Below are 144,179 nucleotides of genomic sequence, written 5' to 3'. Positions count from 1 at the left end.
GAAAAATGAGAAATTTAATTAAAAGTTTTTAAAAGTTTAAAATATGAAAATATTTGCTGACCACAAAAATACGTGTGTAGGAATGCTTGTGAACTAATTAAATTATATGGCACATAGATGGCAGAGTTGTCCTCAGACTGTTCCTGACATGAAGGGCTTATTACTCCTTTCTGGTCCTATGTAGGTTGCATGATGACTGGCAAACATTTGTCATTTGCCTTCAGGATAATTCATGAATACTCCACTGGTTAGTTTAAAAAAATTGCATGTAGACTTGGGCTAGTCCGGTATATCAATAGCAAACTGGAATACTTGCAATTAATATAGTTTTGCTTCAGTTCAGCTTAGACATCAATCAAAAGCCCACTGAAGGCAATGGGAGCTTTTGAACTCTGAATCAGGCCCTTTGTATCTTTTGATTTTTTTTAGGAAGAAAAACTTTATCTCTATAGCAACTAGGAAGCATCAACTATTGTATGTAGTTTAGTTTTCAAGGGAGAAACTAACATATTAGGTTATGACAGGTAGTCATTTCTAGCACTGTTCTTCTAGCTTTCTAGAATAAAAATATATGTGCAGCTGCTAAGCAGTATGCAAAGAATCTAAATACAGTTGGGGCGGATAGTGCTGTAAGTAGATTGGTTGCAAAACTGTGATTGTTACAACCTGCATGGCAGCTGAATGAAATATTTGAGCTCTGTATGCTGTTGCAGTACTTTCTGAAAGACAAGTATGGGCATGTTTGTTTACTAGACAGTGTTGGATTTTCTGCCCTTTGACAGATTAAGAAATACTGCTTTTCCCAGGATAGGGAAAATTATATCAAAAGAAAGAATTACAGGAAAAGCCCTGAATTTGAAAAAGCATTTGAATACAGTAATTGTCATTAGTGCTGGAATGGTAATTACCGGTAAGTTGATGAAAAAGTGGATTCTGTACAAACTTGTGAGACATAATACCTGATTGATAGCCAATAGTAAAATAGCACTGTTAATAATAAAGAACCAGGTTCTCCTAGATTCTTACTCATGTAAGTAGTCCCACTGAAGTCAATGGAACTTGTGTAAGAAGTAGTCTAAAGATGGAAGAATTTAGCTCAGTATTAATAAAGTGCTATGAATATCTCTGTTCTGTTACGAGTAGTTGGATTCGGGTCAGCCCCGGGCTGTAGGGTCAAGTCAAGCACAGCGTTCTTAACAACTATGTTCAAGGCATGAAAACCTTCAGAAAGTTGAGTCATTTTGCAGTCTTCAACAATATGTGTCATAATCCTCTTCACGAGACATGTAGAAAACCAAATTTATAACTAATCATATAGGAAGTCTGCTCAGTAGTGAACTTACTCTGGTGACTAGGACCAGGACTTTTTCTGAAACAAACAAACAAACAAACAAACAAGCAAACAAACCAACTCTGTCACCATTTCCATGGAGATTGTGGCTATGACAGACATACACAGCCTTACCGAGAAGCTACAGGAGAACAGAGCTAATTCAGTATTTTATTTGAGCAAATACTTGCAGAAAAATGTCAGAGTTATTTGACAGTTCTAATAATCAGAAAATTAAAATGCAACATGTAAATATTAATTTGCAAAGTGGCATGTAGTTTGGTTTGTCTCTGTTATCACAGCAATTTGCCTCACCTATATTTAAAGGTGTTAAAGAAACTTCAGAATTACAGAAAATTGAAATACTAGCCAAATTGCTGCTATGCTCCAAAAATGCTGATCATTTTTGCAAATCTAATTCACTTTCTGCTGCTGTTAGCCAATGCCATGGTTGCAATACCTGGATAACAACTGTGGTTATATAGATAGTATCTCTAACACAGGAAGTGGAGTAAAATCATTTTGTCATTCTGCTTACTGATGTCATCACATCCTTCTGCAGTGCCAGTTTATAAAGAACTCCTTTATCATTTCATGATTCCTGCATAAAAATAATACACATGGTTAGGCGTTGTCATTTATTATAAAGATGTTGATAAATAAAAAAGCCATTTCTATCATTTTTTCATTGATATAGTGTTTTGCCCGAGCTGCATTAAACTCCTTGTATAAGGAGTTACCTATCAGCTACTATTGGTAAGGCACTTATAATGTTATAACTAATAATGTTATACTGCATCCAAAAAACCTATGTTAAAAGAACATTAAGATTGCAAAGTTAAGCATTCAGATGTTAGGAAATGCTAGAATGAAGGGTTCAAAGTCCTGTGAAAAATGTAATATATGTGACCATGTAATAAAACTAATACATACACACATACTACTTTGATTTGAGTGCTTGACTTTGCAACCTGAGTGTTTTCTTAATATATTTTAAAGTAATTTCCTAGACTTTTAAAACTTAAACTTTGAAAACATAAAAATGTCATCTTCTGGAACCATACTGTCCCTCTCACCCAGATGGTGAATCAGCAGGATTGGGATCTTTATACCCACAGTACAGTGTTCTGCCACTTGAACTAATAGTGGAGTAACCTGCCACTAGAGGGGAATAGAGTGTTATTTAGTAGTTAAAATCTTTCAATCCCAGTTTCTTCCTGTCCCCTTTTTCTTCTATTCTCACCTCCTCAGTCCTGTTATCCCCTTCTGCCCTGTGTCCAACTCATGCCCTAGCCTCACCCACTGCTCCTATCTTTCCTCCCAGCCCCTGCCCCTGCCCCTGCCCCTGCCCCCCTCTGTTCCTGTCTTCCCTCATCTGCTCCTGCTTCCCTTCACTGTGTTCATAGCCTCACCATCTTCTGCCCCCTCTGCTCATTTGCCCGTTCCCCAGCTTGGTGGGATGGTCCATATGTAGTCTCATCACCACGTAGGAACAATGAGGAGATGGAGCATGCTCAGTGTCTACAGAATCTTTGGAGAATTTAGCTACCAAACTCTAAGATATCTCTACTGAGCATGTGCAAACTGAGATTTTTCAGAATCTTATAACTTGGCTGAATTTGGGCTGATATTAAAGGGACAGCAAATGGCACATTCCTGACATTACAATGATCAGCCTGCCAAATTTCAAGTCTCTGTTCTAATGCGAGGGGATGCTAGAGTTTCTTAAAGAAACAGTTGCAAGAATTTTTATAACGTGCAAACTAACGTATTTTACCCTAACCTCTTACACTGAAACAACTGAACCGTTTTAGTTGAAACTTTTGTATATATGTTAGCCTGAAGCAGACATTTGGCATGAAAAATTTCAACCCAAATGGTGTAAATTTAGCAAAGTTCAAGATGGCAATTACACTGATCTGTCTGAAATGAGTAAACCTCTGGAATTTTGTTTGCCAATTAGGACATTCAGCTAATGGGTATCTGTGTGGTAATCATGTAATCATAGACTATTAGGGTTGGAAGGGACCTCAGGAGGTCATCTAGTCCAACCCCCTGCTCAAAGCAGGACCAATCCCCAGACAGATTTTTGCCCCAGATCCCTAAATGGCCCCCTCAAGGATTGAACTCACAACCCTGGGTTTAGCAGGCCAATCCTCAAACCACTCATTTTCTTATTGTTCGAATAGAATAAAAGTATGATAGGTAATATCAAAAGAAAAAATGGCTGTTAAAAAGGGAGATTCCAAATAAATGTGGTCTGATTCTCCTCTGACTTATGTTGGATTTACACCAGATAACTCCATAGACTTCAGTGGAGTTATTCCTGATGTGCACCAATGTAACTGAGATCAAAATCAGGCCCGTACTATATGCTTACTAGAATTATTTATTAAAAAGATACCTGTGGGTCTGCTTTGCTCTCACAACAATGTAGACCAGGAGCCATTTTAATGAAGTAGATGGAGTTACAGCAGTATGAGATCAGGCCAGGCTTTTAAGTGTTCAACTTGAGCTTTTAAGATGAGATCAGGCTTTTAAGTGTTCAATATGACAGCATTAGGACACTTTGCATAAAAATGCCTTCTGGGATGTCATGGAACACAGTAACACAGAAAAAGAACAGACATGCACTAGACATAATGAAAATGAAAGACCAAATACTGTTCTCAGCAGAATGTCAGATGGTGTTCTACATATTTAGCATTAGCTCCAAAGAAAGACTTAAATTAGTATTCTCATTAGTTTACTGTAATATTTGTAAATTCAAACAAATACACAACATGCTTAGTTGTTGGATAGTACGTGATCTTTATGGCACGGAAACAGAGAAATTAGATAAAAATGAAAGTACTGTGTTACCCTACTTTATTTCTTAGAGTTCAGAACATACAAGAACCCAAAATAGAGAGAGAAAACAAGCTGCTCCACTAAGGCAGTGTGGCACAACTCACCCCACCTTGCTTTAAGCTCGCTGTTTCCAGAATGACTGTACTTGCATGCTTTGTTACAGAGATCTCTAGCCCGCAGTCAGGACCTGGACACCTCTTCAGTGCCCATAAAGTGATAGCTTGCAATTCCAATGCAGCTCTCAAAACAACATACCACTCCCTTGTAAATTCCTTGATTAGTAAACACAATAATAAAAGAAAAACCACAAGTTTAACCTTAAGATAGGTCTGCAATTTTGTTGTAGCTGGTGGTACCTGCCAGGAAGGGAAAGTGACACCTGACTTTTGTCTGTTCCTTATTGATTGGATCACCCTGAAAAGGAGCATTTTCTGTTACCACGTTCTCAGCCTCCTCTGGCCAGGCCAGCAAAACTCATAAACATTGTGCCCCTGAAATGTGTGATGGTGCTACTGTGCTGATTACAAATCCCTACTGAAACCGTAACTAGACATCTAGTGCTCACTATCATTGCCATTACAATTTTTAGTAGTAATCAACCTATTCTTGCACCTGACCCCTACCCAGTGTATTTCCCCTTTGCATTGCTCCAGCAGAACAAAGTTGTTTTAAAGGGCAGCTTGGGATTTTCCTTTTGAGAATTCCCCAGTGGCATGTAGCCAGGGTACTCAACTCTGTGTCACCCACTCTCCCCTTCCATGGAGGAGGTGAGTCAGGGACAGATTAGGGGCAGGAGGGAGCATGAATAGTGCATGCAGCACTCTAGTTACTATGAAAATACCATTCAACATAACAAACAAGCTTTTAATAAATAGTTTGATACTTCTTGTTGAAGTGTTTGGAGACTTGTTTATTTCACCAGACTACAGACAGTGCCATTACCATATCCTTGGGGGATGCAACCCCTGTAAGGGGTCATGAGTAGGTCTAGGGGGTTGTGATCACTCTCCTTTTTTTTATGGCTAGTTGGAAGGAGGGGTCCCAACATTTATTTTCTCTTGTGACAGTTGCTCTTGTTGAAGTGTAGCCTATTAATTTCTCATTGACCTTAGTTCTTTGCAATGTGTAGACCTTAGTGTCTTTTTGGCAGGAGGAGATGGATTTCATTGTCTTGCCCATTGTTTTCAATTTTGTTTAAAATATTCAGGTTACCCCTGTTGTTTATGTTTCAGTCTGCAGTTATCTTTTCTCAACCATGTACCAATATTTTCTTCCAGAGTCATTTTTTCTTATGTGTATCAGTCCCTTAGCTTAAGAACCCTCCGTATTCTCTAAATACTTTGTCTAAATCCGGGTCCCATTAATGTCAATGGCAAAACTCCCATTGACTTTAGTGGAGCCAGGATTTCACTCACTGTCTCTATGCTTCACCAGTACAGTTCCTGATCCTACACTTCTTACTCAGGCAAAACTTGCATTGAGAGTGTGGGAAAGCTTTGCTGATTAAAGAACTAGTAAAAAGTGTTGGATTTGGTAAGTACTGCGTTCAATATAGTGCAGAGTACACCATCACATCCTTCCTAGGGAGATTCAAGATGTTCTTGTTTTCTTTTTCTTTTTAGAGTCTATGATGGATGTTGTTTTATTTATTGTATGTTTGGGTGATGGCTATGGGATTTTGTTTTACTTTCATTGGTTTTGAACCTGCTCTGTATACAATCATTATAATCTCTGGTTTTGCTTAAAACATATTTGATTACATTTTGTTAGGCACCCAGATGTCTTAGGCCCTATAAGTAATTATGCATTGCTATTGTTGTTTTCAGTTATACTTCTTCAGCAGAGAAACATGTCCCTAAACAAGGACACTGTATTATATAAATTAGTACTTTCACAGTGAAACAAACGTGAACCCTGCCTGCCTGTGGCTGTGGACATACTAAAACTAAACCTTATGTAGTTTCACATTTTTGCCACTTACAAAAAAACACTGTCTCCAGTTACAAATAGCAAAATGTAAACTGAGAGAGGTTAAGAGATTTGACTAAGATTACTCAGCTAGGGCCCAATCCAATTTTTGTTGAAGTCAATAGAAATACTCCCATTCATTTCAATGGGAGTTGATTGGTTCCTATATTAATGTCAGAGCCTGGATTAGTCCCAAGTCTCCTGACTTGCATTCCTGTACCAAAATTACCAGACCTCAGTACCTCTCTGGAAGTTACTTAACTTCTCTGCATCTGACTCTCCAGTGCCCCCAGCCACAATGGGATTACCTCCAGCATTCTTTACCCCACTCTTCTTCCCATGTTGGAGGCCTGGAGGAAGCAGAAGGCATTCAGGCCAACTCACCTAGAATTCTGCCTCGTAGCTCAAAGGGCTCTTTTCTAAATTCTTGCTCCAAGCATCATGAAAGCATGACTGTTTCATTCACAATTCACTTCTCAGTAAGGAAATGCCCAAGGGATAGAGATCACAAAACGCACTCTAAATTAAATGTGTTTAGGGCTGGATTGTACCTTTAGATGTAATCCTGCATAAGGGCCTGTGTGTAGTTGTACTGCCTGAGAAGGAGCCCTGAGAAAAGACTGTGAAAATCATAATTCCTTCCCTGCTTTGCCCTCCCCCCCCAAATCCTTTGCTGCCGTAGAGAAAAAATGATGAGTAGCAAGGAGGTAAAGGGCTAATAAGCCTTTTTATTATATCAGTCAGTTACCCACAATGACCTTGTTGTTTTCTTAAGAATAGTTGCCTTGTATCATTAAAGATTAACATATCATGTTGTTGGCTTTTAAGGGAGGAGGAGAAGAATTATTTGCTTCCAGGCCCCTATTCTCCCTCCTCCACTATTTACTCAGACCCAGAACCCTCAAGCTTCTTCATTGTGGTGACCTTCCTGCTGAGGAGAACTGGCTGGAACTCCCTGTGGAATTCATCAGTGCTACTTCTAAGGCAGCCAGGGAGTTGATGCAAAGAGATGTGAGGCTGCTTCCTTTCCCCCTAGGGGCAGAATGTACTGCCTCTGCAGCAAACCTAGGCCCAGGAGCTAATCCTATTAACTTCTTGGAGATTTTTTGCTTCCAGACTATAAATACTGCTACACATTTCATATGTTATTACTAATTTAGTGTGCGATTTTTTGGTTATCTGCACTGGGACACTTGTGGACTAGTACTACAGAAAGGGGTGTTTGGGGTATGAGCTATACTAAATAATATATGTTCATTTGATTGCTAACTATTCAGAGGGCTAGCAGCTATTTGATCTCAATGTGATCTACTTTTAAACTACGTTTGTTAGAACATGTTTATAGGCAGAGTTTACAAGCAAGTCGAAAGTTAGGAATACAAATATATATGCCAGCCTTAATTCTGGTATTTCCAAACTTTTGAGTGCTTGACTTTGTCACCTTAATAATGTTCTTTTAACAGTTTTGTGAGTAGTTTCCTAGGCTTTTTAAAAAACAAACTCAAAAAACAAAAATTTCATCCTGTGGAATCATATTGACACCTAGAAGGGTCTTCAGCAGGGCTGGAACCTTTAGATCCACCACACAGACCTCTGCCACTTGAGCCAATGGAGTAACTGATAGCAGTAGTAGTTGAGATCTCTGTGTGGACCAGCACTAGAGGGAAATGAGACACATTTTGTCAGCAGGTTTCACAAGTATTTTCTGATAGTAGAGGAATGATGAGACTCAGGAATCTTGGGTTCCGTTTCAGGGTCTGGAGTGGAGTCTGCTCTAGTGAGGCAGACTCTTCTGCCTGTTTCCCCCAAGCTTGACCTATTCTGACCTGTCCCTTCCAAGCTTTCCCTGTCCCAGTCTTGTCTTTTCTCCCCCCCATCCTCTTGTCCGAGTCCCATTATCTTTGCTGACTCAGTTCCCGTTTCTACTCTTTACGGTTCTCATTGTAATCCTAGTCTCCTTGCCCAGCCAGTCTTAGTCCCTGCCTCTGGGCTTGCTGTCCAAATCGTAGAAGTGTAGGACTGCAAGGGACCTCATTAGGTCATCTAGTCCAGTCCTTTGCACTCAAGGCAGGACTAAGTAATATCTCGACCATTCCTGACAGGGCGTTTGTCTAAATCCCAAAGTCCTCCCTGATTCTCGGTCTTTCCCCACCCAACACCTAGTCCAGGTCTCCTTGCCCAGCCAGCCCTAGTTTTCTCCCCTCCTGCTGCAACACTGCTTGCCCATCTGGTCCATTTCTCCCTTCTGGCTCTGTATCTGATCCCCTCTCCCATCCTCCACCCTGGCTCCCAATCCCAGTCTCCTCTGTGCTCTTCTTCTTATCTTGGTCTCCACCCCACCTCTCCCCTGACTTCATATCCTAGTCTCTGAACCCAGCCAGTCCTAGTTCTCTTCCCAGAACCCAATTCCTTATCAAATCTGTCTCTGCTCCCTCCTACCCTCCACTGGTTCCTAGTCCCAGATTTCTTGACCAGCCAGTTCCAATTTCTCCTGTCACCTCAGTTCTTCAGCTGATTTCATTGCCCCCCCAGCATTTGGTTCCCAGTCTCCACTCCCCATGCACCCCTCAGTTTCTTTCACCAGCTTCCAGTCCCAGTTCTCCCCCTCCTCAAAGCCCCCAGCCTCCAGTCTCCTTGCCTAACCCAGCCCATCTTCCCAACTCACCCAGTCCTGGTTTGCCCTCTCCCTTGGCTCCCAGTATCCTGGCCCAACCAGTCCCAGTCTCCCCCTCCAATTTCCAGTCAAGTTTCTCTCCCACCCCTTCCAGTCCCAGTCTCACCACACTCTTTTCCTCAATCTACTCCTTTCCCTCTCCCCAGTTCAGCTTTTGTCCCGTCCACATTTGAATCAGAAGGCTATCTTCTCCATGCTGCCTTGGTGCCAGAGTGGTATGTGTGTGTGTGTGTGTGTTATTGAGAACAGAGGCAACAGGCTCCCTGCTCTCAGTTCCAGTGCCCGGCTCCAGTCTGTCACAGATCAGCTTTTAGAGGGAAATCCTTCTGTGCCCCCCTAGCTGTGGGCTTGGAGCATGCTTAGTCACTCTGTGGTGATGACATATGCACTGTATGATCAGCACTAGTAGCTATGAGAAGATGGAATATGCTCCGTGAGGTTGGAGTCTTCAGCCTCTACTGAGCATGTGTAAACTGCAAATTTTCAAAGGCTTATTACTTAGCCACATTTTTATGGGGAAGGCAGAAGGCACATCCCTGACAGAAAGGTCAACCACTGCCATATTTTAGATTTCTACTCCAAAGTATAGGGGGCGATAGAACATTTAAAAGAAAAGGTCTCGAGAATTTTTTAACATGGGCAAAATTATATCTATTTTTTCAAGCCTCATTCTCTGATATGGCTGAACCATTTTGGCTGAAAATTTTATATATATGAGGCAGACACCTGGCATGGAAAAGTTAAGCCTAAATTGTTAAAGTTTAGCAAAGTTGTAAAGCAACTGAAAACAGCATCTTTTAATGGGAAGTGTCAGGGAATTTTAATAACATGTAGGTCCAACAGCCCTGCCTATAGTAACAGGTATGGTACAAGGCAATGAGATACAAATATATGAATAAAAAGTGTAAAAAACAAAACAAAAAAGGCATGAGGGTGAGGACAATGACAATCTAAAATTAAAAGAGAGTTTTGACATACCTATATCACATATGCATGTATACATCTACATCTATATATCGTTACCTACATGAGTAGGCAAAAAGTACTGTACTTTTCTAGAAGTCTTGGTAAAACATTGCATCTAATAAATCACCACTGCTTTTATATCTCAACCACAACTCCTTCTCTCAGGAAGAACTGGTTATAACAGAAAACAGAACAATATTGTGCAACTGTGTAGCCTTCCAACTCTTTACCGTACTGTAACAAAATCTTCCATAAATATCCAGTTTTCATTAAGACTAATCAAAACATGAGCATATATTGTATCTCAATACCTCATCATGGAAAAGAAACAGAAATTCAGTTTCTCACATTTAGATTGTAAGCGTCAGGCAGTCCTTCTGTTGAATTGCCACCATTGCTCAGGCAGGGCACTGGCTCCCTCCTATTTAATTCATCCAGGGAAATGTACTGTGCCTGACACATATTCAGACTATTTAAGAAATGAGATGCTTTCAACCAAGTATCTGTATGTTAATTTCAAAGATGTTCCCAGTGAGGTGAGAACCCCCCCAGCCCTATCAGAACTTAAGAGTTCCTAGACAGTATTTCCAGCGCAGCTTTCACTTAAAAAGCTGATTGACAAGAGTGGTACCTAATCAGTGAACAGAATTTTCCAAAAATTACACAAGATGAGTCACTTTTCCAGGGCTCTAAAGATAGATGTTGTGATAGCCACCAAGATAACTATGATCCTACTAGAATTTGGGTTGGAGATCAGACTGTGTGCCTAATTTAACTTTGTTTTGGCATTGACATCTTGGCACATTGTACATGCTGCAGTTTATGTTCCTACCTGATGTTCGTTTGGCAACTCGTTTTTCTCTCCACAAGCTATGCTGATGAGTTTCATTGTAGAACTCTGTGGGATCTGTGATTGGATGCCAGAAAGCTAGTGCTGCTTTAACCTTTTTACCATTCTTCACTTACTTTTCCTTTAATTTGAAGGTGTTTTTGTGATTTTGCTGAGCTGTTTTTAATTGCCCATTGTGTTTCTGTAACTGCTCAGAATTTATAAGCAGCATAAAGAAAAGTTCCACAAAAATGAATGGAGTTGATTGTATTGTTAAAAGTTCCAAAGAATGATGTTTTCAATTTATTTGTTATGGATCCAAATTGAAACCCTTTCTCATGTGAGTAATCCTGGAGATTTCAATGGGATCCTGCCATGTGCCAGCAATGCCCCTCTGCCATGTACATTGGCCAAACCGGACAGTCTCTACGCAAAAGAATTAATGGACACAAATCTGACATCAGGAATCATAATACTCAAAAACCAGTGGGAGAACACTTTAACCTGTCTGGCCATTCTTTGACAGACCTGCGGGTGGCTATCTTAAAACAGAAAAACTTCAAAAACAGACTCCAACGAGAGACTGCTGAGCTGGAATTGATATGCAAACTAGACACAATCAACTCAGGGCTAAATAGGGATTGGGAATGGCTGAGCCATTACAAACATTGAATCTATCTCCCCTTGTAAGTATTTTCACACTTGCTTCTTATCAAACTGTCTGTACTGAACCATCTTGATTATCACTTCAAAAGTTTTTTTTCTCTTACTTAATTGGCCTCTCAGAGTTGGTAAGACAACTCCCACCTGTTCATGCTCTCTGTATGTGTGTGTATATATATCTCCTCAATATATGGTTCACTCTATATGCATCCGAAGAAGTGGGTTGTAGCCCACGAAAGCTTATGCTCTAATAAATTTGTTAGTCTCTAAGGTGCCACAAGTACTCCTGTTATTTTTACAATTAGTTGCGTAAGGGTTTCTGTATTGTGCTATGTGGGTGTTTCTCTCTACAGTTATGGTGAGGGGAAAAAGAGTTATAAACTATATCGATTTGAATATGGGCTTGCTGGGAGCTGTTGTCCTCAGGGAGCAAGAATTATGTTGGTAATACAGCATTTGAACAGTTTTAAAGACACATACGAGGTGGAAGATTAAATCTAGTAGCTCAAGGTAAATAGGAAAGATGTGGGTGAGGGTTCCACCCCTGAGGTCTGTGGACAATGCTTTGGTGAAAAGGGAATTCTCTTGCCCTTTTTGTCAATTTCATGGATGCCCTCAGGGCTCTGAAAAGCAGCCATGACATTGACTATAGTTTTCTTGTATTTTTAAATAAATTGTATATTCTACAGCAGGGGTCGGCAACGTTTGGCACGCGGCTCGCCAGGGTAAGCACCCTGGTGGGCCGGGCCAGTTTATTTACCTGTTGACGCGGCAGGTTCGGCCGATCGCGGCCCCCACTGGCCGCGGTTTGCCATCCCGGGCCAATGGGGGTGGCAGGAAGCCGCGGCCAGCACATCCCTCGCCCATGCCGCTTCTCGCCTCCCCCATTGGCCCGGGACGGCGAACCGCGGCGAGTGGGGGCTGCGATCGGCCGAACCTGCCACGTCAGCAGGTAAATAAACTGGCCCGGCACGCCAGGGTGCTTATCCTGGCGAGCCGCGTGCCAAACGTTGCCAACCCCTGTTCTACAGAAATTGATACCTTAGGCTTCCACACTTATTAGGAAAACTTCCCCCTACTACTGGTGATTGGGTGAGTGAATTTTTCAAGCTTTGGAGTAGTAGTTTCATTATTTTTCCTTGTTTATTCAAATCAGGTAAAATACAGACCAGGAAATACATAAGCTACATTGACTAAAGTACTACAATGAAAAGTGTACATAAACATACTAGTTCTTCTTCGAGTGTTTGCTCAGGTCCATTCCATATTAGGTGTGTGTGCTCGCCACATGCACCGGTGCCAGAAGTTTTCCCCTCAGCAGTATCCATAGGGGAACGGCTCTGGTGCCCTCTGGAGTGGCACCCACATGGCGCAGTATAGGGGGCACCGCTGGCTCCCCCCCACCCTCATTTCCTCCTTGCTACCAGTGATGGTGCTGGAACATCTGCTGCTTCGGCTAGCGTTGTTTCGTTTTCTGTTCTTGTGAATTTTGAAAACCTGTAATATAGTTGTATATAGTTAGTAGTTTCTTAGTTACCCTTAGTATTAGTAGTTCTCAACTTTTCATTAGTCCCAAATGGGACTCAGCCACGGGACGGGGCATGCCCCGGTCCCCAGGCTTTAAGCCCTGCAATCGCTGCAAATGGCCTATGCCCGTCAGCGATCCACATACCAGCTGCCTAAGGTACTTAGGCGAAGGGCACATAAGTGACAAGTGCCATATCTGCAAGTCCTTTAAACCTAGGGGTTTCTGGCATTTGTGTACAGATACAAATGTACAGACTTAATTCCACATACTGCCTTTTATCCCTTCCTTAGTTCTACCAACTTCTGCTCCCCTGGATTGAGAATCCAGACCATATTTTTTACCCCCTGGGTAGTATTTTTTATAATAATGCTATTTTATGGTTTCCCCTTGCTTTTTGCATCTGTAATGTGATGTGAGATGTTCAGGATGGGCACAGAGAAATAAACAATTCTTGAAAAACTAGCCATTGTAGGATATTTAATCATAGTGATCCTTCTCTGCTTGCCTTGTTCAACGGAGTAGTATGTTATTTAGTGAGTCCCCCTTGGGACTACTCACCGAGTAAGATACTTCTCAGCCTAAGTAAGAATAGCAGAATTGGGACAATTATAATTTAGTAAATGAATTTTAAAAATGTTTAACATAGTAGCATGTTATTTAGAACATTAATTCCGTTTGGAAGCCTGTTCTGAATGGCTGTAAATAGCTGCTACAGTTGAAGGTATCATATTTTTTAATCAACTGACATTCTTTTGTGTTACTGAGTTGTTGTAATAATTTCTCAAAGGAGTGAATTATTTCACATGCATGTAGCTTCAGTATACTACAGTCCATTCTCTAAAAGAGCTTGCAATCTAAGGCCCTCATCTAGCATACACTTAAGCATGTGCGTAACTTTACACATGACTAATCCATTGAAGTCAGTGGGATAGCCCACATGCATAAAGTTACACATGTTCTTAAGTGTTGGTAGGATCAAGGTTCAAGAAACTCTTCTGATTACTTTGGGCAAGATTGTGAATCCCTTGCTCACATTGGTAAGCAGTTATTCATAGCAGTAGTCCCACTGACTTCAAAAGGATTTCATGTGCAAATAAATGATTCATAATTTAGCCCTGTCAAGGTTCCTTCCCCACTCTGAACTTTAGGGTATAGATGTGGGGACCTGCATGAGAAGCTCTAAGCTCAATTAACAGCTTTGATCTGGTCTGGCTGCCACCACTCCCAAGCACTAATTCCCTTCCCTGGGTAGCCTTGAGAGACTCTTCACCAATTCCCTGGTGAACACAGATCCAACCCCTTGGATCTTAAAACAAGGAGAAATTAACCATCCCCCTTCCTTTCTCCCACCAACTCCTGGTGGACCCAGATCCAACCCCCTTGGATCTTAAAACAAGGAAAAATCAATCAGGTATTATGAAAAAGCCTTTTAATTAAAGAAAAGAAAGGTAAAAGAAAACCCTCTGGGAGAGATTAGCATACCAGCTACTCTCACAGACAACAGATTCCAAACACAGAGGATGCTCCCCTGAGCAAACCCTTAGTTACACACACACACAAAAAAAACCCAAATACCCAATTTGACTATTCCTCTAATTGCACAAGACAGGTTACAAAGAAATAGACATAAACCTATTTATTTCCTTCACTAATACTCACTACTTAATAAGAGGCTGAATTCTGGAGCTTTCCCACTCTGGTCCAAAGTGAAACTCACACAGACAAAGGGAACTTCCTTCCTCCCTTTTTAACCATCTTGTCCTCCCATTGGTTCCTCTGGTCAGGTGTCAGCTTAGGCTAGGTGAACTTCTTAACCCTTTACAGGTAAAAGAGGCATTAACCCTTAACTATCTGTTTATGACAAGCCCTCAGTTTTTTGAATGTGCTCTAACTTCTCATACTCTTCCTGTGTCCAGAAGAACTGTATTCCTTCCTCTATCATGTTGTAACTATTGCAATGTGTTCTCAAGAGAAGAACTTTGGAAGTCATACAGACTATCCACGGAGTAAATAAAAAGCATTGTACATTGTATAAATCATAAGTTAAAACTACTCATACAGTAGTTTTGGTTGGAAAGCATAATCTGCTTGAAGTGATGCCATGACATTATGATTGTAGTGAGTTCTCTTTTACTTGTTGATAAGAATAAGCCCTTTTAAATAATACTTTTCATTTCATTTAATTTTGGCCACTTTATTATAAAAATCACTGAGCTTTGACTGCAGAAAATGTCTCTTTAGAACAGACATGTTTTTCTATTAGTGCAAGAATAGGTAATATACACTGTTGTTTTCAACAAAATATTTAAAAGTGAATGTAATTATTATAACATTATCTAGAGTATTTTGGTAGTTATTAAAATGAAAAATCAGAAGCAAAATAGAAGCTCTTTATAACTCTGACATGGAACTTGTTTCTAAAGTGGTTCTTTCTTGATTATTGTTAAAATGTTAGAAAAATTGTTTTACATATATGACACAAGCAAAATATTTAATTAGACTATATAAACTGTTTGCAAATATTTTATTATTTTATTAGATCTAAATGTTGCTTTGTTTGCTGTTTTGAGATTACTCTTAATGTTCCTTTTTTCCCCTCTATGAAGCCTTCTTAATATATCATACTTTTTTATATAACTTTTTGGAGATGTTTATTCCGAAGTAGAGATTCTTTCTGGTGATTGCATTGCCACCAGAAATGTAGAAATACTATGCAATATGCTAACAGAACAATTTTTTTTTCTCTTGTCCTCATTACTGATAGCCTATGCCTGGGATGCTTTTTTTACTGACAAACTTTGGTACTGTACGTTTCAAAGATTCTTCTTCTATTCTTATTTGTCTAAAATAATATTTGTAGTGATGTAATACTGTTTAAATAGGAAATTTATAAAAATCACATTTTTCCTCCCTTCGTCCCAAAGTTGTATGAAAATCTCTTGGCATTTGTGCAATAGTTGGAATCTGAGGAGCAGTGAAGCTGGTGGGGAGGCAGAAGAGAATAAAAAAGGATAATGATGGAAATGTCTGTACAGTGGGGTTGCTATAGCAACGCCTGGAGGATAATTCTACTGGGCTGCTTAGAGGTTTCCTTGGTAAAGGCCTGTGTTTCATTTAGCTTCTGATTCTGATTGAATTAGGGCATCTCCAAACTACAGAAGTCAATATAACTGGTGAAATATGACTGAAAATAAAATAAAACCTATGTATTATCTTATTTATTTAGGTATTCTCCTCCCCCCAGTGTCCCATACTGAATGATGATATTTGTTTAATGGTGTTTAAAAGAAAAAAGTATTCTGTGTAATGATCTAAGAATGTACACTTGCAGTATTTTCATATGGTAGTTATCAGTACTGGTCACTAAAAATGATTACGGGTCAGTGAATATTCCTATGACTTCAGTGGGAATACTGACATGAGGAAAGATGGAAATGTCTGCAGGATCCTATAGACCTTATTCAAGCAAAACTCCCATTTGAGTCCATATGAGTATTGCTTGAATAAGGACGGTAAGAGTGGGCACTGAATATGAGTGTAGTGTTATCACTGTGAGCTAGCTTCATAATATCAGTGGAGCTGGTGCCTTTTTGACATAGATTTGGTATCTCATAAGGTTAAGATGTAACCACTAGACTGACAAAGTTTTCATTTTTGAGATAGATGTATTTTGTAAGGAATTTGCAGAGATGTGAGGTTTAGGATGAAATCCTGACTTCATTGAAATCAATGATAAAACTCACATTGACTTCAGTGAAGCCAGGATTTTGCCTTTAATGCTCAGGTATTCATGGCATCCCAAAGAGCAGTCTCAAAATCTGTTAGTCACACTCCTTAAGGGTTCATGTCTCCTGTGGTCTATTAACACACGGTGCAAGGGTTTCATATCTTGTGTTGAACCTTGTAATTTGGAAATCATGTTCTGGAGTGGGGGATATTTTGGACCCCGAAGTGCCAGTTTGACTGATGTAAAAATCCCTTGTTCCTGAGTGATTAGGAGTTTGTTGTGATGAAAACAACTCTACGTCAGGCTGGATAGCACTACTTCGGTTATGATTATTCAAGGTTTTCAGTACAAACCCCTATTTTCAGTTCAGAAAAAAGAAGTGTCTCCTGTAGAAACCTGCATGGACCTCGGAGGGAGTGTGGCACATGAAACACCTTCTTCTTTGCTGCTCCTTACTTCTGGAACACTCACCATAAACTCGAGTGGCAAGCAATCTCCTGCTCCTCTTCAAAACATGCTTCCTCAGTGAAGCCTCCCAGTGTTAATCCACTACCGAAAGAAATGCTATTATCAAGGCTTAAAGTGGGCTAGGTCACCTACGGTTAATGTCCCAGCCAAAACAACTGAAAAGCTCTGAGGTGTGTCTGGGTTTGGGGTGTGAGTTGTGCTGGCAAAGGGGACTGCATGGCTGAATCTAACATAGTGCTTTCTGACTGGGAAACAGAAAGTGCAGTACTGTATCAGCTATCCTCAGGAGAGTATTTTCCTGATCATTTCAGGACATGCTGCTGCTCTCAATGCTGCCATAATGGGTATTTAGGACACAGGGACAAATGTACCAGGAATGGATTGCACATTCATTTGAGGTTGGAAATAAATCACCTGGTCTAATTTGGATTGTGCTCTGATTTTAGAACTCTTGGAGTTAGCAATACTGCATTTTCCCACTTGTTGGCAACACCCCAGACTCTGCTGCAGTAGGGACTGACCTCAGTAGCTGATGCAGACATGCTACACACCCCGGTCAGCAAAATCAGGTCATTTTCACATTTGCATCCACTCTGCTGTTGCTGACTAGTATTACAACTATTCTGCATGCTGCAAAGGAAGCTAAGGAGAAGGGCGCTCATAGATCAGAAGACTTCTTTGAGACAGTTTTATGACCGTGGCTGGCCCGTGTCTGCTGACTTGGGCTTGTGGGGCTCAGGATACAGGGCAGTTTAATTGAAGTGTAAACATTCGGGCTCAATCTCGAGCCTGGGTTCTTGGGCCCTCCTCCCTTGCTAAATAATTTGTTACACCTTGTATTTATCTATGACACTCCGAGTATGTTTCCTAGCCCTGAAGAAGAGCTCAGTGTAAGCTGGAAAGTTTGTCTCTCTCAATAGAAGATTGCTGGTTCAATAGAAGATATTACCTCAGTCACCTTGTCTCTCTGATCGCCACCCATTGGCATTTAGTGGCCTCCTTTCTGGCAGTCTCAACAGAGAGGCTGGGAGTTGGATGGGTATTGAAAATGAAGTACCTTGTCACCCCGAGAGGTGATCCATCTAGGTCAGGGTTGAGGCATGCGGAGGCAGAAGCTTGTGCTGCTTCTGCTGTACCTGGACTGTGAATAAACAGAGCAATTAGGCTACTAGGGCTGCCAATCTGGCACCTTTCACAAGCACTAAATTCACTTCAAATAATCACCTCAATAGTTGATTATACTGATTTTAGCTAATAACCAGCTTTAGATTAGTGCCCTGAAAGGCGGATTAAATGCATGTAAATCTCTTGAAAACTATAGCAATGATTTTCCAATAGGAGGTTGTTTTCATTTGCAGCTTTACTCACTTCATTGTGAATAGTATGAAGGAAGGTGGTATAATCCACACAGGTCCAACAATTCTCTGTGCAATATCAGGATTTCAGAGTGGAGAAAGCCTCAGGTCACCACATTGAAATGAGGATTGTTGTCTACTGATGGTCTTTATGAGTTGACTGGCCTGGATACCAGAAAGGGAAGGCTTATTGGAGCTGGTTCGAAGCTTTATTATTTTATTTTATTTTATTTTAACAGGAAAATAATCAAATACTTTTTAATGGCAGAATGTAAGAAGAGAGGGTTAAAAAGAAAAAAATACATATACATCCCAATGAATACAGGCTAGGACAATAATCATTTAGCAGAGAAAGAGGGGAGAATGAACACATGTATTTAAATCCCCAAGGAGATTAAGACAAAGGTTAATAAAGGTAATAAGAACAATAAAAGAGCTGCAGTTCACAGGGGAAATGCTGTAGGGATGAAATGCAATTATAATCAGTGTGTGGGGCTAAATGCGCTCCCGTGCTACCATTAGTGAAGGGGAACAAAATGTAGCAGACCCAGGCAGGCATGCTGCAGAAGTGGGGGAGTGCTGGTTACATAGTGTGTGCCTCTCCACCCCCAACCTTTCAGAAACCCATGTGTGAGTACGCTGCAGGGACTGGCATCCACAGATGGGAACAAGAGGGACAGGTTGTAGAGAGGTCACTGTCTATAGCATCATCCCAAACCCTCAACTTGGTGCAGATTTTCACCATAAATTAATGTTGATTCTAGTTGCATTAATTTATGTGGGTTCTCTCACAGATCAGGGGATTGTGGCAGCAGCAGTTGGTGACACAATGAGAGCACAGCTCCTGAAGGTGCTGTCATGAATCTGGGTCAGGAGATAGTGTGGAAGCACAGGGCTTCTGTACAAATGGTCTGGCTTCTTCCACAGATCCCCTGAAATCTGTGTGTTCCAAGTAGCAACCCCCATTCCAGATCCATGGAGTTTGTGTGGGGGGAGGCAAGGCAAACCAGGCTCCCAGAAAGTTTTATCAGTGCGTCCAAACTAATTTGCTCCTCCTCTCTAAATGAGAATAAACTGAACCAGGGAGGATAGGCTGTTAGTTTGTAAATGTAAATACGTGCATTTCCAACTCATTTTTCTGTTACATATCCTCAGTGTACGTGAACAATTATTGTGAAGCTAGCAATAAGTTTATTTCTTGAAAAAAACTGGCAGGCACATAGTCCAGAATCTGTTTCAACATCATTTTATCCAGTTTTCTTCTTTTGTGCTGACATCTGCAACAGTTTCCACCAGGAAGTGATTTTGACATTGCTGTAGTTTTCTTGGGAAAGTTTGTGGTATATTAATTCTTTGGTATCCTTATAGAACTGTAAATGTGGCAAGTTGGCAGGCACAATAAGCTCTCTTGTTATGTGTGCAAGGGAGCTGCGGGCAGGTAGCTCTTCATCAGCACTCCTAAATTTTAGAATTCATTCCTCACCTTGGGCAGTTGTAGCCCAAATATGCCAACCGTCCAGGCACGCTGCAAGCCTGTCTGTTTTTGTTGGAGTTTGAGGAGGGTAGGAATATAGGATGATTGGAACAGAATTTGAGACAGAATGTCCTACTCATTCATTTATTTTTAATACTTGACTATACCTGGATTTTGTTAAGGGGTAAAGCTGATTTGGAGAAGTGACTAATTTTGTACGTGATTTTAAGAGATGGCAGGGCTCCTAGAGCTTTGGATGGGCATCTTTTCTGTTATAGAAATGGGAAAAAATTTAAATATTTATAGCAAACTCAAGACAGGCAATAATCACAACTGCCCTTGTCCTAATCAAGCCAGCAACCATCGACTACTGCATATATAAACAGCTGATATACTGTACTTTTACTTTTCTGTTTCCTCAACAATGTCCACCACTTGGAGAAGGTTTCGCACTCTCCAAATAACAGACAAACCAGCTCTCAGAGCCAGGACACTAACTGATCAGGTGATGAGGCTGTCTTACCATCTCCATTGGCACACTACGGCCTGAGAAAATGTCTTCAGTGGAGACAGATATAGCCCAAGCCCATACTGATTCAAATCCTGTTTTTTTCCCTTTACCACAAAAAAAAAAAAAAAAAGGGAGGGCGGGCAAAATCCACGTGAATACATAGAGTATCTCAAAAATATTGTCTCTCCCAACATCAGTGCATGCACATTCTTGAATTTCAGTGGCTTCTGTATTGCTGTTGGTGTTGAATCTCTTTTCATCTACCTTCATTTTCTTCCTCCTATTCCCCATCATTTATTTCTGGCCTGATTGAAGCAGACAGGGTAGGCTTAGCAAGTTACAAAGCATACACTGGTTTTAGCGTCACTATCATTCTCCTTTTTGTTGTGAAAGAGGCATAGTTCTGGCAAAGGCCTGTAAAAAAATAATTAAAAATACAAAAAATATAGTTAAGTATATCCTGGTTCCCCTTTGTCTAGTTCGTCTGAATGGGGTAATTCATGTATTCAGAGGAGTAGATGTGCAATAACTACTATGTAAGCTTAGAACATTGCTACCTTTTATAAGTAAAGAGTCCACATTGTTGCTTTGACTTGGCAAGCCTTTGTACAGCTGCTTTAAATTAAAAATTGAATTAATAGAAATGGAAATTGCCATATAATATTGCTCACTTAAAACTTTACAGTGCCAGTGCCAAACTACTGACCAAAGGAACTTTCCTTGAGCAGTGCCATTCACATCTCTGTATGCCGATTGTTACATGTTCCCAGATGATAGCTTGACATGCTGTAGCTGATTTGGCACTCTTCTGTGCAGTTCTGGCTCTCTTGACACTATTCCCAGCAGCTCTGAAATCCCCCTGGAAAATGAAAATGAAAGCAGGTTAATGAGAAACTCTTTATAGTTTTTAAGACTAAATTACAACAAAATTGAGGTTTTATGGGGAAAAGTAAGCAGCTGGAATACTCTTTTTTGTTTCATCAGAGCAAACAATCTGTATGGTAGCCTAAGAAACTATCAAAAGATATATTTTAGTGGCCCAGCTCTATAATTGAATAGTACACATAGTTCAATGGAGCTGTGCTGCTTTGCACCAGCTAAGGATCTGGCCCATAAACATTGTGTGGAAAATGTGGTATGATCAGTGCTGCCAACCTTACAAGTATAGATCTAGGTTTTGCTTTGCTGGCTGCTTAGCTGGACATTATCCTGTGACAACATTCCACATGGGGGAAAAAATGTTAAGGAACAACTGACAGTTAGGGACCTAGCTGTCATTAATTTTCAATGGGAATTAGGCACCTACGTGACATTTGGGCCTTTGAAAATCTCTCCATTATCTGCTAAATGTCTCATAGTGCTATTCAGTTAGCCAAAGTCTACACTCCATGTTCAAGACTAAAGGGAGTTTTGCCTGCATGAGAAGTGTAAAGTAGGGGCCATGCTGCTTAAAATAAAATAATAATAATTGATAACTGAATGGCTTTGTTCATTGATCATTAAAATATACATTTTGCTCCTGAAGATTTCTGCAACATATTTGCAAATGTCTAAAAATAGAAAATTATTTTTGTTCATCTTTCATAGCGTCTTATCCATAGTTATTATAAACAAAAATAGCCAGTTACTATTGCTTTTGAGCTACCTGAAAAAGTCATTTGTTAGTGATGCATTAGGGAAAAAAAGACTTGTAAAAATATGTAAACACTTCAAGTCAAATAAAGGAAAGGTATTCTATAAAAAATTCCAGGCCTAAATTCTTTCTTTAGTCACATCTGCATAAATTCATGGGGCTTATCAGGCATAACTGCAGACAGAATTTGAAACTCCAAATGTAATTTATTACAGTGAATTTTAAAAGCCTGTACATGTAAGATACATTACATAAAACAGCACACACAAAGTGGACAAATTTTATCCTCTTCAAAATTATATGCTATTCTATTGCTAGAATAAACAGAATGTGCATCGCATTTACATGTGCTCCAGATCTTATTGGTCATAACTACACCTCTACCCCGATATAACGCGACCCGATATAACACGAATTCGGATATAACGCGGTAAAACAGTGCTCCCCGGGGGGCTGGGGGGGCTGCACACTCCAGCGGATCAAAGCAAGTTCGATATTATGTGGTTTCACCTATAATGCGGTAAGATTTTTTGGCTCCCGAGGACAACGTTATATCGGGGTAGAGGTGTATATTTATTTTAGTACAGCAAAATAAAGTCTATTTCAAACCTACACACCTCAGATTTTTTGCTTTATGAACTAGGAAATACTGCATATTTTCACATTTTTCAGCATGTAGAATGCTTCCTCAAATACACTACAAAATTCTGTGCTTCACTAGATATATTTCATATTCACTATAAAATAGTTCTAATACATTATTAAAAGCTAACTGGCCTATATGTCTCTTCAGATTCATTACTGATTATCTCTTCCAGTTCAGTACTTCAGATACAAGCTGAAGGACATCCATGTCTGAACATACAGTGTGATAAGATGAATCCAAGTGGTTGTTTTTAAAAGCTACATACATATTTGCATGTCAAGCAATAACAGAATATTTTATTCAGTGTTTTTATGCTTACTGTACATTATATTACTATCAACGTTCTGGTCAGAAGATTGAATTGCTTTTTACAGCCACACAGCCTGCTGCTTTAGGTTCTCAGCATTACACTTGGGTTGTCCCAATCCCTGGATAAATTATTCAGGCTCTTGACATCACAGATTTCCACTAGCCGATTGGCTGGGGCTTACAAAATAAAATCTTTCCTCGGGAAAACAGTTAGGAGGAATGATGGCAGTGAGACCAGCAGGGTTGTTACTCAGAACACAGCTGGCTTTGTCGGGTAGTATGAAAAAATATGTGAAAGATGCTATAAAAAACCTGCATTAATGTGATCCCACTTTAAATGGGAAATGGTAGAGGGATTTATGCAAGAGGCATGCATTTTTGGTAAAGGAAATAATATGATCTTTCCTGAAAAATTACCTCTTAGCTCAAGTCTAAATAAACGAGGCTTACTATATAAGACGCAAAAGTAGCAGCAGCAGCAACAGCAGCAATGGCTCGTTACAAAGATGCTAGTGGCAAAAAGGTTACGTCGTTAAATTTGGTGACCGGATTCTTTCAATACCAGCTGGGTAAGTGGTGCAATTTGAAGCACTGACACCCCTTGCAAGTGGGGTAAGCAATGGCATACAGGGTGTAAAAATTGTAAAGTGTTTGTGTCTTGTGATCTTGGAGAAACGTGAAATCTAAGGAGAATTCAAATTATCTTAACAATGGAAAGAACTGCCCTCCTCTCCATGGAAATTGTAAAAAGTACATGCTAAATTCCCATGGTATTTGTAAAAATCAAACTACTTTTCTATTTTACTTGTATCTTGGATCTCTAAATGGTGTAATTCAGTCTATTTATTTTACACTTTTAAAGAATAAGTACTAAAAAGTAGGAGACTATTGAAAATAGTTATTTTACAGATTGTAAGGTATATGAATCAACAGATTTTGCTTTGGGATTGGTCACATTAAAGAATATTTCTCTTATCTGCTGATCTGAACGGACTATGCCTGCCATAGGTCAGCTACTAGTAGCTAGGAGTTTAGCCTGATTTTCACCTGATTTTCAGTATGTTGTCAGAAGGGCAGTCAATAAACCCTGTGGGTGTTCTGCCTAGGGAGTTTTCCAAGATTTCATGAGCAGGCCAGAATTGATTATTTTTCCCTTTTGTTTTATTTCTTTGATCTGAAAGTTGAATTCGAATTGCCCAATTCTCATCTCTGGTCTGACATACTATTGATTTAAATGGAGTTACTCCTAATAAACAGGGGTGTAAATGAAATAGCAATCAGGGATTAATTTTGCTCTTAAAGACCCTTGGGCGGGCCACAGCTGGCTTGGGCTTGCTGGGCTTGGGCTGTGCAGCTAAAAATCTCTGTGCTGATGGTTGGGCTGGAGTCCGAGCTCTGGGATCCTCCACCCTCCAGCCCAGAGCTCAGGCTCCAGCCTGAGCCTGCACATCTACACAGCCCAAGACCCACGATCCCGAGTAAGCTGACCTGGGTCAGTCATGGGGTTTTTATCCTTGTGTAGACATAGCCTCTGTGTCTCAGTCCCAATTCCTAATCAGGTTGAAGTGTACTTTTCTCTGCAAGTAGTTCCACTAAAATTAATGAGGCTAACATGAGCAAATGCTCATCGATTCCAAATTTGGCCTTTATGACTTACTGCACATCACACGTGAAATACCCTATTTACATTGGTTACCAAAAGAAACACTCCTGAATATAGTCTTGTTGCACACGTAACTAAAAACTATTTATTTTGTTTTCATCTAGGATCATTTTTATATGTGTTATGGTCAGTTAGATTTGAAATATTTTATGGTAACAATTTTACTATTGAACGACAATATTCCTTTTTCTAAGATGTACAGATTTACAAATTATATATAACTTTATAACTGCAACTCTGTGTCAGGGCAGCTGCAGTTGTTGCACTTTAAAAATTCATTCAATTTTGAGAGATCCCCTACCAGTTTGGATGATATTCCTTATACCTATATAAAAGGAAATACCAGTGGAACCAATAGAGTCTCTAAAAGCTGAATGAACTTAACAAGGGAAAACTGGATCAGACTCACCATCCATAGCGAAGATTAACAAAATTAAGACTGCAAAAGTAATTTGCAAGTTTCAGATTATTTCCGCCGGTCCAGTTCATAGCTCCTGAAATGTACAGTAGAGGATAAATACTATAATTATAAAAAAGTTCACCACTTTTATTCATGGTGAATTCATCTCACTAGTATATGTAATGCCATTTCATCAATGTATTTTCCCCTCTTTTACTGTCCTTCCTTGTGTATATGCTAACCATTTAAAATATCTGCCCTGCTATTTGTAAAAAAAAACCCTTCATACTGTGACAGTCTATACTATTACTCACCACTTTGACAAGATTATGCTAAATTTTGTACAAAGTATGCCTTGTGGTGTATCATTTGAAAACTCATAATCTGTTCATCATTATTGTCCTGATAAAATATGTGTATCAACATTGTATGTAAAGTTATAAGTTTCTACTTTATAACATTGCTGTAACACATTCCAGAGTTAGAAAGGCAGTGGTAGTGGGAAGGTAGGGGTAGTGATAGTATTGTCAGAGTACTTGGTAGTATGACCACAATGAAAATGGAAATGAGGGGGCATTTTATTAATAATGTTATTTAACACTTTTCATCTCTCAATCTCAAAGCACATTAGAAAGATGATTAAACATGATTTCCTACCATTTTTACAGATCAAGAGAGCTCACATGACTTTATCAAGGTGACACCACAAGTCAGTAGCAGAGGCAGGAATAGAATCCAGGTTTCATGGCTGTGTGTGTCATCTAGTGAACCACAGTGCATCCTTATTGAAAGAAAGAAAGAACTTCAGCTAGCATTGGATTTTCTGTAGTGTAGGAGAAGAGCAATGTTCAAAACTATTCAGTGGTGATAAAAAAATCACATTATTGGTGAAACAGGTAGTTCTTTAAAAAAAATAACTTTATGCATTTGACCCCAGTGGTGTAAAATTATTTCCTGTGTCAAAATTCACTCACCACAAGAGAAGGGGTAGACCTTCAGGGAGCCAGTTATGACTCTCTGAGTCTCTGCTTTTTACAGCTGTAACCACAGCATAGGTTAGAACAGTTAGTTCAGAAACTGTTTTCACCTGTATCAGCTATCAGCAACCTGCAAGGGACCAGCTGAGAGTTGGCAGAGCTCATTGTAATGCCAGACATGCCCCTTAAGCCAGTGCAAGGAGCAAGAGTGCTGTAGAAACTGGATATGCCAGCAGCTCCTGCTTGCTAGGGTGCATTGTAAACTGGTCAGATATTGGCAGTGTCCCAAAAAGTTAGGCTTCTAAATCCATAGTTGGTCACCTAAATAAAAGTGGCCTGATTTTTAGAGATGCAGAATGCAGTGGAGGTTGTGAGTGTTCAGCACCTTGAAAAACCAGGCCACTTTTTTCAGTGCCTAAACACAGATTTAGGAGTCTAACTTAGGCACTTCCATTTGTACTATCTCTCAAAACACAAAGAAAGTATAATACTTAAACATTGTTGTGAAGCACTGCTAATAAACAACTGTCAGGACATTACTGGGAGAATATACAATTTTTTGTTACAGGGGAATTACAGGCAAAATTAACAGATTTACAAGAAAAGGTGACATTTGTGGAGCTGTTGCATGATATGTAATGAATATTGTTCCCCACATCATGTAACTCCCTTGTGAGCTTTAGCAATGTCTAATCACATGGGTTCCATTTTTTTTCCAGATGAGCAAGAGGCAGTGCAAAAGAGGACTTTCACAAAATGGATCAACACTCATTTGGCCAAGGTAATAAACATCTTGGAAAGATCTTTTTTTTAACTCAAATCCTGCTCTGCAGATAACTAGGCACTGGAGGGTGTAAGGCAATGGAACCTCTGCAGTTCTGCTGATCGGGATAGAAGTAGGTTGCAGAGACCCCTCAAAACGGGATCCACATTACTTGTATGTTATAGAGGTTTAATCTGTTTCAAGATGACAATGGTTTTGGGGGCTGTGGGATGGCCAGTAGAATCACAACTGCTCAGCTTCACTGGCCAAAACCAAGGGCTGGCGCAACCCATTAGGAGACCTAGGCGGTCGCCTAGGGCACTAACATTTGGGGGGCGGCGACCGCGGCGGCCAGATCTTCGGCCGTCCCGGTCGTCGTCGGTATTTCGGGGGCGGGACCTTCCGCCGCCTCTGTCGGGTGCGGCATTTCGGGGGCGGGACCTTCCGCCGCCTAGGGTGGCAAAAAAGCTGGCGGCGCTCCTGCCAAAACCCCTTGCCTGGGAAAAAAGGGTAGCACAGCAGCTGCTACTACAGTCAGTAGGAAGTAATGTGTGACTGCCTTGTACAAAACAGGACATTATGCAAGCTGAGCAGTGTTGATACTATCACTCAAAGTATAGTAGGATAAAGCTTGACCCAGCTGCTCCTTAGGTGCTCAGTCTCATAGGGTATGTCTACACAGCAAAGAAAAATCTGCGGCTGGCCTGTGCCAGCAGACTCAGACTCAGGCTGCAGGGCTGTTTCATTGCTGAATAGACTTCCTGGCTCGGGCTGGAGCCTGGGCTCTAGGACCCTGCTCCAGGACACAGCTCTACCTGTGATTATCAATTAAATCGGTAAATTACAATATTTAAATACAGGCAGTGCATTTTGAAGGTCATATTTTCTAAGTCATGTATCTAAAAGCCTGGAGAGATGTTTTACTCTATAGAATGCACTGGTTAATACATTCTCAAAAATGTCCAGGCTGAAGGGTATATTCAATTCTATATATTCTAGATAATCAAATACATCCATCTGATATGGCCTACTGCGTTACTTTAATGGATCAACAAAGCTTACTTGCATTATAGAGGAAAAAATAAGAAATACCCCCATATGAAATGAATTGACTTGGCTTTGCAGAATTCAGCTGCAAGAGCAAGGGCATTTTTAAACCATCCTGGTTCTGAGTGCTCAGGATTTGGAGTAGGAATGAGCTTCATCTCCCCAACCCTCCTGTAATAGCAGAGCATAGGCCCTGATTAAGCAGAGCACTTAAGCACATGCTGAAGTCACATTTATTTCAATTGGATTTCAGGGGGACTTCAGCATGAGCTTAAGTGCTTAGATGAATCAGGCCATAAAGATTTGCTGGAGGGGGAAAAACTCACCTCTTTCTTTGGGATTCTTCTATTTTTGAGACAAACTTATTAATTATTATTCATTGCTAACAGTTGATCATTTTCATTAGGGATGTAAATACCATTTTTAAAAGTACCCATTTAAATTAAAATTATATTGGTTAACCGTTTAATCGTTAACAAGTTCAGCCATCTGCAACCGGAGAAGGCTGTTTGCACATGAGTGGTGTTTGCGTGTGAGGTCCCGGGAGCCAGGGCAGAGGTGGGGAGTGGGATGGGTGCATGGGAGAGGCGGCGGCAGGTGTGTGGGGGGAAGCATGTTGCAGAACTCGGGTGGTCGCCGCCAAGTGGGTGGAAGTTGGCAGGGACTTGGGGGCCCAGTAGCAGACTCTATAAGGGCAGGGACATCCTGCCTGGCACATGTCCCTGCAGCGACCACCGCCGCCTCCCCCAGGTACCAGCAGAGGAGAAGGAGCTGCTGGAAGCAGGGGGAGCCGAGAGGCACTTGATTTACCAATCTGTTTTAAACGTTAACTGCAATATATTAACAGCAAGACTAATACTTATCGGTTATCTGTTTAACCATTAATATTTTAATATTTTACATCCCTAATTTCTACAGGCCCATAAGTGTTTGTCTGTCCCTTAACAGGATTAGTTTACGGAGTTTAGATTCAGAAAAACAGAAGGAATATGCTGAATATTCTATTGAGTGTTAAAGTGTTATCACACTAGTCACAAACATGACTTTGAATAGTGTAAAAAATGTGTACGTCAACTTCTTCATACTTTGTAGTAACTGCTGATGAGATTTCTAAACCCCTGGAATGCACCCATACTCTTGATATATAGGGAAAGAAAGTAAAGACTCCTATATGTAGATTGTCTAACACTTTCCACATAAAAAATTCTTGTGAACTTTACTTGAGCTGCTCTCACACTTCTGTTGTTTGCAGTAGACCATTGACATTTGGCAAGGGAAAGCCCTGGAGACACATCTTTCTTTTTCCCCATGAAATTCCATTCAGGTTTGGTGAAGATATAAACTTTTAAATTTTGGCCATCTGCCAGAATAATAGCCAATCTTGACCATTCTAAAGTATTGGGGTCATGCCTCCACCATAGAAGCTGCTCATGGTATCCTGGGAACAGCCAGAGCAGCTGTAGTGAGGGGATGGGGAGCAGCCAGGCCCCATTCCACTAGACCATCACAGCCCAAACACATGGTCCATGCCAGAGTTCTCAACCAGGAGTCCGGGGTCCCCTGAGGGGCCACGAGCAGGTTTCAGGGGGTCCGCCAAACAGGACCACTGTTAGACTTGCTGGGGCCCAGGGCAGAAAGCCAAATTCCCACTGCATGGGGCTGAAGCCTGGGGCCCTGAGCAACTTAGTGGTGCCCCTTGTGGCATGGGGCCCTGGGCAGCTGCCCTGCTTGCTACCCCTTAACCCCGGCCCTGGCTTTTATATGTAGAAAAGCAGTTATTGTGGCACAGGTGGGCCGTAGAGTTTTTATAGCAAGTTTGGGGGGCCTCAGAAAGAAAAAGGTTGAGAACCCCTGGCCCATGCAATCTTAGTTCTGCATTCTTGTTTGTATACATTAGGATACGGTTTGAATTGCATGATCACATACTGTTTTTTCCCTGCCTCATTCAGTGGAGAGGATGGACACACAAATAGGAAGAATTAACGTTTCAAGGGCAACTGTAAATCTGACATTTTCTAACTTTCAAGTGTTTGACTTCTAAACCTACATAACATTGTTAACATAATTTTTGTATGTAATATACTTAAAACATTCACTACTAGCTAAATACTACATTTACCGTTAATTAAAACCAACTACCTCGGTGTTCTAAGGTTACAGTCTTTGGCAGAGAATATAGCTTGCTATAAAGCTCATAAAGAAATTCAAAGTGAAACCTGGCCCCACTGAAATCAGTGAGAGTTTTGCTATTTACTTCAGTGGGGCCTGGATTACATCTTTAGTGTTTTTAGCCTTTTCATTTTCAGAAACTGGCCTCTTGTTATTTCATGTTATATTTTGCCTTCTATTGAGTTAATAATCTTTTTCTGAAACTTGGGAAGTTAGCCTTTAAAAGGATATTGTTTTTAGATGTCAAAGTAAATAAATTTGGAGTGCAAATAGTATAAAACTCATCACATTTATTGCCTAAGAATTGTTTTTTATAATGATGGTTGTTCAATAAGCAAGCTTCATTCCGTATTACCCTGTTCCTTTCCGAAACCTGTCTTGCTTGTTGTGACATACTATAGTTCTCAGAGGTCTTGATTTAGCATCTGATCGATACTTGTCTTTTTATATCCCTCACATGTAAAGCACAATCCAGTTCTAACTAGGTTTCATAGGAGGCAATATTATTTTGAGGTCGTAGATAGGGAACTTTCCTGATAATGGACCTATAATAAGTACTTAAATTTAAAATACATTGATTGTTCTTCATAGGTAAACAGGATTTTGATATGAGGTTTATCAAGAAAATAGCAACAATATCATGCTGTGAAACAAAATGTTTTTATTTCCTTTCTTCCAAGAAATCACACATCATTTTAGGTATTCTGGCATCATGTGAATACATTTAATAACTGATTAGAAACATTTTATAACAAGTTCCAGATGATTTCTAGGACAGAAATATTTTTACAGAGATTTGAATGCTCTACTAAAACTGTAAATGCCAAGTTTTAAAGTGCTGGACAATGAAAATATGATAAAGATCTTGGTATGAGCAATGTTAACTTTTGTGATAATCTGCATTCAACAAGTAATATATGCAGAAATCAATTTTTCTGTTTAAAGTGAATTTAGTACCAGTTAAAGATGTTGTACTTGCAGCCCTACAGTCTGATGTCCTCTGTCCCAGAAAGAACAGCTCTTGCTTTAGGATGAAATGGTAGTTCAGCCTCCATACCAATTCATTTTGTGACCTCTGCTGCGACCTTTTGAGAGGAGACTCAAAGAGCTTGCTTTGTTTTGCCCAACCAAATGAAGGCTGAGGGGAGATACGACTGCTTCCTTTAAATACATCAGAGGGGTAAACATCAGGGAAGGAGAGGAGTTATTTAAGTTAAGCGCCAGTGTTGACACAAGAACAAATGGATATAAACCGGCCATCAACAAATTTAGGCTTGAAATTAGGCATAGGTTTCTAACCATCAAAGGAGTGAAGTTCTGGAACAGCCTTCTAAGGGTAGCAGTGGGGGCAAAAAACCTAACTGGCTTCAAGACTGAGCTTGATAAGTTTATGGAGGGGATGGTATGTTGAAACTGCTTACAATGGCATGTGGCTCCTCTGTAACTGCTATAGCAAATATCCCCAGCAGCTGGAGATGGGACACTAAATGGGTAGGGCTCTGAGTTACCAGGTGTCTGGCTGGTGGGTTTTTCCAACATGCTTAGGGTCTAAGTGATCGCCATATTTGGGGTCAGGAAGGAATTTCCCCCCAGGTCAGACTGCCAGAGTCCCTGGGGTTTTTCACCTTCCTCTGCAGCATGTGGCATAGGTCACTTTCAGGTTTAAACTAGTTTAAATGGTGGATTCTCTGTAGCTTGATTTGAGGACTTTAGTAACTCAGCCAGAGGTTGTGGGTCTATTACAGGAGTGGCTGGGTGAGGTTCTGTAGCCTGCAGTGTGCAGGAGGTCAGACTAGATAATCATGATGGTCTCTTCTGGCCTTAAAGTCTATAAGTCTATGAGACCTGCAACAAGATACCTATTATGATATGGGCACTAAGAACTGGACTGATATTTTCACCTTATTCCACATTGCTCACCAAACAGCCATTACATGGTAATGACTTTCTGACACTATCAGCATGGCTCAGAATCAAACTTGGGATCCAAAGATGGAAGGCTTCATATTCCATTACCAGTCTTCTAGGCAGGTACTTCTGAAAACAGGTGTGTCCAGAAGCCTGGTTGGATAGTCATGATCATGGTAAGTTCCATAGTTCTGTAACAATAGGTCTTCAGCTTGCCTGTAAATTGGAGGGCAGCATCCCTTCCACTAAAAAACACCCTAGTTTCATTCTGCCGCCTCAGCTGCAGGCAGAGTTTATGCCTAGGTCCAGTGGTTCCTCCCTTTAGGCTGAGAGGAGGGTCCTTTAGATGTGGGTGGGGCCAAACCCTCCCATCCCCGGAGCCTCAATAAGTGCAGGCAGCGTTCACTAAAACATCCCTGTATGGTGAACAAAGAAACATGTCCCTGTTTCTCAACAAAATAAACTACCCTCATCTAAATTGTTAGCTGTGCTTCAGGGCTGCACTGGGCTTAGAGGACTTCCACTTTATTCTCCCCTCTATTTTATTTCTCTGCTGAGGTACTGCAGCAGCTGAAACCTCTGGATTCTCATGGAGTGGATGCAAGGCCAAGGAGAACAGGAGAGAGAGAAGTTTTCAAACCCCGAAATTATATGGTGGCAGTAAAAAAGGGACACAACACCCCAAATTTCATATTTCATTGGTAGGGAGAGGGGAGAAGAAGGTGACAACAGAGAGAGAGGGATGAAGAGAAGGATTTTAGACAACTCCTCCCTCCCCAAAACCTTAAAAAAGACTGAAAATGATGCAAAATTCATGTACAGGAAAAACACCAAAAAGCATTGCCAGAAGGCGGTATGGCCAGGCCAAGTATGTGATGTGCTGCTTCTGCTCCACTTGTGAGCATCCTTGGGAGCATCCACCATAATTTAAAAACATGGAAGCGGTATCACTTCCTGACCACTCTTGGAGTGAATGCCGCATGGGGTGAGGCTGGTTCAGGGATGTGTGATTTACCATTGCTATGTTCAGTGACTGGTCCTGTAGTGTTGCTGTAAGATTACTTGGTTTGCCTCCTGTTGCTCTCAATAAATGCCTGCTTAGCATTTTCATGATACATTAGATTGATGTCTTCTGCCTTTTTTTGGATGTGTACTACAAAGTTTCACCATAACTGATTTCTGCCTTGTATCCTGGGTTTTTTAACTGATCCAGAAAAGTTGCTTAGGGCTAGTTCCTTTTTAATAAAAACAACCAGGAGTCCGGTGGCACCTTAAAGACTAACAGATTTATTTGGGCATAAACTTTCGTGGGTAAAAAAAACCACTTCTTCAGATTCATGGAGGCTGAAGAAGTGGGTTTTTTACCCATGAAAGCTTATGCCCAAATAAATCTTTTAGTCCTTAAGGTGCCACCGGACTCCTCGTTGTTTTTGTGGATACAGATTAACACAGCTACCACTCTGATACTTGGTTCCTTTTTAATTTCTCCTTGGAGAGGAGAGTTAGAATATGGTGTCCTCAAAGAAGATACTTGTGGCCAGATCCTGCCCTTGGATATGCACATGAGGCTTCCATTGAAGTAAAAATTGGATTTAACTTCAACAGCAGCCCTGTGTGTGTGCATCTGAGAGCAGAATTTGTCTCTGTAGCATTGCTTGTCTTTACATCATTTTGGTCAAGTATGTATGCGTGTGCTTCCAGAAGCCAGTATTTATATCACCATCTGCTACATGGGTATAAACAGGAATATTCACCAGTTAATAATAGGGTATACACATTTAAAGGTTTTTTAATGTTACAATGGGTTTTCTCTCATTTTTCATGTTTATATCATTTCACCTTCTAGAGTATTTGCACCTATATTTTGCCCAGAATCGGAAAGTGGCCTATAGCAGTACTGCATTATTAATTGAGCAGGACTTTGTTCTGTACTGATCTAGCTGACACCCTCTGCTCAGTGATTCTCTCGTTCAGTAATAAGGGCAGTGGTGCAGAGTGCATGATTGGAATTAGGAATTTTGGGCCAGAAGGCATGCCAGTTTACCTCAGTTGAGAATCTAGCCCTCTCTACTGTCCTAAATTTATAGCTTTACAGTTTATTAGACTATTCCTCCTCGCTCAGCAGTATAAATTAGGACTAAATCCACTGAAGTCTATATAGTTGGTGAGCTGGGCATAAGCAAATAGTATGTGTTTTAATACAGCCAAATGTAAATGTACACATCTAGGAACAAAGAATGTAGGTCATATGATGGGGTGGGGGGAGACTCTATCTTGGGAAGCAGTGACTCTGAAAAAGATTTGGGGGTCATGGTGGATAATCAGCTAAACATGAGTTCCTAATGTGACACTGTAGCCAAAAGAATCACTGTGATCCGTGGATATATAAACAGGGAAATCTCCAGTGGTAGTGCAGAGGTTATGTTTTCTCTGTATTTGGCACTATTGTGACCTCTACTGGAATGTTGTTTCCAGTTCTGGTGTCCACAGTTCAAAAAGGCTGTTCATAAATTGGAGAGGGTTCAGAGAACAACCTTGAGAATGATAAGGATTGGAAAACATGCCTTGTAATGACAGACTCCGGGAGCTCAGTCTATTTAGCTTAACAAAGAAGGTTAAGGGGTGATATGATCACAGGCTGTAAGTACCTACATGGGGAACAAATATTTGATAAAGATATCAAAGTTATAACAAGATCCTATAGCTGGAAGTTGAGGCTAGACAAATCCAGACTGGAAATAATAATAATTAAAAAAAATAACAGTGAGGGTAATTAACCAAGAGTTGTGGTAGATTCTCCATCACTAGTAATTTTTAAATCAAGATTGGATGTTTTTCTAAAAGATGTGCTCTAATTCAAAAAGGAATTAATTCAGAGAAGTCCTATTTTATGCAGGAGGTCAGATGAGATAATCACAGAGGTCCCTTCTGGCCTTAGAATCTATGAAGTTATACCTGTGTAAAACAGGTCTGAGAAGAGAATCAGGCTCTGCAAGTGTTGTACGCATAGCATGAGAATGACCCAGAAGCGTTAAACATTGATACAAAATTCCCTACCTGTCATTTTTAATTTAATTTTTAAAGTTAGTTATTTTAATTACTTATCCTATTTTTTCTTGCCCTTACACTGATTTTTTTTTTTGTGGGCCAAATTCTGCCTCAGTTACCAATCCAGAGGAACTCCTTTGAGTTCGGCCCTTGTTTTGCAGATTTCAAAATTAACACTAACTTGTGAAAAAAAATCATTGTTAGCACTTTATTGTAAATATTCCATCCCATTTTCTCTGCTGCTATCCTACCCTAATGAGCATGTGTTCCATTGACTTTACTGGAAGCCATGGGTAGAATTTAGATCTTAATGTTCACACTTCCTAGGATTTCCCAATGACCTCTGTTTTAATGGTTATCATACCATCTTTTGGAAAAGAATTAAAATCTGTAATTGAGTGAGGGCCTTGGAAAGATTTTCAGTTTTTAGTGAAGATAATCTCTTTTTATCAGATTTCTCCTTTGCTGCTCCTTTCTTCTATTATAGTAAAGAACTTGTTCTACCTCTCATGTTGGATACATATTCAGGGCAAAGCAATTATTCTCAGGCTCGGGGAAGATTGGTCAGTCAGTAGACACCTGGTGATTGCCATGAATCTGAGTGAACTAGGAAAATTCTCAAAGGACCTAGATTCCATTCTTTAGTCATATAATTCTTACCCTTCTGCCCCTGTTTTCTTATGACACCCACCCAAGTAATGAAGTATAAGTGCATGGCATATAAGATTTTCATACCCTGTCTCTGAGGAATCCTGGATTTGCTAGAAAATGTGCCCACTAACAGATTGTGCTCGAACAGTTTTAAAAAATACATTTTGTTTTGAATGTTGGGCCCAATCTTGAGCTTCTTGCATAGTTTTTACTCAGTCCCTTTCATAGATTCCAAAGCCAGAAGGGACCATTGTGATCATCTAGTTTGACCTCCTGTAGAACATAGGCCATAGAACTCCCCCAAAATAATTCCTATAGCGTATCTTTTACAAAAACATCCAATCTTGATTTAAAAATTGTCAGTGATGGAAAATACACCACGACCCTTGGTAAATTGTTCCAGTGGTTAAAACGGTATACTTTATTTCCAGTTTGAATTTGTCTAGCTTTAACTTCCAACCGTTGGATTGTGGATCTCTTGTTTCAGTGAAAATCTTGCCTGAGAAAGGACTGAATGAAAATTGAGTATGGACCACAGGATATGGCCTATTGTTCCTTTGTACCATGAAGAGTGGAAGAGAAGAGAGCAAACAGCTTGCAGAGAAAGATAATTAAGAAAGACAAATCTGAGTTTCTTTCAGTCATAGATGTGAGGTCTGGAGGCCCATGGGTACAATTAGCTTTAACAAGTTAAGTTATGTGTGTGTATTTAGCTAAATTCCAAATTTATACATGCATGTTTTGAGAAAAACCTGAAGTCTTTAATCAAGGCTCCATGTCATTCTCCCATGGAAAAACCCATGGGAGGAGAAAAATGAGTTAAAATATCTGTGACTTTGAAGCCATGGATATCTGGAGAAATTCTTTCCCCTTGTGAGAAGGGTTGCCAGCTCTGTGGCGTGTTTCCAAACTGCATAGGATGATGGGGAATTCAGGAGTCATTCCTGCAGACATCATAGAACCTCTATGCAGAGGGCCTGCCTCACCATGCCACGCTATTGGTACTCATTCCTCTCCCCATTGATAGTGTGTTTCCCAAAATGGTAAGTGTTGAATGTCCCTGTGTGTCTGTGTTGTAGAAATCACAAACCAGTCACTGTAGAAGTTTGATTTTAGCAGCATTAATCCTAGTGCATTTTCCACATCGAAAGTAATGGAATCCCAAGGAGAGCAAGATACGGAGAGTGGCTGCTCTCTTACCCACCTCTGGTTCTACCTTTGAAAACAGGCAGGGCCTCAGTCATGCAGAGTAGGTGCAGAGGTGGGTCCAAGGGCTTGCAAGAATGGGGAGCATAGTGGCTCATTGTGTCTCTGTTGCAGGCTTAGGGTACTTTGTGTCCTAGTTCTTCCTCTTTAAGTTTCAGTTCTCTCTGGACTGTTTAATGAAGCTGGGGGATAGTGCCTTTCATCTTTACTCAGACAAAACTTCTAATTTTTGAGAATATTATTTGACTGGGGATCACATCATTTGAAGCATAATACATTATAAATGTAGCAGGGATGGCTAGTCCTGAGGGGTTGGTGGTGCTAAGCTCCACTACTAATGTCCTAGCTGTCTGTAGACGCTGTAGTAGCTATAGAATGGCTGCTCTACTGCAGTGTGCAGAACCACCTGCTTGCACTAGGGTCTCCCCTTAAGGTTCCACTGGCTGCACTGCATTGGGCTGCTATTGAGGGTCACCTGGTAGGGCTGGAACTGTTCCAACTCCACCTGAAGTCTCTATAGCAGATAGGCTGCAGGTACAGAGCCTCAGCATGGCTACTTTATCTTAGAACTTCACAGGCTAGGTAAGGGGACTCTCTGCACATACTTCCTGCTCCAGTTTCTACAGGCCCAGCTTTGAGTCGGGGAGTTTCTGAGCTCCAGGATTAAGTGGGATTGATGGAGTTTCTGAGGTAAGGGGGTATTTCTGTGTCTGGGGTTTCAGATAGGAGGGGAGGGGAAGATTCTGAGGCTGGGTAGACATTTTTCTCTTGGGATGGGTGGGTTGAGTTTAGCAGGGAAGGGCTAAGAGCATGAGGAGGAGTTTTTTGAGTGTGGAGTGGAAGGTGTTCTGAAGATGTTGGATGAGGGGAAAAGAAGTGTCATTTTAGAACTGGAGTGTGATTTCAGAGCTCTGGAGATTGTGTAGGAAGGGGTGTTAGGCCAAGGGAGTGGTTTGTGTGTGAAGGGGTTTCTGTGAAGGAGCTGGTTGGCTTGGAGGGAGCCAACAGGAGCTGTTGGGGGGTGGGATTTTGAGCTGGAAGTTAGGTTGGCAGGGTTGAATGTGAGTGAATGGGTTTGGGATAATAGGTATGAGTAGAGGAGAGTGAAGGAAATGGGTGGATGAGGGTGTGAGTAGCAGTGAGCTGAAGGATTGTGTGAATGAGAGTCTGTGGGTGGGGTGGGAGACAGTAGGGCAATAGGGGAATAAAAGCTCAGTTGGAGAGGGGGAAGACAGAGATGATGCTATGACTGGCAAAAACAGTATAGGGGTGATAGGACAAGCAGATTTTTATTTCATCCTGTCCCTTACTGTGAAGGGTCACAGTTTTTTATTCTGAGTATTTATCCAAAGGGGCCTTCCCACACAGACACCCATGTTTCCCTCAGTGAAGGAGAGGGACCAAATAAAGGACCTGGCATCAACTAATTATGGGGCAAAACTCAAACCAGAATTAAGGCCAAAAATTCAGTAAAAGAGTGCCAGAGGGGACACTGAGCAGAGAAACGCAGGCAGTGCCCACTGTTCCATACTGAGGGAGTCATTTAGATGCTGCTGAGAGGAACTGTGCCTGGGTGCATGTGTGAGGCCAAGGAAAATGGTCACAGAGAGCTTCTCTGTGGTCAAGATTCCTCCTCCTGCACTTGTGAATGACAATTTTGGGCAATGCCAGGTGGCAGTTTACAAGAAGGTCTCTGGATTTAGTGGGGCTGTGGGAAACAAAAAATAAGAAGGTGCGTGGAGAAATGCAGCCTAAAGCTAAGGAGTAGGTTGTAATCAAGCTGGATGAAGGATGTAGCCTGGCACACTGGACATAGGTACGTGCCAGGGTCTCCATCTCATTTCAGAAGTTGTAAGTGTCAGAGGAATCTGAACTGTGCCAGCAATATGCCCATGCTCACAACACCATGAAGGAGCCAACAACTAATGTCTTTGGTAGGTTGTAGAACCACAGTGGAATATACAGTGATCCATGAAGGATCCTCACCCTCAGATGAAGGCAGCAGGTCCTGCCACTTGGTGTGTGGTCAGGACATTAGAGTAAGAGAAGTAGATGGGAGCACAAATGAGATCGTCCAGGGACCAGTGCTAACATATATGTTGTTGTTCTTCAGCTATAGGAGTAACTGGTCAAGGAAATCATGCTGTTAACATCTGTGAGGATTGTCCAGAGTATAACCACTGGATTACATTTGTGAAACAGCACTAGAAAGTTGGGTATCAGGATTCTGGGGTTCATTTCCTGACTCTGAGAATAGAGTATAGTTTCATGGTTGCAGACAGTATCGCTAAGTGTAATATATTCCCTACTTGGGTCTTCTGCTGAGTTTGAACTCTGGGATATCTGAGCACAGGCCTTGAACTACAGGATCATTCTATTAGTATGTAGGCAGTACCAGACTCATAAACCTCTACATATGGTCTAGCCATCAGGGAGGGGCAAATAGTCACTAAGAGTATTAGCATGGGTTATACAAGCTATTTGACCTATTTCTTCTGAAAGTCAGTGTAGCAAAGTGGATGAGACATAGGTTCCCAGCTCTACCTGCAGTGACTCTGTGCAACCTCTCAGTTTCCTTGTCTGTAAAATGGGTAAATGATAGTTGCCTTTCCTTAGTCTGGGTTATGCAGCCTTAGTCAATAAAGGGTGTGAAGTGAATGGAAATATTAAAAGCTTCAGTAGAAAAGCAAGAATTAGATCCTTCAGCTCTTAGCCTGTAGTTTAGTGAACCTTTTCCTACAATACTACTGTAGCTGGGCAGATCTGCATCCCCCTTCCTGCCTCCCTAATTTACTGAATCCTTTCTGCTCCCCTAACCCAGCAAGCCACCTTCTGCCATGCCTGTTGAGCATCAAATCTGTTCTGTCCTTCTGTCAGGTGTACCATTCGCAGACTGGTCCAAGGATTTGTCTTTAAATGTTGGCAACTGTTATTTTGAACACAAGCTCCCACTGAAATGTAATCTACTCTGTTTGTCTAATCTAATCTTATTTTAGTGTGGTTTAATCTAATCTTATTTTATCAAGTGTGTCTAATCTATAGCAGGTCTATCACCTTGGTAAGTGAGGATTGAATATGAGTGGTATGTGAGACCTTAATAAATCTCCATGAAATGTAAGGTTTTTTGTTTGCTTTGTGTAATGTAACAGTTGATCAAGGTAAGGTTAGGTTTATTTTTAGTTATGAAATCATAAGTGAATGAATGTATCTTTAAACTTATAGAATTTAGGTTTATACAAAGTTATAAATAAAAGTAAAAAGGGGAATGGATATCTCCATGGATTGTTAATGAGATATGGAATCGCTTTACCTCTAGTTTACTTATTTGATTCTAGCTCAGGATGAACATCACTGAAACACTCACAATAGATAAAAAATAGATAAAAAATATGCTGAAAATACTTTCAGTATCCAATGCATATTTAAAATCTCCAGTCAGTCAAAAGTTACTAACTAAAAAGCTTGAGATAATTTCAAATTTAAGGCTACAATTCTGTGAAGACTTACCTGCTTAACTTTGTGCATGAGAAAACCCACGAAGACAGTGGAACTACTCATATTCATAAAGTTAGGCATATGCATGATTGCACAGGATTGGGGCTTGGGCCTTAAAATCAGATTGTTTGAATGTACTCCAAAGCTTTTGGAGTTAGGTTATTTATCTCTGTCAAGAGCAGGCGTAAAAATAAATCTGAAATAATTTGAGAAAGCTGCCTGTTCCTGATTTGGATGAATTTATCTGAGGCCTGAGTTTAACAGCACTGCAAAGTTAAATTGAAATATTTGCAACACTGATTTAGTACAGCAGTTCTGGACAGCAGTTACTCAAGATTTTTCCATTTCAGTGTCTGTCCTGAATTTTTAGATAAGCCTGGAGTGATTAAAGAAGAGGAAATAATGATGTTCACTGTCAGAATAAACAAAAGACCTATCTTTTTCTGCTAGTGTTATCATTGGCAGAAGGTGATTGAAAATAGTAATTTCAAAGCTGTAGAAAAGGCAATAAACTAGACACAGGCTTAACCAGTCAGGAAATGTCAGCTTTCCTCTGAGTGTTTGTCCTTATGCACATTCCAGTGACAGTGTGCATGTGTCTCATGAGCCAGAAGTCGGAGTCTTTTTGGCCAACAGTACCCGTAGGGCACTCATGCACTCTTTCAGTCCTCATGCTCTGTAGCGAGATCATATAAGAGTGCGGCTTGCCAGCTACCATTTAGTTCCTTTCGCTTCCTCATGGCTTAGAGATGGAACCCTGACCATCTGAGATACTGCCAGCCATTCTATTATAGTTGATAGCTTATTACTTTTGCAGTTTAGTTCATAATTAACCAGTAATTATAGTTGTTCAGTTGCTTTTAGTCTTAGAGATTTATCTGTCGCTGGTATGGCGTCGTCTGGTTCTCCCAGATTCAAACATTACCCCTCATGTGAAGGAATTATCCTAACCTCAGATGGACACTCAGAGTTCCTCTGTTGTTTGGGAGAATCACACTTTCCCAATAAATGTGCAATTTGTAAGTCCTTCAGCTCCTATGTTAGGAAGCACTTGAAGGCCCACCTTCAGGTCTTCCTGATGACTAAATTTATGAGACCCACTTCCAACTTGGGCTTGCTAGATGACACTCCTCCTCCCGCCCCCAGTTCAGGGACCTTCAGAGCCCAAGAGCGTAAGTGCCAGGCTTTTTGCTGTTGATAGCCTCGACTAGAACCATGGCCATGATAACAGAGTCATCCTCTGACAAGCTGCAGGGAGCCAGAAGCCCCAGAGGTAGATTGGTGAACAAGGCTTCCTCTGAGAAGAAAACCTCCCCTGGCGCTGAACATCATCTGGGACTTTGCAGCCTAGAATGGTTCCTGCTGAAACTCAGTCTTGTGCTGGTTCCCACTTGATGGCACAAAACACCTGGCACCAAAATCCATGACTTTGGGAAAAAGTTTGGCACCACCTTGACACCATCTACCTCAACAGCCCCAATGCCAACTCCCTTGGCACCTGAACCAAGCCAACCAGGGAAGCGCACTATTGCCACTACAAGGATTGCGGTACCACCCTGAGAAAAATCTGGCTCCAGCACACCTATCTACACTTCCCTGCAAAGCACTGTTCAGGTACGTGGCCCGATGGAAATGGAGATACATCTGGAACCACAGTCCCCCTTGCTGTCAACTTCAGTACTACAGTCAGCACCAAGTCTGTCCATCAGTTTGGCACCGTCGGTCCCTATCACACTGAGGGCCATAGCACTGCCTATGAATCAGGCATATGCATTGTCGTCTGCTTCACCTTTAGAGACAGAAGGTGAGGAAGATCCATGCCAGTGACATCTTTATTCACCAGATTCTCTCCACAACCCTCCACATCTTACATAGTCTAGACAGCTCTCACGAGAGAGATACTGGGGCCTGCAGAACCCGGGCCTGTGGTTCTCTACCCCTCCCTGTTCCAGTACAGCCACACAGAGGAGTAGGAGATGGAAGAGCAGGCATCAGGAAATGACTTCCCTCACTGGTCACCCTATCCTCATCCTCTGATGAGACCATAGTACCAACCAAGGCCCCACAACTGGATGATTATTAAGGGTTCCCAAGACCCATTAAAAAGGATGGCTGAGGCCCTTCAGATGCTGTTGAGGAGGTACAAAAACACACAAGTTAGTAGACATACTCCTGGCATCCTCAGGAGGAAGGATAGTCCTCTCTGTCAATGAGGCCATCATTGACCCTGCCACAACCCTGTGGCAGATGCTGACTTCAGTCCTACCTCTTGTAAGGCAGATAGGAAATACCAAGTACCACCCCAGGCTGTGAAATGATTTTACTGCACCCTATCCCATTCTGCCTTATGATCACCGTGGTCAATGAGAAGGCAAAACAATTCAGATCCACATTAAAGGAGAGAGAGCACCAACTCCTCAGTGATCTTACAGTTTCATAGCCAAATGCTTCGTTCCAAACCACGGGTTGGAAATCAAAGACAGGATACTGACAGACATCTTCATGGTCTGGGGCAATCTCATGATAAACCACTGCCACTCAACACAATCCCAAGTGTCAGAAATTCTGCTCAAGAAGGGGGCTGAGTCAAGCGTCTATAGAATACACATTTCTCATACCATGGCCAGGAGACCTGATGTATACTTATCCCTGACCCCTCTGATTCCCAGAGTGTTCTGCAAATACAAGGAGGCCTTGATAAAGCTAATCCTCATCGCTCCAGCATAGCTCAGAAATGTTCTGGTTCAAAGAGCTATTGAACCAGTCAGTATCTCAGCTCAGGTCCATACCTCTACTCCCAGATTTGCTGTTTCAGAACCAGGGATAGATTCTATGCCTGATTCTAACATCCCTACATCTCACAGCTTGGCAGCTGGATGGATGTCATCGGTATAGCAGGCTTTCTCCTCTCTGGTTAGAAAAGTTCCAACAAGCAGTGGGAGAGAACTTACTGGCAAAATAACTGAGGTGCCACCAAAACTCATTAATTCTGTGTCAATTCTTGATTCCACAGATTCTGAAATAGTTACTTGATAACTAAAAAGGATGAACTTGTCCCTCAGTCCCTTCAAAGTGCACTTGGCAGCGATTTCAGCTCACCATCTGCTAGTGGAGGATCATACAGTTTCCTCCCATCCAGCAGTAATTCGGTTTTTAAAGGGGCTTAATAAAATGTTCCTGCCTGTCAAGGAACCTGTACTCCCACAGGATTTAAGCTTATTACTTGCAGACCTCATGAGACTACACTTCAAAACCTCTGGGCTCCTTCTCTGCTACGCCTGTCAATGAAGGTGGCATTTTTGGTTGCTATAACTTGGGTCAGAAGAGTGGGAGAGATTGAGGCCATAATGGCTGACCCCGCCACACATGGTGTTCCACTCAGTGTCCAAGAGAATACATCCTAAATTTCTCACAGAAGTAGTGACAGTATTCCATTTGAATCAACAAATACATCTACCAATATTCATCCCAAAACACCATGCAGCCAGATCTGAGGCAATGTTGCATACATTAGGAGAGTCTTGGCTTGCTGCTTAAACAGAACAAAACCCTTTAGAACATCAGCAGGACTGTTTGTCTCTATTGCAGACAGGACAAAAGGTTCTGCAGTTTATCCCAGAGACTATTGAACAGGATTTCCAATTGCAATAGAACCTTCTACAAAGTGACCAAGGTAGATCCACAGTCCACAATCAGAGGTCACTCCGCTAGAGCACAAGCTGCATCAGCAGCATCACTGCAAAACTTAACAGTACTGGACATTTGTAAAGCAATGACTTAGGCTTCAATCCACATGTTCACATGATGCTATGCTCCGACTGAAGCCTCCAGGTCCAGTGCTGCATTTGATAAAACCCTTCGTTAGTCATTGTTTACCTAACTACTCCAAGATCCCATCTCCTTAACAAAATTTCTGCTTGGGAGTCACCATCAGTTGAATGTGCATAGGGACAAGCACTTGAAGGAGAGCAAAAAGTTACTTACTGTGTACAGTAACTAGAGTACCTCAAGCTATATTGTCCATATGCAGATTCCACAACCTGCCCTTCCATCCCCTTTAACTCAAAATCCTTACCTCCAGGGATTCTACAGTGAGAAGGAGCCAAATGATGATTGGTGGGCCTCACCCCATTTGCTCTCACTTCAAAGCACGAGGTCTGAAAGAGCACATGGGTATTGCTGGCCAAAAAACCTCTCATCTCTGGCTCATGAGGTGCATATGGACAACACATCTCAAACAACCCTAGTTACTATACACAGTAAGTAACTTCTCGTTCCCCCAACTTTGGGAATACCTACAGTATTTATCTAACTTCTGCTACCAAGTGTCAGGCAGAACAAGCTACTTTCTGAAACAGACACCCACAGAAATGAACTAATATGGTTCACTTAATAATTATATAAAAAGGAGAATGGAGAGTATCATAAAACAAAAGCAGATGAGGGATAATAAACCAAAATAAAGCTAAGATTGAAAGGTTTTTAGGATATATTTATGAAACACTACTCTGCATTGTCGTGTTGTACTATAGATGTATCTCTATATTCAGGATTGTAAATTGGAAAAAAAAAACCTCTATAGATTTAGAAAAGAAAAGGAAATAGAAATATAACCAAGAATAAATATTGTCATCTATAATAATAGTTATTGAATTTTTGAGACCATAACAAGGTCTTATCTAGTCAACTGTGAGCTTAATTGTAATAATACTTTGCACTTAGAATATGTAGTGGCTTCATACAAGGAGCTGAATAGTTTACATCTATTAGATAAGTAACCATCAGAATTGGGTACTATTATATTTATTTTTCAAATGGGGAAACTGAGGCATGGATAAACTAAGTGACTTGCATGGAGTCACGCAATAAGCCAAAAAACAAGCAATCTAATGTTGAGACGAAAACCCAGGAGGTTTGACTCCCATCTCCTGCTTCAGTAATTATGGTATGTTTCCTTTAATAATTAAACATTGGTTAATGATATCCTTGGAAAAAACCTGCCACATTAAGTCTAGGGCTTAATCCTGCAGCCCTTACTCACACGGATGGCACCCAAAGCTATGAGCATGCCTGTAGAGAGGGGGCATGTGACCTAGAGGCTTCAGGATAAATCCTTTAAATTGGCATTGAGGAGTAAAGGTCAGATATTCAAAACTGCCTTTGAAATTATGCACATCAGCTTGTTCAGACAAATCAGTGCAAACAAATCAGGTAATTGCACACACAGATATCAATTTGTGCGAGTGAGTGCATGTGCCAGATTTGCTCATACAGTTTTGAAGCTATTTGAAAATTCAGCTACCACTTATTTTAGTAACGGAAGTCTCACAACATTCTAGAGATCATTTTACAGAGGATCTGCAGAACACTATTGTTTTCATTTGTACAGCACCAACAGTGTTTTTTAGGCAGTGTACTCAGGTGTGAAGAAAGATTCAAAGCAGTTACAGTTTAGAGAGACAACAGAAAAATACAGAAAAGGAAATGCAATGCAACAAAAAACAGTAGGCCAGAACAGAGAAGTTTAGCAAATGTCTTGTTTGTTCCATGATTTTTGTCTGGGTTTTTCAAAAAGTTTTCTGTTACTTAGTTTAATACTTCTGAGAGAGGAGAGACTACAGTTTGTAGGCTGTTTAAAAATCTGCTTTTCTGATTTTAATAATTACATACTAAGTATATTAATTGATATACTCTAAATTGTATTGCTTTCAATGTTCAAAGACATTTTCTGAATACTAGCACAAACGAGAGGTCAGTTTCAAAGAGCAACAGGATTATCCAAAAAATTCCCACATTAAGTTACATTTGTGATCAGTTCTAATCTATATTTAAATAAAATACTTAGTATGGGAAAATATCAGTTTGCTAACCTTTAAAAAGCTTCCCAGTTAATTCATATGCCTCCCACAGCGCTCATGAATTTACTTGTGGTGAGTGTGCCTCACCACTCATGTCTTGCCTCCTCACAGTCACTCTTAAATATCATTATTACCACAAGTGTAACCATCATGCGGTATGTGCTGGAGTTATGGAAAAGTTAGTGTTGATATAATATGTGTGCTTTGCTATTGCTTTGATATTTTGGAGGAAGTAAGCAGACACCTAAGGCCTTGTCTTCCTTAGGAAAAGAGGGTGTTAACACATCAGCTAACAAACTAAGATGTATTAAAATCCTAGTATAGACAAGGCAAGTTGTAGTTTATATACATGTTAGGTGATTGAGGAAAATTATATGTTTACAACTTGACTTGGCTACACTAGGATTTTAATGTATGTTAGTTAATATATGTTAAAAATACACCCCTTTTCCTAATGAAGACAAGGCCTTTGTTGTCTGCTTACTGCTTCCAGTATAACAAAGTATCAAAGCAATAGCAAAGCATATATATTATATCAACACTAACTTTTCTATAATTGCAGCACATATGGCATGTTAAGATCAATGTTATTGATTCAGTCACTGTAGCTGTAGGGACCAATCACAAAGCCAGTGTCTGGATATAGATCTAATATTTTCTAAAGTTCAGGTATGTTTGTACCACGTGTTTCTACAGATTTCATGTTAACATTTCGACAGTACACACTGGTAGTTGGATGGAATGCTTGTTAAGTTCTGGTCCATCTCTAGTATAAATAGTATTCAGTAGATTTTAACTTTATTCACATTTTTAACAAAAGGTAATGACTTGCAGACTACCAAGGAAAAAGTACATGTTAGCTGACTCACATTATTCAAGTTGACATTACATATGCAGCCAAGGGACATGTGCTTATCTATTCTAGCAAAAGGATCACTCTGTGTTAGTGTGAATTCCATGAAAAACAGGAATTTTATTTAAGCTATCATATTTAGTGGTGCATATACAATAATATATAAATAAATATCTAAAAACTTCTAAGTGTCAAGAAGTTTGTGCATACTACTTGGGATATACTGATTTTCATAGGTACACGGAACTGAACTACAATAAGGCTGATGTCCACAGCAACCTTAAAAAGAAGAGTTAGTGATTGCCATTAAAAAGTCAACATTTGCTAACCATTCTCACACTGGCATGAAATACTCCAGGAGATAATTGTGGTATCACAGGCATAACAGTGTGGGAAATGTTGAGTTTGTGACCACTGTATATTGATAATAAATATGTTGGAGATGGATCGATGTGCGTGTTGGATTTTTTTGCAGTTAAATATCGCAGACTATATACGTGCTTCACATATAGGTGCTTCTAAATGCAATGTGCCAAATCATGCAGTTCTGACTTAGATCTTACTCAGGCAAAATCCCAATTCACTTCACCACACTGCCCCAATATAACCAGAATACAGACGGAAGTCAGTGAGAACTCTGAGTAAGAGCTGCCAAAGCATTTGGCTTTATATTTTTAAGTTAGTTTCTGCTAAATGTTTTAACTAATGCAGCGTGTCCACGGCAGCATACAAAAAAACAGAACAAAAAAAAGTTGTTATGTCATTTACTTATCGTTCGTAAGAAAGAGTCTTGAGTTATTAGCTATGCATACACGTTATTTTTAAACGGGTCCTTAGATGCTTTTCTCTTTTGAAACAGATGTCAACATTTTAATGGCAGTAGAAGACTTTACATTATGATGTATATTGCACCAAGCATTTTGGGGTAGGAAGCAAGCTACCTATCTAATTTCCAATTTATGAGGGAATGATACCAATCTAGTAATTGTGTATTGCACAAAAGTTAGTTCTTAAGTGTTCATATGTCACTTATCTGTGTTTTCTGCTTCCCTTTTATCCCTTTTGTACTGGTTTTATTTATATCTCCATGCACGTGTTCTCTTCTGCTATGCACTGTGAGTGATTGTAAAGAGAAAAAAATAAGACAACTTCAGTCAATAGAATACGCTGAGGTTTATTTTTACCAGCTAGCACCAGCAAGAGATGAATTGCAGTCTCTTGATTTAAGAGGAACTGTTGTGGTTTCCCTTACTTCTCAGCATTTGGTCTCAAAAATTTTTGCTGTCAATAATTTGGTTGTTTCTTTGCCACTTCTCATCTTTTCCAGCACTCTTTATATTTTGTCTCCTTTTCCAAGTTCTATGAAATCTGTCTTCAGAGATTTAGTTTGCATGGAAAACACAGCATTTTAGAAGTTAAATTTTCTGGGAGAAATCCTGGTTTCATTGAAGGCAATGGCAAAATGACACGATTTCACCCACTGTTATTGATGTGATGACCACCCTTATGGATCATTATCTTCACTGCTAAATCCAAATACTTGAAAGAAGTACAATGTTGCTTCAAAATTTACATGGGAAAAAACATCACAGAAGGAAATGAATTGTATCTCTACAGTATCTGTAGCATGTAATGCAAGATTGCCTGGAACAAATCCATTCATAGTGAATTTGTTACTCCATTGATTTCACTGGAGTCATAGTGAGGAAGAGTTTGGTCTAGCATCGGGGTATTAGTAGAAATGTAAGTGTGGTAAGCAGAGGGTTTTTCTTTAAACAAAATTATTCATTAATCTGATACTGTTAAATTTACCTGCTGGTGTTTGGTGACACTGGCATATCAGAATGAAAAGAAGTGTACATGTTATTCTGATCATCTTTTTTAAAATTGTACAACACAGGTGTACAGTAATCTAAAGGAAACCTGAAGTTCTCTTACTGTAGCTGTCAGAGCATAACCACATAAGAAATCTTAAATGTACAGACTCATTTCAACAAAAGAATGTTCTTTTCACCTAATGCTAAAAGTATTTTTTCATAGAAGAAATAGATAATCTAGATTAAACAACAAAGGGAGAGTATTTTCAGTGTTGGAGGCTACAAACCTAGGGATGCTTTGCTTTTTCCTGCCTTGTTATATCATCGCTGCTCCTGAAGGGAAATGCTTCTTTTTTTATCTCCAGCTCTTCAGTTACTTTCTGTATTAACTATACAAGAGCAGTACATCAAGTTAGTTGTGCAAGCATGATTTTTCAGATGTACATCTGATATAACCATAAAACAAAATAGGCACCTCTTTTGCAGTTTAGTGTATATTAGTCCCTGATGCTCATAGGTTATGTTCTCACTTATTTATCTGTTTAGTCACTGTAACAATTATTGCCCTGCATGACTTCTGTGAGCTCAGGGCTTTTTGTTTGTTTCTTTTTTCCTAGGTTTTACAAACAATGAAGACTGAATTTTGTTATTGTTTCATTATGTTTATATTTTATATAAAGAAATAAAGTTTAGAAAAAAAGTATGCACCTGAAAAATCGATGTTATTGTTGCCCTATTAGACAATTATCAGCAACAAAACATGTGGATGCTTATAAACTTGAGGTGAAATCCTGGTTTCAGTATAGTCAGTGTGAATTTTTCCAGTGACTTCAATGGGTCCAGGATTTCACTATATTTTTTGATCTGCTAGGTTAGGGAAAATGCATGAAATTGTTATTGTACTATCCAATTGATAGAGTTACATAAAATGGCATAAGAAGTGTCAAAGCAGTTGAGAAAGTAGAGTTTAATGATGACATCTTGTTCAGAATATCTGGAAACAAAATCTGTTTAAGTATATTTTCAATATTATCATGTTGTCTCTGAAAATTTAATAGCATGTGTTACAGTAACTTGTCATGAGCGGGAACTGATGTTCTGAGTAACTTAGTGTTGGAGAACTGCAATGCCTTGAGGAGAAAGAGGGGGGGAAATATGGCAACCTTCTGAAACAATTGTCAGCAATGTAAAAGTAGTACTGTCACTCCAATAGCCCCAGCACACTAAACACTTCCTGCCACACCTTGTCTTCCCTTCATACTACTCACCCAGTCGTATGTTTCAGGTTTAGAGACAGTTGAAATTCCTATACCGTATTGAATACTAGGTGAATTATGAGATAAATCAAAATATGGCTGTAATTTTGTATTCAGGACCTGTGTGTTTGACCTTACTTAATAGTTTCTTGATGTGCATGTCAACATTGTAGATTCCTCCCAAGTTTACAGTTTTTAATAAGAATGATAGATTTTTGAGTTTCTACAGCAAAAATGATGGTGAATCTAAATGTAGATGAAAGATGCTTTTAGGTTTGGAAATCAGTAGTGATTATTGAAATTGTAAACATTCACTCAAAGCTGGGACTTAAGGTAAAGGGTTCAGTGATGTGGGCTTAAAGTTTAAGAATATTTAAGGTGCCACCGTATTATTTTTTACATTGCACATCTGTATAATAACTTTGTATCCTGCAAGTCTATGTGTTCATTGCAAGTGGATGTGGAAGCTATGCATGGGCATTATTAATCAGATTAAAAAGTAGGCATAGTCCTTCATATGGAGCATCGAAGCCTATTGTTTGCATGTTCCCTTCCTCTCAAGAACACAGAATCAAAAACAGGACTAATTGTGGGAGGGCAAATTAGTGTGCATGAACAGACTTAAGCTGAAGTGGGATCCTGAGCATGAAAACTGAACATGTAACTATACACTCCTCTCTTTGACCTTAATGCTGCTAGTAGGTGGGAATAACTTGGCAGCTGCATATCTCACTAATGCAGAATATAGCTCCCTTTCACTCTCCGTCCCTCTTGTCATTTTTACCTGGATCTTACGGCTAGTCAATGGAGCTATGCTGATTTACATCAGCTGGGGATCTGGCCCTATATGTTCAACATTCCATGCCTTCACTGTGCGGGGCAGTAGATTTATTTCAGGTCCTTCCATTATGATATTAATGCATCTAGTATTACATTCCGGAGCCAGCATTGCCAAATGATAACTGGCCCATTAAACCATTGCTAACAAAGACCAGATTAATTTTCTATCCCTTTCTTTTTTAACAAAGTAGTAGTGTTGGTAGTTATGATATCTGATTTCTTTTCACCTTTCAGCGCAATCCCCCCTTGGTGGTCAATGATCTGTTTGAAGATATCAAAGATGGGGTTATGCTACTTGCTCTTTTGGAGGTTCTTTCTGGTCAGAAACTGGTAAGGATTTGTTTCCATTTGAATTGAGATAAGATGGCTCTCTGAACTTCTAAGTTGATTATTATAATTAAATAATTTTCTGGGTTTTTTGTTTTACATTGTAATACATGAAAGACAACAGGTGCTTGTGTGTTACCGCATAAAACAAGCTTATTAGCTGTGTGGTCTGCCGGGTTAAGGTATAGGGAATACTTTATTATAGACTGACATTTTTTGTTTTACTCCCTGTTTGTGATATGCTGAAAATATGCACACAGTGTCTGTTGCTTTTCGTTTTGTCTTTTTCCAATCAGCAAATGTTGATTATTTATATGCATTTTAGCTATCAGTGTGTACGTGTTTCACTGGAGCTTAACATTAAAATGGCACTTTTGCTGTGTTTGTGTACCAGCATCATCAGGGTCTGAAGTTGACAACAATCACAAATCATTAGAGCCAGTAGAGGGAAAATAAGAACACACAGCATTTTCTGTACATCTCACAGAAATAGTGGCTATCTTACTTGTTTAGTTTATTCATTTCTTTATGAGAGTGGTGAATAGTTAATATTATCTAGAGCAGCGTTTCTCAAATGCGACCACTGGCCACCAGGGGTTGGGCGGTGATTGGAGGGGGACGGGACGGGCAAAGCAGTAGCTCCTCCTCTGGGGCCGCCAGCAGGGGTTGGGCCCTTCCCCCCTGTAGAGCCAGAAACACCAGAGGAGCAGGCAGCCGGTGTGAATTCCCCTCCTTCCTGCTGTCAGTAGGACTTGGGCTTCTGGCTTCAGCACTGGGTCGGTGGGCTCCATCCCCCCAGCTGCGGGTCGGTGGACTCTAGGCACCTGGCAGTGGACTCTAGCTTCAGGTGCCGGCCCCACACACATTGTCCCTGGCCCCCACTATCTCCCTAGCCTGCCATCCATCCCCCCCATTGCCCCTAGCCTCTGCTGCCTCCCTACCCACCTCCTCATCCAGGGCTTAATTTGTCTCCTGGCTTGCTGGGACTGAGTAAGTCTGCTGTGAAAAGTGATATTTGTATGTTTGTTAATATCACTTTTGAGGGCCTCCCAGTTAGCTAGCAGACTTACTAGCTAGCAAGTCTTTAAAAAAAAAAAAAGGCAACCAAAAAAGCAAAATAAACAACAACAATAAAATACAAGAACATGCAAAGTACCTTATTTGTGTTTCTATTCTGTTTAGGTCCAGTAAAGTACAGAGACAACTGTACATTATTTTTATTACTGAGTCCGCAAACAAAACCCTACATATAAAAATTACAATGATTTGGACATGTATATATACACACTTATTTGTTTTTCCTAAAGTGAATTAAGTATTTTAGGAAAAATTGTCAGAGCAGCCACCAGCAAGAGCCACCAAAAAAATTGTGAGAACCACTGATCTAGGGTCCGATTCTCATTTACACTAAGGCCCCTTTGTCCTGCTCTTCTAGCGAAAAGGGCCCACATTTACACCATTTGAAGGCCCCTCTACACTTCTAGAGTTGTGTAAAGAGGCTTTGGTGTAAATGAGAATCAGTCTTTAATTCTGGGGCCAACTTGGCCCTATGCGGGTCAGCAGAGGTGAGTAGGGTTATCCGTTAGGAGTTCCAGCCCCTTCCAAACCAGCCCAGGGATCAGATTGCAAGCTCCTAAAGGGTAGAGATAGAATCCTTCCCTGAACTCACTCTAGGGCTCAGGAGTTTCACTCTGCCCCCTACTCAAGTCAGTATCTTAATGCCACACTTCAGCCGTTATTCTTTAGTCATATCTAGCTATCATCTGCTTCCATAAAATATAGGGAGGCATTTTGATTCCAATGGCAACCTACACTAGATTATAACAGCTTTAAAGTCATTCTGATTGTGGGTCTAAACTACTTGCCAGTCTGACAGTAAGCATGCTTAAGGATACTTCGCTTGAATGTGGATTGCTTAATTTGAGTTATGTGTTCTGAAGGGTTACTAGGATTTCTGCTGTGTTGAACTGCACTAGTTTTTTTACTCTGTTCTATGCTTTTCCGAGAAGGGAAGTCTCCCCCTTGTGGTAAAACGTTATTCATGATCCAAGAAAGGAACTTTACCTTAGTCAATAGTGACATTGAAATTCATTATATCAAAGCCAACATAAATACACTATTGAAAGAAAAGAGGCAACGTAGACCCAGAAAAATGATTGGAGTTTTAAAAAGCCACTGTATCAGGTTTACTGAAAGGATAGGCAAAAGAATAATAATAGATAATTTACAGGTTGAAAAGGACTTTTCATCCAGTATGATCCCAGAGTGTTTTATAATGTATATATAAGTATTAGTTAGGATTACCATCTGTGGAAATACAGACACTGCTGGGGTGGAACACAGTTGGTGTTTTACAGTGCACAGCAACAGTACACTACAGTTTAAGACAGGAAGTGAAGATTATTAGAACCCACTGAAATTGCAGGGGGAATTTCAGGATCCATAGCAAACCTTTGTTAAAGTTGTTTATGATTTTCTGAATAGGAATGAAAATGGAAATAGTTAATGATCCAGTGATACCAAAATGTGGATTGCCTATTAGGTGCATTCTGTAGAATGAGTTGTTCAAGATGGGGAAACCTATGGGTCTGGGTCTCAGAGATCCATTTTTCAGATATGAAATTTACATGATCTTAAAACTTGTCTAGACTACACTTTGATTTTAAAATTTACTGAAGAAATTTCTTGAGAATGATACAACCATTCTCTATCTTTCTTGTTGGAATAATGTATCACAGGATGATTAGATGTAAATTTTAATGTTCACTTTCAAATTTTAAAAGTTTGTGTCTTGATTACATTCAAAGACTTGTATGTCTCCCCGTTGGAGAAAATCCTGTGTTCAGAAAGGACTCATGATAGTTTGCTGGCCTCAGAAAGGCCGCAAACCATATTTGATAGAATTCCCCTGGAAAAAGTGAAAAGATCTACTTCAAATTGAATTTTTGAAGTAATAACCACCATTATCATTCCCTTTGTAAACAATACTTTGGAGATGGCATGTTCACTTCCCTTAGTTATGTGTCCAAAAAACAAAACCTGCTTAAATACATAAGCGTTATTGGGAAGAAAAATAGTTATTAATATTATAGGAAATGTGATTTGTCATTTAAACTTCAGTGAATCTTCTACATTTATATGTTCAGAAAAAAATGTAGTAAAGAATAGAGAAATTAGTGAATATTGTTTTTGACTAGCTTGTGTTGTGAGGTTGTTAACTAAATAGAACTTGATTATACTTTTGGATTGCAATACATAGATTTAAAATTTAAGCAAAGCTGTAAAATTCGCCTTCAATATTTGTATCTATTATTATATTTGCTGTATATCTATTTGCATATACAAAAATCCTAATTTGAGTGCATTCAACAATATTTTCACATATCAATCAGGTCACTGCACATGTACATGTGCTTTTATAATGACATGGCCGTCACTTTGTAAGAACGTTGGTATAAATCTGATTGTAATTTGCACTATTCTTTCTTTAAGCCCTGCGAGCAGGGACGTCATCTGAAGAGAATCCATTGGGTGGCTAATATTGGCTCTGCCCTTAAGTTTCTAGAAGGAAGGCGGGTAAGTTTAATTAACATTCTGTCAGCACCATTTTGTTTCCCCCTGTTGTTCTTTCCTGAAGTCCATATTCTATCTTCACCTAATTGCTGTAATCTTGAAGAGTCTGGGCTACACAGAATCCTAAGTATCTATGTGCTGTACATAGGTATGCTATAAAGGTATGACACAATGAAATCCCAATATCAACTTCCAAGGTATGATATTTATAGTGCAACTTTTCTTTTTTGGACATTGAGCAACTATTAATGGAGTCCTCAATTATTATGTGTTCTTCAGTTAATTTTCTTAGATCCCGTTATGAATACAGATAAAAAGCTGCCCTACCTGTTGATACATTTGGGGTAAGCAGCTCATCTGCAATTAGAACACATCCCCAAACTTAATTAAATGATATTTGCAAAAATAAATTCCCCAAAAGAATAGATGTGAGAACTTGAAAACATTCTGGTCATTATTTCCCTGACTGGCATTCAGGCCAAGATCCTGCCTGATTCTGGAGAGACCGAACTGTTGCCGTTTTAGTACCAGAAATGAAACAAAACACACTAAATAAAATTCAGAATGTTCTTGGTATGAATGCCAAATAAAGTAATCCTACTTCTGCATGTATTCCTGGGTCTCCTCCTCCTGCTAGCTTTACTCTATTGACTGACGTTTATCTTTTTTATTAGCTTAGATGTCTTTAGTTCCTTTTACATTTGGCTTTTTTTAAAATTTCTGCAACACCAGATTGCATTTGATAGCATAGTGATAAGAGAGATTAAACCTATGAACCAGCAGCCATCAGTTGCCATCAGTGATTTTTGGCACATTTTGCTTCCATCTCACACTATGATATCTCTGACCTAATTACTTTTCTACCACACAAGAGACAGTCATAGCAGCTCCTTGTAGAAATAAATCCACCTCAGGTTGGTTTGTTTTTTTGGCTCAGTCGTGAGTGGGAAAGGTAGATTTCAAGAAAAGACAAAAATATTCCCAAAACAAAATTTTGCTTCAGCCGACCTAGTGAAGTTTGTTAATACAAACTGAGCTATAGCAGCCGTTCACCCTGAGAACTTTGTGCTCAAATGCAGTGAGGGCTGCCTTGCCTACTCAGACTGGTCCAGCCAAAAAAATGACTAGGACCAGGGAAAGAGAGAACCCGGGGTGCAAAAAGAAAGACATACCTATTTTCCTTCTCTCAGAAAGGCCTGCGTAATCTTTAGTAGAGGCCACATTACATAACCTAAAGCAATCTCATGTGATTTCCACTATTTCATCAAAAAACGCTCCTTCTGTACAGAAGGAATGCTGGACCATCTATTGAAGGAGCCCTGGGATCCATCTTATGCTCTGTTGTTGAATGTTGTCTTTGGTCTCGGTTGGGGTAGCGAAGCTTTTGTCAGATAAGTTTTATGAATTTATCCAGTGATTCTACAAATACTACAGGGACATCTTTAAAAATGCAGCTAATATATTATATTCCTGTGATAAGGCTGGGACTAGGGATTCACCCAAAGTTCCCTTTGAGCTACAGCATTGCTTGCCATTTTCATATATTCGGAGGTAGAATTGAGTGAGTCACGTACTGCATTGTGCAAAAATCTGAAAACTAATTGGCACTAACCTAATATATTTTTGGACAAAACTGGGTTTTGGCCTGGACCTGGAAGATTTCCTTTCTAATTCCTCAATCAACTTTAATAGGGTACAAGCCAAAGAAAATACAGTACTTGAAAGAATATGTTCATATGAGCAGTTGCCTAATCAAAAGCTTTTTTGAGAGCCCTGTCAATCTTTTTATCTGTGGGATCTGTTAGGGAAGCTTCGCTCTCTAGAGGAAATGAAGATTTGTTGGGGCTTGAGGCAGTTTTGCGAGATGAGCCCCCAAATATATATTTTTTGAGCTAGGCTATATACAGTAACTTTTCCTTGTTAACCAGTAGAAGAAATACAGAATCCTAGTTTCCCCAGGAGACTTATACCAGTTTTTTGTGGAGTGGATTGTCAAAATATCCTGTGGGGAATTCTCCTCTAGGGCTCTTTCTAGGGTTTCTGTGGGATTTTAAGAGGGGAGGGAGTTAGCTGTACAACCCTACATGAAAGTTTTGCCAAACAAACCTTGATCCTTTGCTTTAAATGTTATAGCACAAGGGTGGGCAAACTTTTTGGCCCGAGGGCCACATCTGGGAATAGAAATTGTATGGCGGGCCATGAATGCTCACAAAATTGGGGTTGGGGTGCGGGAAGCGGTGCAGGCTCCAGTTGGGGTGTGGGCTCTGGGGTGGGGTTGGGGATGAGGGGTTTGGCGTGCAGGAGGGTGCTCTGTGCTGGGATCGAGAGGTTTGGAGGGGGAGAGGAGGATCAGGACTGGGGCAGCGGGATGGGGGGGGGAGAGGCTCAGGGGTGCAGGCTCCGGGCGGTGCTTACCTCAAGCGGCACTCAGAAGCAGCGGCATGTCCCTTTTCTGGCTCCTACGCAGAGGCGTGGCCAGGCAGCTCTGCATGCTGCCACGTCCGCTGGCACCGCCCTTGCAGCTCACATTGGAGCACCGGAGGGGGCCATTGGAGCGCGTACGAGCCAGAGGGGGGGCCATGTCACAGCTTCTAGGAGCCGCGTGGAGCGGCCCCCGACCCTGCTCCCTGACTGGAGTGCCAGAGCGGGGCCATGTGGCTGCTAACTGGGAGCCACGTGGAGCGGCCCCTGACCCTGCTCCCTGGTTGGAGCACCGGAACGGGGCCATGCTGTGGCTTCTGGGAGCCGCATGGAGTGGTCCCCGACCCTGCTCCCTGGCTGCAGCGCCAGAGCGGGGCCGTGTGGCTGCTACTGGGAGCCACGTGGAGCGGCCCCCGACCCTACTTCCTGGTTGGAGCACCGGAGCGGGGCAAGTCCCAGACTCTACTCCCCAACGGGAGCTAGAGGGCCAGCTTAAAATGGCTAGTGGGCCGTATTTGGCCTGCGGGCCGTAGTTTGCCCACCTCTGTTATTGAAGCTTCTGTGGCGCCTCTGTTGTTGGGTCAAAGGACATTTTCTTTCTCCATATGGTTAAAGGTCACATGAAATTAGTTTCCTACCCTATTAGTGCCAACCAACATTTGAAGGTTCTTCCACCGACCCCCACCCTCATCCCCATCTTCCTCTCACAAACATACCTGCTTAACATGAACACCTTGGGAGTCCTTGGTCAGAGATAACACAGTGACTGGAAGTGTTTTAAAAATTATTGGTGGTGACTGGCAGTACTAATGCTTTTTACAGAAAAAAGGAGGAGCTGTCTGCCCGAGGATACAGAACATTGACATTAAATTAATTAATTAATTCATTAATATATTTTGGGAGTGCATGGCAGGGCTGAAATTCAGAAAAGTTATTCATGATTTACATCACCGTCACTGACAGAAGAATCAGACCCACTATATATTTATCTTTGCTTTTAAATGCTAATTTTGTGGATATTCTCTCTTATTCTGTTTCATGGATTTCTGTTTTGCTGTTACATTTTCTTTGATTCTACAGTCTATTGTATATTCAACCTCTTCTTTACTGAGTTTTGTCTTTTGGTGTTATTTTGGTGAGCATATGTCTAGTGGTTAGTGTAGGACCCTGAGGCCATGTCTACACTTACCGGTAAATCAGCACTGCTGCAATCGACGCAACGGACGTCAATTTAGCAGGTCTGATGAAGACCTGCTAAGTCTATGGGAGAACACTCTCCCATCGATTTGTGTACTTCACCTCCCCGAGAAGAATAAGGGAAGTCGATGGGAGAGCATCACCCATTGATGTAGTCACCGTGGTATATCGACCTAAGCTATGTCGACTTCAGTTATGTTATTCGCATAACTGAAGTAGCATAACTTGGGTCAATTTACCATGGTAGTGTAGACCAGCCCTGAGTCGGATTCTGATCCTGGATTCTGTTCTTGTCTTTGTGATTGATTTACTGCATGACTTTGGAAAGTCATTCATTCTTCTCTGTGCATCTATTTACTTATGTTTAAAAGATACATAATAATGCCGACTTCACTAGGGATGTAGTTAATCTTAATGTTGTTAAAGTCCTTTACAACGCTTGGATGAAAGGATCTCTACTAGACACGTATCTCATCTTTTCTTTTCAACGTCTGTTTATTCTTTTCTTGCTCCCCATTTATTTCCTGTTCCCTTCTTCTCTCTTTCCCTGATCATCTTCATACAAAATATGGCAAGAACAGCTTGTTCATAGCTAAATGAGTAATTTGAGATAACAGCAAGTGAGTACAAGAATGGAATACTGTGGATTCTATGCATTGCATTGCTGATTAGTCTTGTTATAGCAGTGCTTTCTTTACATTCCAGAATTTAATTACCAGTAAAATGAATTAATTTATCACATTAAGCTGATTTTATATATCACTGTTTCCTCTTTGCTTTTCATGCTAGTCCATGTACAGAGGATCACCGGTTGGTACAAAGATTTTCTGGAATTTTTAACTCTATAACAAACTTGCATAAGTACAAAAAGTATAAATTAAGTGGTATATTTTTTCCATTTGAAGTTGAATATATTAATGGAACAATCCTGTATTGTCCAAAGTAGTAGTTTAGATTAGTTTTTACATGTAATGTCTATGATTTTATGACAAATCATGTTTAATCACAAACTGAAAAATATATTAATTTTGTTATACTTCTGTTTGTTATCTTGCTCCATTTTAAGTCATTACTGTAGTTGTGCAATATATTAACTGAAGTTCTGGTCACTGCACTGAATTTTTGAATAAAAAAACTAACTATTTTTGCGTACATTTGTTACACACCAAACCCATTCAGAATCCATGTAATAATTGTCACTCTCTCCTGTATATGATAATGTGTATTTTCTTTTCTAAACAGATTAAGCTAGTCAACATCAATTCAACTGATATTGCTGATGGTAGGCCTTCTATTGTACTTGGCTTGATGTGGACCATAATTTTATATTTCCAGGTATTGTATTTTCTACATTTGACTATTATTTTTTGAAGTAATGGGCCAGATCCTCACCTGACATAAGTTAGTGTAGCTCCAGTGACTTCAATAAAGCTATTCCAGTTTACACCACCTGAGGATCTGGCCCAATGTATGTATGAGGATGGGACTGTTCACTATGTATAAAGTTAAACGTGTGTGTAAGTTTTTACAGGATTGAGGCTCAGGAATGTACCTTTAAAATGATGTCAAGTTATTATTGGCATACACTCCCACTTCTTTTCCTGAAGAAAGCAAACTATATATATATATATAAAACCAAGTAAAAAAAAAAGGACTAGTTGTAAACAAGCACTATCAATCACTGTAAGCCTTATTTATACTAACAGAGAGCCTGCTAGCGAATGTACCAAGTTTTCAAGTCCAGCACATTCAATATGTAAACATAGTTTACTATTTAATGGCTGAAGCCTGGCCTCACATATACATGTGTGACACCTACTTATTTCATTGGGAGCTGCAGATACTTTCAAGGACAAAATTTGATCCTGTGTGTAATGAGACACTCACCTTCTGAGCACTTTCTTGTAGCTGGGTGTGGTACTGCATGCCTTTTCCTGCTCCTGGCACCCCCTGTAAGTTGCTGGCTGACTTTTTGGGATCTTCTGTGGCTTGGCCCTTTGACTGAGTCACAAAGTCCAAATGAATCCCTACCACAATAGTAAAGAGCTACTAAATGAACAGTCCTATTAAGTCCCTGGCTCTGGTCTCTTTAAATTCAGCCCTTTGTTCAGGCTCTCAAATAAGTCCTGCCCCCTTCTTGTGGTTGATGCTACTGTGGCCAGTGGGGGAGCCTGGGCCCACCCATTACTCTCCAGTAATCCTGTATACAGCAGCCACATACGGCTTGATTTCAGTTCATTGCTGCTTCTTCCTTGGCCCTCTCCCTACCTGGTCCATGTTAGCTTATCTCAGGGTAAGGTTCTTAGACCCTCCCTCTCCCTGCAAACCCAAATAAAGCAAATGCAGCCAGAAACAAACTTTGGTTCTTTTTCAAGGAGTGTCCCTGTGGGTGCTCCACTTTAGGTGTCATGGTGCCCTGTACTTGCAATCGGAGATTTGTAGTAGCAGTGCCCCGGTTGTCCGAGCGGCCACTTAGTGTGCGCAGCCAACCATTTCTCAGTTCCTTCTCTATTGCCTTTGGCTTGAGTTGGACCGCCAGCAGCGCCTCTCTCAAATCGTAAATAGCTACCCTTTCCTTCCATTTTCTTTATAGTTTCTTTCTTTCACTCACCCTGACTCCAGCAAGCCCCACTTTGAATAACAACAGCTAAGTGCGGGACTCATCTCCTTCCCTCCCTGCCTCTCCTGTTTTCAAACGCTGCTCAGTGTGTCCGCTGCCTCGGAGAGACTCATATTGCCCAGAAGTGTCCGCATTGTAAAAAGTCAACTGCTAGGACACGAAAGGCGAGGGATCTCCAACTTAAACTGTTAAGGATGGAAAAATCCCTCAGACCAGCCTCCGACACTGAGACCAGAATGCCTCCGGGCCAACGATCACCATCGGCAGCCTCTGACAGGGGTTCTACCTCTAAGCCTGTTACCAAGGAGCCTGCTTCCAAAAGGATGCGAAAAAGCAGACCCATACATCCCCACAGAGAGATTCGCCCAAAAGAAAGTGATCTCTGGGTGGAAAATCTGCCCCGGTATCTACAGCACCGAAACCGTCGGACCGCGAGGCACCGGGAATGTTCGGTAGGGAGACATCCCGCAGCGCTAAAGACCCAGCAGAGGTAAGCTCTCTCTCAGGTATGCGCCATAAGAATAAAACATCTACCTTGGCACCGGCAGAGCCAAGGAAATCCTCGGCACCAAGTACTGCAATGAGGTCACCCTCGGTACCCACGCAGCATAGCAAGTCTGCGGTACCGACAGTTCTGACATCAACAGCAAGTTAGAGTGTACTCCCATCCCCGGCACTGAGCTTCCCGGTACCGTGCCAATTCAGCAGGCACACGGATCTCCTAGTCACCTCCACGCTGGGAACTCCCTTGTTCAGCACTGATGGTACCCCAGTCAGACCAGCACTGAGCCGAATAAGCACTCCTAGTGGATTTGTACCTCCACTATCTAGTGATGAGGATGAAGAGGATGAATCAGGTCTTTATACCCCCTTGTCATTCCTCCCTGAAACCGGGACCCTCTCACCAACAACCACCTATGCAAGGGCAAAGCTAGCAGGCACAACCATGGATGCCACTGCCCGTTGTTATGCCACCCAATTGGCCATACTGGGACTCATGGGCAATCTACAGAGCCCAGAATCTTAAACCCCCCAACCTACCAGCGTCAAGGGCACCTGGTACCCTTCACCCACGAACCCACCACCATCAGAGGCCCAGGAGGAAGAGGGAGCCAGAAGAGGCTCCTGAAGGCGGCACACTGCCACCCACCCATTTTTCATCCTCGTCTCCAGATGAAACAATTATGCCACCGCCTCCCACCACAGGAGATGACTTCAAGTCCCTCCAGGACTTATTCAAAAGAGTTGCAGAATCCCTGGACATCTCTCTAGCAGAGCTGCCAGAGACCCAGCACAAACTTACTGACATCCTGCAGGCATCCCCATCAGCAAAGATAGCTCTGCCCATCAATGCTGCTATAATGGATCCTACAAAGATAATATGGCAGACACCTGCCACTGTCCCACCCTCCTGTAAATGCTCAGACAGAAAATATTATGTACCAGCGAAAGGGGCTGAGTTCTTATTTACTCACCCGGCTCCAAATTCACTGGTCGTAGAGGCAGTAAACCAAAGGGGAAAACAGCACTAGCCAAAAACTACCCCGTATGACAAAGACTGGAAAAGCCTTGACCTCTCTAGATGCAAAGCCTATTCCTCGGCCTCACTGCAATTTCGCATAGCAAACTACCCTGCTCTGTTGGTGAAATACACTTACAACTTGTTTAATAAAATTACATCTTTTATGAACAAATGTCGGAGGAATAAAAAAAAACAATACAAAGCTAACATTGTGGAGGGCTCCTTAATTGCCAAAACAGCCCTACAGGCCTCCCTGGATTCCGCTGACATGGCAGCTTGTTATATCGCCACGTCTGCGGTCATGCGGCGAGCATCAAGGCTCCACCTCTCTGGATTCCTTAGGGGAGTACAAGCCACAGTTGAGGACCTGCCCTTTGAGGGACAAAAACTATTTGTGGAAATCACAGATGCATCTCTACATACCTTAAAGGACTTGAAAACCACCTTGAAGACCTTAGGTATTTACATCCCCCCAAACAAGAAGAAACAGGGCAGATTCTACACTCAAAGATCCTGCCCTACTCTGTACACCCAACCCCAGAGATATTATGATCAATACTGCAAAGAAAAATAATTGAGGTGCAGGCAGAACCAAGATCAACCCGCCATGTCTCAAGCTTCAGCATCACATCAATCGTTTTGAAATATCGGTCGAGGGCTCGAGACTTCTATGTTCTCCCATCCCGGAATATCAGATGACCTCCAGTCCATTTGGAGACCGCGTGCTACCACACTACCTAGTCTGGAACAACATCACTACAGACAAATGGGTTCTGGAAATTATCCAGAAGGGTTACTTTATCCCATTTACTTCTACTCCCGCTACCCACCCACCTACCCCATCCCTCTTCAGGGACCCCTCTCACACGCCCCAGTTACAGCAGGAAATAAACCACCTTCTGCAACTGGGAGCTGTGGAACGAGTACCACCTCAACACAGGGGAAGGGGGTTTTATTCCCATTATTTTCTCACTCAGAAAAAGAACGGTGGATGGAGACTCATTCTGGACTTACACAAACTCAACAAGTTTGTGAGGATTCAGCATTTCAGAATGGTAACCCTGGCAACCATAATTGCGGCATTAGAGAAAAGAGATTGGCTCTTGTCCTTCGACCTACAAGACGCCTACTTTCACGTCACCATTCATCCAGCGCACAGAAGATTCCTGCGCTTCACACTAGGCCATCAACATTACCAATACAAAGTGCTACCCTTTGGATTATCGACAGCCCCAAGGGTATTCTCCAAAGTCTTAGCCATTGCTGCAGCTCACCTCCGCACGTAAGGGGTAATGATCTTCCCATACTTGGACGACTGCCTCATAAGAGTATCAACACAACAGGCAGCAGTTCAAGCTACACAAACCACAATAACCCTCTTCTCCAACCTAGGGTTTCAAATAAACGTCCAAAAGTCCACCTTGGTCCCTGTCCAACAACTAGAGTTTATAGGGGCCTACCTCGACTGCCTCCCAGCAGCGATTCCTCAACCTAACCACGCTGATAACTACGGTCACAGATAGTCCTCAAACGTCTGCCAGGACCTGCCTACAACTCTTGGGACATATGGCTGCTATGACTTATGTAGTCAAACATGCCAGACTACATATGGGATGCCTACAGGCCTGGCTTTGCACTTGTTATATACCACACAGGCATTCCCTCCACAAAAGACTCTCAATGCCCCGCAAGGTGAATGATTCCCTCCAGTGGTGGTTGCAACCGCAAAACGTCTGCTCGGAGATCCCATTTCAATGAAAAGCTCCCACCATAACCATCACCACGGATGCCTCCCACATGGGATGGGGAGCTCATCTGGACAACAACACTATCTAGGGATGCTGGTCCCGTGGAAGCCAACTTACATATAAACATTCTAGAGCTCAGAGCAATCAGAAAAGCATGCGAGCACTTCCTTCCACTCATCCACAACAATACCATCAAAGTCCTCATGGACAACACAGCCTGCATGTTTTATATAAACCAACAGGGGGGAGCTCGATTATATCCTCTGTGCATCAAGGCACTACACCTATGGCAATGGTGCATCTCCAACAATGTAGACATTTCCGCATCTTACCTGCCAGGGCTTCAGAACACCACGGCAGACCAACTGAGCAGCCATTTCTCACAAACCCACGAGTGAGAGATGGACTACCCAACGCTCCTGATCATATTCCACCGGTGGGGGTTCCCTATTATAGACTTATTCGCAATGGCTCACAATACAAAATGCCCTCAGTATTGCTCCCAAGTGGGGCTCGGTCAGCACTCCCTGGGCGATGCCCTTCTTACAAAATGGGAGGCATCACTAATATACGCCTTCCCCCTGATTCCTCTTTTGAACTGGGTGCTACACAAAATCAGACAGGATAAGGCCAGGGTCATACTTATTGCACCCACATGGCCCAGGCAAACATGGTTCCCATACCTGAGGCAGATGGTGGTGAAACCACCTCTAACTCTTCCACTACTTCCTCACCTCTTGACACAGGACGACAGCTGAGTCAGTCACCCCAACCTAGCGGTTCTTCACCTCAAGGCCTGGTTACTCCATGGCTAGTGGGGCTGGACAATGACTACTCCAAGGAAGTTAAAGACATTCTCTTGAATAGCCGCAGGCTGAGCACACGGAAAACATACACTCAGAAGTGGATATGATTCTGCACCTGATGTGAGGCTAACCACATGTCTCCTCATTTCGTTCCACAAAGGTGCACCTAGCTGCAATCACCTCACTACATGATAAGGTAGACGGAACCACCGTCTTTGTTCACCCAACAACTAAGTGTTTCCTAAAGGGCATGACTAACATCTACCCATCTCTGAAAGACCATCTCTGAAAGACCTCTGAAAGATGTGGGACCTTAACCTCATGCTACACACCCTCATGGGCAAACCATTCGACCCCCTTGCGACTTGCTGATTGCTACATCTATCGATGAAGGTCTCCTTCCTTATCACGATCACTTCAGCAAGAAGAGTAGGAAAACTAGGGGCCCTAATGGCACACCCGCTGTATACCACATTCCATAAAGACAAACTGATCCTAAAAGCCCACCCCAAATTTATACCTAAGGTAGCCTCCTCATTTCATTTAAACCAACCCATTTACTTACCTGTGTTTTTTCCAAAACCCCATACCGACACTAGGGAGGCATCCTTTCACACTCGCGACGTCCGTAGAGCTCTGGCCTTCTACCTAGAACAAAGACATTTAGAAAATCGTCACGTCTCTTTCTATCAGTCACAGAGCGATCGAAGGGTGAGGCCATCTCTAAACAAAGACTAGGTAAGTGGATTTCTGGCTGTATCCACCTGTGATAGCATCAGAGCAACACCCCGGCTCCAGCTGGGGTTCGTATGCACTCCACCAGAGTGCTATCCACGTCAGTAGCGTTTCTCAATAATGTACCCATCGTAAACATTTGCAGGGCAGCTACCTGGGCCTCGGCCTACACGTTTACCAAACACTATGCCCTGGAATAACATTCCTCTGCCGACACTCAGTTTGGACTCTCGGTGCTATCCACCATCAACAAAGATACTCCGAAGCCCCTCCTTCCATCGAGGGGTACTGTTCCATAGTCACCTAAAGTGGAGCACCCACAGGGACACTCCTTGAAGAAGAAGAGACTGTTACTCACCTTGTACAGTAACTGTGGTTCTTCGAGATGGTTGTCCCTGTGGGTGCTCCACTACCCTGTCTCCTCCCCTCTACTTCGTAGTTTCACGCTGACTCTTTGGCGTAGAGAAGGATGGTTGGCTGCGCACGCTAAGTGGCCATTTGGAGCGGCGCAAGACAGCTGCTGTGCGTGCGTGGCCAACCGGGGCACTGCTACTACAAATCTCTGATTACAAGCGCAGGGTGCCAAGACACCTAAAGTGGAACCTCAGTTACTGCACAAGGTGAGTAACCTTCTCTTATCCCTCAAGTTTCTGTGGCCAGAGAGAAGCCCCCTTCCTTGCACCTCTGGTCCCAGGGGCAGCTCCTTTTGTCTAGGCCAGCAGGGCCCTGATTGGTTGTGATAGCCCCTCTATCCCTTGGAGAGCCACATCTCTCTAGCTTTCAAAATGACTACTCCAGAGAGTCCTCTCTAGGCAAGCTTGAAGGACCCACATTAGCTGCTCTTTTCCTTTCAGCTCACTGCTTCTTGGGGCAGGGTATTATAGGACCATGGGGCCTCCAGTAGGGAACCGTAAAGGCCGAATGCACCCTGCAACACTGTGGGTGGTAGAGTGGAAATCATTTATGCTCTCCAGGGGTCAAAATGGGAAAAAAGATGGTGTTACTCTTCAGACTCTGCCCCTCTGAGCTGACAAAATGAGACACTGCTCACAAAGAGATGATTGTATGTCCTTTTTGGCTCCACAGGGCTCCTTGAGTTTGGCTTCCCCTTGGCATGGCTTCAGTTGGCCCATGGGCTTTGCTAGGCTTCTTGGGCTTGGCTCCTTCTTGACCAGGGGAAAAAATAAAGTGGTGGTATCTCCCAAATGCAAAGCATATGTGGCACCAACATTATTACAGTAAATTGTGCAGATCTGAGATTCTCCCTCTCGTTTCTTACATGAGGAATGCAATAATTAACCATGTTGACATTTAAATTATCATCACTGGACAACTGAGTTAATGTCTCACTGAGATGAGTGGGGCACTTCTCACCTGGCAGAGCTGTTATTCCAAGCTGTCTCTAAAGCAACCTTTGCACCAGAGAAGTGCTGGTACAGTGTATGGGCATGTAGCAGCTGTTGCCAATCCCTGATACTCTCTAGGAGAGCCTGATTCTTTAAGGTACTGAGCTGTTCTGTGATGTTCTCTGAGCAGTCTAAACTCTCTGAATCTTTGTTTCTTCAAGTAGGCAAATATGTGCCAACCATATATATATCCATTTCCTATTAAAACCAAGTTGTGAATGTAATGCTCTTAAAAGTGTGGAACTAATGGTTTTCATCTGAGCCAGGCATGGGGCATATAAGTGCTCTGCGAATTGCCTCACCGGTATTTGCTAATGTACACCCCTGTACTATTCCATTGCAAGACTTCTCCTAACTAGAGACATCCAGTCATTCAGAATCAAGCCATAACAATGGACTAGTTTGGGGATGAAAATGAAACTACTACAATGAGGTCATCAGAGTCACTTTAACTATTTTGAGGAGGTCATAGGAAGAGGACCGAGGCCTTGTTAACTTCCCCAGCTGCCACCAAATGCCCTCTTTTTGGCCATTGTTGGTTAAACGTAGCATATTTGGAAAGGTCACTTTCAAGTGTTCACTCTGATTCAAATTCACCAATGGCATCAGGAGATGCAGCTCTATTTAAGTTGATGGAATTGTATTTTCTTTGTGCTAGTGGTGAATTTGGGCCAGTATCTCAGTACAATGAACTAGTAATTTGCATAAGAATGTGTAATGCTATGTAAAGTGATACGTTTACACATTGTTCAAGCAATAGGACATCAGTAAGAGTCAACAGTTGCTGGATGCTCAGCAGGTCTGAAAAGAAGGCCATTTATTTAGGCACTTAAATAAGGATTTATGAAGTGACTTTTAGGATTTTTTTTTAAATCTTGCTCATTATTTTTATGTTTTTTAATCTTAGCCCATGTCTAATCCTGTTAATGTCCTGTTCATTATGATTAAAATAAATATCAGTATTACAATAAACTGATGTCATTCTAAACACAGATTGAAGAGCTGACAAGCAACCTTCCACAGCTGCAGTCATTGTCTAGCAGTACATCTTCTGTGGACAGTGTCGTCAGCTCTGAGGCTGCAAGTCCACCAACAAAACGGAAGGTAGTAACCAAAGTTCAAGGAAACGCTAAGAAGGCTTTGTTAAAGTGGGTGCAGTACACAGCAGCAAAGTAAGTTAAATTCACAAATTAATTTAGATTGTAAGCTTTTTACTTAAGACTGGAGTTCTTTTTCTGTGTTTTTACAGTGCCTAGCACAATGTGTTCCTGGCTCATGACTGGGGCTCCTAGGTGTTACTATAATACAAATAATAATAATGAATAATAATTTAGATTACATTTGCAAAGCAATCCCATTTTATGGTATATGAAGCAGAATTATCCCTGAGACAGTGAAAAACCGGAAGGGGAGTTGGAAGTTGTCAGAATGGCACAGTATTGGCTCTTGTTGCCAAAACCTTTCATACAACAATGTTTGTCCCATATTGAAAGGGCACTCTTTACCGACTGTGCTTTTCTGTCATTTCTGTCTCAGTGAGTGAATACAATTGTACTTGAGTGCGAGTTGTTGAAAATCGTGACTATCATGCTTTAAGCATTGGTACTCACAGTTACATATTATTATATAAATTGCATTAATTTTCATTTCCTATTAAACTAAATTGGCTCAGAGGTTTAACAGGGCACCTGCTTGTTAGCTTCAAAACATTTATCTTCATTTGGTACAATTCTCCTATGTTTGCCAATTCCAAAGAGGGCATAAAACAAAAGTAAATTAGATCAAAGAGACAATAGTGATATGATTGCTTCCACAATAAGAAAAATAAAAAGACAGATCCTTCCCCCAAAAGCCATAAAAGAATAAACTGTATTTAATTGTTCAAATAAAGTAAATAATTATCTGAACATACAGACATCCACAAAAATATCCAGGGAGAACAACCAGCACAGAGAAATAGAATGGAGCCCCAGAGAGAGTAAATATGATCATAATGTCATAGAACTCTATGCCCGGGTCTCTATAACACCAGTGCAGTCAGTATAAGGCAATTTACAGTTCAATGCAATCTACTTTGGCATAGCATTCTTCCTACAAAATTGTTTGCAGTGAGAGACAGACTACTGAAAGCCAATAGCAGCACCATCTAGACAGGTGGCAAGTGAAAAATTCTAGTGATGGGTGAATACAGCAACCAAATTGACCCAAACATGGGGAGAGGAAGGAGCATCATGGTCCCCATCCCTCTATACAAACTCACAGAGTAGAATGGCTGCACTGCAGGAGCAGGCTGTGCCATCTGAAAGCATGGAGTACCCTGAACAGCCCTCAGGAACTGATCCAAAGCCCACTGAAGGGATTGGGAGTCTTTCCAAGGATTTCAGTGGGCTTTGGATCAGGCCCTCAGAGAAAGACACTGCCTCCATGAAAAACAAACCTCTCTAAGCTACCCCTGCGACTCCACACTACCCAAAGAGAGGGCAAGCACCTGAAGGCCGCAAGATGGCCTCACTGGAAGTTTGCCTGGGTAAGGACTGAATAAAAAGCGGGGTAAGGGCCTCAGTATCTGGACATGAACATAGTTTTCAGAATTACTTTGAAAAATTTAAGTATTACCCATTGCTGATTATTTTCTCTTTAGGATAGTGCTAATCACTTAGGCCTGGTCTACTCTGGGGAGGGGATTGATCTAAGTTACGCAACTTCAGCTACGCGAATAACGTAGCTGAAGTCGATGTACTTAGATCTACTTACCATAGTGTCTTCACTGTGGTAAGTCGACGACTGACGCTCCCCCTTTGACACCGCCTACCCTTCTCGCTCTGGTGGAGTACCGGAGTTGATGGGAGAGCGCTCGGCGGTCGATTTATCGCATCTAGACTAGACGCGATAAATCGACCTCTGCTGGATCAATCATAGAATCATAGAATCATAGAATATCAGGGTTGGAAGTGACCTCAGGAGGTCATCTAGTCCAACCCCCTGCTCAAAGCAGGACCAATTCCCAACTAAGTCATCCCAGCCAGGGCTTTGTCAAGCCGAGCCTTAAAAACCTCCAAGGAAGAAGACTCCACCACCTCCCTAGGTAACGCATTCCAGTGCTTCACCACCCTCCTAGTGAAATAGTGTTTCCTAATATCCAACCTAGACCTCCCCCACTGCAACTTGAGACCATTGCTCCTTGTTCTGTCATCTGCCACCACTGAGAACAGCTGAGCTCCATCCTCTCTGGAACCCCCCCTCAGGTAGTTGAAAGCAGCTATCAAATCCCCCCTCATTCTTCTCTTCTGGAGACTAAACAATCCCAGGTCCCTCAGCCTCTCCTCATAAGTCATGTGCTCCAGACCCCTAATCATTTTTGTTGCCCTCCGCTGGACTCTTTCCAATTTTTCCACATCCTTCTTGTAGTGTGGGGCCCAAAACTGGGCACAGTACTCCAGATGAGGCCTCACCAGTGTCGAATAAAGGGGAACGATCACGTTCCTCGATCTGCTGGCAATGCCCCTACTTATACAGCCCAAAATGCCGTTAGCCTTCTTGGCAACAAGAGCACACTGTTGACTCATATCCAGCTTCTCGTCCACTGTGACCCCTAGGTCCTTTTCTGCAGAACTGCTACCTAGCCATTTGGTCCCTAGTCTGTAGCAGTGCATGGGATTCTTCCGTCCTAAGTGCAGGACTCTGCACTTGTCCTTGTTGAACCTCATCAGGTTTTTTTTGGCCCAATCGTCTAATTTGTCTAGGTCCCTCTGTATCCGATCCCTACCCTCTAGTGTATCTACCACGCCTCCCAGTTTAGTGTCATCTGCAAACATGCTGAGAGTGCAGTCCACACCATCCTCCAGATCATTAATAAAGATATTAAACAAAACCGGCCCCAGGACCGACCCTTGGGGCACTCCGCTTGAAACCGGCTGCCAACTAGACATGGAGCCATTGATCACTACCCGTTGAGCCCAACGATCTAGCCAGCTTTCTATCCACCTTACAGTCCATTCATCCAGCCCATACTTCTTTAACTTGCCGGCAAGAATACTGTGGGAGACCGTATCAAAAGCTTTGCTAAAGTCAAGGAATAACACATCCACTGCTTTCTCCTCATCCACAGAGCCAGTTATCTCATCATAGAAGGCAATTAGGTTAGTCAGACACGACTTCCCCTTGGTGAATCCATGCTGACTGTTCCTGATCACTTTCCTCTCCTCTAAGTGTTTCATAATTGATTCCTTGAGGACCTGCTCCATGATTTTTCCAGGGACTGAGGTGAGGTTGACTGGCCTGTAGTTCCCTGGATCCTCCTTCTTCCCTTTTTTAAAGATGGGCACTATAGTAGCCTTTTTCCAGTCATCTGGGACCTCCCCGAATCGCCATGAGTTTTCAAAAATAATGGCTAATGGCTCCGCAATCTCATCCGCCAACTCCTTTAGCACCCTCGGATGCAGCGCATCCGGCCCCATGGACTTGTGCACGTCCAGTTTTTCTAAATAGACCCGAACCACTTCTTTCTCCACAGAGGGCTGGTCACCTTCTCCCCATGACTGCCTGTCAATCCAGCGTGTAATGTAGACATGCCCTTGGGTTCCCTCTTTCACAGTGGCAGTGTAGGCAGATTGGATATTGTGAGAGGACATTATCGCTCATGCACGGAACAAGAACTGTAAGAAAGTACTCCACATTACCTTTTTGGACTGAACCACAATGACATTACTTCCTAGGATGTTATTTTAAAAGAGAAAAATATTATTGTAATCATTTACTTTAAAAATCCAGATGCAGATAATGAGGTAAGTATACTTATAGTGAAGGAAGACTGGAAGGAGTCAGTAAGGGGGGAGGGAATAGTGAGTCGTATTGTATATAGCAACATACTTTGTAGTGTTTCACATACAAAAACCAGAGTTGTAGTTCATTTGCTCATAACACATGGGGCTTAATGTAACCAAACAGCTCACTGGAAATAGAAATTTTAGCTTGAGGCATATTGGAAAATGCACTCTTGGCCACTGATAGAAAACATAACGTTGTATCCTGTGTCTTCATATGACTAGACTGATATATTGTCTCTTTTTTTCCTTTTTGTTAAATTTTAAGGCAGGCTGGAATTGAAGTCAAAGATTTTGGACGAAGTTGGAGGAGTGGTGTTGCCTTTCATTCAGTTATTCATGCTATTCGTCCAGAGCTAGTGGACATGGAGAAAGTGAAAGGAAGATCTAATAGGGAAAACCTAAATGAGGCCTTCACAATTGCAGAAACAGAACTAGGAATCCCAAGACTTCTTGATCCTGAAGGTACTTTACGTAAACTATACTGCATCAAATTTTGGACTAGGATAGGCTAATTTTTGTTTGAAAGTTTTTCAATGGTATGTAACATTTTTGCTGTTCAATTATGAATTAATTTACTATATATTCTGCACTTTTCCAGATGTGGATGTTGACAAGCCAGACGAAAAGTCTATCATGACCTACGTAGCACAGTTCCTGAAACACTATCCTGATCTTCATAATACAACTGAAATGCAGGAGAATGATGTAGGTATCCATTACATTTCCATTTTAATCAGTTGCTTATGCACATAATGGGCATATTTTGACATCTATTTTCAAAACATATAGGTTATCTCTGTTTTTTATAAAAGAGCAGCTGAGTGAAGAACCACCAGAGCTAGAAAGACCATTGTCCAGAAAAGACTAGCTGACTATAAAAGAAGCCAATGTTGTAAATGGACACTAGTAACAATTTTGAAGTGGGAGAGAATAGAATGATGATGGAAATAGTGACCCTGCAGATAACAGCAGAAGGCAGAGGGAGCAGGAGTAGCTCTGGTGAACAGTAGCAATCTCAGACCATGTCTACACCAGAGGGACTATAGTGGCATATCTGTGGTGCCATAGGTATGATGGCATAACCCCATAGTGTAGACATTGCCTATGGTCACAGAAGGGGTTTTACCATTGCTATAGAAACACCACCTACCTGAGCGACAGTAGTTAGGTTGACAGAAGCATTCTTCCGTCAACCTAGCTGTGTCTACACCAAAGATTAGGTTAGAATAGCTATGGTGCTCAGGGGTGTGGATTTTTCACCCCTGAGCACTGTAGCTATGTTGACCTAAATTTTAAGGAGGAGGCCAGGCCTGAGTAACCCTAAGAAATTGTAGGTGGCTTTCAAACATAATGGCAGAGAAAGTGGAATAATGTATTACGTGAAGGAATGAGTTATTTTTGCTATATTTCCATCACTGCTTTTTTCCATCAAGATCTTCTGGACTTGGGAGTTAGTTATGATGGCAAGAAGGTCTCCTTTCCATTGCACAGTCTGGCTTGATTTTTCACCTTAAAAAGGTGCTTTCAGTCAAGGATTTTTCTTGTTATTGATTCAATTTTACACATGCTCTTTGGCACTGGCCTCCCTTCTAAATGGTAGTGCTCTATGCAAGAGACCATGGCTTAGTTCTTAATCCTGATCATTTGCTCCTTGAGTTGTCAGAGGCTGGAAACACTGCAGAGACAATCTGCTCAGCCTCTGACAAAGGAGAGAAGAGGGAAGATATATCCAACACTTTTCAGCCACAGTTTCTGTGGCTGATTGTGGAGAGATATTGAGGAGCTCAGAATGGAGCATAATCTGATCTTCCTTGGCTAAACCACCAGTGACTGTGATGCATGAGTTGGAAAAGGAGGAAGATATTGATTTATCCTACGGAGCTCCCTAATGGATCATCTGGAATAACAAGAACAAAATTATTATTCATTTGACATCAGTCAAATGTCTGCCTGTCTGTCCAGAATCACCTCTTCTCATTGTGGGTTTCTCTTCTCTAAGAAAGATTTAGAGGTACTTTGATATAACTAGCACTTCCCTGAACTGTAAAGAATAAATGTTGCACTGCTTAAATCATTGCTGTGGATGCCTGTTATGATCTGTCAAGGCCTTTTAGTTTTACTCTCAAAGGAGTTTTAAAAAGATGCAGCTGAACTTTAATAGACATTTCCTGTAATCCTGTTTTGTTAAAATACAAGCATGGGAAATGGTTTGGAAATTAGACTCTGGAAATTCTGAGTTATTAGCATCTGTTTTAAATTCCAGGAACATAGGGCCAGAAACATAGCCCATTCAAGTCCATGGAAGGGACTGCCTTTGACTTCAATAGGGTTTGCATTGGAGCCACGGCTTGCTGTCTGGTTTCTGACCACTCCAGAGATACCACCCGGATTATACTAACCTGGGGGAAGCCTATATTTTTTACTGAATGTCAGCTGGCAGGCTGTGGGCTTGTCCAAGAAAAATAAATGATAGAAGAAGTAGCACACCAACATTTTTAATTTTAGCTATCATTAATCTTATATTATTACTTCCAAGAAATCTTAATTCCCTTGAGGAAGAACTCACCAGCTGCCCTTTTTCACATCACCAATGGATTGGTTAATCTGGAACTGATTGCTGCAGAGGCTTTTTGAGAAAGCCGAATATCAACAGAATGGCAATGCTTTGGTAGAGTCTGGCTTCGATATACAATCTCTTGGTTTATTGCTTTGAGATCCTTCACTTGGCAACCTCCACACTTGTATTATTGTAAAGGATTTCTGTGAGACAAAGGATTAAGAGGCTTACTCTGCACCACAAACACTTTGGATCTGATCTACTCATGATTTGTCAGAGAGTATCATCAACATTAAAATTGATATTTCCCATGATAGCAGATTCTTGTCATTTAGGATGTTCTCTGTGTCCTTGCCAAGCCCATTATGATGACTTTGGAAGAGCATCACACACAGATTCCAGCAAATATTAGCATCTTAATTTATGCAGTTCTTACACACACAGAAAGAAGCTGGGAGTGTATGGCTAATCCTGTTGGCAACATCATACCTAGTTGTAATGCTTTCCCGGATATTCTTTTATGTGCAACACAGTATCTTTAATTCACATTGCATATTGCACATATAGAGAGTCTAGTGTTGTAAATACTAATATATCAAACTATGAAAAAATGTATATACTGCATTACATTTTTATATGGTAAATGATTAGCCAGGTGAAAGGAAAATTGAAATGATAGCAGGCCAAGATTAACTATGAAATTATATCATCTAAAATAAATATCTCATTTTTTTTATTAAGATGTTTTTCATTTGGGTTGCCCAATTTCTGACTTTTAAAGGGTTGGTGAAAATTGGACAAAGTGTGGTTTGAAATCTGCAAAGTAAGTGTTTGGTTTCCGGAGGGCTACCATAGCAGCTGGTCTAAATAGTGACGGAATTTCATTACGATTTTAGCTGATTCTTTCTCTCTTCTTAACACTACCACTCTGCATTAATAGAGGTCTTTTTGCAAGCTAAGGCTTGCTCAGACTAAATATCACAGTTTACATTTTAAGTCAGACTAAAAAGTTAAAAAGTTGAATGGGGCAAGTAGTAATTTTGCTTCAATATCTGTGGGAGGACAGCTGAATTTGTAAGGCAATGCCATTTCTGCTACACAGAGCAGCAAATGTGCAACCAGAGATTGATCTCATGAACTGCTGAATCTGAACATACACAGTTTCTATTTTACCAGAGCTTAGAGAGGCCAATTGTGGTAAAAAATGATTGCTTAAAATAAACATAATACAGACACCATTTTTTTTGGTACTTAGTATTATGGAGGCGAGAAACTAAGAGTGGAGATACAGGGTTTATATAGTATTTTGGACCAATAACTGGGCTGTGCTATTGCAATGTAGAAAAAATTTCCAGTTCCAGAAAAGGTAGATTGAGTGTAAAACAGCAAATGTGTCAGGTCACTGTGGAAAACAAAATAAATTAAGCATGTAAAAGTCATTCTGTGCTGTTTTTGTGATGCAATCACTACAGGCATCCAGCGTTTTACCCTTTATAGCAGCTCTAGACCTTGACTTCACAATGTCACTTTTTCTTAAAAACCACTGCAGCCAAGGGACTGCTTTTCCAGCCACAAGAGCCATAAAAGTAACTTCTTCCAAAGCCATCTCTCATGCTGTTGCCATTGATTGGCCAGAAAGAAGCCAGCATCCTAATGCATGCATGCAGCAAGGGGAATGAGCTAGAGTGAGAGTATAGAAGTGAGCGTAGTCTTCTTTTCTCAGACATACCCCTTTTGTCCATCTATATAATTTCACTTAAAAGGTGGTTGGAAATTTAGTTGTTCCTTATAAAATATGTTCATAAATTAGCAGTAGCTAATAGACCAAAAGCATTGGTTTGGTTTGCAAACCAAACTCCTTTATTGGATTTGCTGAGATAACAAAAATACATTAATATTTAATAACTTGCCTCAGAGAAGTTTCAGATAATATGAACCTCTCTTTCCAAGAAGGTCACTTCTGTTTCTTTAGATGAGTGACTTTTTTAATGTACTTCTTCTCTCTGTACTTCTTTGTATCTGCTCTGCTTTTTGGTTTGGTTTGGTTTAATTGGCTATCCATTGTTTCTTCATACTGCCAGGACACACTTCAAGCAATCCCAACTTTTTCCATTATTATTCCTAAATTAAAAGTAAGGTTTAAACACTCTGGAATAAGAACGTATCCCTCAACTGAGTGTTACTGCTTGCTACTTTTTCACACCAGTTACTCCTATAAACTTTTTCACTAACACTTAATTTAGTAAATAATTCTATAGTGATATGTTAGAAAAGCAGATCAACTTATACATAGGGTATCTCAGGCCATGCTTCATTATGGTTTTGTTAAATCTAAGTTTATATATAGAAAGACAGGGTTGGATGGATAGATGAAAAGATCTATCTATCTATGTTTGTAGATAGATAGAGTTCAGCATGCACCATGACCCCCTTCTGACAACATAAGAATGGCCATACTGGGTCAGACCAAAGGTCCATCTAGCCTAGTATCCTGTCTTCCGACAGTGGCCGATGCCAGGTGCTTCATAGGGAATGAACAGAACAGGTAATCATCAGATGATCCATCCCCTTGTTGCCAATTCCCACATTTGGCAAACAGAGGCTAGGGACACCATCCCTGCCCATTCTGTCTTATAGCCATTGATGGACTTATCCTCCATGAATTACTACACGACCCTGGGTGGGGGGAGAAGGGAGGGGAGAGGGGGCTGGAGTCCGAGCCCTGCTGCCCCCAGGTGGGGGTGGAGCTCAGGCCCACGGTTTGAAAACCACTGGGTAGCTATTAGGTTGTTTCACGTACCTGTGGTATATATTGTATGTGTTTGAAAGAGAAAATATATGCATAACAGTGTGAGGTTTGATGAAGCTTTTATTACCATATGTCTGTGATGACTTTGAGGGTGCCATTTTCAAAGGTGCCTAGCATTTGGGTGTCCAGTGCTCATTAATTTCTACTGGGAATTGGGCCTTTCAGGCAGCTTTGAAATTCTGAACTTAGAAGTTTAACAGATGGTTGTGTTTTGAAATGAACATTCTAAATGAGAGATGAAATTAGGGGTCCAGAAAAAAATCCATTTGGTGGTAAATAATGGTTATCACTAAGGTCACTGCAATCAACCAGGATATATTTATTTTCTTATGTCATCTGATTAATGAACATGTTCTAAGGGTTTTTTTAACTCAACACAAGACTATTTTCAACTAAGTATCAGTCAGGATTGCTTTCATACTACATATAACCAAGTAATTATACCGTACTTTATATACTAGACTTAGAGATAAAATAGGTATATCAGTATAGGTAGGGGCTGGATTCTCCACCCTACCCGAGCAGATAGATAAAGGATCCATGAGGGATCTGTTGCAACTCCCCAGTGCTGCATGGCCCAGCCCTGGTGTAAGTTAGAGTTACTGAGGAGCAGCTCTAAGTTACACTGCCAATGGTGTAAGCTCCTTCATTGACCTCACACCAGAGGATGAACAGAGTAGTATAGAGGAGCTTCCGTGCTCTAGAATCCGCCTGACATGACCCCTCCCCCCACTTGTGTCAGTGTGGCAAGTGGGTAGTGCAGGAGGTAACTCTGCCACATTGACAGCTTTATGTCAGTGTAACGGTCCTCTATGTAAAGGGAATTCTCCCTTTGGCCAGCTACTGCCAAAAATTACTACTTTATGCTGCTTGAGCAGTGCAAAGTGTCTGTAGTGGACTAGAGAATCTGGCCCATAACTCTCCTCTCAGGATTCTACTTGCAATGGTATTCATGGTATATAGCTTTGTAAAGTCATATGTTTGAGTGTAGAAAATTCAGGAGTGTTATGTCTTTGTAAAAATTTTATGTGCTCATATTTTTCAAACTAGAGACCATAGTTGAGCACCTAAATTCATATTTAGGCACCTTAACAAGTGCCCTGATATTCAGAGTAGCTGAGCTCTTGAATCTGTCATAGATCAGCATTTCTGAAGATCAGGCCATTTATTTATTTGCCTAAATATGGATTTAAGAGCTGACCTGTAAGGGCCCAACTTTGAAAATTTTGCTGTTGGACTTGAATAGCCTAACAAATTCTGAATTACATATCAGAAAACTGGATAATCCAACTAAGTACTCCTTTTTCGATCTGTAATTAAACTCCTTATGATACACAAATGTATATACTTAGCTGTCTAGCAAAGTGTCTTGGTTTTGTAATTTTCAAATTAACCTCAATGGCATCAATTTAAAAACTGTTATAAATGTTTTGACTTTCTGACTGGGTCAAAAATATTCTGGGTTAATTTAAACTGCCTCACCTTCTTGTCATAGGTGAAGCCAGAAACACTTTTCCATTGTTTAATTACATGCCTTAGCTTTCATTGGTTGTTGAGCACTGTGCTCTTATTCAGTTGCTCTTCTCCGCAAAATCAATGAATATTTATGGAAAGATAACAGGATAAGCTATTACTTTAAAATGTCATTTAGGGTTAACATGCAGGGAATAAACTGCAGAAAATTAGAAAAATTAAATGTCAAGCAAATGTGATCAGAGATCAGATCTCTTACCTAAAAGGAATAATTTTAGTTCCACTAGCCAGCTATATTTATAGTTGCTTACACTCCAGTCCATATGCTGTTCAAGATGGCTAGTCTTCAGAATATAATTTGCCTATTTAGAAATGTACCCTTTTGATGTTTCTGACTGAGCATGCAGAGCACTAAGCATTGATAAATGCCTTGTGTTAAATATGATAGTTCATCAGACATGAGGTATGAATGGTAGGTCCTTTGGTGCTTAAGAAACTGTGATTCATTTCCATCTACTACCATTGAAGTTGTACTTGCAACCATTATAATCAGAAGGGGGTCTTCGAACTGCTTATATATCAACCAAGGAACCTCTCATCTGACAAGTGGGGCTGAGACACAGAGAGCTATATTGATGCTTCAGATACAGTTACTGAGAGATATATTCCAATGTGTGTAGAAAGAAAAAAGAGTCCAGTGAAGCAGGCTGCAAAAACAGAGTGGTAAAATAGGAGCATGGCTAAAAGTTTAAGAAATTAACAAATGATTATTCCTAAGCAAAAACATTCTGGGCCAAATTCATCACTTGTGTAAGTAAATACAAATCCATTTACTTTAGGTTGATTTTACAGCATAGCTAAATTTGATCCCTTCTCTATAGTGGGGCCATATCTATCAACATGAATAATTTTTTTTATAGTGTGGTAAATTGGAGAATTGGTCTGAAATTCAATAAAGACAAATGCAAAGTACTACACTTAGGAAGAAAAAAATCAAATGAACAAATACAAAATGGAGAATAACTAGCTGGGCACTAGTAATGTTGAAAAAAATCTGGGGGTTATGGTGGATAACAAATTGAATCTGAGTCAACAATGTGATGCAGTTGCAAAAAAGGCAGATATACCAGGGTGTGTTAATAGAGTATTGTATATAAGACATAGGAGGTAATTGTCCTCCTCTACTTGGCACTGGTGAGGAGGCCCCAGCTTGAGTAAAGTGTCCAGTTTTAGGTGCCACACTTTAAGAAAAATGTGGACGAATTGGAGCAAGTCCAGAAAAGAGTAACAAAAATGCTCAAAAGAAATATGAGCTATGAGAAAAGATTAAAAATACTGGACACGGTTAGTCTTGAGAAAAGAAGACTGAAGCAGGACCTGATGACACTCTTCAAATATGTGAGGGATAATTAAGTACGGGAATAGGTTACCAAGGGAGGTTGTGGAATCCCTGTCATTGGAGTTTTTTAAGAGCAGATTAGACAAACACCTGTCTCGGATGGTCTATGTATGCTTAGACCTGCCTCAGTATGTGGGGGCTAGATCGTCTCTTGAGTCCCTTCTACTCCTACATTTCTATGGTTTCTATGAAATACGGTATTGGAATATACACATATAGGGTGAAATTTTGGCTTCATTGAAATCAGTGGCAGAACTTCCATTGATTTCAGTGGATCAGGAATTTCACCCAGAGGTTGTGTGCCACTATACAATGTGCTATATGGAGTAAAGAGCTAAACTTCAGGGCTTAAATCTTGGCCGTATGGCAAGACTCCCATTGACTGCAGGTGAGGTACTATTTCTTCTCATATTCATAAGTGAGCATATAATTTCTGTGTTACACACAAGATCACATAAAGTTTTCTAACCTATTGAGTATCTCCCACCCATTGGTATTTATACGTCAGATACAGACTGTATGGAAGCCCAGTTGAGGAATAACACAAAACCTTGATGCCTGTCATTCTTTTAGAACTGAAATGTCTTAAAAATCAATCTTACTGCATATAGAAGTAGCTACTTTTTTTTTCTTTGCTGTTGGATGACAAGATTGTACACATTGTTTAGCAGTCTTCAAAGGACATTATGGAAGGATTTATTTTAACTCTTAAGTCTACTTTCAGCTAATGTAGACATGTTCTTGCTGCTGCTGATTCTGTGTTTCAAAGAATCTTGGGCCTGATTCCCACACATGGCTTTGTGGCTTATAGAGTCAGTCACCGAGTCAGAATGGTAGTGTTTTACACCCATTTTAGACTTGTCTTTATAAACACTTAGTGTGCTGCAAGCTGGGGTACAAATCACTAGCCTGCTGTGCACTAAGTTGCTGTGTGGACCTTGCTATCGTGCACTAGAAGTTCCGTAGTGCCAGGGCCGGCTCCAGGCACCAGCTTGGCAAGCAGGTGCTTGGGGCGGCCACTCCGGAGAGGGGCGGCAGTTCCAGCTATTCGGCGGCAATTCGGCGGACGGTCCCTCACTCCCACTCGGAGCGAAGGACCTTCTGCCGAATTGCCGCCGCAGATCGCGATCGCGGCTTTTTTTTTTTTTTTTTTTTTGGCAGCTTGGGGCGGCCAAAACCCTGGAGCCGGCCCTGTGTAGTGCACTTTGACCCACTGCTGTAGATCACAGCACACGATGGAACTTTCAGTGTGCGGTAGCAGGGTATACATAGCTGTTTAGTGTGCAGCAGACCAGAGCGCTATAGATTTATACCCCAGTTTTCTGTGTACTGCCAGACCATGTAGACAAGCCCTTTGTACATACTTTGCACAGCTATAAATGATTCCACAAGATGCATGCAAAGTGAATGTAATCTGGCTGCAGCTATCCCGCTGAGAACTCCCCTGGAAGGGAATTCTCATCAGGCATACAGCCGGTGGAAATGGCTCCTGTGCTAGTTTTGCCTATCCTGCTGCCTCAGCGCTGAGGGACTGGGGAGGGAGTGGGTTGCTCCATTCCCATACAGCAATTCTCAGCTCATGGATGGCCCAAAGAGACCATAGCTAACGGTTGTAAAATAATAGCCTCCCCAGGGTTGCTCTAATTTACTTCTGGGCTGAGGGCAGCTTGAGAATTAGAGAGCTATAACTGACTCCCTGACAACCCTCTGTAATGAGAGGATTTTGGTAAAAGAGGGAACCTTAAACCTTAAATATTTAAGTTTAAAATGACTGTTCTTTAGTACATTTCAGTTGCTTTAAAAACATATAGGTATTTCCTCTACAGTTTTGTAAGCATGAATCCACTAATTTGGTGTGATGTTTGAAACTTACTCACATACTTAGGTTACTACATAATATGGGTTTAGTTGAATCTAATGGGCTTGCTTCTCCTCTGACTGGTTTTACAGGAGTGTATCTTCATTCATTTCAATGGAGTTACTCCTGAGTTACACTAGTGTTAGTGAGAGGTGCATGTGGCCTACTGTGTGCAAATCTCAATCAGTCACTTACATCCCGCTTAAGGATTAGGCTGTTTACACATTGCACAAATGCCTCTTCTATCATATGCTAAATCCTGATATGACTAGCTTACAGACCTGTGATTTCCTGTTGGTATTTTTCTGTTGCTGACTCTCTGATCACATTGTTCCGGACACAGCATTAATAAGAACTGTGTGATTGACAGTACACCGTACTAAAGCAATGTTGAAACAAGTCCTCTAATAGAACAGTATACTGTTATTGAATGTAGAAAGATCAGTGTGTTGTGGTATATAAGCAAAAGAAACTGTGACGATCAGTACCTTGCAATGGTTTTTTTTTTTTTTTTTGTCCTAACTAAAACGGTAGAATATGTAAGCATTTGTCATTTATACCAACTTGCTATTTGATACCAGATGGTGCACTTAAATCAGGGAGCCAATAGTCTGGTAATGTAGGATGTCATTACGACACACTGTTTATCATCAATACCATAAGTGATAATAAATGATAAAATCAGGAATAATCCCCTTTTCCAAACAAACTGACCTTCATTTAAATTCACTGTGAACAAATTGTGATTTAATCTGTGGCAGATTAAAATTAGTTGTTGTGATTTATTGCAGTGGCTGCACATTAAATTGGCTTTGAATGAGAACTCCATGTGACACTATGTTCCATGTGAGACTGCAGTGCCCCTTGCTAGTATGAACCTCATGTCTAGGGGTCTAAATTCTACTCTCACATCCAGGCAACCCCACTCATTCAGGTTGCATGCAGATAATAGACAGTCGAATTTGACCCAAATGTCTACATTGACTTTCTCTGTAAATGAAATTGGCCTGCTAGGAAAGAGTAATATATTGCCTATTTTTGGCACTGACTAATAACCATCTACAATGCTGTTTGGGTTTCCCATCTCACAGAAAGAAGATAGACTGATGCTGAGAGACCTCAAAGTTTGGGTAGAACAGTTCGAAAGGGACCTGACCAGGACACAGATGGTAGAAGCAAGCTTACAGGAAAAATACCAGGTAAGCTGTGGAAAACTTTAAATGGTGGAAGATTTTTGTCATGATTTGATGTAACATGTGCACCTGAATTTGTATCCTTCTTCCATATAACTAATACAGTATGCTGACTGTATAAAAGTATGCAGTGTTTCACTGTTGAAACAAATCTAAGTCTGCAGATGCCCACATTGTGCCCCCTAGATCTTCAAATAAAGGGGACTTGTCTAACACAGATCTGTCTCCTGCAGGATGGAAGAAGGGCTAGGTTGCCCTTAGGTGGGCAGCTAGGGGCAGCTAAGTCCTCTCTCCCCAAACATACATTCCGGATGTTGCAGAGGCCGCTCTGTATGATAGAGGTTCTGTGATGGGGAATAATTGAAGGGGAGGTGGGCCAAGAGGAAGAGTGGACAGGCCTTGGGCAGGGGTGGAGGTCACATTTCACTCCCCTCCAGCCAGGTCCTAGAAATTAGTCAAAATGGCTAATGCAGAATAGGCCTGTATTATATTTCAATGGAAACCCCTTCTTCCACTGGGGCAGTCATAGCCCAGGGGAGGCCTTGATAGTGTGGCTCCAGTGGAGCCATGCTACATGGGGAGGGGGGAATGTGTGGGTGTGATAAGAGCCAGAGTCAATATGGAGGCATAGGATCTGCCTCCAGTGGATATGTCTCCCCTGCCTAATTTGGGTGCAGATCCTACCACCTTTTCTAGATTGGTTAATTCTGCCCCTCTAACAGGATGATGTCAGGGAGGTTTGTAGAGATTTGCTCCCTCTGAAAACCCTGCCCTGGGGTTTGCTGTGGGAGGAGATGATCTAGGCCCTGACAACGGTCCTAAAATCATTGAAATAAAGAGGCAGTTTTCTTTGTCTGCAGTTTACTGTATTTTTCTTCTATTATTAAATATATGTATTTGGGTCACATTCTGCTCAGTTATAATCATGTGAATTTGGAGTAACTCAAATAAATTTGTTAGTCTCTAAGGTGCCACAAGTACTCCTGTTCTTTTTGCGGATACAGACTAACACGGCTGCTACTCTGAAATCAGTTGTTGGTGTGAATCCTGAAGAAGTCTGTTGAACTTCATGTGTGACTCTGGATTTAAACTGCTTTAACTCTAAAGAGTGGATTTCAGCAGTTTTTGTTAAATCATAGGGTTTTTTACCTCACAGCCTAGCTTCTTATTTTGTCAGATTCAGCAGTGAAGTCCCAAGTCTAAGTTTTTGATACCATAAGTCCAGGGCCGGCTCCAGGGTTTTGGCCGCCCCAAGCAGCCAAACAAAAAAAAAAAAGCTGCGATCACGATCGCGATCTGCGGCAGCAATTTGGCGGGAGGTCCTTCGCTCCGAGCAGGAGTGAGGGACCGTCCGCCGAATTGCCACCGAACAGCTGGACGTGCCACCCCTCTCCGAAGTGGCCGCCCCAAGCACCTGCTTGGTAAGCTGGTGCCTGGAGCCGGCCCTGCATAAGTCTTCCTCTCAGAGTCCTACCACAGCCAAAATACCTGTTGATTTTAGTGGGAGTGCCATACATAGGACAGCTTCAGGACCAGCTCCTGATTGTAAGATGCTGGTTCAAAAATCATGGTAGATCTTTGAAGCAGATGGAATTCCCATCCTCTGCTGAACAGATTATATGTATAATGTACGAATTCCAAATGGAGGCCCTGATCCTGCAAACAGTTATGCATATAAGTAAAGGTACACAAGCGAATAGTCCCAGCGCATTCAGGGCTACTTGTGTGTAAAATTACTCAAATACATAAATGTTTGCAGTATCAGAGTCCTGCTTCTTCCTGGGGTTTGGCATTATTGGTAACACCACATCATAAACTTCAACCTAAACTTCAAATATGGTTATTCATAGGAGGTTCCATGCAGGCCATCTCTGTACCAAAACCTAGTTTTCTCTGCCTGAGAGAGGCTCCAACCCCCTCTTTTAACCTGCTAAAAGCTAATTGAATGTAATTGCTAGTTCTGCTCAACAGTAATTTCTGCCTTTCATGTAGGGTTCAGTTACCTAATAACTGGAGGAAAACAGAGGAGTCCTGTATCCCTACAGAGGTCCCTTGAGTCTCTTACCCTATTAAAACATTTAATAAAAATGTATTTCAAGGAAGTTCATAATTAAATACATATTCCCAGTTGGGAAGGATAGAATCTTTTATCAATTCAGAATTGTAAAATGGCCAACCTTACCCCACACATGTCCTGTTCTTTCCTTCCATGCCTCATTGTACTGATTTTCTTTTCATGCAGTCATTTAAACACTTCCGAGTCCAGTATGAAATAAAGAGGAAACAGATTGAACTTGTAATCCAGTCTTCACGTAAAGATGGTAAATTATCACTTGATCAAGCTATGGTGAAGCAAGCTTGGGACAGGGTTTCTTCCAGGGTAAGTTAAAAAAATTAATACACTAAATACATTTGATTAGACATAAATGTTTAAGTTTTGATGAAGCAAAGATTGAATAAGGTCTTTAGGATAGGGCACCTACCTTGAACTGCCCTTTCTTAGAAAATATGTTGATAAAAACATAGTAGTATTGAGTATTTTGAAAACACAACTAATAGTACAATTCACAGCTCCCCTCAAACTGGATTGACAGAACAGGTTTTAAACAATATTGAATGCCCTATAAAATTCTACATCTGTTCATTTACAGAACAATTTGTGTCTGCCTACCAACTACTAAATGTTGCAGTTTGTTGTAAAAGTGTAATGGTATTCATTTGGCATGGACACATTATTTATGAGTGGTGAAGCAACAAACGAGTTATGTAGGTCATTCCAAATGAGAGTCAATGAAACCTTCATAAATGACCATGCTGTCATGAATTTTTCTATGTCGTATTTAAAATAAACTATAATGGAAATATTTTGAAGCTTTATAATTTTTATTGACATTATTTTCCTCTTTCTTAATTGAGACTCTTCCAGTAAGACAGGCTACGTTACGTCTATAGATCCAAATGTACAGGCTTCTGAGGAAGAGAAAAATGAGAGACCTTTCAGTATTACTGAAAATAGCTTCTTTGTATAACTAATATTAAATCTTCAGATCTGAACTTCTACAGTCTACCAGAGTAAGAAACAAGTGCTGTATCCCATTGGAAAAAGCATTCTTGGCATTCAGTGGGATAAGGAAAGTGTTACTATCCCTGATAATTGATGACATTTGGAGCTTAAGCTTGTCAGGTTCAAGTCTGCATAATGCCAGACAATTATAATTTGGGGAGAAATGGTGGAAATAGGTGGAAGAAAGTTGCATTTCTCAAGAACAACTTATAAGCATCTGTCTGAAACTACTGAGATCCCTGGAATGTTGACATTTGTCTCCTCTGAGATGGGGTAATGAGCAGAGGGCAGATGAAACTATCTGACATGTATGAGAAGTTCAATTTATGACATGGTTTCAAATTTTTTTCACAAACCTGTCATCACCACATCTGTGGTATAAATATAGAACATCTGATTGCTTTTGGTGGTGGACAAGTTTTACTAATGTACATTTAGGGTAACCTGCACCATTAATGAGTAATGATGCCATGCATAGTTTATCCAGAACAAATTGTTGTAATGGAAAATTATAAATTACCATCCTTAATATTGTAATGCCATAAACTGAATATCAACATTTACATTTTATACATCACTTATTGTTCTTTTAATTTCTTTTTGGCCTTGTAACTATCCAGCGCCAGGTTTGTTAGGAGTCTGATTTTCAGGATAGTTACTTGTGCAATTAATCCTGGAAGGATATTCAGTATTCTTAATTTTGTTTTCCAGCTACTAGATTGGCACAAATATCTTGATAAATCTCTTCCTGCGCCTTTGGGTACCATAGGTGCCTGGCTTTACAGAGCAGAGGCTGCCGTTAGGGAAGAAATAATTGTCCAGCAAGCTCATGAGGAAACAGCTAATACGATACATCGGAAGCTTGAACAGCATAAGGTAACTCTGTATGAGACATCTCTATGCATGACATTTCCAGTTTCAGTGTGGCCACTGTTCCTAGGATTGTGGGTGACTGAGAACTCATGCTGTATGAACAACAAATTTTCGTGGTTGTTGTTAATAGGTTTGTTTTGAAAGTGAGTTGTGATGATGAGGCAACTTGGACAACATATGGAGTCCTAAGATTTCCTTGATGCCATACAAATTGGGTTTTTGACATGCTGTAGTTAGGAGGCTACATGTACTAGTTATATTGGTAGATAATCTCCTCCTGGTAGTAGATGAAGATCAAGTGTCCCTGCCTATTCTTTTAGATCTATCAGATGATACCTTTGACTATGAGGTTTTATTAACACATCTGCAGATCCTAGAAGAAGTAGTTCGAATTATTTTTGAATGGCTCTTATTCCTTTCTTTTTGAGAGGTCCCAGAGTGTAATATTCCATAGCTGTTCATCTGCTCCAGGAGCTCTCTCCTACAGAGCTCCACACTGTACCATTCTGTTACTCAACCTATATGTGAAGCCAAGTGAAATAGTGAGGTAATGGAGAGACTACAATACTTTAAATATGCTGATAACCCGCATTGCAGTTGGTCTTAACCAATGCCTAACCAAGATTGAGGCTTGGAAGAGAATGAGATGAACCTAGATCATTTTGCGCCTGAACAGGGCTTGAAAAATCCACTTTCCTATGGTTAATAAGAAGCTTTCATAGGCAAATTTGAATATTAGTGCCATCAATTTCTGCAGATTCTAAGCTCTTATTTAAAAGTAAGTTGTATATATAGACAGGCAGATAAATATCTTTGGGGAGGAGTAGGAGAAGAAAGCTGAGACAGGAAATATAGAGGATGAAGTAAAGAACACAGTGTAGGGAAAGAAAAAAAGGGTATATAACCTGGGAAAGAGAGGAAGAAAAGAGAGAACAGACACTGAAAATATAGGGATAGAAAAAGGAAGAAAAATTGGAGTAGAACCAGCAAGGGAAAGAAGGTATAACAGAAGCAAGAGAGATGTATGTAGTAAGTTATATTTTAAAATGTTTTATATTGAAATTTGATTGACAGCATGGTATAAAGAAATACAAGGCACAACTGTTTTATTGCTGCAAAAATAATCTGGCAAGGATTTATTTAAAATTATATTTGTAGTCCTTTTAGCTTCTTTATGGTGTACAGTATAATGAAGGCCTGAAAGGTTTCTTAACAAAAAAGTTTTTGTTAATCTTGGCAATATCATGAATGTCAGCCCTTGTTTTTTGCTAGAACAACTCCTGGAAGTCTTAGAGATATGTATTTTGAGCTCTCACATCTTAATTAATCAGCCTGACAAGTAAACTTAATCCTTAGGTTAGTAGATGTCAGGTAAATTTTTCAAGCCCTGTATCAGTGGTTCTCAACCTATTTAACACTGTAGGACGCATATATGTGTTATGTGGGCCACATCCAATACTATCTGTGTGGCCCTGAGGATATCACATGAGCTGCAGCTGTGTGTTGATGGGTTGCAAGCGGCCCTCGAGCCGCAGGTTGAGAACCACTGCCCTATATGTAGTGCATGTGGGATGGAGAAAGCATCAGAAGAATTAGTAGAAATCAGCTCCCTGTATTGTATGAGTTTGCTCATCTTTGTCACTCAGGTTCGTGATGCAGGGGTCATGAAGATCCTCAGCTGCTTAGGTAGCAGCAATGGCTCAATGTGTTTTTTCCAGCTGTGCTTTACAATTTTTTTATTTCTCTCTGCTGGGAACCTCGCCACATTATCCATACCTTTATCACCTCCAGAACTTGTTACATGACATTGCATATTATATGGCCCCTTAAAGTTATTCTGAAGTTCCAACTAATGCAGAATACATTATTATTAATAATAACATCTAGCTTTTATATAGTGCTTTTTATCAGTATATTTCAAAGTGTGTTTTGTCTTCTTAGGCACCATCCTGCACAAACTTTGCTGTGTTCAACTTCACATCCATAAGTAGTCCTATTGAAGTCAGTGGGACTACTCACAGTTGTTTAACTTTATATTAGTATATTAGTCTTTGAAGGGCCAGGACCTTAATAATTAGTAATTCACTTGGGGAGCGAATTGCATCTGAAAGCCAGAGTTTTTACTGGCGTCTACTAGATTAGTGGGTGAAGTTTCAAGTACTGGTTTTGACGAATAAGGATCTAAAAAGCTTGTTTCTATCTAAGGATCTCAGGCTATGTCTACGTAGCCCTGCAGTTTGGACTATGGGGGTGGGAATAGAAGTGCACACCGAAATGCTGTGTTGTAACATCCCTCATTTACATGCGAGAGGGCTAGCTGCAGAGAATTCTCAGCAAGGGTTTCTTGATTCTCAAACTCATTTATCCCCTTTGCCTTACAAAGCCTGAGAGTTTTATCTCTTCTCTCAAACTTTCTTCCAAAGGGGAGGGTTGAGTAGAGTCAGGTGGGTTGGTGGAGGATCATGGGAGATATTGGGCACAATTTTGTGAATTGAGCCGATAGAATTGTATATTTATCTCTGCTGTTGCACAAGTGCTCAGTCAGAGCAGTCTGTGGAGAGGTGATATTTTAATACATTGAAAAAATAGACATTTGAGATAAATTTACTAGTTTGCATTTTGTTAACCCAGCTCCCTCAGCCTGGGGAGAGGAGGAGCTGTGCATGATTTTCTTTGTCAGTACAGTACTGATCAGGTTCAGCAAGGGACTGTACAATAAGCTATCTACTCCCTCACATTCTGGCAGCCTTCTGAAGACTTGACATCGTTATGGTTACCGCTTTGGAAACCGTTGCCAGTCATTCATTTTAATAAGTAATCTCCAGGAAATCCTTTGAAGTAGTGTTGCTTGGTTACTATAGAAATGAGCTGTTATTATGAGGCTTATGCTTGTTCGTATCTTATCATAAGCCTACAGGTTTAGGTACTGCATTCAGTGTAGGTTTGTGTAATATATAGCATATAATCACTGAAGCTTCTGATGCTGAGAGTCAGGAGTTCACTTCACATTGAATATGCAATAACATCAGGAACCCTGAATCTGCTGCTTTGTAGCGGGGGGCGGGCGGGATTAGACTAATTGTGTAATATTTGAAATAGCAGTTAATAAAAGCTGGTATTTGTATTAAAGACATAAACAGTAAATTTAGCAAAATTATGTACTCATGAAATTTCAGCAATTGCAGACCTTATCTCAGATTAGTCACATATAACCAGAGTTCATCGTGTTTCTTTAAATCTCTGAAAGATTTATTTGAGGCAGTGCAAGTGCCATCTATTTTAAAAACTGCCAGAATTATAAGACACAGCTTTAGCAGAACATCTCATAAGGTACTTTCGCTGTGCAGATGCTCAAGCTGCTATATAATGCTTTTATATTAGGCATTAACTTGCATGCAAATGTGACAGCATGTTCAAATACTTAACTACATTGACTCATCATTGCAGCCTTAAAATCATGCTTATTAGTTAGTCTACTGTGAGCCTTTTCTCTCTCTTTGAATCAAACCAGGACCTGCTTAAAAACCTAGATGGTCACAAAAAGGCATTCCAAGGGATCCACCGGGCTAGGTCTGTTAATGGAGTCCCTGTTCCACTGGAGCAGTTAGACGATATGGCAGAGAGGTAAGAAGAATTTCAATCTTAAATGAAACCTCCTCTGTGAATGACAGAGAACCTGTTTGCTTTATAATGTTTTCATGTAAAAATCAGATTTTACATTTGGTTCTTAGTTAAGAAGAATAGGAGAAGCAACAAATGAGAAATATATTGAAAAGCCTGTATTAATAATTGATAATGGTCAATTTGAACAAGCAATTGATTTTCAAAAAGGAATAATTTTGCAGACAGACTCGGCACAGGAAGGAACATTATGTAACAACATAATGCTTATGAACAAACTGGAAGAGGGATGCTTTGGTAATGAAAAAAACTTAGTCTCAGACCTAAACTGATGATTTACTTCTGTGTATAAACAGAATTATAACATGCTTTATTTTAATGAGCAGCCTTCAGAGTGGTTATCATACAAAATTAAATATGCCTTTAGGCTTTGCATTAGATCAAAGAATAGAGATAGATCTCACACATAACAAGGTAGCTTGAACCTATAGAAAAATCCTTCCGTTCCTCCTACATATTGAATGTTGCACTTTTTTACTATAGTGTGATTCATTCCTAGGTTTAATTTTGTTGCATCTACGTCTGAACTCCATCTGTTGAAAATGGAGTTTCTGGAACTGAAATACCGTCTGCTGTCACTGTTAGTCCTTGCAGAATCGAAGTTAAAATCATGGATTATCAAATATGGAAGACGAGAGTCGGTAGAACTACTTCTACAAAATTATATTGTAAGCTTTTGTTCTTTGTTTAATTTTGTTGCATCTACATCTGAACTCCACTGCCTTGCCCCTTGTGTTGTGATTCACACCTATGTAAAGACAGTGTAAAATGCTACCATAAGAGAAGGGACGCATTTTACATCTACTTTGCACCCAATTTGAAGAGGTGTAAAGGACCACAGAAAGTATAAGACAACAGAGAATCCAGCAGATGGCCCCAATCCTGGCTGCGCTCCAGCTGGTTCATGGTGCTGCTATGGTACAAAGTTCTTCTAAACCCAGCAGATCCAGCCTCTCAAATTGGAGGCTCTTTGGGTGGTGCAGAACTACTTTGGGGACTTCCACATCATTGCTCCTTGCAGACGGCTGCCCAGGGTATTGGGGAAGAGGGTGTGGTCAGGGATCTCTCACACCGTAGTGCCCAGCTGTCACTTGGCTCCTTGAGACCACTGGTGGCTTATGGAGAATAAAGCAGCTTTCAGGTCAGTCTAACCTGTGTTGGGGGCTTCACCCTGGGCAGAGCAGCTCTAAGAATGGGGAAACACATAAGGCACATTTGAGCCCCCCTCAGCTGAGCTGAACATTCATTAGCTGAGGTTCTTGCCCAATGTATGTATTATGTGTGCCATGTAAGATTTATGAAGTCCTCACATATTTATTCCCTTGCTTTGATGTGTTTCAGTTTTGTAAATGATGTGATAGTTCCCCACATTACTGTTGTTAGCAATATGAACTGTTCCTTTTCAATATCTTCTTGTTTTGTTTGTTTTTAGAATGCATACACATGCCAAACTCCATTTACAGAGCAACAGATCAGTAATTCAAAATAAAACACAAATTCACTACCTGAGATAACTTTTCATTTAATAGTTAAAAATAAGATTTTTTCCTGCTTACTATAAAATAATAATCCAAAAGCATCTTTCTCTCAATTATTTCACTTCCATTATGTTTTTAATGCTCATCAAAGCAGCTCACTGACGGTATTAATTATTATAGTTCTCTAGCCATTGCACATCAAGAATTCCATACTCTTAATGCTAATTTGGAATGGGCAAACTGTTTAGAGTAGAGTATACTCAATAATCACGTGCTTAACTTTGGAGAATGTGTGTTCCTATTTACTTTAGTAGGATTACTCACATTCTTAAAGTTTACTACTGTGCTTAATGCTTTGCTAGATTGGGGTGGGGCTTCAGTGTGTATCTGATGACATAAAGTATGCTTGTATACTGCATTGCTAAGTTAGCCCAACATGCCTTCATTGTACAATATACGCTCTCTCAAAATGTTGGCAAAAAGTGTTTAAAAATCATATCAAATTATGTGTCCAATACAAAACTGGGACCCAAGTCTTTTGGTGCCACTGTCAGTGGCAAAGCAGTGAGCCTGGTTAGCCTATATGAAAAACAGGGATAATATTTCTTGCACTTACATATCTGAAAGGAATTTACAAAGGTAGGAGAACATTATTTCCATTTGACAGTTGGCCTAACTAAGAACTCAACCCTGAAAACTCTTAAGCACATTAACAACTTTAACAAATAATTTTGAAAAACAATTACATTTGAAAAAAAAACATCCAAGTGACTGACCATCCATGAACAAAAAAAGGGGCAACATTTGTTGAATAAGTATTCCCTATAAATTATTTACCCAGCTCTGTTTAAGAGCAAATGTTCAAAGCAGAATATAGAGTTTTAGCATCAACCGCGAAGGTAAAAACCTATGCAACACTTCGTAAAGCAGCATCCTTTAATGTAGGATTTCTTTAACATCTTGTTCCATCTCTTCTGGACGATGTGAATGCAAACTGAAGTTTGATGGAATATATTTCTTTTCTTTGAATGAAATCTGTCCCTTTGCAGAGGGTCAGTACAAGGGCTATTCTGAAGGCTTAAGTGAGATTTAAATGGTGCATAGGTTTTGTGGTAGCTGTCTGCATGAAGATGAATTTTGCCCTTACTGAATTGTTTTCACTTAGATCTCAGCAGAGGAGGAGTTATCTAATAAATAGTGACTCTTCAGGCAATTCTTTGGCTTCTGCTGAATTCTAAGTATGAAGAAGTCCGAAGAATTCCAGCAAGAAAGAGCAATTAACAGGTTGCCTTATGAGCATGTTAAAAATATTCATCCAAAATGTTCTCTTGAAAAGAGCCTCCTATGGGAGGAGACTATCCTGTCCTGTCATTGTCAAAGGGAGCTCTGGATAGCACATTGTAAATTAAGTGGGGGATGGTTTGGTGAAATTTGAGAAATCGTATCTTAATGCAATTGTAATTCAAAGGAATTGTCATTATTCAATGTGACATTTACTTTTGCCTCTTATAACCATTTTTTTCCTTTTCAGTCTGTTATTGAAAACAGTAAATTCTTTGAGCAGTATGAAGTTACATACCAGATCTTGAAAAGGGCAGCTGAGATGTATGCCAAAGCTAATGGCTCAGGTAAATACCTCTGTATCTGTTGCAATTCTGAAGGCATTTTAGTCCTGTTGATTTTAATATCCTTTTTAAATTAGTTCCTCAGAGTATATTTAGAAGCCAATTCCTTCTGTGCAATACAGTTGTACTGTAGCTGTAATTAACCACGTGGGATCTGACAAAACTAGAATCCAGTGGATTTCTGCCAGTGTGTATTGACTGTGTGATTGTTAGAATATGCTACTGGAACATGAGAAAATCTAAGTGTTAATTGTAAAAGTGTTCTTCTACTTTTGACTTGTAGAAAATCACCTCTGGTTGTAACTGAAGATGATTTTGATTCACAAAGTGTGAAATTCACTCCAGTGCAGAGGGCTAGCACAATGCCCATGCACCAAATAAGTCTCACATACTTTGTACGGGCCCTCTGCACTGGGGTGAATTTCACTCGCTTTGAATAACTTGAAGGAGTTATGAAATGATAATATCTGAGAACTGAGTAACATAGGTCATCTGTGCTTTTGGGGGAGGGAGGGAGGAGGGCGGTGTAAAAAAGCAACAACCTCCTCTCAAAATATCTGGAATGGGGATTTAATGACAGTCACAACAATAATAATAATGATGATGCAATTTGTGCCATTTTGAACAGCCTTGTGTTGGGGCAGTTCAGAGCAGCAGCTATCCAGGGGGGAAGTTGTAGAAGGATTGTTAGCCCTCGCTGAACTCCCCAGTACACAGCAGGAAGCTGCACCATCCTGTTATCTCCAGGCTCAAGGAGTGGCCTTTTATTCCTGGTGTGCAAGCTGTGGAAGGATCTTTTGTATTACTATGCCTCTGAACCTACGTGCAAAGCAGTCTCATCCAGTATCATTAGTAGGACAGTATTCACTGAAGTACCTTTCACAAGCCTTCCAGAATGACAAAGAATGATCAAAATGATAGGTGCAGTATACGATGACCTATGGATGGATCGGCAACTCTCTGTTACACCTATACAACCCCACTGGGTACAGTGAGGTTGCATGGATGGCTCTGGGGGCATCTGATAGGGACTACTTTAAACACTGTCAAATAATAGTGCAGCAATCTCTGGGGTGAGATGCTGCAGTTGTTAAAATGGTTTATGGATAGGGAGTGAAAAGGAATATCTTACCCATTTAAAGTGACACTTTCAACTCAAATTTGTCCCAAAAGTTAGATTTTTGTAAAAATACACTTTACAAAATGTAAGAGCAATATAAACTATTCCATGATTTTTTAAAAAACCCAACAATAAGTCATTTTCCAACAAATAAATATTCACCTGAGTTATTTGCAGCATAAATAGTGCAAACTAAGGACACCTAAGCTATGAATTAATTTCTTAAAGGATCCTGCATTGCAGATGCATTATCTTTTTTCCTTAAAAAGAGGGAATCAACTGCAATGGTATGGCCCAGAAATCAAGTACACCACCTACAGAAAATTCAAAAAGTAGATGACGAAAATCCAATGTCATTAATCTGGATTTATATAGTTGTAAATGAGAATAGATTTTCTCTTAATATTTTAATACAAACTCAGCACTGAATCAGCCACACATATAGTTTTCTATTTCTCTTTCCTTGTTAAATATAACCCTTCCTATATTACCTTTTTGTTATTAGATGCATACACCAATAACATGCAGGATATGCAACATGACTGAGTTAATGTGACATTCTTTGTATACTTTATTTTTTACAATGTATGCTTAATTTCTCAACCTTAATGTTGCAGATGACATAGAGCTTGGGGGGGTTGCCAATACTTTGGAGGATAAAGCTAAAATTCAGAACTGGGTTATAGATAAAATGAAATTCTACAAAGACAGAGGTGTAAGGTGCTACCCTTAGGGAAGAAAAACGAAATGCATAAATACAGATGGGGAAAAACTGGCTTGGCAGCACCACTGCTGAGAAGGATCTGGGAGTTGTGGTGGATTGCAACCTCAACATGAGTCAGCAATGAGATGCTGTTTCAAAAAAAGCAAATGTAATTTTAAGTTGCATTAACGGAGGCAAAGCATGCAAGTCATGGGAGGTGATAGTACCGCTCTACTTGGCACTAGTTAGGCCTCAGTTGGAGCACTGTGTCCAATTTTGGTCACCACTGTCTAGAAAGGATGTAGACAAACTGGAAAGGATCCAGAGGCGAGTGACAAAGATGCTGAAAAGGATGGAATGCAAGCCATGTGAGCAAAGGCTGAAGGAACTAGGTATGTTTAGTTTAGAAAAGAAGAGATTAAGGGGGGGAGGGGACATGATAGCAGTCATTAGATACTTGAAAGGCTGCTACAAAAAGATGGAGAAAAATTGTTCTCTCTTGCCACAGAGGGCCGGACAAGAGGCAATGGATTCAAATTACAGCATAGCAGATTTAAATTAAACCTCAGGAAAAACTTCCTAACTGTAAGAACAGTAGGACAATGGAACAGACTGCCTCAGGAGGTTGTGGAAGCTCCTTCACTGGAGGTTTTTCAAAAGGAGGCTGGATAGCCATCTGTCTTGGATGGTTTAGACACAACAAATCCTGCATCTTGGCAGGAGGTTAAACTAGATGACCTTGCAGTCCCTTCTAACCCCTATGGTTTTATGATTCTGTGATTAGGTTGTGCATTTCATATATGTTTAAACAAACCTACTGATGCTGAAAAGAATATAAAATATAATTACTTAACAAGAATAATAATAGAGATTTAATAATATTTTTAATAAAAGAAACACATGCTAAATACTTGGATAAATACTTCCAGCAGCTCCAAGCCTTTAAGTTGTGTTTAAAAATTCAATATGCTTTCTGTGTCTTAGTGGAAGAAGCAGAGAATGTGATGAAATTCATGAATGAAACAACAGCCCAGTGGAGGAACCTGTCGGTAGAGGTGAGAAGTGTGAGGAGCATGTTAGAAGAAGTGATTGCTAACTGGGATCGGTATAGCAGCACTGTGGCCAGTCTGCAGGCGTGGCTGGAGGATGCGGAAAAAATGCTGAATCAGCCTGAACATGCCAAAAAGGTAAGGAATATTAGCTACTTCATCCAACCCTTGCATATGGCTTTTATGACTATTCAGTAAAAGTTTTACAACCTACAGGAAACAAGTTTAAAAAAAAACACATCAGTGACCAGGTAGGAGGCTGTTTGCAGAAGACTGGGGAGAAGACCTAGATGATGAGAGTTGTGGCAGGTTGAGATTTATGCATGGAATAATTTCTGCCTTACTCTCTTCACTATCAGAAACCTTCACAGATGCATAGTACACTTTCTATCTGAGCATATTTGTCTTAGGTTTGTGTGTGTGCCCATGTGTGCACTCATGTATGCATGTATAAATATGGAAAGAGAATGAGCACATTTAAGATGTTATAGCGTAAAGGCTTTATTTGCATGAATTTAGGATGGCTGCATTGTTCACAAATGGCAAAGCCAAGAATGTGTTGTTATGCAGCTGACTCAAAACAAGTGCCATATAACACTGCATCATTATGTGTTCTGTATATGCCACATATTTTATAGTAAAACTGGTTTAATCCCTTTTCTTCTTTGCAACAGTTTAGGAGTTTAAGTGAGATGTTTTAATAAGGTCTGCTTATACAAGCATTTATGTAGAGTAAATATGATGCTTTTACCTTTCTGTTTACCACTTAGGTTATTCTCTGAATAACCACTCTGCCTACAGCCAGTTTATCTATGTATATATGTAGTTGTTTGCCCAGCAAATTAAAAAATAAGGATGTTTTAAAAACTATTTTAGAAATGATTTAAATAGTTCTAAAAGTTGTTCCAACTATTGTGTGCATTTATATATTTCACCATAAGGCCGTCTGCCTTGGTATCATGAGTTGTGCTCTGACCTCAGAGGGGGTGAAAAATTATGACAAATACATTTTAGAAACGTCTTTAAATGACCTAACATAGTTTTGCACACATATCAATGATAACACTACAATTTTAATGGCACAATTTTAATATCTATTATCTTCAGGTCTACCAATAATAAATATCTCCTATTTAAAAAAATATCAGACTTTAATCCTGACACTAGCTAAGGACAGAATATTGCACATTGTGGGCCGCAAGCCAATTTAATTTTTTTTTTTAGAAATTCAGTACTTTGAGTTGGGGGGAAAGAAAGGAGTGTTTCTCATGTTTAAACAAAATTTGTGCCTGTAAAAGTTGTCTCCGTGGTTTGGCATCTTATAAATTGTCCTGTCAATGGTGGATTAATGGGCAGGTGAGATGGTCATACACATGATAAATGCACATGGGTGTCAGTGGCTTATACATGTGGTTTATGTTTGTGTGTATATATTGTTTAAAATGAAATATTGATATATTCTTTGTATATGAACATTTAAGTCAACATCTGTGTGTCGAGTCTGTTCTACAGTTTCACCTTAAAGCAGATTATGAACATGTGTGTATAGTGCCACACGTGCTACTGATATCCATGTGATGAATTGCGTTCATTATGCAACTTTGACCATCCCATCTGCACTCTGTTCACTCCGCTAATCTGTCTCCACTGGGACTCTTTGACTGCTAGGGTTGCCAATTTTAGTTGGTCATATTCCTGGAGTTTTCATCACATGATATAATATTTAATTAAAGATTAATCTTTAATTCCTGGAGACTCCAGGGCAATTCTGGAGGGTTGGCAATCCTATTCCAAATCTCTCAGCAGCTTCAAATAGCCAGTTTAAATAAATAAGTAAGTAAGTAAATAAATAAATAAATACAGCACTCTGACACAGGAATATTACTCCCTTTCCCCCAGAATGTGCAATTTCTCCCTCATATTACACTGGCTCAAGAATCAGAATTGTTCCCAATTATGAGACGGTAACAGAATTTGCTTCTGGTCCTAGGTGTTTTCAAGATGCTGTACTAGACCTTAAGAGAGTGACATCTCATTATGTATGGCAAATCTATTTTAGGTCATTTAAGAGGCTTTTATAATTTATCAGTTAGAACTTTCACTCTCACTGGGGTTTGTACAGTTCAACTAATGTTAACAAAGGCATCCTGGCTTCTAGATGGATAGAGGTAATTAAATAGCATCAGTAACATAAAGTAAAACTTACTGAAATATTTCCAAAATATTTGTTCTGTAATTTATGTGTCACATACAAAATCCCCGATGCTGTGGCGTGATATAAGGGCTTTGTGGCACTCACATGGAATGACCTACATAACTCACTCTTAAGTTCACCACTCATGAGAATTATGGTGCATCCCAAATGTAGGCCATAAAATCTTCATACCACACCATAATGCTTTCACTCTCTTTTATCTCCCTGTCTGATTACAAGTTCTATATTTGCATGATTGTTTTGTTTGCAATGCTAAAATGTAAGGGTCTTCCCTGTTTTCCATTGGTTACCCCTAGTTTAAGGGATTCTACCATGAACTCATTAACCTAAACAATTTTGAAACTTGCCAGAAGTGACCATCCTTGACTCTCATATTTCTCATACAAATAATTGAAATACAACAGAACAAATTCATCACTGAACAAATCCATTTTTTTTGTAACTCCATCAACTACCAGGAACTTTAACTAAAGATAAATTTGGCCCAGTAATTTCAAAGTTGCACAAGGATGCTATTTACTGGGAAATATCTGTGATGCCCCTGCACCATGCTGTCAGAAGGAGCAGGGTTTGTCACCTGCTGAGACCTGCCTTCCAACTTAGTGGATTCCTGAGGACCTGAAGATGGCCTCAGCCATTCACAGGGAAACCCCACACCCTTTCAACCCCAGCAGTCCCTCTCAGATCCCCTCCAGCACAGCTCCATTGGAGTCATGCTCCCAGGGCCTCTGACCTGGCAGCTTCATTCAAGGCCCCAATAGGGATTGTGGGGGGAATCTGAAAATAGTATAGCCTGAGACGGTTTTCATTTTTTTAAGTCTTCCTTTGGGTCAGGGACAATATGTGCCCCTCCCCCCAGCCTGCTCCCCAGCCTGCCCGGACTCTGCTTCCTCCTTCATGCTGAAGGGTCTATGCAGAGAAACTTCTGCAGGGACTGGGGTGGGAAACGGTGCCTCAGAGGTATCCAGGCCCTGCTTCCCATTGTTGGAGAAGAGATTCACACCTGGAATGAAGAAAGTCTACCTCTGCAGAGTAATTCATTCTCCCATCTCATTTCTTCTTTGACCTCTTTGCTAAGTCTGCCAACAAGAGAACTGGTCAGTGCCTGTTCTGATGGGGTTATTTTGTTGTGAACAATAGGAACAGGACTGCTGTTTTTGTTTTCCTTCTAGCATACCTGGCATGTGTACAGCAGTTTAAAAAAACAACAAGGAAATGTTTATATAATATATCTGGGATGCTGTTGGGTATTTCCTGACAAATCAATATTGTTATCTTGGGCACCAGGGGAAAGCAACACTATTCTCAAACTCAAAGAAGATGGAAGATGACACCCAGTCTACTCAGAGAAGATGAAGCTTATTCACTAATATGTCTATGTACATAGTACAAGTGCTCTTTACTCATGTCTTCTTTAGGGATTTAAATAACATTGTGTTCAATTATCTGTCCAACACATTTAAGCAATATGCCTCCATTTGACATTTTCTTTGTAGCTATATGGGAGGTGTTTTAAATATGGATAAGTTATGACATCTGCATCAATTATTGTGTTGTCACAAGCCTTTCTGAAACCTTGAGATTGCGCTTTTTGGTACAGCCATGAGCAAGAGGCAATGTGTAAACGGCACCATGCCTGGAGCAGTGCTGGGAAGAATTGTACTTCAGACAGCCATTGGTCATTCCTCCCTGGTTCCCCCTTGCTCCTGGGGCAGAATAAAAAGGAAGGTGGGGAGTCATTTGTTGGGGACCTCTCACAGCAGAAAATTAACACAAACACATACACGCTCTCTCTCTCTCTCTCTCACACACACACACCTCACATACACCTCTCTCTCTCTCTCTCTCTCTCTCTCTCTCACACACACATTCTCTCTCTCTCTCTCTCTCTCTCTCTCTCTCTCTCTCTCACACACACACACCTCACCTCCCCCCCCCCCAGCTCAGCTGTGCAGCCTAGAATACTGGAGTGAGACAGAACCAAGGCTCCATCCATTCTCTTCTCCCTCCTCACTCACCCGCTCTGAGGTGAGAGTAAGCAGCCATGAAGCACTTGTTTTCCCCACTGCTCTGAGGCCCACGATTACCTGCCCTGGGTTTACAAGGGGGATTCTTACTACTGTGCTGGCAGGAAGTCCAAGTTGCAATTGAGCCCATAGTGAATTAGTAGTTCATTGGCTTCAAATGAACAAAAGTAATCCTCAAGTGTGTATAAATTAAACAGAAATTAGATGAAGCAGTGACAATATTATAAATTAAGACTCAAATCCTTTTATCTTACTCAGGAGAGTAGTCCCATTGACCTCAGTAGTGCTACCTACTTGATTAAATTGAGAAGGTACTGATTGTTTATATCTATATTATAGATATACAATATAGAGTCCCCTCCATTAACACAGCAGGTTATCTTGATAGCTCTATTTTAAAATATTCGTTTGGAACATAAGAATTTACCAGAGTACCCAATGTTGGATGCTTCAGAGGATAATGTGCCTTGTAGGGAAAAGGTTTATCCATGTCCTTAGTTGGTGATTAGGTTTATATTTTATTGTGTAACATAATGACTTTTGCAAAATGTTTAGCAATGTTGCTTATATTGTGTTTAGGATTTTTTCCGACATTTACCTCATTGGATCCAGCAGCACACAGCCATGAATGATGCTGGTAACTTTCTTATTGAAACTTGTGATGAGACTATTTCCAGAGATCTTAAACAACAGCTGCTGCTACTAAATGGAAGATGGAGAGAGTTGTTTATGAAAGTTAAGCAAGTATGTGTTGTTATGGTTATATTTAAATAATTATTTTACCATTGCAGTGCAGCAAGGCTGCCTAAGGTTTGCACCACTAAAGCCTGCATGGACAATTTACCAGGAGCCCAAGGGCCATGTCTAATGTAAATGTATATAATATGTAAATTGTAAATCAATACATGCCACCAGAATAGTTGGTTGCATTTGTTCCTTTTTAAAAAGATGGATAGAGATGGTTTGTTCAAGTTCAGCAGCAAACATACTTTGTAGCTTATCTCCATAATATTTGACCTTGACTTTTTAAAAAAATGCACATTCTCTATAGTTGAGAAATTAAAACGATTTTCAAAAAATAGCCATTGTTTATGTAGAATCTATAGAGCCAAATTTAGCCCTAGTGTAAGTGGATGCATCTAATGCTTTTTACTGTCAGTTGCACCTACTTATCATAGGGCTAAAGCCAGTCAGCAGTAGAGGCAGCACACATTAATCAACCAATCCCATTCCCAAAGCTATTCTGACATCATTGTTGTCTTGTGCTCTACAAGGCACAGAGAACAAAAAACTTCGCTTCAGGAAAGAGACTCACCTGGTTGGAAAAGAAATGTTATTTTAAGAAGTTATTCAAAATGGCGTGAGGGAAGATGAGAGTTATAACTTGTACCAAAGTATTTGACAGCTTTATATACACATTTAAAAATATCTGCATTGAAGTAATCATATGGCTAATGAATTTTTTTTATTTAATTACTTTTGACTACTCACCTGAGGCCAAATCCTGTTCTCCTTACTCTCATGAGTATTCCCATTGCTGTCAATATATCACATAAGTAAAGCGGTCAGCATTTGGCTCTTGTTTTTTTAAACCTTTCAAACTGTTACTTGTAGCCTAGTCACAGCTTTATTATTTGCTAGTGATGGGCAGAGTAGTTTACTTTGCAAACACTAATACCCCATCCCTCTCCATGACCTTCTAACAATTCTCCCACTCAATTCTTTCCAGTATATTTTGTGCCATCTAACAGTTCCTCAGTTCTTCCTTCACCCCAGCCCTCAACTAATTCCCTGACTTCTCTCCCTCTCTCTCTCTCCTCAGTCCTCCCAGCCTCCCCCAATTTTGTTTGGCTGCCTCTCTCCCTGCTGAGCTGCAGATGCTGATGCATTTATATTTCCTGATGTTAATAGCTTCACAGTCAACTGCTGTCAACAATGCAGAGAATGTGAATGGACTGGCACCACGACCTTAGTGGAGAGGCTGCCATATTTGCTGTATCATTAAAACCAGATTCCCAAAGACACTGTTAGAGGGTTGCAGTGACTGAGAATACTAGGAGACTATTTGCATTTTACCCACTGAACTGATAAACTAGCAAATCACAGTTTGAGAGAAAGTAGATGCTCAGGTTGGATGTGTCCTGGTCTAGGGCCAGAACTGAGTAAAGGGTAAAATATGAAGCCTCAAAAGGAAGGCTACTGGTAGGTCAGGAGTAGTGAGTTGTGGAGTTAGGTCCACTTCAGAAACTGGAGAGAGAAAGGAGTTCTCGAAGTGATCCAAATTTTAAAATATGTTTGGGTTTTCTTTCATGGATGGAATTGAAGTGAGGGCCATTTGGGGGGTTGGAAACAAGGTTTCCCATTTCTAAAAAGAACTATGTGCTTCATTAATCAATACTAAAATTTAAAAAAACAACCAACCAATGACTTGCTGGATCCTTAGCTTAAAAGATCACTAGCAAATCACACTGACTAAAAAGAAAAGAAAAATTAAACAGTTACACCCAAGAACCTGTTAGTTTCCTTAAGCAGCAGCATTGCATATTTTGACATGTTCTCTGTGTTTTTATTTTCCATTTTTCATAGTATGCTCGGGCAGATGAATTTGACAGAATGAGGAAGGAATACTTGGATGGTGTTGCCACATTGTCTACCTTTGCTGATGGCACTAATGGAAAATTTTCTGTGCCTGTTGAAGTGTCCTTTCTAAATGTCAAGATGTTTGTCCAAGATTTGGAGGTGAGTTTCTTCCTTCTGTCTGTCTGTCTCTCTTTCTCTCTTTTTTCTTCCCAGAAGAGAGAATTATTTAACTATTTAATTTTATGAAAGGATCAGAAAGTTATTTATTTACATAGCCATTATCAGCATTTTTATACTACAATGGTGCATTTTGTGTTTTAGGTAATCTAAAAGATTGCATTCTATGAGTGACGTTTCAGGAACACATTTCTAATGCAACAAGCAGGGGTGTCACTAGATTTTCAGCTGAATGCTGAACTTTAATACAGAGCTTTGCAGATGAACTCCTCCACTTACTATATATCAAATACATTCTGGACCTGGTCCAACACTCGTTGAAGTCAATGGAAAAAATCCCATTGATGTCAATGGGAGTTGAATCTATTGCCTACAGCTATTGTGAGAACAAGCTAATGTGCCACATGAATTCATAACAGTACCTGTTAAAATATTTGTTGCAGGATATTAAACAGAAGGTGCCTGTGATGGAAGCTCAGTACAAGATAATTACAAGGACAGCACAGCTTGTTACAAAGGAAATTCCCCAAGAAGAAGTCCATGAAATGCTTGCAACTATGACAGGGATCAAAGCACAGCTAAGCAAGGTCCTGGAATATCTTTTCTGCTGTGCAGTATGTTTACTGTTGGACTAGTAATTAAAGATGGGCCCAAACAGGCATTTAGCCAAGTATCACACCAATCCCAAGCTCAGGGGACTCAATAAAATGGGACCCATATCTGAACCAGGCCTAGTGTTGGTTGCTTATGATTTGTTTCACACAATGAGTTTGTATAAAGCCAAACCTACACTCGGGTTTTGACCCCTCTTTATTTCCAATGGACACAAGCTAAAACCTAAACTATTTATGTTAAACATCTCTTCTCCCCCTCCAGACCTTAGGGGGTTAGATAAAATGGGGTTTGTTTGTTTTTGGTATAACTGAAGTATTGGAGCTAATGCATACACTTGGAAAAAATCATTGAAGTTATATATATTATAATGTTTCAGGTGTATGCATTTAGACTGAGTGCTAGCTCCCATACCAGGATGTCAGTACATATATACAATAGACCAGTGCACACTTTTCATATGCAAGTTCCTCTCCACACCAAATGCTCTGCATTAGTCAGACCTGTCCTTATAGTCAGAGAGTGTTGTATGCAGCTTTTTCCTGAAGTCATTAACACTCCTCCTGAGTTGAATAGATGGTTTTATTATATATGAGATACTCTTTCTTACCCTTATCATCTCATGGAGCTTAAGCCTGAGCATGGAACCTTAGCTTGTGTCACTACCGTTGCACTACTTCTAAACTGACAGGCTGTCCCCAAAAGCACACTCACACTTCTATAGTGAAAGGGTGAGTGTTTTTGTCCAACTCAAACTGGCCGAGAGCCCCACCCTGATTGCTCTACTGTTGGGAAATACAGAGAAATATATAGGTGTAAAAATCCAAACAAAACACACACACACCACCACCACCAACTCTTTGTCAATATTGTCTTCTTAACCAATACAGTAGTTCAAACTCACCTCAATAAAGGGGATGGAGTAGTGAAAGACAGAAGCTGAGTGGGAAGTAGTGATGGAGAACTGAAGGGGTACAGTGGGGAGAGATAGATGATCTTGCAAATCATATATATGCAACACTCCTGTGTAAGGGATGCAGGATTGGGCCAGAGACAATGTAGAGAATGAGAGAAAGAGAATAAAAAGAAATAAAAAAAGGAATGGGTATGTAGATAAAGTAAGAATGGAAGGATGGGATGGAAGAGAGAAGGAGGGAGGTGGAAGGGGAGGAAGAGAAATGCAGGAGAGAGACCATGACATAGAAGATAGCAAATAGTGTAACAGAGAATAAAAGAAGAGATCTCCCACACAAAAGTTCAAATGCTATTTAGTGCACATATATTAAAATAACTTTGGGTGAAATATAGTAGCAAGAAGATATTACCAGATCCTGAAGTACTTGATATTAATGGTAATTTTTGCTTGAATAAGAACTAAATATCAGGTCCATTTACCTTTAAAAGAGGGAGAGGGCTTAGTGTACATGGAAAGGTTATTTATTGTTTATTGCATTTCAGTAACTTTCTGTTGTAATGAGATTTTTTCTTTATGTTGCCAAAAGACTAAGGAGCGTTGTCCTGTCCTGCTCTATGAAGCTCAGCAGCTGCTGTCTCCTCTGGAAGAATTAGAAAAGCAAATTACATATTTTTATGAGTCTCTTGAGAAAGTCAATGAAATAATTTCTGCCCTAGATCCTGAAGTGCAACCTGCAGCTGTTTTTAAACAAAACCACCAGGTAAGTTTAAAAAAAAACCACCCAAAACCCTATCTGGAAAATATAAGAGACTCCCTGTGAGCATTTATGGAACACATTAGATTGTTAGGACTCTGGATTGCAGCAGCGAGAATTGAGGAGCAATTCTTAATTGAGTGGCAATTTCTTAATCTTCATTTAATAATATTTAAACACTTTCTTTGGGCTACAGATGCCAGCTCTACAATTCACCTCTGCCCACCAACTTTCCCACAAACTCACATAAACTGAAAGTGGATTTCTCTTCATATGGGCCCTGTTTCATCTCTCACTGAAATCAGTGGGAGACTTTCCTTTGATTTCAATGGAAACTACATCAGGCCCCTATACAATTGCACACAGCATCAGTGAACATTGGGATTTCCTTGAGAATGCTTAGGAACTCCCATTGATTTTCATGGACATTGGTGGGCTTCCCATGTGTTTGACAAGAGTTTTCTTTGAAGTCATTGGGGGTGGGGAGATATAATGTAATGGAGCCTTAAATTTCCACCTGTCCTGCAGGAAGAAATGCAGGAACTCAGTGTTAGACAATGGAAGGACATATTGGATCCAGAAGAAAATATCTTGCATCTGTAATGTAAGGCTGGAATGTTAAAGGGCTGTTTAGAGTCAAGTACAAGGAGATAATATTGTTAGCAAAATAATGGACTTAGTGCAGTATATGAAAGAACAGTTAGAAATTATTTTATAATTGCAATGACTATGGAGATGTGAGCCACACTTCAGTCAGGGAGGGCCTGTGCTCCACCAGTGACTTGAAGCTATGTCTTTGTTTTTGGAAGAAAAATAATATTGGGCTGCTGAGCTTGACTGTGCATGTGAGCCAGTCCAGCCTTGATCTAAATTCCCTCACTGTCCTGAACAAATCCTGTCCTGTCTGAGCATAGACACCAAATGAAACAGGTGTCAGAGCTGCAGAATGAGGAGAGTGCATTATCATGGAGTCTCCAGCTTTTAGATTACCATAGCCCAGACATCATAATTTAAGTAAATGGCTTATTTCTGCTAAAAGGATTTACCAACCATGGAACTGAGATCCATGACAGACTGCCAGATTATACAGAGGCTGCTGATTTCTGCTGAGTAGATCATGGAATAGATAGTTCATTAAATAGTAAAGGGACACACTGTGCTTTCCTCTCATGAGAATTAATGAGATTTTTCTTCTTATTTGTGTAGTTGTAGTTACTGATTCTCTTGTCTAATGATTTGTTGTGGTCATTTAAATTCCAATAACGGGACTGATAGACAGCAAGGACCATATGTGTAAGCATTTTAGCAAGTTACGGAGAGTTGTCACTCTTTTAGCTACTCACTGAATAAATGAAGGCATCTGTTTTGCAATCGATACGGTGGGTACAGATATTAATAATACCCAAATCAAGAGTAAATGACAGAGTCACACAGCCAGAAAAGACCCTGGCATTTTGTGAAACCCCCATATGGATCCTATCCTGCAAGCTGTTCTGTATGACTGAATTCCTGTGGAAGGGCTGAGCACCCCTGGAAAAAGTTTGCAGGATCTATATCAGGGGGAGGCAACCTATGGCACAGGTGCCGAAGGCGGCACGCCAGCTGATTTTCAGTGGCACTCACACCCCGGGTCCTGGATTTTCACACCCCGGGTCCTGGCCGGGGGGCTCTGCATTTTAATTTAATTTTAAATGAAGCTTCTTAAACATTTTAAAAACCTTATTTACTTTACATACAACAATAATTTAGTTATATATTATAGACTTATAGAAAGAGACCTTCTAAAAACGTTAAAATGTATTACTGGCACGAGAAACCTTAAATCAGAGTGAATAAATGAAGACTCAGCACATCACTTCTGAAAGGTTGCCGACCCCTGCTCTATATTATTCTCTCTAATGTCTTGTTTAAATTGTTCTTAATGGAGCCTGACCACTTCCATTTTCTTATTGTCACAAATGCCCCCCTAGGTTTTTTTTCCTGAACGTTTCCTTTCTTTGTTTCTGGCCAGAACAGAATTGTGTTTCTTTCTTTCAGGATTTGGTAGCATACCAAGAAAACTGCAAGAAAGCTCTGTCCCTGATTGAGAGAAACAGTCAGGGCATTCTGAAGTTTGTGGCTTCGAGTAAGGTGTTACAACATTTCGATCCATTGATGCTTCAGAAGAAGGTCACAGAGATCCAGGTTGCTTTTCAGGTAGTTTTTTTGCTTCTTAGTATATTTTTGAGAATCTCTTAGAGTATGTCTACACAGCAAAGAAAAACCTGCAGCTGGACTGTGCCAGCTGACTCAGACTTGTGGAGCTCTGGTTGCGGGGGTGTTTCATTGCTTTGTAGACTTCTGGGCTCGGGCTGGAACCCGAGCTCTGGAACCCTCCAACCTCACAGGGTCCTAGAGCCCAGGCTCCAGCCCGAGCCCAGACATCTACATAGCAGTGAAACAACACTGCAGCCTGAGCTCTGCGAGCCCGAGTCTGCTGACATGGGCCAGCCACAGGGGCCTAGTTGCTGTGTATACATACATACCCTTAGTATGCACTTGTTGTTACTGTGTTCTCTTCGCTTTCTATCAGTCTTCAGCTGTTGCCACAGGGAGCACAAAGAAGTTTCCTTTGTTTTTCTCTTCTCCTGACACCCACATACTCTTTAAACCAAACACGGGGCTTATCTGTATTATAAAACTTGCACTGATGTAACTAAATTACTTTAAAATCTAATATACTTTTAATACTTTAATACAATATACTTATACACAGCCACAGATGCTCATTCTCATTGAAATCTTTCCCTTACTCCCATCTGTACCAACAGTGCCATGATGCAGTGGGATAATTCCCCTTTTTTAGAATTTGAAGTTGCAGTAGAAATAAAGACTAGATCAGTGGGAGGGGAGGAGATACTTCAGAAAGCTCTGTGAATTGAGTCTCTCAGGTTTTCATGGTGTCCTGTGTGCAGGGAGCTTGGGGTCTGCTTCTCCATGTAATGACCTAGAGGTGTCAGAAGTCCTCTGCACCCCTCTGATAACCTGAGATCAACAGAGAAATCCCACAGATTTCAGGCCATCTGTTCACGGGGTTTGAAGATCCACACAGAGGGACTGCCCTTCTGTGTTACTGCCCAGACCTCTCTATCAACATGTGTTATCCCGGCTCTCATTGGCAACCATCTGTTCATGCACCCCACCCCACTCAAGGAATGGAGCATGGCGATCTTTGCAAAACTCAGTGTTGCTGGGTTTGTTTTTCCACTGGAAATAAATCACAGTTACAGTTGGTTTATATAGTACTCCACATTTAGTGCCAAAATCTGTCTCACTTACTCACTTGAAGTAGTATTTTACTCTGTGAATAGTTTCATTGATATTTTCTGGACTATTTGAGTAGTAAAGTACTTATACAACTTTAGTAAGTGTAACAAAGTCTGGCACATAATTATCCAGTACGGTTTTAGGGTCAGATTTTCCAAATGTTGGTTTCAACGACACTCCTTTTAATGTGCTATTCAATATAAGGGTGGCATAATTGGACTCTTAATTACTTTATGAAATGTAGTGTCTTGAATTTTAAGCTACACTGAAGTGCTGATTGTCTAAATCAGGGGTTCTTAAACTGGGGGTCGGGACCCCTCAGGGGGTTGCGAGGTTATTACATGGGGGCTCGCAAGCTGTCAGCCTCCACCCCAAACCCCGCTTCGCCTCCAGCATTTATAATGTTTTAAATATTTTTAAAAGTGGTTTTAATTTATAAGGGGAGTCACACTCAGAGGCTTACTATGTGAAAAGGGTCACCAGTACAAAAGTTTGAGAACCACTGGTCTAAATGCTATCATTGAGCATTTCTGAACATCTGGATTCTCAGTGAAGATCTGTAGATGTCATTTTATGACTTATCATTTTAAAAGTGTTTTCTTGGGTTATATTTATGGGTTACAAAGGCAGGTTCAGTTGATGGAGCTTGATAAGTAGCTCATGTTATACATTATTCCAATCTTATAAGAGTGGGTAGTTAGTTTTATCTCAGTTTACATTTGAAGTAGAACTCCCGCTGTCAGCCACCAGGCTGGCAAATTTGCGGTGGAGTCCTAATATTGTGGGATCTGCAATTTCTGCAATATTGCAAATTAAGTGCGGCCTTAAGTAGGAGTAAACATTTTGCAACTGATTTAATCAGATGGACTTTTTTGGACAATACAAGGCTGCTGATGCAGTAGACAGGAAAGTGTTGCCATGTATTTAATTATAAGCCGACGATCATTTCTATAGCAATAATTACCTTTCCCACCTTCCGGTTCAGTATATTGTATCCTGTCATTACAGCAAGCAGTTATGCCGTGCTTTTTCCGCTGGTGAAAAATGGATTGGTAGTTATTGCCAAAGGATGGTAGTGTTCCGAAACGAAAGGCAGAAACTGAAATGGCTAAAGTCATTACAGACAAAAAATCTGCAAAAACAAGAAAATATGATGAAGCATATTTGCATTTTGGTTTCACTTCCATTGCTGTTAGCGGAGAAATCAGGCCTCAATGTGTAGTGTGTGCAGTAACTTTAGCAAACAATAGCCTGAAGCCAACAAAATTAAGACGCCATTTAGAATCAAAACATGGAATCTGGTAGGAAAGAACAGAGATTTTTTCCAACGAAAGCTACAAGAAATTAACCAACAAAAAAACACAGTGAAAAATGTGGTATCCACCCCTGCAAGTGATTTAAAAGCATCGTATCCAGTTGCATACCACATTGCCAAGAATAAAAAGCCTTACACAATTAGGGAAAAACTGATTCTCCCAGCAGCAATTGACGTTGGCAGGACTAGGCTTGGTGACAGTGTGGCAGAGAAGTTAAAATGATCCTGCTGTCAGACAACACAGTCAGCTGCCAAATCTTTGACATGTCAGAAAATATAATGGCACAGCTGATCTCTTGATTGCAAACCAGTTTATTTGAAATCCAGTTGGATGAAGCAACGCATATATCAAAAGCTCATTTAATTGCTTACGTTTGGTACTCTCACGGAACATCAATATTGGGAGATTTTTTTTGTTCTGGAAGCCAATTAAGATTCATGCAACTGGATCTGAACTGTTTAACATTTTAAATGACTTTCTAACTTCTCACGAGTTGAAGTGGGAAGCCTGCATCGAACTCTGCATGGATAGAGCCCCTTCTGAGTCTGAAGGTAGGGCAGGCTTAAAGGCCAAAGTGTTTGAAATTGTGCCACATATTTTGTGGACTCATTGTGTGATACACTGCAAAGCCTTTGCAAGTCGAAACATGGATCACGCACTTACAGTTCTGCTGTTAAAATCGTGAACTTTATCAAGACACAGCCCACAAAGGTACTTCTCTTTGCAATGCTTTTTGCAGAAATGGGAGCGGAGCATGATGCTTTGTTGTTTCACATGGAAGTCAGTTCGCTATCAGTGGGAAAGTGTTGCAACGTGTTTATGAACTGCGAAACGAAATTTGACTTTTTCTGGTGGATTTGAATTTCACCAGTGCAGAGACACTGTGTGATCCCTGCTGGCTTGTGCTTTTGGCTTACCTTGCTGATATTTTTTGATAAAATGAATTCTTTTTGCATTGTCTTTTTGCAAGGAGCAGAAAGTACAATTTTTTACTTGCACAACAAAATATTGGCATTCAAGAGAAAACTAGATCTCTGGAAAACAAAAATCAAAACTGGTTTAAGCATTCCAGTTCTGTTGTTAACTGATGTTATCGACGAAACAGAATCTGAACTATTCAGTGTTGTGGAGCCAACTGAGAATCACTTGACTTCTCTCAGAGCCAGTTTTGTAGCTGAAGCAGTGACCTTGTCCCATCTCTCAAATGACATTCAGGACAAGCTGATTGAACTTCAGAGTGATAGCACCCTGGACAGTCAATTTAAAAAAAAGTCTTTAGGGGATTTTTGGTTGAAAGTTTGCTCATAATATCCTGCTTTGTCAAAGTGTGTGATCAGATTCTCTGTTTGGTTTGGTTCATCTTATTTGTGTGAGATCAGATTCTCTGTATTGGCTATGCTAAAGACAAAGTACCATCTGAGATTGGAAGTGGAGGACAACCTCAGAATGTCAGTTTCAAAAAAAATCCTTACAAATTGATAAACTGTCCACAGAGAAACAGGCACACCCTTCACATTAAAGTATCGGTGTATTTGTAATTTAATTACAGTTGTGCTAAGATCTCTGTTAGGTTTATGAATAGGCTATCAAGCATACTTTTGCATGTGTCTATTTTTGTCTGGGTTGGGGGAGGACACAACCAAAAATTGTAATTCAAAGGGGGGTGGGGTCTCTGCTCCAAAAGTTTGAAAACCACTGTTCTTTAAAGTGTCTATGGTGAGCAGGGGTTGTTGCCATTGTTGGTATCTTCAGGCTTCTTGCTGCAAGAGAAGTGCAGCTAGGTATGCTACAGAAAAGTTTTTTGGATTGTTGGTTTTCTGTGGGGGCTTATTGCTTCGAGCCCTTTGTGGGTTTTTTATGCAACTTGGTGAATAAGAGAACTTGTGTATTTGAACTCTAGAAACATTAGCTAACACAAACACAATATATTCTCCATTCTCTTCTTCTCATCAGTAAGTATTGTTCCCCTCATTTTGCAGATTCGGAAACTAAAGCAAAAAAAGTTAAGTGATTTGACAAAGACCACAGAAGGATTGAGTGTTAGAGTTGGGATTAAACCATAAGAGTGACTGCCTTTCACAGTACTGAGCAGTATTCACAGTGCTCAGATGCAGGCAGCTAGATGGAAATAACTTTTTTGCCAACCTCCACATCTGGAGGTTGGTTTAGGCCCCTCAAAAATCAAGAGACCTGTAGTTCATGGGTCTCAAATGCCAAACCAGGGTGTCTCTGATGGGAGGGGACCATGAATAACTTGTGATCTTTAGAAAAATCCCAGTGAGAAACTTCCTACAGTACCAGCCCCAGTTTACATTTCAAGACTTGCTTCGCATAAAAAAGGTCTAAAAAAGGTCACAATGATAGGTCATATGGAAATCCCCCAGATTCATTACATTAGTTTTATTCTATTTTAATGGGAGAATTAGATTAACATGGACATTTATAGGTACCAGAGGAGAAGCTGTGAACACCATAAACCCAAAGGGCAGCAGGAAACATTTTAATGAAGGACTGTGGATAGTATAGTCAATAAAGATCATCATTCAGAAAATAATCTGGGGAAAAAATACAAGATCATTGTTTCTTCACTTGTAATTTAGGATATGGTCAAGAAGACTGGTGACTGGAGAAAAAATGTAGAAGCAAATAGCCGTTTGATGAAAAAATTTGAGGAGTCCAGGGCAGAACTAGAGAAAGTGCTACAAATTGCCAATGGATGCCTAGAAGAAAAAGGAAATCCCGAAGAACTTCTCAGGAAACATACTGTGAGTAGATTCTCTGACATTCATTGCAGTCACTATGTAGGCTTTAACAATGGACATATGTTACACTAGTACAAAGTCTATTTAATCTTATAAATGACAGGGAATCTGATGTTAGAATGATACTGTTCAGGAGGATGTAGTGGCAAGAAAAAATATAGGAGTTCTTATTAAGTAAATGAGCTAATTGGTAATATTACTACTTTTATTCTTCTTTAAAAATACTGTTTCAGTGCAGAATCCTATGTGTATAAGCTACCAACTCTGTACAGTTGCTGAAATGTACAAGAGTTAGTTGATGCTCTACTTTAGAAATTATTCAGGAATATCTCCTGCTAACTCCTCCAACTTCCTGCTAAATATTGTACCATTTCTTAACTTGAATTCAGTCTTTTTAATGCAGCTATCTTCCAAACTTGCAGAGAGCTTGTATGTGGTAGTATAAAATATGTAATTCTGAACTTCATTCCTGCTGCTTTCCATATCAATAACACTAAGCAACTTAATCTTCTAACCTTTACTTTCAACATCAGGAGTTTTTCAGCCAGTTGGACCAAAGAGTGCTTAATGCCTTCCTGAAAGCTTGTGATGAACTTACGGACATCCTTCCTGAGCAAGAACAACACAGTCTGCAGGAAGCTGTTAGGAAACTCCATAAGCAGTGGAAGGTTAGTATTTAAATTAGAACTCTGGAATTGAAAACTGAATAGCTCCAGAGGCCCAACTGCCCAAGCAATATGTTGTGGATGGAAACAGGGGACATCTTGTCCCTCTTCTTCCTTTTTCCTCTTTCTGAATAGTAAAGACACATTGACTGTAAAATCAAATACAATTACACAAAACTATGTTAAAAGAATATTATTACAGTTGCAAAGTCGAGCACTCAAAAGTAATGGAAATGCCAGAATTAAGCTTGCCTGTGCAAGTTTAATTTGGTCCCCCTGTGCATATGCATTATGATACAGTCATTAATTATGTGGTCACATACTACTTTTTCCATAGGATGCCTGTGTCATTCAGAACACAGGATGGATAGTGTTCACTTAAATAGCAGCTATTCAATATTTTCTTTTCCCCTCATTGTTTAGTGTGTGGCTCTAGACCTTAGTTATTGTACTATTCAAACACAGACAGAATTATTAATTTCTTCATGGGCATTCTTGTGTCACCCGTCACTATAGTATCTGAGTGCTTCGTAGACTTTGATGAGTTAATCTTCACAATACCTCTGTGAGGTGAGGGAAGTTATCCCCATTAGAGAAATGGGGAACTGAGGCACAACTGAGGATTAGGTTAAACATATTGCTCAATTTGAAACACCCAGGACTTGATTTTTCAGAGTATTTAGTAGTATATTGCTTTATATCTTTATATATTTGAACACAGTTCCCATTGTCTTCATTTGCACCTGTGAATACTTAGCACTTCTGCAAATCAAACCCAAGTTGGGCACCCAGAGAATGAGGAACACACAGCTAATGACCACCTGTGAAGAATTTAGTGTAAGTGAGATGCCCACCGTCACATAGAAACTTGGTGGCCAGTTTTCCAGGGCAACATTCAGCTTTCTAAATCATGAGACCCACCTTTCTCTTCCTGCAGTCCTCTGCCTCATTCACTACACACCTTCCAACTTCTGAAACAAATGAGATAGGGGTCCTACAGATGACAACCTCCTTTACTATGCAGCCCTGATTCATCTCCCAGAGCAGGTCCATCCTGTGCACTGAATGATGCAGGGGTCATGTGGAAAACACAGTATGTGATCATGTATTTAAGGACTGTATCATAATGTATACACACAGTGGGGTTAAAGTAAGATTTCTAAGACATATTTAATTCTGGCACTTTCTACTTTTGAGTACTTGACTTTGTTCTTTTAATGTAGATTTTTGTGTGTAATTTCCTAGTTTTTTTTAAAAAAAGCAAACTGAAAAAAAAATCCATCATGTGGCATCATGTTGACACCCACATGGATCATCAGCAGAGTTGGAACCTTTAGATTCCACCACACAGTCTCCTACTTGAGCTAATGGACTAACTGATAGCAGTAGTAGGTTATCCTCCTCTATATGGACCAGCACAACAGGGGGAAGAGACACACATTTTGTCAGTGGGTTTCACAGATATTTCCTGACAGAAGAAGAATGGTGAGACCCAGGAATCTTGGGCTCCATTTCAGGTTCAGGAGGGGTGTGTGCTTTAGTGGGTAGAGACTCTTCTGTCTGTTTCCTCCCTAGCTTGATCCCTTCTGTTACCTCCCTTCCAACTTCTTCTTGTTCCAGTCCTGTGTCTTTCCCATCCCTGACTCCTCATCACAATCTCATTCTCCTCACCTACCCAATCTCCACTCCTCAGATTTCTAATCTCAGTCCCAGTCTCCGTTCCCACCCAGTTGTAGTCTACCCCACTGGAATACCAGTCCCAGTCTCCCTCCCCCCGTGTCCGTGATTCGGTCTCCTTTCCCTGTTATTTCCAGTTCTCTCCCCAGGTTTTTAGTGCCAGTTTCCTTGCCTAGCCAGTACCAGTTTTCCCCTCTCGACTCCTCATTGAAGTAGTCCTCTTCCCCCAGCTTCCAGTCACCCCCTGCCCACATTCCCCCTCGCCATTGGCTCCCAGTCTCAGTCTCCCTCCCTCCCTGAGCTCCAATCTCAGTGTCTCTCCACCAGCCATCTCCTTGTCCCAGTTCTCCCCTTACATCCTAGCTTCTTGTCAGATGTGTCTCCCCTCCACCCAACCTTCTTCCCACTGCCCAGACAGTCCCAGTCTCTTCCCAGGGTCCTCATCCAATCTCAGTCTTTCCACTCCATCTATTTGCTCCCAGTCTCACATCCCGCATTTCCAGTCTCCTTGCCGAACCCGTCCCAACTCTCATTTCTAATGCCCAGACTTTGTTTTTTCCCTAGTCTCATTCTTGGAAATGGCTGAACTGTTTTGGCTGAAATTAAAAAAAAGAAAACACCATCAGCCTGAGACAGACATCTCACATGGAAAATTTCAGCCAGAACAGTTAAAGTTTGGAAAAGTTGAAAGCAGCTGAAAACCGAGTTTTATAATGGGAAGTGTCGAGAAATAAGAGGTGGTACCAGTGCTGCTACTAGTGCTGCCTTTAATATCACCTAACCTTTTCATGCTTTACACTGAAGCAGAGCTGCCTGTAGTTACTGTAGTAACACTAATAAAACAGATTTTTAATAGACTAGGCTTTCAGTTTAAACAGTGCTTATTGCCAAAGACTAAAGTGACTGAGCAAAGACTGATAATAAGTCACGGAATAATTTTATTATACTTTATGAGCCAAGTTTTCAAATAGTCCTCTCAGAATATGCCTACAGAATATTCAGGTTCAACATCTGGGGAAGCACAAAGCTCTCCATTTGAGTTCATCTTGCATACATCATTGGGGTAGCTAAATATCTAGAGTGGGGTTTTCAAAAGCACGCAGCATTGGCCTAATTCTCTGGGAATTTTACCATTGACTGCAATGCAAGCAATATTAGGCCAACACTGGCCATTTTGGAAAATCCTGCCCCTAATAAGTCACATTTTGTGTGAGCCTGTGGCTTTTCATATACACAAAAGCAGGTGCCCTTGGGGGGCTGTTGCTAATGTAGCCACACTATTATTATCTTCATTATTTATTTCTATTGAGGTAGCACCTAGAAGCCCCAGTCATAAATCAGAACCTCACTGTGCTAGGCACTGTACACACTATTGTGAAAACAACGAGGAGTCCTTGTGGCACCTTAGAGACTAACAAATTTATTTGGGCATAAGCTTTCGTGGGCTAGAACCCACTTCATCAGATGCATGGAGTGGAAAATACAGGAGCAGCTATAAATACATGAAAAGATGTGAGTTGCCTTACCAAGTGTGAGGTCAGTCTAACGAGACAAATCAATTAACAGTAGGATACCAAGGACGAAAAATAACTTTTGAAGTGGTAATGAGAGCGGCCCATTTCAGACAGTTGACAAGAAGGTGTGAGTAACAGTAGGGAGAAATTAGTATTGGGGATTTCAGGTTTAGGTTTTGTAATGACCCAACCACTCCCAGTCTTTATTCAGGCCTAATCTGATGGTGTCCAGTTTGCAAATTAATTCCAGTTCTGTAGTTTCATGTTGGAGTCTGTTTTTTAAGGTTTTTTTTGAAGAATTGCCACGTTAAGGTCTGTTATTGAGTGACCAGAGAGATTGAAGTGGTCTCCTACTGCTTTTTGAATGTTATGATTCCTGATGTCAGATTTGTGTCCATTTATTCTTTTGCGTAGAGACTGTCCACATACCATTAAGTGCCTGCAATACCCCTCTGCAATGTACATTGGCCAAACTGGACAGTCTTATGCCCAAATAAATCTGTTAGTCTCTAAGGTACCACCTCGTTGTTTTTGCTTATACAGACTAACATGGCTACCACTCTGAAACCTGTCACTATTGTGAAAGAAGGTACCTGTCCTAAAGAGCTTGTGATCTAAGTATATAACTAATAATTCTGTGTAATAGATTTATTTTATTTCCCTTCATACATGAATGCTGAAAAACATCTGTTCTGTGTGTATAATAGCATGTATGTGATTTCTGTTGCACTTTAAAAATTGTTCTATAATTCTCATTTAGTAGCCTTACATTGGATGAATGAGAATCATGCTTGCTTTCTGTGTTTGTTTTTTTCCCTATGGAGTATAGGATCTCCAGGCAGAAGCCCCCTATCATTTGGTCCATCTGAAGATTGAAGTGGAGAAAAGCAAACTCCTAGGCACAGTGGAAGAGTGTAGATCTGAACTTGCTAGAGAGAACAAGCTGGTATCCAGCAAGGGCAGTGAAAAGATCATCAAAGAGCACAAGGTATGCACCATGTGCCACCAAGTGGATATGTGTGTAAATGCATTCAAATACAAAGGATATAAAAACCAAGGTCTCATTGACCACAATCAAGTTACTCCAGATTCACACTAATGCAACTCTGTTGATTTCAGCGATGTGAAACTGGTGTAACATGGCAGTAAATTGGACCCCTGGATGGAGGTTCTATAAGTTCTCTGAACAACTTTTAAGTGTACTAAGATTTGAAACTTTAAAGGAAAGGTGAATTTGATTTACTTTTGTACTGATATTCAAAAGCTTGGGAGCCTACTTAATTTTATATTAAAAAAAATGTGATTTGTGGCTTTGCCAGTTTGTATTATTGTTGCTTTTTCCCCCTTTTCAGTTTTTCTTCAGTGATAAGGGACCCTATCAGTTGTGTGAGAAAAGGCTGCAGCTGATTGAAGAACTGTGCCTAAAACTCCCAGAATGGGATCAACTTAAGACTACATCAGAAAGCAGCCAAGAAACCCTCAAGGAACTTAAATCCCAGATTGATAGCACCTATGTGAAGCTAAAAGAGAATCCTGACAAATGGAAGGAGTACAATAATAGGTACTAGTTCTGTTGTTAGCTGGGTATGACAGAGCCTTGGTCAGAACAATTAGTATATGTGCTCTTCTTTAAAACTTCCAGTCATAGAAAAATACAATTCAAGGAATAGTAAATGCTTTTTTTGTTCACAAACAGAAAACTCTATTTTATATAGTAGGTCCAAAATAATCTGTTTTTCTTCTTGTTGTTGTTTTTTATTTAAGCTAATAATTATCAGCTGTGGCTTGATAAAGGTTAGTTTACAGCTAACTTTTAACTTGTTTTCTGTTGTGTGGTCTTTGATTTCAGAATTTCTGAATTAGCAAGTTGGATTTCATCAAAGGAGAGTGAGCTAAAGAAGATGAAGCATGATGTCAATGATACTGCCAAATACAAACAATTTAAAACAGCCACGGAGGTTAGTTCTTAGCTTATATTCAACTAAAGGAGAGTGATTTCTTCCCTGGACTTCAACAGTGTTCCCCATCAGTTCAACTGCACAGAGTCGGCACCTAGGGCCTATACAAAAAGAGAAGCTGGAGGCAGGGTGCTTCTCACCACCTACCTTCACATCAGTGAGCAGACCTGGCTGGCAACACAGAGGCATAGCGTTTAAGGCCAGAAGAGACAACCAGAATATCTAGTCTGACCTCCTATATATCACAGCAACACCACCCAGCACCTGCACACTAAACCCAACAACCAAAATTAGACCAAAGTGTTACAGCCCCCAGAAGACTAAACTGTTGTTTGCCACAAGCAGAGAATAGGAGGGACCAAGGTGCACTAATGCCCAAGACCCCTGCAATGGCAGGGAATATAGTGAGGGATACCCCAATGATCCTGGAGAGTTAACCACACCCCATACTGGGACAACCCCTCAAAGGTCACTGCCAATCTGATCTGGGAGAAAAATCCTTCCCAACCCCACATATGGCCATCAGTTGGACCCTGAGCATGTGAACAAGAACCAGCCAGCCTGAAAGAGAGAAAGTTGGGCACCACTTCAGTGCAACATACCACCCTGGCCAGTGTCCCATCTTCAGCAGTGGCCTTCAGAAGAAGGAGACAAAAGACCCTAGAATACATATTGGGTGGGGGAATCCCTTCCTGACCTCTGTATGTGACTGGCTGAACCCCCAAAACATGAGATTTTAGGAGCATAGGACATAAACTGGAAGGGATGCCAAGCCCTGCCCTCCACCATCACAAACGGCCCCTTCATACAATTGCACTCATAAATTTGTCCAGCTCGCTCTTAAAACTAATTAAGTTGTTTGCCCCCGCAATTCCTAATGGGAGGTGGTTCCAGAACCTCTCCCCTCTGGTGGTTAGAAATTTTTCTTGTAATTTCCAGCCGGAATTTGTTCATGGCCAGTTTGTATCCATTTATTCTTGTGCCAACATTGTCCTTTACAAACTCTTCCAGTCTCCTCCCATAAAACAGGCCCTCCATATCCCTGATCATCCTAGTAGCCCTTCTCTGCACCTGTTCCAGTTTAAATTCATCTTTCTTGAACATGGGTAACCAGAACTGTACACAGTATTCCACATGAGGTCTTACCCTGGCCTGGTACAATGGCATTAATACTCCTCTATTCCTATTGGAAATGCCTAGCCTGATAAACTTAGGACTGCATTTGTCTTTTTCACAGCCGCATCACATTGGTGGCTCATAGTCATCCTGTGATAGACCCACACACCTAGGCTCTCTTCTTTTCTGTGACTTCCAACTGATGAGCCATCAGCCTGTAGCAGAAATTCTTATTCAAGCCTAAGACCTTGCACTTTGTAGTATTGAATTTCATCCCATATCTGTTATTCCAGGCTTCAGGGTCATCCAGCTCTTCCTATACAATATTCCCACCTTCTTCTGGATTGATGGTGCCTCCCAACTTTGTATCATCGGCACATTTCATTAGCGCACACTTACTTTTTATGCCAAGGTCATTAACAAAAATATTAAATAAGATTGGGCCCAAGACTGATTCTTGAGGATCTCCACTAGTAACCTCCCTCCAGTCTGGTAATTCATCTTTCAGCAGAACCTGTTGCCTTATCCCCATTAGCCAGTTTCTTTTCCACCTTACAATACTTCTCTTGCTCCCTACCTTCCCTAATTTAACTAATAATTTCCCATGTGGTATCCCGTCAAATGCTTTCCTAAAGTCCAAAAATATTAGTTTTATTCCACTTCCCTTATCCAAAAATCAGTTATTTTCTCAAAGAAGGAAATCAGGTTAGTTAGGCATAGTCTGTCTTTGGTAAACCCATATTGCATTATATCCCCTTTTCCATTTGCCTCCATGAATTTAATTATTCTTTTCTTCACAATTTGTTCTAAAGCCTTGCAAACAACTGAGGTCAGACTAACAGATCTGTAATTGCCAGAATCACTTTTTTTCCTTTTCTTAAATATACCTACAACGTTAGCTGTTGTGCCATTTTATGGCACTACCCCTGAATAGATAGAAGTATTAAAAATCCTTACTATCAGGCTAGCAATCTATCATGCCAGTTCTTTCAGTGTTTTGGGATGGAAATTATCCAGTCTCTCTCCCCCTCCCCTTTGAGAGCATTAAGCTCTATAAGAGGAGAGCGCTGGTAGAGTAGCTGAGGAGCTGAACCTTTGACTAAATTCATTGAGGTTAATAACTCAGGGTGTATATCGGGACAGAATTTGACCCTTTTTCTTTTTTACAGTAGAAGGGAGAACAGGACTACAAATTAGTACAGTTTATCGAGGTTCATGAAAGTCATTAACAGATTATAAGGCTTACCTATGCAGAGAAAAGGAATTTGAGTGACCTTGAAAAATCACAGAAGTCAGAGGATTAATGGCATGACTCTGCTATATCCTCTTATTAGCACTGGCTTAGAGACATAAACAGTTGGGAAAAAGTGAGTGAAATTGGAAAAAATTGCTATTTTAGAAATTTTAAAAAGTATATAGATGCTTATATAATTTGAAATATTATTCAACAAATAGCACTCTAGGGAAAATCAGAGTTAACAATAAAAATTAAATTATTAATTAAAAATTATAATTAAAATCTTTATTACATTCTATAAATAACTATGGCTTCTTTAACAAGCAGCAGGGAGATTTCTTGCGCTGTTAACATTCTTCACCTTGTAAAAAAATATGAAGGAGTAATCAGAAACATTTTGTTTCTATTCGGGTCATTCCTAATTTCCACATCTGCTATGTTGAATAGAAATGCTGGTGCGGTCACCTACAGATAAAAGCCAATAAATAAATTAATAAAAAACAGTCAAAGCTAATGCAATGCTTTGCATACCATGCCATCCAGTTTTATTCGGAACTCCCCATTGATTTCGCAGGTGATTTCTACATGCCATAGAAGGCAAGGTTTGACTGGTTTAAGTACCAGTTTATTAACACTGCACTGAGGTGTTAATACCTCATTGAATGACTTCATTGTGTTGTGATGAGAAGGTATACACGTCCGAGAGATATCTGTAAACATGGCAAAATAGTGGTGTTTTTGGTAAATAGCCCTTCAGCCCTTACACCTCTGAGTAGTTCCATTTTAGTCAATGGGACTTCTCACGTGTGGAAAGGCTTTACCACTGGTCCCTAAAATGACCACATCAATATTTTTTTTAAAGTATGGGTTTTTATATGTAGGGAAAATGTGCTTCACTTACCTTTTGTACTGTGAGTGCTAATACACAGAAGGACTTGGGTGCCTAATTGCCGCTTTAGGCACCTAACTCCCAAAATCAGGCACCACTGTGATTCACAAAACCCCCTCCTCCAACCCTGTAGGCACCTACATTTGTGCAGTAAAAGTTCCCTGGGTGCCTATGTTTCTGCCTTTGAGCAAGATCACAGAAGCCCCACTCCAAGGGTCTGGATGCCTAAGCCTCAGAGCAATGCACAATCCAGAGAAGATCAGTGTTCCTCCTCCTAAATTGCCCACCCGGGAAGCGTGTTCAGTCCTCACCTTCCAAATTCGGCACTTATAGACAAACGGACACAAAATGGAGGGGGTGAACCTCCCTCTTAACTTTTAGTGGTTAGCGTATTCACCTGAGATGTGGGAGAGCCTGCCACCTGAGGGGGAGAAGGGATTTGAACCCGTGAGTGCTCTAAAAAAGTTTCTTTGTGACTCTGGCCTAAGTATCTGAAAACAGATGAAAACATAATAAAATGTTGCTAATTTGGTTAATCCCGATACTCTTTAAAACAGGAATCGGCAACCTTTGGCCCGCGGCCCGCCAGGGTAAGCCCCCTGGCGGTCCAGGCCGGTTTGTTTACCTGCTGCGTCCGCAGGTTCAGCCGATCGCGGCTCCCACTCTCCGCGGTTCGCCACTCCAGGCCAATGGGGGCGGCGGGAAGTGGCGGCCAGCACATCCCTTGGCCCGCGCCGCTTCCCGCCGCCCCCATTGGCCTGGGATGGCGAACCGCGGCCAGTGGGAGCCGAGATCAGCCAAACCTGCGGACACAGCAGGTAAACAAACCCAGCCCAGCCCACCAGGGGGCTTACCCTGGCGGGCCACGGGCCAAAGGTTGCCGATCCCTGCTTTAAAATATGCAATGTAATCCTATTTTAGATACATATATGCAGGATATTGTATGGTCAATATATGAAAAAATATATACAGTGTATACCATGTGGATAATGAGCACCAAAAATGCCAGCCTGTAGGGGAAAAAAACAGGCTTCAGCAATGTAATCAGTAGGGGACAATCCTGTATTGCTTGTGGAAGGAATGCAGGATTCAGCTCTATGTAGAACATAACAGACTCCATGGGAATTAGAGAAAAATACTATCCTGCAGTCTTCAAAGGAAAGTACACAGATTCTTACACACATACTTTTGTGCTGCTAACCATAGGATTGATGGCAAATTGCCCATGAATATTATTCGCTGGTATATTTAATTGATTCTAAGCTTGTACATTTGTGATTCTTTTGTAGATAATCCAACAAGATATCAGCAAACAAGGAGAAAATGTCAACTGGCTGAAATCTAGACTTGCTGTCCTGACTGAGGTTTCTGCCGAGAATGAAGCCAGAAAGAAAGAGAATGAGCTATCTAAACTTTCTAGTGACTTCAAGGGACTCCTACATTTGCTGGCTGAGGTATAATATGAGAAACACAATGCCACTACATTTACAGCATCATATGTAGTGACATCAGCCATGCTGCACAAGACTAAGTGACCTGCTGTTTTTTTTAATTACACTAGAAGCACACAGCAACCCAAATTCATTCAGATTCCAGATGCAACAAAGCCTTAAGTCTAACAAACAAAAATATTGACAGAGCTGATCAGCAGACTCCTGAATCTTTCTCTGCTTCAGATGAACATTTCTGAATCCTGAATATCTGCAGTGCTTTAGGAGTTTTTATCTAAAAGAGGAACATTAGTTTGCTATAATTAAATACTATCAAGCATTTTACATTGACAGCCTGGTGATGTGGGTGTCTCAGGTTTGGAAGTCTCAGGATTCAGTTGTTGCAACCCTTAGGCTAAATCACACCCTTGCTCTCCAAAGTAAGAACATCTAACATGAATTAGATTGGCAGAATCAGGCTCTAAGTGATTGGGCCCCCTGCCATCCTTACTGGCTGATCTGCAACCAAATTCTGATACCACTGAAATCAGTGGGCGTTTTTGACCCCTAAGAGACAGCATACGAGAACACTACTTTCTGGCCTGAGAAAAGGGTTATTGATGAGTCATTGTAAACAGAACTGTTTTGCATGGTTCATCAACGCCTGAATCACATCTTTTGGGCACCGATGTTTCCCCAGAACACACGGCACCACGTCAGCCCACTTCACCTCTGGCCCCTCCATTCTCTAGTGAGGAAGAAGGTACTGAGGAGGAAGGTGTCTTCTTATCTCAGCATCCCTCTCCCATAGAATCTACTCTGGGTCCACCTGTACAGCCTAAAACCCATCACAGGGCTGACATCCAGACCTGGTAGGGCTTCCCATGGATGCCACTGCTTATGCCATTCCCCACTCAGTGACCCTACTGGGACCCCTGAGGGCATACAGGAGACAGTATCTCAGACCCCTGAGCCTATACAGAGAGAGGCTTAGATCTCCCCCATCACTCTCCATTGCTGCACCTTCAGAGCCCCCTGAGGAGAGAGCTGAAGAACAGGAAGAAGCCTGGGAACAGGTTACAACACCAACAGCCAACATTTCTTCTTCGTCGCTGGACGAGGCCATAATGCCACCGCCACCCACAGTGGCGGACGATTTTAAACCCTTCCAGGAACTCTTTAAAAGAATCGCTGATATCCTAGAGATTCGTCTAGAGGAGGTTCCAGAGTCCCAGCTCAAACTACTGGACATTCTCCATACATCCTCCTCATCTAAAATTGCGCTTCCCATACGTTGGTGCACCAATGGAACCAGCCAAAAATGTATGGCAGACCCCAGCTACGATACCGCCCACCTGCAAAAGAGTGGATAAGAAGTACTATGTTCCCTCTAAAGGACTAGGCTTCCTATTTTCTCACCCCGCACCAAATTCACTAACGAGGCAGACAACAACAACAGAGATCCACTCCATACAACAAAGAGTGGAAACATTTGGTAGGACTTACGCAACTCCGAAGCCCCTTCCATCCAACAAGGGGCACTGCTCGACAGTCACCTGAAGTAGAGGACCCACAGGGACACTCCTCGAAGAATAAGAACGTAACTAAGGGAAGTCTGGTAGTATGGCGCTAGATAGGCACGACAATGGCACGACATGGGGAGAGGACATGCACGACTCAGATGAGCACTGCTGCTGAAATTCTCCGCTCAAAGGTGCAGGGACACCAACACCTGAAGGGGAGCACCCACAGGGACACCATTTCAAAGAATCTCAGTTATTGCACAGGATGAGGAACCTTTTCTTGTGAATCCCTGTACCAAGTGGTGTAGGTTTTGGACTTGTGATGAAAGCAGGTGAAGGAGAGGGGGAGGGATAGCTCAGTGGTTTGAGCATTGGCCTGCTAAACCCAGGGTTGTGAGTTCAATCCTTGAGGGGGCCACTTGGGGATCTGGGGCAAAATCAGTACTTGGTCCTGCTAGTGAAGGCAGGGGGCTGGACTTGATGACCTTTCAAGGTCCGTTCTAGGAGATGGGATATCTCCATTATTTATTATTATAAGATGGCATGGGGCAAACAAAGCAAGGGAGCCTGAGGTCTGGAGTGAGCACCTGCTCATACTTTAGGAGTTCCAAGGTGGAGTTTCTGAGAGACAAAGGGTGAAAATTTCCCCCACCCCTCAATGTTCAGGCGGGAGCTATAGCCGTGGAAGTGAAAAATTGAGTAAAAGATGAGAAAAAAGCCAAAAATGTACAGGAGACACTAGAAAAAATTCCCAAAGCACTTCAGCTCTTCAACTTCTTCCATGAGCTCCAGTTCTTTTCCTAAAGAGGGAAGACTCTTGATTTCAGACTATTACTCTGAGCTAGAGAAGCAGGAGGAGTTTTTTTCCCCTGGACATGTTTCAAACCAGGAGGAGGAAAGTGGTGGCCAGCATTACAAAGTTTTGCTACCCCCTACATTCCTTCATCAAAGATGTTAATGGGGTACTCTAGGTAAAGGGGAAAGGCTCACTTGGCATGTCCTGGAATTTTACAGTATCCTAGGACCCAAAATTATGTTTGCATCATTCTTGTTGCTGATGCAATAGTGCCATTTGTGGAAAATGGCAAGATAATTCTCGCAAAAGACTAGACGATGGAAGTCATCCTCAGAAGCGACTTCAAAACTTCTTCAGCTGCCCCCAGGGCTCTCTAGCAACCACCAGTTTTACTGAGCCAAAATATCTATATTTATAATGATATAAAATGCTTGCATCTCCAGATCTATGATGAGACCTCATTTGGAGTACTGTGTGCAGTTCTGGTCTCCTATGTTTAAAAAGGATGAACTCAAACTGGAACGGGTACAGAGAAGGGCCACTAGGATGATCCGAGGAATGGAAAACCTTTCCTATGAAAGGAGACTCGAGGAGCTCGGTTTGTTTAGCCTAACCAAAAGAAGGCTGAGGGGGGATATGACTGCTCTCTTTAAATATATCAAAGGGATTAATACCAAGGAGGGAGAGGAATTATTTCAGCTCTGTAGTAATGTGGACACGAGAACAAATGGATATAAACTGGCCGTGGGGAAGTTTAGGCTTGAAATTAGACGAAGGTTTCTAACCGTCAGAGGGGTGAAATTTTGGAACAGCCTTCCGAGGGAAACGGTGGGGGCGAAAGACCTCTCTGGCTTCAAGATTAGGCTTGATAAGTTTATGGAGGGAATGGTTTGATGGGATAACGTGATTTTAGTCAATTAGGCATTAACGTGCCATCGCTGGTAAAATGAGGGTCCGGCTGGAGAATCTTGCCTGTATGCTCGGGGTTCTACTGATCGCCATATTTGGGGTCGGGAAGGAATTTTCCTCCAGGGTAGATTGGCAGAGGCCCTGGAGGTTTTTCGCCTTCCTCCGCAGCATAGGGCAGGGGTCGCAGGCTGGAGGATTCTGTTGTGGGTGGGTCAGCTTTTGTGGCCTGCATCATGCGGGAGGTCAGACTAGATGACCATATTGGTCCCTTCTGACCTTAAAGTCTATGAGTCTATGAGTCTAAAATTCAAGTAAGTTGATACAATAGAAGATATTCCTGGCTTCCATATTTATACCAGTTTATCTGTAGATTTCTTAAAGTTGCCAGCAAGAGTCATGGCAGCAAGCTCAATGTCCAGGCACTGACTCTGGCTTCTGACCTGGGCAGCACATTATTCATAGCAAATTATCTGTGCCTCAAAAATCTCAGGAGGAAATGATTGATAAGGTGGTGGCTGACAATCCAGATAAGCCATAGTGCGAGCTATCTACTCCAATGAAGCCCTCAAAGCACTACAAGCTCTCCTACAAGCTCAAAGGACTACAAGCTCTGGTACAAAGGTAGAAGATCCTTTCATTCTTAACCCAAGGAGAGACTCTTCACATTCCAGGGGCAGAATCTGTGCACAAAACACCAGAAGAAGACTAGATTCAGTAACAGGATATATCCCTCATCAGTGTGACTGTTCAAGGGCCTGTTTCTTCCAAAAATAGGCAGGATATCTCACTTAAGTTTATGGACCCTGTCAACTTCAGACACATGGATACCCTCACAGCTCTTATCTATTTCCCATCTAGCTTTGACAGACAACGAGAAGCATCAAACTGTCCTGAAGAAATTGTGCTCCTCTTAGATCTAGGGGCAATCGAGCCTGCCTCTCAAGACTCTACTCCATATTTTTCATAAGAGAAAGACTAGGAGGAGTTTGGGGATGTCCTTGTTAGGAGGAAGATGAAATTCAGGATGGAGACTCTGGTGGCACTTTCACTGCAGTCTCTTGCAGAGACCTTCTTACATCATTGTAATTGCTCCAGATTTATACAGGCTCCAAGTATTTATTCAAACTTAATTTAATTTTCCTTGGTGTGAAAGTTGGGCTTGAAATTTTGTGAAAACTGTTGGTTCATAATGTCCTGATTTCCAATGGGTTGGAAATACTGCATAATATAACTGTTCATGGTATTTAAGTGAATTTACCTCTTGTCACATCCAAAAGCAAGAGCCAAGAAAAGCAGAGATCCATGAACATTTAAAACAAAAACAGGAAATGGTTACTAAACTTTTTCAGAACCTAAATATGGTTTGGCTTTATGTTGTCCTCAAATTTAGAGTGAAGGTTCTGTTGATCCTTAATCTGTCTGAAATATTTCACACATTCCTAAAAACTGAAATCTGTTTTCTGACTAACTACATTTTATATTTGTATTTTCTTCCACTGGTATATTATTGTAGAATTGTTGATGAATGCTAGGCTAATAGGAAGTACAAATAATATACTGGAGAGATCCTCAAATTGTGTAAATTGTCATAACTGATCTGAAATAAATGGAGTTATGACAATTTATACCACTTGAAGATATGACCCATAAAGTATTACAAAGACATTGCAAACAGATAGAAATTAGGGTAGGATAGTCATGTTTTAGGGCTACGAATGTTTTTAGTTTTTCTTTAAATACAAAGCAAAAAGAAGGTCCTAAACGACCTGGAGATGTATGGGTTTTGCATTACAGACAATTATCGTGTGTTACAAAAAATATCTCAAATCTAAATTAACCCTGTTCAGCTATTGCATATTTCAATTTTGTCCATAAATATAGATTGAGAAGATGTTAAGCACTGTTGGGGATTGTGTCCAATACAAAGAAGAAGTAAAAAGTGCCCTAGAAGAACTAATTACCAACTCAAAAGAAGCCCAAGTAGAGGCTGAAAAAATCTTAGATACAGAAAGCTTATTACAGGCTCAACAACTGCTTCTGCATCATCAGGTAGGACAACTGGTCATACCAGATTTGATATACTTGTTATGTGGAGTTTGTGTCATTGACAAGCTAGAGGGTTTGTGTGGCTTCTCCTATGGTGTACTGCAGTGTATTTAATATGACAATGTCAGGTAAAAAGTATAGCCCCAGCATAGGGAAATAGTGCCTCTGTAAGAGTGCTCATGTAGCCACGCTATGCTGATGGGAGAGAGCTCTCCCATTGACATAATAAAATCAGCTCAATGAGCGACATAGTGCTGTGCACATGAGTGCTTATGCTGGCAAAACTTATGTCGCTCAAGGGGGTGGGTTTTTTTGTCAGACCCCAGAGCGACAAAAGTTTTGCCGACATAAGTGCTAGTGTAGACATGACCTAAGTGATACTAGTTTATAATGATGGCATTTACTTTGTTTTGAAATAAAAAGACCAAGATTTTCAAACCTGGGTCCCCTAAATAAAAATAGCCAGATTTTCAGTGGAGATGAGCACTAGCAGCTCTCACTGAATTCACTTGCGTTCCAGACCCTCTGAAAATCCGACCATTTTTATTTAGGTGCCAAAGTTTGAAATTTTTGACAAGGTGCACTCTACAAGTATTACTATTTTTAAAGGCTAAGATTCTGATCTGATTGTTTTTAGCGTAATTGGAGGAATTATTTACAGCAGTCATTTTTTCCAGTACTGTGCCTCCAGTAACAGAATTTGGTTTGATGATATTATATTGCCATGGTTCAATTAACCCAATGTTTCAATTTGCATAATTAATATTTTTAATATTGAGGGCCAGATTCTGCCTTCAGTTACACGAGTGTATGTAACTGAAGGCAGAATTTGTCCTTAATATTCTGGTTGTGTATGTAAAACTATAAAAAGCTGTTTTGTGAAGTTAACATTAATTGATACATAATGCAAGATGTCATATTTTCACCAAATCAGATGCTCAGCTACCGCAGTAATAGGTTCTTATTTTAATTGATTGCAGGTAAACAAAATTAAAAAAAGTTTTTTTTTAAATCTTAACAGACCGTGAACCCAATTATGCAATAGTTATACACATCACTGTTTTCATAGAATCATAGGATATCAGGGTTGGAAGGGACCTCAGGAGGTCATATAGTCCAACCCACTGCTCAAAGCAGGACCAATCCCCAACTAAATCATCCCAGCCAGGGCTTTGTCAAGCCTGACATTAAAAACCTCTAAGGAAGGAGATTCCACCACCTCCCTAGGTAACCCATTCCAGTGCTTCACCACCCTCCTAGTGAAAAAGTTTTCCCTAATATCCAACCTAAACCTCCCCCACTGCAACTTGAGACCATTACTCCTTGTTCTGTCATCTGCTACCACTGAGAACAGTCTAGATCCATCCTCTTTGGAACCCCCTTTCAGGTAGTTGAAATCAGCTATCAAATCCCCCTTCATTCTTCTCTTCTGCAGACTAAATAATCCCAGTCCCCTCAGCCTCTCCTCATAAGTCATGTGCTTCAGCCCTCTAATCATTTTTGTTGCCCTCCGCTAGACTCTTTCCAATTTTTCCACATCCTTCTTGTAGTGTGGGGCCCAAAACTGGACATAGTACTCCATGAGGCCTCACCAATGCCGAATAGAGGGGAATGATCACGTCCCTCGATCTGCTGGCAATGCTCCTACTTATACAACCCAAAATGCCGTTAGCCTTCTTGGCAACAAGGGCGCACTGTTGACTCATATCCAGCTTCTTGTCCACTGTAACCCTAAGATCCTTTTCTGCAGAACTGCTGCCTACCCACTCAGTCCCTAGTCTGTAGCAGTGCATGGGATTCTTCTGTCCTAAGTGCAGGACTCTGCACTTGTCCTTGTTGAACCTCATCAGATTTCTTTTGGCCCAATCCTCTAATTTGTCTAGGTCCCTCTGTATCCTATCCCTACCCTCCAGCGTATCTACCACTCCTCCCAGTTTAGTGTCATCTGCAAACTTGCTGAGGGTGCAATCCACGCCATCCTCCAGATCATTAATGAAGATATTGAACAAAACCAGCCCTGGGGGGAGGGATAGCTCAGTGGTTTGAGCATTGGCCTGCTTAACCCAGGGTTGTAAGTTCAATCCTTGAGGGGGCCACTTAGGGATCTGGGGCAAAAATCAGTACTTGGTCCTGCTAGTGAAGGCAGGGGGCTGGACTCAACTCAATGACCTTTCAAGGTCCCTTCCAGTTCTATGAGATAGGTATATCTCAATATATTATTATTAGGACTGACCCTTGGGGCACTCCGCTTGATACTGGCTGCCAACTAGACATGGAGCCCTTGATCACTACCCGTTGAGCCCGATGATCTAGCCAGCTTTCTATCCACCTTATAGTCCATTCATCCAGCCCATACTTCTTTAACTTGCTGGCAAAAATACTGTGGGAGACCATATCAAAAGCTTTGCTAAAGTCAAGGAATAACACGTACACTGCTTTCCCCTCATCATCAGAGCCAGTTATCTCGTCATAGAAGTGAATTAGGTTAGTCAGGTATGACTTGCCCGTGGTGAATCCAGGCTGACTGTTCCTGATCACTTCAATCATACTAACAAATACTTCCTTAAGAAGAATCACATTATTGTCAGTGTCGGTGCATGGTGTAAATGGTGTTTATTAACCTGTGTTTCTGCACAGTTGGATGTGCCTTGTTGTCTAACCGGAGGATGCTGTGTTGTAGCTCTGTTTCTATACAGCATGTGTCATATTTGTAAAAACTATATCTGTGTTATAGTTGCTGTATGTGCTGGGGTTTTAAGGCTCCGCAAACCTGAGCCAATCTGAGAGAGGCAGGAAGAGGAGCGCTACTCACAGAGACTTGGCAGGTTTATCCTTGCATAAGCCAGGAAGAGTCATGGGTGGAATTCTCACCCTGTCCTGGCCCCTGTATGGCAGATGTGGGCAGTGGTACAAATGGAGTCTTTAAAAGCCCTGGAACTGGCCAGAAGAGAACTGACACACAGCTGCAGGCTGCTTTCTGAGGATTCCTTCACAAACCCCAGCAAACGGACATGTCCGAGGCAGGGCTGGAGGTGGGTGGGACACCCACATGCAAGGGGGTGGAGCTTTCGCATTTGCTGTTTGTTTGCTGTGTGCTGTACAGTGTGCTTCCTTTAGTGCTGCTCTGCATCTGGCGAGTGACACAGAGAAGGAGCAGGGCTACTGCCATGTCCACAACATAACCAAAGGTGCTCTGGAGCCAGGGGATAGTGAAGCAGCGTGAGCCAGCCTCCAGCCATTACTCACTGCTTGGTAGCCAGCTTATGCCTGCCTCCTGTGCGGGTGCACAAGCAGGGCAAAAAGGCTCCATGTGTCCTCGCCCTCTGACCGTATTTCTGTTCAGGGAGGAGATAGTGTAGCCCTTTGTCTATTATTCCCTTTGTATAGATATACACATACAGAAAGCTGTGCATGTGTTTCTGGTGTGCCTGTTTTCAACACTGAACTAAGAAACATTTAAATTTGTATCAATCCTCTTGAATAAATGCTTCTAGCAAAGGACAAAGAGGCTCTGTGCAAAGAGGCAAGATGTTCAACAGCAGATTGCACGAGCTAAGCAGCTGCAGATCGAAGGAGGACTGCCTAGCACAGTGCAAGAAGATTTACAGAAGCTGGAAGGTACATTAGAAAACATGCAGCAGAATATGGAGAAACGGGAAGAAAAATTACAGGTGAGTGTTCTGCATGTAACATTACAGAAATGAGTATCCTGTATTCTATTTTCCCATTTTTTCATGTAATTTAGTTATAGGATTGACAACTTGCTACTTCTTCCAGTGGTAACAGGTCAATGCCCTTTTCTTTAACTTGCTCTTGTATCCATCTGATGAGAGTTGCGTTTGCTCTACGTTTTAACATTTTTAACAAACCTGTGATCAGTTTCTCACCTTTGAAACTTGGTATGTGGGAACTTCACGGTTGGAACCCAGCCATCCCTCCTGATACTTTTCTTTCCTCGTTTGAGCCAAATGTGTGAACCCTTTTGGATTATAGTACATCATTTACTTTTTTATTAGCTTCTAACTCAGTCCTAATTGACTGTGCTAATTCTCATTTAATAAACAAAATGCCTATGAATTCATTTTTAGATGGGAATTATGTGGCATATTTATTCACTGCACAGTAGTGAAATTATTTAGGTGGCATTCAATAATAATACCTACCATATATACAGCACTGTGCAAACAATTAAGCCTCACAACTGCTATATGAAATATCCGAATTTCACAGATGGGAAAACAGAGGCACAGAGCAAATCACTGACTCCCTCCTGATTCACAACCCTAAGCTCAATTCACCAGACTACACCCACCCCTCAATTTTTACTGCTCAAGGGTGATCGTGCCATTGGATTTGTCATTTTGCTTGGAGGTTTGAAGACACCACAGTTATTTCCTGTTATGATAGGTTAAAACTATATGATTGACATTACAGAGTATTAGAAGACGTCTTAATTGTAATTATTGGCGGAAGCAAATTAGGATATTTCTAAAAGGGCCCACCTTCTGCCAAGTCTTAATAGGGGCTTCAGTTTATTTCAGAAACGTGACATTTCAAGGAAATATTCATTACACTGATGATACTAGGTTGGGTTCCAAACTTGGAGGAGCTAATAATCAAATGCCACATGTTAACCAAAATTTACATTAGATCAACAGAACAGATAGCTCTCTATATTCAGCTTGGTATTAATATAATTACCATTTTGCCTGTTTAGTTTTTTTTAACCAAATTTTTTTCTAATTCTATAGGTATCATTGAGCAGAGATCCAGTCCTTCCGCCTTTACTTATATAGCCTTGAGGCTTTAGTAGGTTCAGATACATGCTTAAAATTCAGAGAGAAACATACTAGAGAGAACTGTGCTTTTCTATGCAACAAAACAGAAGATGTGCCAGGGACCAGCCTGACCTTAACTGTCTTCTAGATGGTTGTGTCTGTACTGTAGCTGGGGTTCTGAGAGGAAAAAAAAATGATGGCTGTATTTTGCATTTAGGTCTGTAACCTTTGACCTTCGTCAGTAATTTACAACCAAACTCTTTTCTGTTATTGTCTTTTTGTGTGTGTGTATGTGTGTGTAGGTCACAGTAAACAAATGGGAACAGTTTGAAAGAGACAAAGAAACAGTAGTCAAATATCTTAAGCAAGCAAGCTCTGCACTTGAACGCATCTTAAGCTTTAGCAGTTTAGAGAGCCTCTCATCAGAACTGGATCAGACAAAGGTATAAATACCACTGTATAAATTAGTAGAATTGTGACACTGTTCTTATTTGTTAACAAGTAGTGCCAAAAGTTGTCTTTTGATCTCTGTATGGTTCTCCATTAATGAGAGAGAGAATGTAGGTGAGGTCATATCTTATATTGGACCTACTTCTGTTGGTGGCAGAGACAAACTTTCGAGCTACACCGCTGTCAAGCTCCCATTAATGTCTGTGGAAGCTGTGAATGCAGGTTGGAGACAGTATAGTGCCTTCAGCAGTTAAATGATAATTTCACCACTGAAATGAATATATCTGTCAGTGAAGCACATATATGGAGAGTAAAGTAATTGCCTGAGCGTTACTATTTTAGTCAATACAAGTATTATAAATATAAGGGTAGATATGAACAAAAATATTCACTTCCCTACCACGCTGTCTGGAGATCATGTATTTGATATGTGTTTCTTCTTTACAGCGTGCACAGCAACAGCCTGTTATTGCAAGTAATTTTAAAATCAGTAGACCAAATAAGTTGATTTTTTCCCCTCACATTCAGCATAACACTACACTAGTTAATTCCTTTTTTCTTTCTCTAAATCCTCTTTCTGTTTCCTTTCTGCTCTTCCTCTGGTGTTGACAACACAACTCATATTATCTAAAGTCTGATCCTTTTCCTATATTGATGTCAGTCAGAGTTTTGGTACTGACTTTTAATGGGGGCAGGTTTGGGCCCATAGTGCTTGCTTTTTTCCCTAGCTAAGTGTATTGTTTTTCTCAATGCTTATACCTTTCCCTGTTGACTATGATACCAAATTGTATCTAAATCTGGTCAATCTAGCAATCCACCATTATCTTGTATGAAAGGAAATAATGCTAAACATAGAAAAACATGAAGCTAAAAGCTACATGAAGCTATAAATCCACTGTATATGCAGGGGTTATAGCACCTAAAATATATTAAATGTAATGAATATTCTAGACACACTGCCCTCTGCAATTTCATTAATAAAACTGCTTCACAATCCATCCAGTACACTGATTTTTAACTGAGTACATTGAAATATTATTGTCATTTCATAGTAGTTTCTTGCCTTAGTTTGATCAGAATAGTTAACTAAAATGAGCGAATAGAAATGTGAAAATAAAAAGGTCCTGAGTTTTTACACATACCACAAATAAATATGAATAATCATGGAAACACCCTCTCTCCCCACAGGGGAAGAAAAAACAATAATTTTAGGATCAGGAAATGTAAAACATTTTTTTTTTATAACAACTATGATGCCTCTTTACAGGAACTTTCTAAACAGACAATAGCCATTGCAGCACAGGCTGAGAATCTTGTGAAGAACTCCTCTGAGATACAGCTGGGCTCAAAGAACAAGCAATCCCTTCAACAGCAGGCAAAGTCAATCCAGGAACAAGTGAAAAAAGTGGAAGTTACCCTTGAAGAAGAGTATGTTCTTAACAAGTCCTAGTATTTCCTCTCTGCCATAAGAATGTATCCGATTTTTACATTACATTGTCAACATTTCATGTTAAGTCTCAAAGGGCACTGTAATTTCAGCTTGCCATGGGATAATAACCAGGAGAATAGTACTAAACATTGCTGAGAACACAAATACCTACTAATAAAGAAAACAGTGGCTTAATAATACAAAGTAACTACAATGACTCCAGGCATACTTAACCAATAGATTTTTTTTTTATTTCTAAGCCACAGGCACAATCTTATGAATTAGTCATTTTTCTCTAGGTACTAGAGCCTTTTGAAAGCTACACAATTACCATGTTTGTTTTACATTTTCCCACTTTCTCCACAGGAATATGTCAAGAAGTGCCTTTATCTTAGTGAATGCCCCAATTTGATTTTCTCTGGCAATGCAATAAGTATTTCTGCTGGTGAAAATAAGAAAAGGTTTGCCAAAATTTCTGTAAAAATGGAAAGATCAAGATCCACGGAAATATTGAGCAAATCCTGAAAAAGAAATGTGACATTTTGCATTTGTAAAAACATAATGCATTTTCACAAGTTTGTGAATATTTCAGCTTGGACAGTGACATATAGTGAAACTGTTGGTAGATTCACATAGTTCTGGCTGTTAGTACCAAAAACTCTTATTAAGCCCAGCTATAGAGGCCTGAGTGCAGGTGAAGCTGGCAATCAGTGTCAAAAAATATTGGTTGCACCATGTTGTGATCTCAACAATTTCTTTAGAATTTAAGTAGGGCTGTCAAGCAATTAAAAAAATTAATCGTGATTAATCACGCGATTCAAAAATTAAACGCGCAATTAATCATGCGATTAATCACACTGTTAAACAATAATGGAATACCATTTATTTAAATATTTTGGATGTTTTCTACATTTTCAAACATATTGATTTGAATTATAACACAGAATACAAAGTGTACAGCACTCACTTTATATTTATTTTTATTACAAATATTTGCACTGTAAAAAACAAAATAAATAGTATTTTTCAATTCACCTAATACAAGTACTGTAGTACAATCTCTTTATGATGGAAGTTGAACTTACAAGTGTAGAATTATGTACAGAAAATAACTGCATTCAGAAATAAAACAATGTAAAACTTTTAGAGCCGACAAGTCCACTCAGTCATATTTCTTGTTCAGCCAATCGCTCAGAAAAACAAATTTGTTTCCATTTGCAGGAGATAATGTTAATAGATTCATAGATTCATAGACTCTAGGACTGGAAGGGACCTCAAGAGGTCATCGAGTCCAGTCCCCTGCCCTCATGGCAGGACTAAATACTGTCTAGACCATCCCGATAGACATTTATCTAACCTACTCTTAAATATCTCCAGAGATGGAGATTCCACAACCTCCCTAGGCAGTTTATTCCAATGTTTAACCACCCTGACAGTTAGGAACTTTTTCCTAATGTCCAACCTAAACCTCCCTTGCTGCAGTTTAAGCCCATTGCTTCTTGTTCTATCCTTAGAGGCTAAGGTGAACAAGTTTTCTCCCTCCTCCTTATGACACCCTTTTAGATACCTGAAAACTGCTATCATGTCCCCTTTCAGTCTTCTTTTTTCCAAACTAAACAAACCCAATTCTTTCAGCCTTCCTTCATAGGTCATGTTCTCTAGACCTTTAATCATTCTTGTTGCTCTTCTCTGGACCCTCTCCAATTTCTCCACATCTTTCTTGAAATGCGGTGCCCAGAACTGGACACAATACTCCAGCTGAGGCCTAACCAGCGCAGAGTAGAGCGGAAGAATGACTTCTCATGTCTTTTTTCAGAGTAGCAGCCGTGTTAGTCTGTATCCTCAAAAATAACAGGAGTACTTGTGGCACCTTAGAGACTAACAAATTTATTAGAGCATAAGCTTTCGTGGGCTACAACCCACTTCTTCGGATGCATCCGAAGAAGTGGGCTGTAGCCCACGAAAGCTTATGCTCTAATAAATTTGTTAGTCTCTAAGGTGCCACAAGTACTCCTGTTATTTTCTCATGTCTTGCTCACAACACACCTGTTAATGCATCCCAGAATCACGTTTGCTTTTTTTGCAACAGCATCACACTGTTGACTCATGTTTAGCTTGTGGTCCACTATAACCCCTAGATCCCTTTCTGCCATACTCCTTCCTAGACAGTCTCTTCCCATTCCGTATGTGTGAAACTGATTGTTCCTTCCTAAGTGGAGCATTTTGCATTTCTCTTTATTAAACTTCACCCTGTTTACCTCAGACCGTTTCTCCAATTTGTCCAGATCATTTTGAATTTTGACCCTGTCCTCCAAAGCAGTTGCAATCCCTCCCAGTTTGGTATCATCTGCAAATTTAATAAGCGTACTTTCTATGCCAATATCTAAGTCGTTGATGAAGATATTGAACAGAGCCGGTCCCAAAACAGACCCCTGCGGAACCCCACTCGTTATACCTTTCCAGCAGGATTGGGAACCATTAATAACTACTCTCTGAGTACGGTTATCCAGCCAGTTATGCACCCACCTTATAGTAGCCCCATCTAAGTTGTATTTGCCTAGTTTATCGATAAGACTATCATGCGAGACCGTATCAAATGCCTTACTAAAGTCTAGGTATAACACATCCACCGCTACTCCCTTATCCACAAGACTCGTTATCCTATCAAAGAAAGCTATCAGATTAGTTTGACACGATTTGTTCTTTACAAATCCATGCTGGCTATTCCCTATCACCGTACCACCTTCCAAGTGTTTGCAGATGATTTCCTTAATTACTTGCTTCATTATCTTCCCTGGTACGGAAGTTAAACTAACTGGTCTGTAGTTTCCTGGGTTGTTTTTATTTCCTATGTTGCCCGCTTCTTGTTCACAGTGTCACCCGAAAGTGAGAACAGGTGTAGCCGGCGTCGCAAGATATTTACATGCCAGATGCGCTAAAGATTTATATTTTCCTTCATACTTTAACCACCATTCCAGGGGACATGTGTCCATGCTGATGACGGGTTCTGCTCAATAACAATCCAAAGCAGTGCGGACCGAAGCATGTTCATTTTCATCATCATCTGAGTCAGATGCCACCACTTTTTTGGTGGTTTGGGTTCTGTAGTTTCCATATTGGAGTGTTTCTCTTTTTTAAGTCTTCTGAAATCATACTCTACATCTCATCCCTCTCAGGTTTTGGAAGGCACTTCAGATTCTTAAACCTTGTGTCGAGAGCTGTAGCTATATTTAGAAATCTCACACTGGTATCTTCTTTGCGTTTTGTCAAATCTGCAGCAAAAGTGTTTTTAAAATGAACAAACATGTGCTAAGTCATTATCCAAACCTACTATAACATGAAATATATGGCAGAATGCAGGAAAAATAGAGCTGGAGACATACAATTCTCCCCCAAGGAGTCCAGTCACAAATTTAATTAACGCATTATTTTTTCAATGAGTGTCATCAGCATGGAAGCATGTGCTCTGGAACGGTGTCCCAAGTATGAAGGGGCATGTGAATGTTTAGCATATCTGGCACATAAATACCTTGCAATGCCGCTACAAAAGCTCCATGAAAACACCTGTTCTCACTTTCTGGTGACATCGTACATAAGAAGTGGGCAGCATTATCTCCCGTAAATGTAAACAAACTTGTTTTTCTGAGCGATTGGCTGAATGAGAAGTAGGACTGAGTGGACTTGTAGGCTCTAAAGTTTTCATTGTTTTGTTTTTGAGTGCAGACATGTAACCAAAAAAAAATCTACATTTGTAAGTTACACTTTCACGATAAAGAGATTGTACTACAGTACTTGTATGAGGTGAATTGAAAAATACTGTTTCTTTTGTTTATCATTTTTACAGTGCAAATATTTGTAATCAACAGTCATAATATAAACTGAGCACTATACACTTTGTATTCTGTGTTGTAATTGAAATCAATATATTTGAAAATGCAGAAAACCATGAAAAATATTTAATAAATTTCAATTGGTATTCTATGTTTAACAGTGCAATTAAAACTGCGATTAATCGCGATTCATTTTTTTTTAGTTAATCGCGTGAGTTAACTGTTATTAATCAACAGCCCTACATTTAAACTTTCATTAAACATATGCATTTCCAAGCATAGTGGACCAGATTCTCAGCTAGTTCAAATCTGTGTTGCTCCATTTACTTCAGTGAACTACGATGATTTATCCAGTTGGGGATCTGATCCACTGGTTGTAAGATAAACTTCCAAGTATATCCCAGTCCCATGCTGCCTTACTGGAGTTACCCTTGGGTTGAATTTGCCCCAATAGTTCCAAGAAATAAGATATGTTCCTGTCCATCTCAGTAGTTGCCTAACCAAAGGCAACTCAAATGCCAACATTGTTGACTATTTCATTATTGATCATTATCCAGCTACTCTGAAATTTTGGAAAGAGCTTGATTATAGTTCAACCACTTTTTCTTCCCAATGTGAATCCTGATCCCAGCAGCTACTATAGCATGTATTTGGCTATTGGCAGTTTCATTCTTTACACACTCCCTCACTAAAATGTGTGAAATACTATATTCATTTACTATCAAATATTTTATAATTTTCTACTTAATAATTGACTTGCTAGTGTGATTTTCCCCTCCATCATTGAGCAGGCCACCACTGTCCTTTGATTCAACAGACTCTGAGTAGCCCCTTACTGCCAGTGATATATATTCATTTTTGTTTTTAATAATGTGGTATCATTTTATAAAGCCTTGCGGAAAGCTAGAAAGTTTGGCCATATTCCCATGCAGCCTAGGTTTGAAATAGATTTTCATTTGGAAGTAAAATCATGTAATATGTCTGTGGTACTGTGATAGAACAAGGCATCTTTACCCAATAGCCCATAACTTCTTCCTGCAAAACATGCATGCCTGTATAACTGGACATTAGAACCAGATGAACCTGCAAAACATGTATTTTACATTGAAGTGAATATTTTGCACATACGGTCATGGGGTGGCTCATGCACTCTGCAGAATAGCAGTGCCAGTGGTTAGAAATGTGGTCCCAGAGATTTGTATTGAAGATGTCCCCCTAAACACGGCAGGTCTCACACACTGCTCTTCTAGGGAAAACCTTCAGGAGGAGAAAAAATAACAACAGCTCTGCATGGTCAGCTACACAGCAAAACTGACACACATTCTTTTTGTGCACATGGATTTGTAGCTGATCAGAGGGAACATAGAGTGTCCTTGAAATACTGCAGAGTCCAAGGAATCATAAGGAAATCAGATCCCAGTTGCTCAGTGTTTTGATTCCTGTATTCTGATCCCCAGCCCACTTCCTCCTGGCATCATGATACACTTAGGATACGTATTGCCACCTCATCTGAGTGTAATGCCGACAGACCCTTGTCGTTGGTTGGGATCAAACCTGGTACATCTAGAGTTTAATGCATGACCCTTTCCTGCCTGAGCTAAAAAATGCATACCCCTTAGCTAAGACTGTAGCAGGCTCATCAATCTTGAGCTGGTCTAGCTGCCACTTGCGGGGGACAGAGTGCCACATCAAGCAAACATGGATTATGTACTTCCTCTAGCTGGGGAAGCACATCCTGAGCTTCAGAGACTTCCGGATGAGCCCCCACTTGTAATACTGACAGACTCTGGTCGTCATCAGCTGGGATCAAACCTGGGACCTCTGGAGCTTAATGCATGACCTTCTATTGCCTGAGCTAAAAGACAAACCTCTCTTAGGGTACGTCTTCACTACCCGCCGTATCGGCGGGTAGCAATCGATTTATCCGGGATCGATATATCGCGTCTCGTTAAGACGCGATATATCGATCCCCGAACGCGCTCACCGTTGACTCCGGAACTCCACCAGAGCGAGCGGCGGTAGCGCAGTCGACGGGGGAGCCGCGGCCGTCGATCCCACGCCGTCTGGACCCCAGGTAATTCGATCCAAGATACTTCGACTTCAGCTACGCTATTCGCGTAGCTGAAGTTGCGTATCTTGGATCGATCCCCCCCCCCCAGTGTAGACCAGCCCTTAGCCAACACAGTAGCAGGTTCATTACTCACTAACTGGTCTAGCTGCCACTAGAGGAAATAGAGTGCCACACCAAGCAGGCCTGGGTTTCATAATCACTGTCATGTTTTTTGAGAGGAATTGAAGCTATGGCCAAGGAGTTAATTTTGATATACCCAATTGGGGGCGTATGAGAGAAAGGAGAAGGGTACTTCTTGTGTGAAGCCTTGGACCCAAACCAAGATCAAGCAGAATCTCTTCCTGTTTTAACACATCTAAAATGTACATTTATGGACAAAAAAATATTTGGACCAAGCTCAGGCGTCATCAGTTTTCTGTTCTTTCACTCGGTGTTGACTCTTTGCTTGCGAAAAAAGCAGCTACTTGCAAGGCTGGCAGATTGTTGTTTATAGCACAAGGGAATAAAGCAGTCAGTCCTCATTGATCACATGCAGAGCTACAGTATACTGGGCTTAGTCATTTTGCTGTAAAATGAATTCAGACCCCTTTATTTTTACGGATCTGGTACAGCCATATAATGTTCATATTCCACACAATATTGTGTGTATATGGTGCCTGGATTGCTTCTCTTTATTTCTTGCTTTCATGTGTTCCTTGATACACAGATTTTACACTTACTCATATTGTATGTACCACTATTGAAATTAATGGAATTGTGCAAAGTCCGATATGACTTTGGTCCAAAACACACATCTACATTCTCTAAAAACATTCTTTTGAAAATACAAACTGCCTGTAATTTGGGTAAGAAGTATTTTTTTAATTAGACCTCGAAAGAAAAGTTTCACTATATTAAACTGTTTATTTTCTCTACTTAATCTGGTTAATTTTAGTATTAAAACCATGGAAATGGTGAAAAGCAAGTGGGATCATTTTGGCAGTAATTTTGAAGCTCTGTCCATCTGGATAACTGAAAAAGAAAAAGAACTGGATGCCTTGGAAACATCATCATCTCCCTTGGATATGCAAACCAGCCAAATGAAGGTGATTGGTTCACATGTTACATTAAGCATTAAAAGCATTAAAACCTTGTTTCTCTCTCTCTCTCTCTTTCTTTTTTTTTTTTTTTTTTTTTTTTTTTTGCTAGTGGCTGCAAGGGCGAGGAACAGACATTTGACTCAAGTTTCAGAGCTACAATGATGTAAAGATGTTACACTTTGTATACAAAGATACCAAGCTCAAAGATTTTGCAAGAGCTAAAGGAAAAACATTATAGGCTGGTTTCTCTGTTAGTGGCTATTTATACCTACAAAACCTTCATTGTATGTAATATTAAAACATTTTAATTAATGCATAGTTTTTTTCTTTTTTGAATGAAGCTCACTGGCTTACAAAATAGTATTGTGGTATGTTTATACAGAGTGTAGAAAGCCTTTATATTGTAAAATGTACATCAGTTAGTGGCTATAGCACCTTATTTTATAGCACCTGATGTTCTGTGTATCTTTTATGCTGAAATAATAAAGGAACTAGTGTGCTCACTAGCTTGTGCACCCATAGACCTTTATTGCTACAGTATTTACAGAATTCCAAATTATCTGTACAGTATTGTAGGTACACATTTTCTCCTAATTCATTTATTAGCCTCAGAGATGCCTAGTACCTCCAAAAGTTGCATTTAGTCAAAAATACGCTGTCAGTTCCAAGGATCACTTTACATCCTCCTGCAAAAAATAATAGGTATGTCTTCTCAACCTTCATGTGCTCCTGGGTCCAAAGTTCCCAAAATGTAGAGTTTTCTATAAACCCTTTAACTCTGCAATGGCTTGCAGTTCGGCTGCTGCAGGCTGTTACAATATATTTTGAAAGGGTCCCAAGTCTGATTTGATTCAGGTGACTGGAAGAGTTTCTTGACAGAATATTAATTTCTGAAGGTGTGATCATATTAACATATACTAAATAAATGAAATCATCTATCTCTTGGTTGCGGCAGTGAAAAATAAAACACTGCTTGAATTCTTGCCTTGTCGTTAAATCAATGTTTCTAAAAAACTCAGAGTAAAATTAATATCTCTGTGTTTTTCACAGAGACACATTAAATCGTACATCCCTATTTGTTAGCAGCTACTAGATAGAACCCCAGTGACTCTGATGCAGGAAATTGAGCACATCTGAATTACACATGACATTATGTTATAATTTAGAAACTA

At 40.6% G+C, this 144,179-nt stretch overlaps 1 protein-coding gene across 1 annotated transcript; it reads left to right on the top strand.

Moving 5' to 3' along the window:
- Positions 1 to 23,421: 23,421 nt before the first annotated feature.
- On the top strand, positions 23,422 to 136,048 carry LOC135876245 (nesprin-1-like). The gene is made up of 31 exons (XM_065401442.1): positions 23,422 to 23,500; positions 26,691 to 26,752; positions 51,117 to 51,212; positions 54,702 to 54,785; positions 59,643 to 59,735; positions 68,231 to 68,409; positions 72,329 to 72,525; positions 72,662 to 72,768; positions 76,702 to 76,752; positions 83,251 to 83,358; positions 85,595 to 85,732; positions 87,128 to 87,292; positions 90,801 to 90,913; positions 91,470 to 91,638; positions 93,980 to 94,076; positions 96,881 to 97,083; positions 101,767 to 101,931; positions 103,774 to 103,926; positions 104,388 to 104,531; positions 106,059 to 106,232; positions 108,264 to 108,422; positions 113,449 to 113,613; positions 114,144 to 114,278; positions 118,296 to 118,454; positions 118,819 to 119,027; positions 119,316 to 119,424; positions 123,956 to 124,120; positions 129,206 to 129,373; positions 132,865 to 133,041; positions 134,451 to 134,591; positions 135,866 to 136,048. Exons 1-31 carry the CDS (start codon positions 23,422 to 23,424, stop codon positions 136,046 to 136,048), a joined length of 4,347 nt encoding a protein of 1,448 aa, XP_065257514.1.
- Positions 136,049 to 144,179: the final 8,131 nt, after the last annotated feature.

The sequence above is a fragment of the Emys orbicularis genome, chromosome 3 (genome assembly GCF_028017835.1).
Source record: "Emys orbicularis isolate rEmyOrb1 chromosome 3, rEmyOrb1.hap1, whole genome shotgun sequence".
In the NCBI taxonomy this organism is placed as follows: Eukaryota; Metazoa; Chordata; order Testudines; family Emydidae; genus Emys; species Emys orbicularis.
The sequence above is the reverse complement of the archived record's forward strand: the minus strand, read 5'-3'. Positions and strand labels throughout refer to the sequence as shown.

Coding starts and splice junctions, on each gene's coding strand:
- LOC135876245 (XM_065401442.1), top strand. CDS start 23,422: ATGGCTCGTTACAAAGATGCTAGTGGCAAAAAGGTTACGTCGTTAAAT. Junction 59,736..68,230: donor CCATAATTTTATATTTCCAG/GTATTGTATTTT, acceptor TTCTAAACACAG/ATTGAAGAGCTGACAAGCAA. Junction 114,279..118,295: donor AACTCCATAAGCAGTGGAAG/GTTAGTATTTAA, acceptor TATGGAGTATAG/GATCTCCAGGCAGAAGCCCC.